Source organism: Pagrus major, chromosome 4, assembly GCF_040436345.1.
Source record: "Pagrus major chromosome 4, Pma_NU_1.0".
NCBI classification, from domain to species: domain Eukaryota; kingdom Metazoa; phylum Chordata; class Actinopteri; order Spariformes; family Sparidae; genus Pagrus; species Pagrus major.
This window is the reverse complement of record NC_133218.1, coordinates 20527603-20671781: the sequence shown is the minus strand read 5'-3', so window position 1 is coordinate 20671781 and position 144179 is coordinate 20527603. Positions and strand designations below refer to the sequence as shown.

General features: G+C 41.6%; 7 protein-coding genes across 7 annotated transcripts; 5 read left to right on the top strand and 2 right to left on the bottom strand.

The window, feature by feature from the left end:
• The first annotated feature begins 33215 nt into the window (after positions 1-33215).
• On the top strand, positions 33216-77430 carry cbfa2t3 (CBFA2/RUNX1 partner transcriptional co-repressor 3). Its single transcript, XM_073465193.1, has 12 exons — positions 33216-34021; positions 58346-58501; positions 61022-61263; positions 61614-61703; positions 62395-62576; positions 65231-65514; positions 66176-66261; positions 67344-67629; positions 68064-68132; positions 68796-68849; positions 70519-70709; positions 71204-77430. Exons 1-12 carry the CDS (start codon positions 33814-33816, stop codon positions 71582-71584), a joined length of 2229 nt encoding a protein of 742 aa, XP_073321294.1. The 5' UTR covers positions 33216-33813; the 3' UTR covers positions 71585-77430.
• Positions 77431-81172: 3742 nt separating this feature from the next.
• pabpn1l (PABPN1 like, cytoplasmic) lies at positions 81173-86145 on the top strand. Its single transcript, XM_073465203.1, has 6 exons — positions 81173-81422; positions 82961-83087; positions 83608-83675; positions 83763-83869; positions 83974-84061; positions 85453-86145. Exons 1-6 carry the CDS (start codon positions 81351-81353, stop codon positions 85780-85782), a joined length of 792 nt encoding a protein of 263 aa, XP_073321304.1. The 5' UTR covers positions 81173-81350; the 3' UTR covers positions 85783-86145.
• Positions 86146-86172: 27 nt separating this feature from the next.
• On the bottom strand, positions 86173-88149 carry trappc2l (trafficking protein particle complex subunit 2L). The gene is made up of 5 exons (XM_073465209.1): positions 88090-88149; positions 87644-87816; positions 86962-87049; positions 86423-86502; positions 86173-86327 (listed from the first exon to the last, which is right to left on the bottom strand). Exons 1-5 carry the CDS (start codon positions 88120-88122, stop codon positions 86282-86284), a joined length of 420 nt encoding a protein of 139 aa, XP_073321310.1. The 5' UTR covers positions 88123-88149; the 3' UTR covers positions 86173-86281.
• Positions 88150-88524: 375 nt separating this feature from the next.
• Positions 88525-110602, top strand: galns (galactosamine (N-acetyl)-6-sulfatase). Its single transcript, XM_073465200.1, has 14 exons — positions 88525-88783; positions 89059-89182; positions 90637-90711; positions 90850-90952; positions 91464-91607; positions 92403-92469; positions 94233-94360; positions 94464-94603; positions 94694-94797; positions 97884-98029; positions 99013-99115; positions 103488-103609; positions 109025-109142; positions 110134-110602. The coding sequence occupies exons 1-14, from the start codon at positions 88664-88666 to the stop codon at positions 110218-110220; spliced, it is 1581 nt and encodes a 526-aa protein (XP_073321301.1). The 5' UTR covers positions 88525-88663; the 3' UTR covers positions 110221-110602.
• Positions 110603-111110: 508 nt separating this feature from the next.
• On the top strand, positions 111111-113520 carry LOC140995240 (proteolipid protein 2). The gene is made up of 4 exons (XM_073465208.1): positions 111111-111207; positions 111630-111785; positions 111881-111976; positions 113140-113520. The coding sequence occupies exons 1-4, from the start codon at positions 111118-111120 to the stop codon at positions 113248-113250; spliced, it is 453 nt and encodes a 150-aa protein (XP_073321309.1). The 5' UTR covers positions 111111-111117; the 3' UTR covers positions 113251-113520.
• A 218-nt stretch (positions 113521-113738) lies between these two features.
• cmtm3 (CKLF-like MARVEL transmembrane domain containing 3) lies at positions 113739-122987 on the top strand. The gene is made up of 5 exons (XM_073465207.1): positions 113739-113929; positions 119215-119370; positions 119476-119571; positions 119683-119800; positions 120614-122987. The coding sequence occupies exons 1-5, from the start codon at positions 113813-113815 to the stop codon at positions 120640-120642; spliced, it is 516 nt and encodes a 171-aa protein (XP_073321308.1). The 5' UTR covers positions 113739-113812; the 3' UTR covers positions 120643-122987.
• On the bottom strand, positions 122985-142358 carry cmtm4 (CKLF-like MARVEL transmembrane domain containing 4). The gene is made up of 4 exons (XM_073465206.1): positions 141715-142358; positions 133341-133517; positions 126633-126731; positions 122985-126172 (listed from the first exon to the last, which is right to left on the bottom strand). The coding sequence occupies exons 1-4, from the start codon at positions 141898-141900 to the stop codon at positions 126011-126013; spliced, it is 624 nt and encodes a 207-aa protein (XP_073321307.1). The 5' UTR covers positions 141901-142358; the 3' UTR covers positions 122985-126010.
• Positions 142359-144179: the final 1821 nt, after the last annotated feature.

The following is a 144179-nucleotide window of genomic DNA, read 5'->3' as shown; positions in this document are numbered from 1 at the left end:
AAGGAGGCGGGGTACGGACATCTGTTCACACAAAACACCAAACTCATTTGAATCACAAGATGAAATGACTCACATCTGCTGAATTGGAAAATATCTTTTTGCCCTCCTTGTTTTAATTTGGGTGGAGGTGGGTATACTCCAGATGCCAAGGTGACGTTCTGAGTGACAGGCCTCAAGGATGGTATGGGAGTATATTTGTGTGTATTTGTCTGAGTAAAATGATAATTTTTTTATCAACATACTTATTGTATGTACTCTCTAAATTCATAAATGGGTTTTTAGCAGGATGAACATGTCTCCATGTTGAGGAGTCTTTTGTAAATGTGGAGGCCACTTGTGTGTGTGTTTATGTCACTCATGAACGTGACCTGAGTCATTGAAACCACAGCGTTTCAACATTTGTAATTGGTTTTTTTTTCAGGACCCCTCGGGACAATTTCTAGCTGTGTTTGCAGTGACAAAAAAGTTATATTTTTTGTAAGAAATTGGGACAAATCTGCAGTCGTGTTAGTAGTGATCAAAACAGGTATTTTATGCTAAATATGATCTTTTCCTAAACCTAACCAGATCATGAGCACAGTGTTGTCACAAAATAAAATTGAAAATGTAACTAAAAGAAATATAAAGTTGCAACATTAAGAAATGTAAAGTTTTGGGTGACTGCACACTTACTGTATATACTCTCGAAACTGATAAATGCAAGAATGGGTTTTAGCAGAATGAATGTCTCCATGTTGAGGAGTGTTTTGTAGATATGCTGTTATGTGGAGCCCACGTGTTTGTGTGTGTTTATGTCACTGCTGAACATGACCTGAGTCATAAATCAGACTGAAGCAGGACTAAAACCAACGATAACGTTCACTCATGGTTCACTCATAATGTAAAAATATCAAAATTGTTGCATCAGGACCACAAATTGTGTCCATTTTTCCTGTGGCATTTCTCTTTTTTATCAAAACCAGATGCCTACACTACCCACAATGCACCTCAACTGCTAGACGCTGCTGAGCTTGAGTCACTAGCCTCAAGCACAGATAAGAATCGGGTTACAAAGCCCACATCACCAGATTTTTGTCATTGCCAGTCTTGTAGACTTCAGACCCAACTAATGCAGACTCAAGTGACATCAAGTTAAAATTCACAACATTGACTGCTCTGTTCTCCACAACGTTTATGCAAGCACATTTAAATATTGCATGCATTTGTCTGTCATTTACATATACCATATAAACAATCACAACTCAGACAGAACCTCACTTTCTCTCCCCTTCCTTCTCTTTCTGAGAAAAAAAACACACACACACCTGCACACTCTGTCTCTGGCCACTTACCCTCTGACCTGATCCCCACTTGCAGGCACTAAACACTCACCGCAAGTGTTTATGGGCCAAACACTGAGGGAAAGGAGGAGAGGCTGTTAACAATTCTGGATGTGGCTGAAGGGCAGGGTACTTGCTGACTGGAGGGGTGAAATAAGGCCGCTGCTGTCAGGCTGTGACAAAACATAAGTGTCTGATTACATTTTGACTCACACATATCTTAGAAAACTCAGTTTTGTGTTCATTCAATAAGCACAGTATGTCATTCTTAAGTCTGATTTTAAGATTTTCAGAGATTATGCATTGATAGCCCAGTTGCCAAGATAAAAGTTGGTTACAGGAGTGAAGGCTGCCAAGCCGGTGTCTGCAGTAAGAGACTGCTTTTCAAATATTAATAAGTGTGAAACCACTGGATGTATTTGACAAAGGACCACAGCATTTCAACATTTATAATTCTAACACCACTGGATATTTCTTCAGGAGACATCGGGACAATTTCTAGTGGTGAAAAAAGAATAATATTTTTGAAAGAAATTGGGACAAATCTCCAGTCGTGTTAGTGGCGATCAAAACAGGTATTTTATGCTAAACATGGTCTTTTCCTCAACCTAACCAAGTGATTTTTAGCCCAAACCTAACCAGATCATGAGCACAGTGTTGTCACAATAATTTAAAATGTAACCTAAAGAAACGTTGAGTTGTAACATAATGAAATGTAAAGTTCTGCATGACTGGGTTGGCATCGAGGCACTGTGTGGCAACATTATTCACAGGGACCTACATATTGACCTTATTTTCAAACGGTGTTGTGTACCACATACGTACATGTTGGTCTTATCATTATGTCAAACATATTCATCCATATTTAAAAAAATAATAGTTTTACATCAATAATATATTGGAATATGAATTGTCACCTCAGGTTTTTTTATATTTTGGCGATGTGCAAGGACCTGCAGGATGAGATTAAATCAGAGTGATTTGACATGTGTTTAGGCACAAGAGTAAAGTAAATCAGAAGAGCATAAAACATAATCGTAACAAAACTAATGATGCCCCTTTGAATTTGATCCATAGACTGATGTTTTCTTCTCCTTTAATGAATCTGACTGCAGCAAATCTACAACAGTTTGTCAGTTTCAGTGGTATTTCCACAGTTTCTTGTGAATATCCTCCCAACAGAAAATGATCAACAGTTGCCACAACAGTTGTGAGAAAAGCTTTCTAATACTATCATCCAAACAGCATGATTTTGTTTGATGTGTGCAATGAGTCGGACCTACTCAAGAAGGCAGAATCTGTGGGTTGGTGGGAGTTTCGCTGCAGTTGTAGCAGATGTTGGCATAAAATGTGTCTGCAGATGTTTTGAAAATCTTTCAAAGACATTTGTTCATTAGACGTTTTTATTGACACTGAATAAAACTGAATGTGCCTTTGATGTTGTGTCGTCAATTAAATCAAACACACACAAAGACACACACACAGGCAGGCTGAAACAAGAAGTCACTAACTCACAGCTCCTGAAATTAAACTTGTAGCCTTCAGTAATTCGCTGCTGTGTCATTATTACTCTGAAACAAGTAACTCCATGGTTCCCTTTGTTGAATGAATAAAACAATTAGTCAGGACAAACAACAAACAAACTCTGTTGTGTTGCAAAAAGAAGTTGATGTGCAGCCCCTAATAACCAAGGTAATTAGATTAGCAAACAAAATAAATCTGTAGTGACAATCACAAATAACTGTAAGAGAGTGAAAACAAAACATCAGTGGAATAAAACAATTCAGAGGATCACTTTAAATCCTCCTATTTAGCATTTAGATAAGATATAAAGGTCTTTTACGTCTTTATTAATATACTCACATTGTCACATTTGAAGCAACTGAACAATGCTAAATAAAAACATACTGAACAGATATAATACATAGAGTATTACAAAGTTGTAATAATATAAAATATGTATTCATTGAAGAAGTTGTAACTGTAGAAAATGCTGTACATTATTAAACATTTGAAATTTCCCTTTCTGCTCATACTCAATGCTCAAGGTGCACTATGCAACTTTCTAACAGGCCTCTAAGCAAACAAAGATGGTGCTCTTGAAACCTTTTAGATGCACTTTAAAGCCAAATGTTTACATTCTGTGTTTTTAAATATTAAAGCAAAACATTTAGATTTTTTCAGACTCAAACAGTAGATTGCCTATGTAGAATTCCCACAGTTCAAGAATAGAGGACTATATAACCAAAACTGTTACTAAAAAAAGTAACATAGTGCTCCTTTAATTTAGACAATAAATAGTTAATGATATGTTTATTGACTCCTTATAGATGATGAATAGAGGAGCAGTTAGGAGTGTTACACAATTAAAGGCGATATCATTTATATTTTTCTGATGTAAATTACATGAGAGTATGCAGTATGTAATATATTTTTGGGATGGAACCAAGACTTGTAAATCTTTACTTTGTCAGAGGATAGAAACATTTTGCTATTGCAACGAGGACCAGGCCCTTAAATAATGAAAATAAATGACAAAGATGAAAATGTTTGCCAAAGTTAAGGCAACATGAAAGGCCAAAATAATTCTGTTAATTCAAAATAACAAGAAATTGTTGTAATGAATTTAATGTTAATTGTTATTGTAAGAATTATCAGTGTTATGACTTTCTACAGCTTCACTCTTTTCTATTGCTCAAGGACTTGTGTGTTTGTTCATGCGTTTTACATTCATCTTTGTGCGCGTCTGTATCTGTCCGTTTTCTGATGGTCTGTTTATCTGAGCTGCTCCCTGTGCACTTGCACAAGCTCGAGGCATGCATATTTTCTTTGTACATGAATGGCGATTAGCGCAGCTCTGCCAATCACTATAATTTACATTAAATTTGAAATTAATTTCACACTTTTTTCCCTCTCTGTAATTATGTCAACAGCTGCTGTGAAACCAAGCTGCACACATGAATTTTAATGGCTGTTTCTTTTAAATCCCTCTGAACTTTGGAGAGAAAAACACAACATTATGGCAATATTTCTGTTTTGAGCTCACAAGGATTTACTGTTGGGGAGGGGAGAAGAAATTGATCATTAAGTATCCCCTGCTTCAGTCGCACAGAACCACAGAACTGTCCCTCGATCCATCTGCTCATCCATCTGTCTGTCAACCACTGAAACTTAGGACTGTGTTGGTCTTTTTTAAAACCATATTTTAAAATGACAACAAGGACTTAGAATTCAATTAAAGCCAGACTATAATGTCAAAGTGTTGACTAAGAGTGTTGTTTTCCTTGGTTTTTAATTTATAAAATCGAAATTTATATTTATAATAAGGCTTAAAAATGACATCGACCTTTATCAAAGAACAAATGTTTAAATAAAGATGATGTCTTCATCATTTAAAAACCACGCCTTGTTGTTTTGTGATCTCTACAGTGAGGACTATTGAAGCATTCACAATACCAATACATGGTGCCCTGTACTCGATGCTGGAGGAGCCCCATGCAGCGACAATGGATCCAGCCTGCTTCTCTCTTTATCTCCATGTCACTGTTAAGGCTTTAAAGATCGCACCTGCTAGTCCCCCACACTCCTGTGCATTAACAAACCTGGCCCAGCCCTGTGTGTGTCCACCTCCCTGCTGGGCCGGTTATTAGACTATTTACCACAGATAGAAATGTATCTGTGCGGTCAGTTTGTATGTTTGTGTGTCTGAGAGAGAAAGAGAGAGACAAGGAGAATGGGAGAGGATAGAAATTGAGAAAAAGAAGGAGAGAGAGTGAAAAAGACAGAATGTGAGGTGCGATCAAGGGGTCAGGATTGAGGCAGTCAAGCTCCCATCTCCACACAGCGGGGGCCCACAACCAGAAGCCCTGCAATTACACAGCCATTTAGGGCAGGCACAGAGGGAGGGAGGCCCCAACCCCTTACAGCTCTCAAACAAGATGTTTATGGAGCCGAACGGGGGCCAAATCTTTTGTCAGTTTGAAAGACAAAATTGTAATGAATAGCTAAAATTTGAAAGTGAAAGCTGACATACCGAAGACAACAGCAAAACCAAACTTTGTGTATGACTGTATGAAAAGTTTCTCCCTTCAAAAGTAATTTGGAGTCATATCTAGAATCTCTTTGAACCAGGAAAAAGACTCTCGCACACTGTCCACTTCACTTGCAATTAAGTTTAACGACAACATTAAATTTAATTGCAAGTAAAGTGGATAGTGAGTCTTTTTCCAGATTTTGTCGGACTTCGGTCTTCTCCTACGCACCTGTCGATCTTTAGGTGTGCAAAAGCTGCACTCTGTAGAATCTCTTTGAATAAATTACTTTTTAGTTTTTTCTTTCATAAACATGTTGATGAAGGTTCTCAGTCATCCAGGTCATGGTAATTCAAGTTTCAAGTCCAGTTGCCTACGATATAGCACTTAGAATTCTTTCATAAACGTTTTCATATTTCAGCAGTATAGGTGAAATGGCTACCAAACGGGTGACCGCGGTTTGAGTCTGTGTTTTACATTTGCAAGTGTGAAAGCACTGGATAGTTTTGATGAGGGACCATGGCACTAAGTATGACAACAGTGGATGTTTTTAAGGGCGACGCGAGACAATTTCCAGCTGTGTTTGTGGTCACCAAAACAGGTATTTCAAGCATAAACCATTATGGTGTCCTATGTACAAAGTGTTTTTGTACCTAAACCCAACAGGGGCATAAGCACAGAGAAACATAATGAAACAGAAAATGTAAACTTATCTGTTGTGTTGTAGAAATGTACCTAGCTAAGATTTGGTTCTTTTGTTATTAACAGCATAATATCGACACATTATTGATGTCGATAAAGGCTATAAAACGAATTATCTGCACTGGCCAAAAATGAACATTTCTGTCTTTATGACAGGCTGATAAGATGAGCGCTTATTGTGCACACATGCTGGGAACTGTAGAGTGAGCAGTTTTCGTTGCCCAGTATGTCTGCATCTGCCAGGGGCCATCATGATGTGAGAGGGCATCATTTTGTTTTAATTTCACTACAGGAGAACATTTATGTTCTCTGCAATTGGTGGAAAAATGTCAGCAACTGGCCAACATGAGTTGGAAAATATCTGCTAAAATCCAATCACTAGCATTCCTGATAAACCTTAGAGTTTTCTCTGACTTATTTGCTTAAATATATCTGATTATAGGCTACAGTTTCCATTTTTGTTGTCAGATAACTACACAAGTATAAATGATTCACTCGATCAGAGGTATTCACTCAGCATGCCAGGAATTACTGTTAGCTTTGGTTGACTGACATTATTTATGACCCTCAGTCATAGTTATGACATATATTGTGAAGAGGAGGTGATAAGGGATCTGTAGCTACTGAGAAAAACATGTTATCATTGTTGACTACATAATCAAAAGAGCATTAAAGAGAAAAGATTAACATATCAAGCCTGGCATCTCAAACTATCGAAATCATGTTTCTCCGTCTCACAAATAATCACTCAACCCCTTTGTGCTCTGTGTGTGAGTGCCAAGGCGGAGGCGGAGGGATGTCGATGTTAAGTCAGTTGATGAAACGAGCAGGTCATCAACTTCTCTACAGACGCCTGCTCCTCTTGAGGACTCAATAGTAACCAATCAGACCAAGGATCTATTGATTAGCCGGGTAAGAAAATGAGGTGCTGGTTGCTGGTCGTGTGCAGGGGGGCATGCCTCGCAGGAGCAAAGCCCAGGTGATAATGACTGTGGCCTCCTCTGCCCTCCCTCCTTGTCTGGCTTCATCACGATCACACTGGCCTTAAACATCTTCTCCAGGCCTCCTGCTGCTCTCTCACTCTATTGCTCCCCTCCGTCTCAGATGAACACATACACACACATACACACACATACACACACACTGGACACCCTCTTCATGTCTCTCAAAATTAGTCACACTTATTTTCACAGAAATAAAGCACTGAGAACAATGGCCATTCTCCCCGTCGTTATTCAGATTGCTTTGTTTTCAGATCGCATCATGAGCTCCACCAGAAAGTCAATGATTAAAATGCAGATATAAATTAAAAACCACAACACCGGCTTCATGTCTCTCAAATTTTACACAAGGAATTGACCTACAAACTCTGATAATAGTGTTATGTTTTATATGTAACACAAGTACTGTATTAAACATTAACAGCACATCCTGAGATCCTTTTAATATTAACTGACACTTTGGATATTACTTATTACTTTAGACAGTGTCTTTTGACGGTAAAAAGCCTTTGCTTGTATCTGTCACTAGATGCCACAAGAGACGAGTTGAACCAATGTGTTCATTGTGTTCTCTCTCCGGACCCCACCTTATAAAAATATTATGAAAAATAAGTAAAAGTTTGATGCAAGCAAGCATGGCCTCATCCTGGTGATGACATAAAAACAACCGAGGTATAAGGTTTTATGAAAGAAAAGGGAAATAAGAACTAATTAACTAATACATTTTCTTATCAATTAATCTCTTGATTATTTTGTCCCGATAATTGTTTTTGTTGATTGTTTGGTCTATAAAATGTCAGAGAAAACACAGCTATTACAGTTTCTTGAAACCCAGCGTGTCATCCTCAAATTGCTTGTTTTCTCTGACCAGCAGTGCAAAACAGAAATATATTGCTTTTTTAATGAATTCAGTGATCCATTTCAATCTATATTTAGATAAAAGCAATACAAAGACAAGATATTTAATGTTCAAACTAAGGAACTTCATTGTCTTATGTAATATATACAGTTATAATTAAAGAGAGAGACAAACCCCAATGTCTTAACATTTTTGAAATCAGTGTTGCACATAAGATCAAAAAAGCCTCCACAGTTGAGTTTGATATTTTTGATTTAAACAATTAATCAATTATTATTATTAGTTGCAGATTAATTTTTTGTTGTCATAGTTGATGAAATGTTTCAAATTATTTTAAATTAGAGCTGACATGATTTATCGATAAAAAATGCCAAAAGTTCCCTTGTACATAAATTCATCTTGGCCTTTATGGGCGTTTTATTACAAGTTTATGACCTTTTATAGACAAAACAAATAATCATTAGACTAATGGATAATAAAACAATCCTTCGTTGCAGACTTGGTTTAATCACAGGGTTTCTGTGCTCAGTTTATAACTTTGGTCCCTTCATCAATCAAGTAGAGCCAGCTGAGTTTGTTCTGGCCTCTGATCAGGATGCATCATAGAAGTCTCAATGAGGAGGTATTTTGGGCACGTCCAACTTGGAGGACACCCAGAGTCAGACTCAGAGCACACTGGAGGGATTCCACATTATTCCTGGCCTGGAAACAAGCATCCTGCAGCAGAAGCTGGAGGATGTGGCTGGGAAACAGACACATAGGATATTCAGAGTCTGGAAATTTGTAGGAAAATAGACAGACAAGAGGTTCTTTTTCACACCTACATGAACCCACATGCCCCTTGTCTTTTTGTCTTTAACTGTATCCGTGTGTGTGTGTCTGACTGTGTAAATGCAAACGTTTCTCGTATACTCACTGAAGCTATACCTCACTAAGAGTTAATGATGAGCACACAGTCACAGAAACAAGCCCTTTGTGCTGTACCGTGTGTGCGTGTGTTCTATTGTGGTCTCCCAAATGATGCTCAGCACAGCTATAGATCCTAAAGGAGTCAGCTCTTTGTTACAGACAATTAAACTCAGCTCTGGTCTGTGCCCCCCCACCAGACCATCACACACACTCGCGCAGATGTGCACGATCCACCTACACACATGAGCACACAAATACACAGTGAAAAGACGGCGAGGAGACATTGTAACCCACAAAAGTGAGGTTCAAATACCACTCAACCTCACAGGGGAGGCTGCTGACCTTTACCACAGCAGCACAGCCTGTCCCTCTCCTCCCGTCACTCTATAGCTCTTTCCTTCTCTAACCTCATCCCTTTATACTTTCTCCTCCATCACTCCTTGCATCCACGTGCACCTTATCACACCTCCTCATCCGTCTTTCTCCCCAGAGAGGTCTGCTCCTCCCTCTGCTCCACCGAACCCGCCCCTTCCCCTTCACAGCTCCCTTTTATACCTTGAACCTCCCTGACAGCAAGGGCAAGTTTTCCTCTATCCATCCGTCATATCTGTCACAGTTACACCCACTACCCCCCATGTTGAGAAAAGGAGAAGCCAAACAAAAAATAATCATCTTAATGTATTCCAAACAATAACTGCAGCAATACAGCAAAAAAGAAAACATGGCAGAAGACTTTAGTTTTGGAATTGAGCATGTAAAAGATCCTTTACCTCCTTCCTAACACCTCCATCATCAAAATTAGTGTGAGTGTAATTGAAATCTGGGAGTGCAGGTGCAAAAGAAAGCAGCACATGTCACTGGTAGACAGGCGAGTCTGCGATTTTAACGTAATATAACTTAGAAAAGATATCAAGCAAGATATATTAAAGCTGCAGGCTTACCTGGTTCAAGGGGATTCAAGTCTGCAAGATGATTTCCATTTTGAACTGAAAGGAAATCAGTATATAAGGTGGGAAAAATATTCAGCAGGGTGCAATACAACACTACAGCGCTTTGGAAAATGTTAAGTGCATGAAGAATACTGAACAGGTAAAACAGTTCTTTAAAAAATCAAGGACACCTCAGCAGAGGATACATCACCTTTTTTCCCCCTAATATGCTTCAGAATAATACTTAACAACTGAAGGAACACATTTTTCTTTATAGGACATTACACTCTCAGAAATAAAAGTACCAAATAGAGCCAAGAGCCCTTTTTGGTCCCTGGTAGAACCTTTTACAAAAATTAGGCCTGGGACCCTTTCAGAGGGCTACCAAGAACCCAACATACAGGGTTATACCGAGAACCATCTGTGAAGGTTCCGCCCAGAAACCCCCTGCAGAGGTTCTACAAAGAACCTTTCTATGGTGTAATGGTTCCCCCAGTACTCTCTCTGGGGGTTCTATCCAGAACCTTTTCACTTTCTAAGGCTGCTAATAAGAATTCACCAGGGTGGTTCCATTGAGAACCCTGTTATATTCCAAGGGTTTCAGCTTGAACCCATCCAAAAAACACTTTCATCAGGGGTTTCATGTAGAATCCTATATTTAATTGATAAAACATTCAGACACCTTTTAATAAGTCAACATTTATTCAGAAATTTGAACGTCATTCATAATTTTTTATATCTATACAAATGATAATCAGTGCAAGTTGATTTTCATACGGGGATCTGAGTAAATCTAATTTAGTCTAAATAAATTTGCACATAACAATGTAGAAAAGTGATTTTCAGTTTTGCTTTTTTGCATTTTCTGCAAAAGAACCAAGCATTGAGTTATCAGGCATGTACTGTAGTAGTAATGTTACAACGTCTGTAAAGACATCGTCAGTTCGAATCTGTTGCATTGAGTACATGTATCTGCTGTATATATCTGTGTGTCAGACATGGAGAAAACCTTGCATGTATGACTACATCGAATACACTTCTTAATCTTCTACCTTGATTTTGTTTCAATTATTTACACAGTAAGTTGACTGAGGCCGTTGGGACAACACACACCTCTAGTGTGCTCAATCCTTGCAGGCATTTCCCCATGTGAACCCTCCTCAGACCTCTTGGAAAAACCACCCTCTGAGCTTCCTCTCTCTGGTTTGCTTCCCTCCTCTCGCCTTCTCTGTACAGACTTGCATTGCACCCTCCTCATGATGAGCTGAAAAGAGGGGAAGCCAGTTCAGGAGAGAGGGGAGAGGCAATGAGAGAGTAAAAAAAACAAAAACAGGCTGAGAGAGGATGACAAGGACTCAGACGAAGAGGGAGAGCGAGGGACAGGGCACACGGAGGAGGAAACGGGAGGGAGGAAGGAGGAGGAGTTGATAGTTTGAGGGGTCGAGCACCACCTGGTATTCCTTTACAACCAAGGAAAATGCCTAGAGAAATGATAATAAAATAGAGAGAAGTCGCAGAGCCTTCTGTTGCTGACAGGAGCTGTGTATGTGCCCTGCGAGAGGCTTGTGTGTGTGTGTGTGTGTGTGTGTGTGTGAGTGTGTGTGTGTGTGTGTGTATGTGTGTGCAAGTGTGTGTGATGAATAATTCATGGCTGTTCATTAAGGAGAGAAAGTGTGAGTGAGTGATTGAGTATGGGTGTGTGTGTGTGTGTGTGTGTGTGTGTGTGTGTGTGTGTGCGCGCGCACCCTTCGTTGCTCTGCGCCACGTCGCCTGCCTTGTGGCTGCCATCTGGCTTCACGCCATCAGAGTGCCACCCTCCAAAGCTCTCGCTCTTGCAAACATGGCAGGAGAGGAGAGGAGGAGGAGGGGGTTGGTAGGTGCTGTGTAGGGTGGTGGTGGTTGGAGGGGCAGCATACATGGAGGGGAGGGACAGGGGAAGAGCCTCAAGTTAACTTCTCCATTGCAATGATATCCTGTGACGTCCACAGTCTGGTAAAGAGAGATGTGCAGTTGGATGTGAAGTGTAATGACAGTCCATCACATGTGATGCAAACTGATGCACTGTCATGTTGGTTAACAGAGAGCTCTTCCTCTGTTTCTCTCCTCTTCTGCCTCTATTCATTTCAAACATTGGCTTTGATCCTTTTGATATGAATCTGCTGCTGGTTTGTGCCTGTAGACTCTCGTACCACGGGCACAAACAAGCAGCGATGAGAGCAAAGTCGGTTGAAACACATGAGATAGTAGTATCTCATTATAAGTATCTAAACGCCTCCAAATAGACAATAACTGACTATTTTGATAGTATTTTTTGGAACTGTGCGTTAATTTACATCTCTTGAAAATTAAGCTGAATGGAAGTAATGACATGAGGTAAGAAAAACTTTTTCAGCAATGTGCATTACAGCACTTTGCTTTAGAAAATGTTAATTGCATATGCAAAAAAATACTGTACAGGTAAAACAGTTTTTAAAATGTCAAGGATATCTCAGTGGAGGATATATACAAATCATCTTAATGATACAAAATATCTGGAGGAACAAATATTTCTTTAAAGCACATCATGAATATCATTAACAGAATTTTTAATATTTATACTTGGATAAAAATTCAACAAGATATATTCGGGCTCATGGATTACCTGTTGGTTGATGGAAACATCCATAAATCTTTTTGTTGTGAATGCAGCTACAGTTTAATGAAGATATTAACATTATATATTCATAATATGCAGTATATTCATTTATTCATAATATATTTGTAGTATTTATGTAGCATTTATTTATACCGTTAACTTCTGTCAACTATTACATATTGTAATATTAGTCAGTATCATCTATTGTAGTTATAGTCTAGTAATAGGCACATAAAATATCTTACATCTCTATTTCTAGTAGTAATTCTATTTCTAAATGTAAATACATACATATATATATTTTTTTACAGTTAATATTATATGTACGTATATATTTACAGAGTTATTACTTGTAAATTCTTTTTAACTTACCCTTATTTCTTGTTGTCTTCTCTATTTGAATTTTATTAAAGTCTCCCTATAGTGTAATATTTCTATTCTGGAAAGAGCAACTGGAATGTACCAATTTCGCCTCTGAGACCAATAAAGTATTTCTGACTCTGATTCTGAATATCAATGAGACTTTTTTTGATAAAAAATTATAGTGGTGTAACAGTATTCTTGAGAGGAACTGAGTGTTGATTTACATGTTTTGAAATTTGTACTTTGACATATATAAGAATATAGAACGTGTTTCCATGGATCAGTTGTTTTGTTGTTGTCAAGCTGATGAGAGCACCTGTGTGCACTGTGTCACCTGTGTTTACTTCCATCAGGAGAGACAGTGAATGAGAAAGGAAAATATTTATTATGACAGATAATGATAATATGTGATAATGAAGTCTTGACAGAAAGTCTTTGGGACTTAGACTCTTGGGAGACTCTGGGAGATTTTTGTAATTGAGGTCCATCCGTACTCGAGCAGCTAGAAGAAGCTGATTTTTTGACACCTAAAATGCAGGTGTAAGTAACTTGTGTAAGTAGCTGCTTAGGTTTGATGATTAACGATTAATGTTATTACTGTAGTAACACCTGTGATTTTCCTTTATGACAAGTCAAAATGTCTGCTGTGAAAACATCTATGCAGCGTTACGAGGAGAAGAAGTTGTGACTAGGAAGGCCATTGATCAGACAGGGAAAAGACAAGGTCATCCCAGGTCAGTGAAACTTGTTTGGAAGAGAAAGAGAATGTGAATGGTATGATTCTGAACTAAATTTACCATCGTAAACATCCTGCACATTATAGCCTGATGGCCTTGGCTTATCTTATACCTGCTCTTCTTTTTGTTATTGTATGCACAGTTTCCCTGAGCAATTTCTAACTGATAGAAATGATTACTATTATTATAACCTCTATTTAAACTCAAAGATCATTGAGTGCATATAAGACATGGCTAGGCAAGGCAAATTTATTTATAATGCACCAGACAAAGGAAATATAAAATGCTTTACGGGGGCCAAGGGCATCAGCTTACGTTGATATGTGGTGGGGGCATAAAAGCTCAGATAAAGAAAAATATTTTTCAAACAGTCTCCAATATATGAAATGTAAGGCCATGTAATGGGGAGATGGTATGTGGTCAGAGTAGATGATTCTGGTATGGATATGTGATGTTAAATATGCGGTTATTACAGTATACAGTATGCTGATAAAGCCTATTATCCAATTAACAATAGCTGTATTATGCACACGTTGTAGGCTGTTGTGTAGCCTTTGCATAGGCTACTGTTCATATCAGGTCCTGGGTTAAAATTGTGTCTGATTTTGCACCAGAAGCAGCAACAGAAAGTTTAGGGAGAAAAGCATTTGTTCTCATTTGCTAGGTAAAATTTCTTGTTGCACACTTTTTAACAAATTATGCTTTTTAAAAGTGATTGGGACAAAACTGACCATTTCAGAAAGCGGTGCAGACATTCCCAGCGTCCCCAGTGTACATGCGTTTAAGAAACAATAAAAACAAAAGTGAGCAAATAATACAGATTAAAAAGAAGTTATCTATTTCTCGGCTCATGTTTACAACGAGTAGCAGTTGAAATGTCATAAAAAATACAAATATTAAAAGATACAAAAATAAAATAATTAATAAAGACAAGTATGTAAATACAGTTCATAAAAGATACAGGATGCAAAAACAATCCAGTTAAAACAGCGACAAACAGAAGCTGAAAGGTTTATGATAATGGGTTTAAATTCACCAAGTGGTATCAAAATGCTATTTTTTTAGGGCACCTCAGGTGGTACAGGTAGAAACTATTAAGGCAGATCTTGCAAGTTCAGCACAAACTCAAGGGACATGCAGTGAAAGCCAGTCACTAGAACAAGTCTGATGAACTGGAATCATCTTTTGAGGATGTAGTTAAGTTTTTATACGGACATACACACTGTCACAGACACACACACCTCTCCTCCATCCCTCCTTTTACCTTTTACCATTAGTTCCTGTACTGCCACTTCCTCCTGCCCTCTGCTCATGCACATGGCCAGTAGCCATGACAGATGATTGAGTATTTGTAAGTGTGTACTGTATGCAATGTGTGTGTAATCAACACAAGCAGCTATGGTTGGAAGATAGTGTCCTAAAATGAGATGCCAGGTGTTTGTGTGTGTCGTGTAAGAGTGTGTATGTGTGCGTGTGCGTGTGTGTGTGTATGTGTCCATCTGGACGGGTCCTTGGGGTCACAGTAATCTGGCACAGCAATCTCGCACTGTAATCATCTCAGTGCTCAGCAGGTGGTCCGGCAGAAGGCTGGGGAGAAAAGTTTCTGCACATTCTCTCTCAGCTGGCAAGGGCCATTCTGCTGTATAGATCTATGGGTATGTACTGTACACTGAACATGCAATTATGCATTATATGGCTCCTTGTGAAACTAGACTGAAGTTACTCTGTGTGTTTGTATGAAGTATATCAAAAGTTTAACCAGGTTAATCAGGAGAGAATCGCACATATCTAAAGATAGATGAGCAATTTTAATATCACGTTACTATCTGCAGCAGTGAGGTGGCCGTGTTGACAGTGCTGTCCCCAGCTTCAGTGCACCTGACACATTCCCCATGGCTGGTCTACAAGTGGAAAGCGCCAACGGTGGCAAAAGGACTGCTCAGCCTGCTCGGGAAATACAGCAGGAGGTGCATGTAAGCAGGGACAACAGCATCATTATGGCGCGAGGTACAGCAGTGTGTCCTCACCACATCAGAAAACATATTTACAGATAGCTGTTTACCTCTGGGATGAAAGCGCCTTATTCTCCTGTAATGGAAGGTGACAGATAACAGAGCAGAGAGGATAATGATATATATTCTACCCCGGGATCTCTTTTTTTCTGTTTAGCAGTGGAAGGTCTTAGCTCAATAGCATAGCTATTTCAGGAGATCTGGGCCTTATCATGCCACCACACACAGGGATAATGAACTCGTCCTATCCTGGTACATTATATACATGTCAGTGTGTGCGTGTGCATGTGTGGGTGTACGTGTGTGTTCTGTTTTAACTCGAGAGGACAGCCCCTGTGTTGTTACATAGTGATGAAGGGCGCTTGGTTATCTCTACCTGGCACCCTTATCACATCTGCACATGTGACACCTTTCAATAACCCTCAGTCCCCCACCTTTCTCTCCACTAAAAGTGGGGGCCAGGGAGATAAAGAATGTGTGTGTGTGTGTGTGCGCGTGTGCATGCATGTATGTGTGTGTGTGTGTGTGTGTGTGTGGCAGTTAGTGGAGTTCTGTACTTGAAAGAGAGAGGAGGGCGGAGAGAATGATTGGAAGAATGAGGAAAGTCTTCAAGGATTCAAGATTATGTGCATGAAAGAGATACGAGAGTAGCGGTGGAAAGTAAATATATTTGCCATGGTACTGTGTATGAGTAGAGTTTTGAGGTTCTTACTGTACTTAAAGGGTAAATACACCAATTTTACACATTAAAGTGTGTTTACAGGTCTTGGGGAGTACTACTGCATATGTGAAAAAGTAGTATAAAGCCTTTTGTGGCCTTTTATTCATTTACTCTGGGGACGCCCGGGACATGTCCCCAATGCTGTCAATTCTAGTGTGAAATTGTCACAAAGTTTGAACCCAGGACCTGATATGTACAGTAAACACTATAAATTAAGGCTAAGAAACAGCCGACAATATGTGCAGGAAAACTGTTACAGCCTATTAGATAATAGATGTTGTCAGTAGTCTATATAATGTAAAATCAGAATGCAATACATTAGATAGACCGATTATCTGTCAAGCTAGAATAGCAAAAGGTTTGCAAACATGTCAAGCTCATTCTGTCTTATTTGCTAGGTTTCACAGTGATGCATATCAGTGTTGCTGTCTACATTGTTCTACTTTGTGATATGAATGTATTATTATTGTCGACTCTATAGTGGACTACTATGCGTTGTCATGCAGTTTTTCCTGCTGCAATTATGTGCTCTGACCTTACACGATCCCACCATTACATTGCCTAAAATCACATATGTTGCGACTTTTCACATCTGAGCCCTTATGTCCACACCACTTTTCAACACAAAAGTGACGCCCTTGCCCACAACTTAGCCACTGAGTGACATCACTGGAGGCAATTTACTGGATTACATGCAGCTTCCTTCAGAGACACAAAAGGCTTTCGCAAGTGCAGTAGTACTCCCCAAGACCTGTAAACACACTTTAATGTGTATAATTTGTATACACGTGCACACAAGTACACCGTCTATCCATTTTATGGTCATATATCCGTCAACAGACAGAATGCTGAAACAGTATCTGTAGGGAAGATGTTTGGAGGAGGTTTCCAGGTTTGCAAAATGTATGTGGAAGAGAATATAAAGGCGCATGGTAACATTACATGGCGACTGTCCATTATGATCAACTTCTTGGTTCCCTTTTGAACTTATTGTACTTACAATATTTTATGGTATTGTAGATGTGCACACACAATGTTCCTGTATAATGAGAATCATTCCTAAAATCTCAGGTGAACTCACTTTTAGTTTAACCTCCAAATGATGTGATTTTAATGATCTGACTTATCTGTTTACCACCTGTCTGATCATCCTACTGTAACTTCCTTGTAGCGATGCAGTGTTTCCAAATCAAAGCAAAGACTTTGATGAGCATTGTTTTATCTAATCAACTACAAAGACTCAAGTTATAATAATCACAAAGTGTCCTTAAAATACAATCTAAATGCAGGAAGTTTGCTCCTTTATTTTTACTAGTCCGAGTTTACAAGGTGCTATTGCCGCCTGTACTTACAGTTAGAAAACAATCTGAATACCGCCTCCATTATTGTAGTAGCAGTAAAGTAAGAGATGGGGCGGGAAGAGAGAGAGAGATAGACAGACAGACAGAGAAATGTAAGAGCAGGAAGTCGGAGGACTATAAGGAGTGTGAATGGGCAGAGTGTAGAGCAGTGAGCCAGGTCTGTTGGCCAGTCTCCAGTGAGGATAGTGGGTGTCCCTGTGCCAGCTGGCAGCCTGTCTCTCCCATCTGTGGAGCCTAGGAGAGTGTGCAGTAATCTCCTGGAGACAGTGGCTCAGCCCAGGCCAGATTTAAAGGGATATGGCCAGCTGGCCAGGCATGGACAGGTCTGTACCAGGGAGAGAAAGGAAGGGCAGGAGAAGGCCACAAAGACAGGAGGGGATGAGTGAGTGAGCTGTGATGAAGCAGGTCAGGTGTAATGGCGAGGATGATGGGGGAGCTGAGGATTGGTGGTCAGGGAGCAATAAAGAGCACTGATAAGAATGATTATAGTCCAGCTGCCAGCAAATAATGGGACAGGTTGAATGTGATGTCCCTGCCTTTAACTGCGAAAACTATGGGTCTCTGCCAGCTGCCGTAATGTGACTAACATGTACCTGTGTCAGTCTCCGCTTATGTAAGGTGATATCTTACCGCTCTGTTGCCTTTTCTCACCGCTCTGTGTCACCAAACTAATGAAGCTAATTGAAGAGAGTGCTCTCTGCTTACTCCAGCAAAAGAAATAACACAAGCTGTAGGCCAAGAAGCGCTGCTCAGCTCTTAGTTTACTCCTCTCTGTGATTGTTGCAGATGGTAATCAGAGCCCAGCTGGCCTGTCGGCTGCAGCTTAAGGCCTGCATTTCAAAATTATAGCAAGATATTTAATCCAGTATTAAACTTTATTTTTAGTGGGAAATATTCCAAAAAAATGGACAATTTCTCCAACTCAATTCAACTGGTTTCAAGATTTTCTTAAAAACATGTTTTTAAGCCTTTTTTCTTACTGTTGTTTGCATCCTTGGTGAAATGTTCTTAGTGAAACTATGTTGAAAAACTATTTTACTTTTATTTTGCTGCAGATCTGCCCACCCTTTTTAAGAGAAGAATGACTTTCTGACTGAATAGCAGCATCAGTGGCTTGGTGGAATTTCTTTCAGTGTGGGCGCCAGGTGAGAGAAGGAGGATGTTAAGAGCGAGACGGAGACGCACTCAAGTTTACAGCTGCGGCCTGACTCCATATGTTAACATGCACGTACAAAAACCCTGCTCACAAGGATGCTTGAAACACTCCTATAGCAACAATCAAAGAAAGTAGTCATACATGCACATCTCGGCACACTTGTGTATGAAAGATATCTGGGAACAATATCATGTGCACATGCAAACACAGGTGTGCTCAACTCACAGAGACACACATGCCTGCAGCGATTGCAGAAGAATAAGCGAAGCCATGCAAATCCCCAGATGTGCAGGAAGACGGGTAAGATGAGGAAGAGGGGATTGGGAGGAGGACTGGAGTGCCTGGAAGGAGGGGATGAGGGGGAGGTGTGATGGAGGGAGAGGAGGGGTGTGGTGGGGACGGCCGGGTGTTTACTACTGTTTAAAAGGCAGTGGGTGCTGTGTGCAGATTAATAAACAGGAGGTAATAGCAGAAGGACTCTATATTTATTTTTTATCTTAAATGTTGCTTGTTTGTCGGGCTGGATGAATATTGACTGTGAAATTGGGATCAGGGGCGACACATGCCAGTGCTCGGCCTTATCTCTGGGATGCAGGCAGGCCTGGGGCCGTTATCGCCACGCCACAGTGGCGTGCCGGCACTCCAGCGCTCTCAAAGCCGCCACATTCCCTTTGTATCTGCCTGGAGAAGCCTGTTTACCTTTCACTGGCTTGATATTCCTATTAGAGCCGCTGACTATTTACTCACTGCCTCCTCCTCCTCTCCCTCCACCGGGCAATGTGCTGTCTCTCATCTCTTCCTCTTTCTATTTCCCTTGCTCTGTTTGGCTATGCCTATCTAGCTCTTTTTTTTACTGTTTGTCTCCTTACTGTATATCTTTTTGTCCTGCTTCTGCCTCTGACCTTCACCATGACATAAACTTCTGGACATGGCTTTGCCTACCAAGAAGTATATAGCTGAGAACCAGGGGAGTACTTTCATACAGATATTACATCCATAATGAGGCGGATTGCTTGACACTCTGCACAGTGGGAGACACTCCAGATAAAGGCCAACATTGATCATGTTTCAAACATTTACTGAACTTTGAAAAGTGAGTTTGCACTTCACGTCCCATCCGGTACGGTTGCTAATGCACGAGCAGAAGCATGGATGCGCAACGTGGACATGAAGTATAATCATGCATATTACACCACCCTTGCATAATCAAGAAATCCAGGAATGTGAGAGGGCTGTCTATGACCAAATCGATACAAAAAGTCAGTAAAGTCATGTTCTCTCTGTTGTTCTCCATTGTGCTGTGACCACGCTACTACGTGATGACATATGTACAAGAGGTAACTGTGCTCAGGCCTGGTTGCGGCCGGAGCAATGTGAGTGCAGGGCAGCGGGGGACTGGGAAGGAGGGACAATCGTGCTTCAGCACAGTACGGAGCAACCGGGCCATGTGTGAGTGCACCGTGAGACAATTTAAGAGAATGAACCTGCAAATGACAGATTTGGCTGGGTTCATTTTCTGCTAGTTTGTCTTGATCAACAAGGCCTTGCTTGTAAAGGTACCCAAGAATATCAGTGTCAGTGGTATTTAATCTGGATCCAGTTCAAACAGAGGCACTTAAATCTAGCAAAATGGTTGAAGTGAGATTTGGCAACAAAAAGGCTCTGCTCCTTGAGATCCTGAGCAACAACAAGAATTCTGCTCTCCCATTTAACAAGCATCTTAGATCTTAGAGTTAAAAATGCCAACAGTTTAGCATGTGAGGAGGAGGTTGGGATTGCCACAAAGATATAAGCAGCGTGTTAAAGTCATAAACAGCAGTGTATAGCTGTGTGACTTTAATTGGATGTTACAGTTGATGAAGAATCCAGTGATAGTGAAGCATGAATCAAGGAGCTGATACCAATCAGCTAATGTGAACACAACCTCAGTGCTCTGCCAGAGATAGCGCCATCCTCCATAACTTCAACAGTGACAACTTGACTTCAATTTCAATAAATCTAAAATGAGGTCTTCAACAGTTCAGTGGATTAACTTGAGTCATAACTTTAGTTATTTATATATTTCTTATAACTTTCAGAAAAATGCTCCTTAATGCCTGCTTTTCACATTCTCTCTGAACTTATTTTTGACCTGGTAAATGTTACAGTCAGGCAAAATGGACCCAAACGCAACACACTAAGGCAGGCAGGAAGACGCAACAAGAAAACACAACAAGGATACAAGCAGGAATGCAAGAGCACAAAAAAACTAAACTACTAACCAGGATGACATGAGGACACAGGCAGCAAAGGCAGGAAAAACACGAGGAGGAACAGACTTAAAACGCGGCACTTACGTGAGGACAAAACCTGACGAAAAGAGAAAAACAGACTTACATACACAAGGAAGGGAAGACTTATAAGAGACAGGTGAAACTGTTAGGGCAATCAAAAAAGGCGCAAACACAGGAAGTGGAAACACATGGATATAATCTACAAAATATAACAGGAAATCATTAACCAAAAACCCGAACCATGACAGTTATAGGCTTCAAACTATAAGATTCTCATGTATGCAGAAATACTAATCCTTCTTGTATGTGAAGATAGAATAGAATAGAATAGAATAGAATAGAATAGAATAGAATAGAATAGATAGAATAAATAATTGATTTATTTAAACATTTTGGATAGTTTTGTTTAACTCTGCTTGGAGAATAATGTAACATGTTTAACAGTTTGAGAACACCTGTTTTAGAGCACTTAAGGATGTAAGTTTCTTGCAAAAGCGCTTCAACAATCAAGTGCAACATCAGGCAATGAAGAATTTAAGAGAAATCATTTTACCCAAATTTCACCAGCTAAAAGGCACCAGATGTGGTGCAAGCCCAAAAGGGATGATTCCCTTAAACAAGTTACTCTCTCTCTGACTACCGTTCCTTACTATCACCAGGCAGCTGTGTACACCAGCTTTCAACTGCATCGCAACCTGTAGGCAGATAGAACTAAAACAGAAGTGAACTGGGTTTGCCAGACAATCAATCAATTTAAAGCTTTCAGAAAATTAACTGGCACACCTGTGACAGGAATATCGGTGACATAGCTAAACACAACTTTCTGGTGTGACATTCAAGTGTCTGACAGTGTCCTCTCCTCAGGGAAGGGCACTCAGATTCCTCCAGTGATGACTGCCTCTTCTCTGACTGCAATCTCCATGGCAGTTTTTTTGTTTTATCTCTCCCCTCCATGCAGGGTACACTGAGGGGCTCGAGGCACACTGTGCCGCATGCCATGCCACGAGGTGGGATAAGGAGCAAACAAACATACGGGCAGCGCTTAGCAACCCTGATCAGAGTGTCTGCCAGGGTCCTGATAAGCTGACAGGCAGGAGAGGACAGCGAGAGGTGGAAGGAGTGGGTTGTGGGGATGTAAGGCTGTTGACATTGGAGGGTGTTTTCTGTCTCTGAGTACTAATGGCCGTGAATATCACAACAGACGCTGAAAATATTTTTTTTAATTATCAGTTGCAAAGGAACACAAATGCAAAGTCAAATGTCTCAGGCACTCAATCACAGAGGAAAATGCATTTTAAAGTTGTGACAGATTGAACGAAAAAGGAAAATGCCGCCTAATTTTATCTGCACCATGTTTTTTGCTGTAGCTAGCAATATGCACCTGCGTGTACTGCATGTTTTACCTGTGTGTGTGAGATGGCTCATATATATCCTGATCTCAAAACATAGGAGGGATTCTAGTTCTCCCTGTTATTATTTGAGGTTAAATGACCCTTTTATTTTCATAAAGTAGAAGTAGAAAGGACATACTGTATGTGTGAGTTTTCACGATAGTTCCAGAGGCATCTTCGCCTCAGTTTGCCCCATCTGGACTAAATCCCCATCAACTCAAATATTTTGTCACAGCACAGGAAAAGGTCAAGGAAATATTTTTTTGTTTAGTGTAGGGAAATTGATTTGCACTAAACCCCAGATCCCACCGTGCACGTCTGCATCATGTTCCAGCCACGACACAAACGCTGATTGCAACCGTTATAGACATCCATGCTTTTGGTTCCACCAGCTGTTCCCGGAGCATCTCAGCAGCGTCCCAGAAGCGGCTCCAATCTTCTCAGAGGAGAATACGTGCGAGAATAAGTCTATTTTTGATGGAAGTGGCGGAAGCAACATGTCAAGCTGCACAGAGCAGATCGAGCCAGGTGGGAAGTCAGACGCCAGAATGTCATAAAGTATCCAGGCTATTTTTCAAAATAAAACATTCTTTGGAGACCTAGGATTTACTGCACAACAGAGTTGGAAATATTAACAATAAACACACACACATTCACACAAAGAAACCATTCAACTACGTAGCTTACTCATTCATGGTGGAAGCACAAAATAAACACAAACTGTGGGGTGAGATAAATCAATGCACTATATACACCTTATAGCCCTAGAGTGATAAACGCCATGTACTTACCTCTACCCTCTGGCATACTACAGGATATGTTTATAGTTTATGTTTTGGGTCCTCATCGACCTAAAAGTGCATTTTCATTTCACCGTCTAACTATCTGAACATCTGTCTTTTGATGGTTGGTCAATCCATCTGTCTGCTGATTAGTACACATCTGTCTGTCTATCCATCTGCCAACTTGTGGATCTAACGTGTGGGGGACATGAGCAGCATTACTGTTGTATTGTGGAGAGAGACGACTGAAAAGGATGAGGACTCTGAGATGGAAAGTAAATACAAAGCATTAGGTGTTCGATGACCGAATTTTCAACCCACCGTCGCGTCATGGCCTATGATGCTTGCCCATGACTCATAGGCTAGCAACAGCCTTGACAACAACACATTGATTGTGAATGACACACATATAGACAAATCACTGTTGAATTCAGATGCATGGCATTATTTATGTTTTTATATTGGGTAATACGTGGGACAGAACATGATAGACGTCTTTATAAGCACTAAAAACAAGTGACATATTAAAATCTGGTAGTGAATGTTAAAAAGTTGGTACATTTTAGTGTTTTATTTGTGTTGGGACCCTCAGCTTGAAACTGGGATAGTCCCATACAAACAGGGATGTCTGGTCGCATTAATTAGATGACACATGGACAGTTTGTTTTAGACTTAATCAAAGAGGACAGACTACTAACCTGCCAGTGTGCATGCACACACACATTACACACAATCATGTGGCCTGACATTATATCTTGCTGTTACTTGAAAAAAATATGGATTCTGACAGACATTGATTAAATGTTATTAGCAAATAATTACCATTTTTCCCTGATCAAATCTAATCTAGATGCTTTAAGCATTTCTGATGTTTTTGTGAGGTAACTGTCAGTCACAGATGAGTGGCACAGTAATGCATTACTAACATCTAACAATAATGTGATTAGTTTTCTGTAACAAAAAGTGGAGGGAATTACTCTTTGAAATTCAGCAGTAACTCTGTGAGGTTTTTTGTAGTTTTTAAAAAAGCAACATGTGACCTGTGAGTGGTTTGACTCTGGATTGGGATGCACCTTTGCTGGAGGTGAGTTGAGAAGCAAACAAGGCTAAAAGTCTGCAGCCATTTCAGTGACTCTGTGAGGCTGTTCTTAAAGCTGATTTATAGTTGCACATAGGCTCTACGCACATCCCATGCCATAACCTACACAAGTGGTCTGTCTGCGTTGTTGCCAGTCTGAGCGGCTGTACTTTCCCTGGTAAACACACTGACCCATTCGGCTCACAGCTGTGTTTCTGGGCTGGTCAGAGTGAAAAAGGCAGAGTGTCCACTGGGAAGGCTGCCCCTCAATACACACCGAGCTTGAACATTGCTTGGTTTTGGCAAGGCTGCGTTTGCAACCAGACTGCTTGTTGAGGCGCAGCCCGCCCTTCAGATATCTGGCCCATCCGCACTTTCTTGCCCAGAGACACAGTGAAGACTGGCTCTGGTAGAGGAGTATAACCCAAGAGGAGCAGCAGCCGGCCGGTCAGGAGGGAGTGCAACAGTCAAAGAAGTTGGTGTGTTTACTGGGGAAACTACATGTCACAATCCCCTGTACTAGCACTGCTAATAAGCATTGAAGGAGAAGCTACAACAGAGCTTTAAGCTAAATTCTAACATCAGCATGCTAACATGTTCACAATGACAATGCCAACATGCTTATGCATGCTAACATGTGTTCACAGTCATAATTTAGCACAATGTTTTTCAATCCTGGTCCTGGTTGGCTCTTTGCTCTGCATGTTTTACACCTGATTCAAATGTCCAGCTCATTATCAAGCTCTGCTGAAGCCTGATAATGACCAATTCATTTGAATCAGGTCTGTTGGAGCAGAGTAGAGCTTAGTTTTGCAGACATTTGGTCATAGAGCAAAGTATTGGACAAATTAAAAGTGTTATCTCATGCAATAGATTCAAATTTCAGTGAATGTTATCATTCGTTCAAGTGTCATTCTGGAGGGGACATGAATGTCTGAACCAAATTTCATGCCAATCCATGTTTCACTTAAAAAAGTTTCACTTAAAACCCTGAATGTGAGCGTTGTGGTGGCACTAGGACCATGAATATCTGTACAAAATTTGAGATATTTCAGTCTGAATGGTGGACCAACCAACAGACTGCCATTACTGAATAATAACAAGTAACATCCAATTAAACCTGCCGCTGGGTAATTAGCAAAGTAATATAATGACTTCTTCAATGAGTGTTTAATTATAAGTAATTGATGACATTTTTTATGTCACCTGCAGATGAGTTTCCCCAAAGTGAATACGGCAATTTTATTTGAGTGAACATGTATCGGTCTCTGTATTTTGTCCTGCTACCCCGACCATCTGGTTCTCAAGAGGAATAAACAAAGCACAGAAAGTATTTTCAAATAGTATTTGACCCAGGTCTGTTTACAGATCAGTGAACCTTAATTGGCACTGTCAGCCCGCGCTCACTTCCAGCCTATCCATTTCAATACTGAGACAATAACAACATTATGGAGCTCAATAGCTCATATTCCTATGTGGCAATAATATCTAGATCCCTCCTCCTCTCAGTGCAAATCAATGGAGTGAGATGGCCTTTGGCTTCATTTTTCATCTTTAATATTGATTGCTGTTCTACTTTGGAGTGCGCTGTCAGTCCAATTACGGAGAATTTAATTGATTTTTCCTCACAAGCTGGGTTAGATTGGATTGGTTTATGCAAAGCAGATCAAACAGAAGTACTCCCTGGACTCCCTTCTATGTGTAAAATACAGCTCTAATGAGCAGGAGCACCCTGACACTTTCTACGTCTCACCCCCTTCTCCCCTCGTTTCTCTCTCTCAGCACAAAAGTGACACACGTGAACACTCACACACTCACAAAAAATAATTCAATGTATCAGCAGCAGCAGTTATTATTATAAGACACCATTCTGGTGATTCCAACAATGTTACACAAATAACCATCTTCAGTACACTAGTAATTGTCAAGAATTATTGTGTTCAATAGAGTGGATGGCTCCACTGATGTACCTTTCCTCTAGAGAGACTTGAAACTTCAACAAAGAGTTGATAATTATATGTAATGAATAAAGCAGGTGTCTCTTCATTTGAAAATTCTACAATGACCTTTACAGGAAGCCTCCTCTCATGAAATATACATGACCCTGAACACAATATGTCAGACAGCTAGACAAGACTAATTAGCTGCAGGTAAATTCTGAAAGCCTTGCTCTCTCCTCTGCTCTCTCTCTCTCAAACACACACACACACGCACACACACACACACACACACGCACACACACACACACACACACACACACACACACACACACACCTTGGTCAAAGCCCTTCTTCTGCATGAAGTGACACTAGCTGTGTTTCCCTCACTGTATTTTTTCATGCACATTTTAAAGTATCACATTAGAAAAGGTTGATGAAGTAACTTCCTCAATTTTGCAAAAATGTTTTACGCTCATTTGACATGAGTGTGAAGAAACAGCAGTGTTAATCTAATGTCAAAGAGATATATGCACTGTGTTGCAGAGATGTCTACTGAAGTTAGCATGCTAACCAGCTAGCTTCATCCTGTTGTGTCACCTCATCACTTTGAACTGCATGAGTTGATAGTCTGATAGCCCGCGTGGTTTCAGCTGGGAGATGTAAAAACAGTGACTTCTCTACTACAAAGTAAACAAAATAAACTTACAAAATGTCAAAAAGGAGATATGTTTAACACCCATTTTCCTTACTAAACAGAAAAAATAACCACACACTGGCTGAATTCAAGTTTCTCTCTTTCACTGAACTAAGATGAGTTCAGTGGACTCAGCATTAAACACATATCATTCAAACTCAAAATAAACTAAATAAAACCCACCAACAAGGTCTTGGTTTGTCTTTCCAAAATCACCTCTGGTCTGGTTCAAAATAATCCTTAATTGACCAAGTAACACACGCCGTTTTTGTCTGCTGCTGTTATCCGAGGCTGCGGTGCCGGCAGACTCCACTCATTTAATAGGGCCACTTAGGCTACCTGAGATATTTGCTAAAAGCAGCTAGTCCATACAGCCAATACAGTACAGCCAAAGATAGCTAAAGCAAAGAGTAAACTGAGCAGCAGTAAGCTTTTCCCCTGGCCCCTATAGTTGTGGAGCTACCTTCAAGGTCTGGCCATTTCATGGTTAATAAGAGAACAAACACGATGTACAATTAATTATTTAACTTTAAAGTTGCTGATAGACATATTTTGTTACCTTCTGACGGACCCAGACTAGCCTCAGACTTTACCCCTGTTTCTAGTCTTTATGCTAAGCTAAGCTAACTGTCCTCCAGCTGTAGCTTCACATTGAGCAGACAGATAGACAGAGGTATCAATTGTCTCATCTAACATGAAAGCCTAGTAATAAGAGTAAGTATATTTCATTCTGGGTGAGATGGAGAGATTTATCATCCCCGTAACCATGATAATAATTGTTGGAAACCATTACGCGTATTACTAATACTAATATTAGCGCTTTATGGCCACAATGAGATGCTCCTACAGTGGCCATGACTGTACACTTCACTTCATTTCGCATTTAATTATTATCTGCTGGAGGGCCGTGGGCTAATGTTTAATGCATGAGTCTTTAGGCACGTGTTAGTGTGTCTGTTTGTTTGGTTGCTATAGAGCAGTGGAAATGTGTTGTCTTATAGCAGTCTATCGCTTGTCTCCTCACTTAAATCTCTACTTTCACATTCCTGGAGGCTGCTATTGGAGCTAACACCCCTCCTCTTTGCACCTTTGCACAGCCTCCGAGTGCGTTTGTGTGTATATGTGTATATGTGTATGTGCGTGTGTATGAGTGAGACAGAGATGGTGCTGTCTTCTATGTCTCTGGGTGCCCCCTTGCTGAGCTGTCATCACTCCCTGGCACCGGGTACACAGCACAGCTGCAGGGGAACCGCTCTGCGGGGAACCTTCGTTTCCATCTGTCTCCAATTCACAGTGGCACCTATTTAGGGCAGCTCAGCGGCTGTGCATGCCATGAGCCACAAGAGAGGGGAGAGGCTGGTTTTAGGGGGGTCAAGAGAGGTGGGTATCAACAGATCACATGCTTGAGTTTAAGGCCTTAAGGTTATGGGGGCATGAATGAAACAGACATTCATTGAGCTGATAAAGTAAAGTCAAGCAGCCATAAAACACCTACAAACACATAAAGAGTAATAGCTTTAAACATGACTTTTGATGCCATTGTAACACCAATCTTATTTTTAACAAATCTACTTTTCTACTATAAATTGCAAATTTCAATATTCTTTTCACCCATATGACATAAAAAAGAACAAAGTGTTAAGGATTTGTTTGGCTTTAAACACGCACACACACACACACACACACACACACACACACACACACACACACACAATAAATTGCAAACTATATCCTTAAACTATACCACCAGTAACCCTATCAGTTTATATCAGTTTTAATATCACCGTTAGCTTGTATCAGCATCTGCGTGCATCACAGCTATGTGTGTCCATTTGTGCATGTGTGAGTACAGTGTGTATTCTCGAGCTTGTGTCTGCGTCTGTGCGAGTATGAGAACGGGCTTAATTTAGCAGGTGTGCTTTGACAGTTCTTGAATGAGCGCCAAGTCTGCTGTACGAGGGATAAGAGAGAGGAGGCGCTCAATGTGCATCTGTGTGGAGCTCGACTGTGACAGATGGGGACGGTTTAACTTATAGAGTTCTGTTAAGATCTGGAGGTTTTTCTGACGCTGTCTGTGCCAAACAGGTGTGTATTTTAAAAACACCACAGAGAGAGGGGGTGAACAAGCCTCGACTGACTTATTTGTCTAGTAGTCGTGTTTCTACTGATAGAAGGAGCTTGCCACCGTGTTTTTTTCTTCTTCCTGTGGGTCCAAATTCATTGCAGTTGCTCCCTTTGGAAGAGACACTACCCTGGAGTGTTTTCATTCATCCTGTCTCACTGTGTGCAAATTGAAACAAATACAAACTCCAGTTACATCCATACTTATGTTGAAGTCTGGTGAACAGCGGACTGTTGTTGAAGCTTACAAAGCAACTAGTAAGTGAGGATTCAACTAAAACCTAAAAATGAAAAAAAATGAATGGAAAGTCAGGTGAAGTTTCGTAGTCCACAAAACATTTCTGGAGCTTCACGGAAGATGATGCACACATTCATGACCTAATCTTGTCTAGTGGATTTGGTTTGTTTAGGAAATAGTAGGCAATCATTTGTGAGGTTTTGACTGCTTTAAAAAGTAAATACAGGCGCTGTTAGCTTCATGCCATTCCCTAGTTCTGATTCCTACGACCTGTAAATGCGCACAGTACCACCACTTCAGCCCAATCTTTTCAGAACCCTTAAATGTGGAACTACAACTGGTGTATGTGCTGGCTCACAGCGCTCCAACCACGGCTGCAGGGTTGAAAAGTTCAGCCGGTTAGTGGTGGCCAGGTGTCTCACAGGCAGGCAAGACAGTTCACCATATGGCTGCTTCTCGCCACCAGACGCCAGCCGTCCCAGCCGCTGACTTTCACATGCTTTACTTTTGCTGCACAAGGTGAAAAGTTGCATCTTGTCTAAGCCCTGACCAACATGCTGAAAGAGCTCTGTATGTGTTTATATTCATGAAGCGGGGAAACTAGTTCTATCAGTGTGAGGAAACTGTGCTGGTATGACAACGAGACAATTAATAACCTGGCTAGAAAACAAGAAAGACAGATTTGATGAATTTCCTCTGGATTTCTGCTACACCAACAAAGTTGCAGATTATTTTGCTTCCCTTCTGCATGCTGATTGGAGTTTTAAAGAGGTAATGAAGTCCTGGTGTGTCCTCCTGCTGGGTTTGTATTTGGCGAGGGGTGCCTGTGTGTCGCTGATAGAGGGATCTCTCTGACACGGCTGCTCTGGCCCGCCGCATCTGGGAGCCAGTAGCGGCAGCCGCTGGGGGGAGATAAGACGAGGCTAGCCGCTCGCCTGTAACACACGTTTTTGCCCCCCTCTGCCCCGTTCTCCTCTCCTCTCCTCTCCTCCCCTGCTCCTCTCTCCACCCATCCTCCCTCCCGTCATCCCCCTGACCTTATCTCAGGGGAGAAGGCACCACTGGGTCGCTGCTGTGATAGCACCTGCCAGAACCAGAGCTGGCCTCTGGTGATTATGGGGAATCATTATCTCTCTCTCCCCAAAAACTCATTTTATACCTGCCAACATCTGAGGGGAGGGGGGCAAAGGAGCAAAGGTTTCTATAACAGGTAACACACAAATGTGTGTGTGTGTATCAGGAGAGGAGGTTGGGGTATATAGGCAAAAATACATGCAGGAAAACATTTTGCCTTTTGTCATGTGGCATTTGAATCTGATATAAAGATTATGTGATGATGGCTGCTGATCTGTTTCCAGACCTAAATAGTCATGGTTTATGGAGGGGCACAAACTGGACTCCCAAGTAAAGTTAAGTGATGGTTCTCTAACTCTAATAAGATTGGATGTTGCTGGAGAAAAAAAAAAGTTCTTATTTTTTACTTTATTTAGGGATTTGCATGCGTTTTAAATCACTTCATTCCCAAATCAGTTGCTTTTACTCTGCCATTCTCTGCTCCCTATAATTAGTTTTGCGTACTCTTTGTTCTTTTCATTCATGTTTTTTCCTCTTCCCACAATTATCTAATCAGTTTATAACTGCAGAGACAGATCCATCTTGGTTCACATCATCCAATCAAGTGAGGTTAAAACCCTCCGGCCTTTATGCAAGTGCGTCCTTAATTTCTTTTTTCCAGCTTTCTGACTCCTTTATCTTGTTGTGTTTCCAAACCTGTGATGAACCTCCACTCTCCACCTGCCCTACCATCTGCTTTGTTCTGATGCCAGTTCATAGCCTGCAATAAATTTTCATACTCACTTTGGTCACCACCTTAGTTACAGGACTCTTTCACTTAACCCAAAAAGATGCCAAAATGAAATGGGTTGCTCCGGGAATTCAAATATTAAAGGTGCACCATGTAGTTTGGGGGAATGTTCTTTTATGCCTAAACAAACTAAACAAACAAACTCTCTTCGTTTTCATTTCTAATAAACTGAATAAACAAACTGACCTAAGAGGACAACACAATTTCATACTGTTTTACTTTGTTTATATTTGGCGGACCCTGCCACTTTTCTAGCTTAAAACAAGTGTTCATTTGAGAAACGCTTGTTTATTCAGTTATGGAAAAAAAATAAAAATTCTTAGTTTGAATTTCTTCTCCAAAACTACATAGTTCCCCTTTAAATAAAATGTACATTTTGATTTCACTGTTAATGAGGTTTATATTGACTTTAATATCAAATTTGAATACCTTCCTACCTACTTACGTTTGTAAATTTGGGGAATAGCTAAGTTATGCTGCTGAATTTTTTTAAAAAAGTACCTAAATTTCATGTGCTGTGTAAACTCTGAACTTATAAAGAAATCGGTTCTCTCTCTCTCTCTCTCTCTCTCTCTCTCTCTCTCTCTCTCTGCCCCCCACACCCAGAAGACAGAAAGCAACACAAGTTTCTCTCAGTTCCTCTCTGCCAATGACCATATGTGCGTTGGTTTCGGCCAGGCGCTTGGCACATCTGTGTGCTCACATCCCCTCTCACTTCTCTCATCAGCGCACTTCTTGATCCAACAAAAATATGCGTTGATGTGTGTGTCTGTATGTGTGTGTGAGCACAGGCCACTCCATTGGGGTTAGGGGGTTAATGAGTCCTGGGGGGGTCAGAGGTCAAGGAGGTGATGGCTGCAATGTTGCTAGAGTTTCACATGAGAGCCTCTCTCAGCTGTCCGAGCTTTGTGAAGTTTACTTTGGCATCTCTGTAGATGTGAGACAGCAGTGTTTCAGCATATGTCTTTTCCCACAGCAGGCTGTGTCCTTTTTCTCTATTTAGAGGTGACTGCTTAGTGTCGCCCACATGGTATAGTGTGGTGGAGGGAGGAAGAAAAGTGCCAAAAAGGCTGAAATGGCGTGATCTTTATTTAAATTGACTACACAAATTCCCCAAAGGTTGCCACCTATGAAGCATTTGTCACATCTTTATACAGTTTCAAATTGTAAAGAGATTTTATTATTATATTAAACTGACTGATGTATGTGTCTACATGTCAAATAGATTGGCCCATAAGTCTTCTCTGTTTCCTCAGAATGACTTTCAGAGGGGAGATCTTTGTTTATCTGGAATTCATGAATAAGAAGTGAACATGGAGTTTGTGAGAAGAGCTGTCCACCACAGATTCTGGTGTGACCTTCTGGTGAAATAGTCAGTGGGAGTCATGTTTGAATGTGAAGTTATTTTTTCTATGTGGAAATTGCAGAACCATAATGTGACCATGATTTTACAGTGTTTGGCTGAATTGTTTTGAATTTCTTTCATATTCAATATGGAGCCTGACAGGCGGTTTGAGCTGTGCTCACCACTGGATTCGAGCACCAGGCTTCGAGGCTGACTTTCGTAGTGGCCAAGCGGTGTATTTACAACCAAAGATCAATTCATTTCCACAGGATTGAACCCTTAAGTTGCGCAGAAGGATGCTCAAGAAGGATTAGTTTTTGGTTATGGGACAACAGAAAGTGTCATTATGGCCACTAAGCAAGGTGCACAGAAGCAAAGGGTTCTGGGAAGGAGGGAATGGGGGTAACTTACGGATGATGCAAGGAGGGAAGGAGTGACTGCTGACCGCAGACACAGCTGGTTCCTGACAGAGGAAGCCCAGACGGAGGCCCAGGTCCTGCTGCCTGCTGCTGTCTGCTGCTATCACCGCAGCCAGCACTGCTGCTTGGTCTCCCCAGGGGCTGCAGCCCTGCAACGAGCACACATACGCACACACCGTAACATACTAACATACACTTCTCTTTTGAGCAGCAGTGGCAGGCAGGGCAGGAGGAGGGTTTAGATGAGAGCACAGCCCATAAGCCAGAGCCACGAGACAAGCTGACCTGCCGCTGACATACACACACACTCTGCTGGAAGGGAACGAAGAGAGATCAAGAGACCAAGATGAATGGAAAAGAAGGCAGAAAGGAAGATGTACACACAATATGCGCCAAGTAAAGGAGACAGCAAAAGAAACTTCTACCTGAAGACTTTTAGTCTGGAGTATTAACATAAGTACAGCTATCAGGTATCTTTCTAATGCAAGTTTTATGCGGATATGAAGCAAAGAAAAAGTACCAGAGGAATCCAGGAATAATACAACAAGGATCAAAGTCTTGGATGAAGAGGTGAATGGAAGAAGAAGAAGCAACTTGCGGCTGTTTCTTGTTTTTCTCTTTTTGGAGCTTTTGCTACAGCTGAGTCCTTGTCCTCGCACAGCAGTTCAGTGGGTCATACAATTATCTGCTGCAGCCTCAAAGGCAAACTGGCTGAATATCATGAAGAAAAATATGCAAAATCCCAAGGACATACAGAGGAGAGAGTTTAGCAGGAGTGCCTTCTAGCATCTTGGAGCTCAAAGAGATTTTATACATTAATTGCCTTGTATTTGTCTTGCTACACTGCTTGGCGTCACTTAACCTCGAAGCCCCTCACCTCACAAAGAAACTGGAAAGTTGAGATCTCCGCAGTGGGGATTCAAAGGTCCGGACATGTCTGCTGAGGTCCACTTGGAGCGCCAAAAGAAGGCCAACCTGAGAGCCGGGACTTCCTCTGCTACAATGTTCGCTCCACGTGTGCCCACGGTCACACTGATCAGCCACAGAGAGCTGAGGGATAAACACTCTACTACCCACAGGCTCCAGCATGGAAGCCTTGATCCAAACCTGGCGATCAGCAGCCACTACAGATGTAGTGAAGGTAGGAGCTTGTCATCCTAAAGGACCTTTTTTATGAATTCTTTTGGCAGTGTGTTACAGTGATGAGTGATGGAGGGTCCCGCAGCTGTCAGGTTTGCTCATTAAGTTGGAGTGATTGACGGATAATCAGTTTGTGTTGACTTAGCGCTGCATGCTATAAGGGCAATGTGAGGTTTCGTCATCTCGCTAGAAGACCTGTTATTTGATGATTGAAGCAGGGGTTTCAAGGTTAGAACATCAAACATTACCGTCTAAATGACTTTTTGTGGGTTTGTTCCCCAATGCAGTGAGCCATGTTTGTTCTTTTATATAAAACAAACTCACTTTAAAGGTCCAATTGAATCATGAATCAGGAATAAATTGGCCTCAAAGTGCAATTTAACTTAACATCATCCTTATTGTAGTGTATTATGGTCTTCATATAAGCTGTCAAGCACAAATCATTCGTGTTAACAAGCCCAGTAGAGCACATTCGTCCTCTGGCCCTGGAAAGGAAAGGGAAAGAGGTTTTTTAGAGCACTGGGTGGGTGGGGGGAGTCTTCCTCTGGGCTTCCCCATACAGCTGCAGGGAACAGAATGATTCTGGAGTTTCACTGCTCGGCTTCAATGGCTTCTTAATACACATGCAGGTCGTGAGGGTGCAGCACAGTGAAAACTTGCAGACAGATGAGGGATACTTGAAAGACATCCAGGAAAAAATAGGGGAAGAGAAGAAAAAAAAAATGTAATTGATTCTTAAAGGCGCTGAAAACACTGAAGTAGTGCCTTTAGGTAAAAATGAAAACCTTCACTTAAATCAGCAAAGGGTTGAGGAGAGAGAGATGCATTAAGAATCAGACATTAAAGGCCCAATTTTATAGACTCTAAATATGTAGAAACTGTAAGCCAGAGCTGGGACTAATACCCAACGGAGTGAATTACCTGCAGCGCTTGCCGTCTCTTGGCAGTAATGAGCTTTGTGAACGTCGCAGCGATAAGGCCTCTATAATTAGGCTTAGTCATAAGCATCCCCCTGTAATTCTGTGATAAAAACCCAGTAGAACTCTGGTGTCGGTGCTCCAACCTATTCGTCACACACATGCACACACACACACACACACACACACAGTGAGGAAATCAAAATGTGTCAGTGTGAACTGTAAACACAGCTCTTTGTCTCAAGTAGTTGACCTGATGTAACTGTATATGTGTGTGTGCGAGTGTGTGTGTGTGTGTGTGTGTGTGTGTGTGTGGCGGTATAGTCCAGCAATATGTTCACACTTTATGAAGAAGCAGTGTGTGTGTTCGTGCGTGTGCATGTGCATGTGTGTGCGAGGTGTTGTGAGCTGCAGCATAGGCTTCCTGTGAGGGAGCAGATGTCGCAGAGCTCAGGCACAGCTGCGACGGGCGATAACCGCGGTGGCAAGAATATGTCGGCACGCTGGCTCTTCTCCCTGGGTCTTATCAGCCGCACACAGCATACAGACAGACACACACACGCGCGCGCACACACACACACATGCACACACTCATATAGACACTCTACAATAAGGAACTGCCACCCAGCACTAGCACACCCTCACAGCAGGCCCAGATAGAGGGAGGAAGGCAATGAGAGAGATGGAGAGAGGAAGAAAAGGAGCAAGGACTAAATCAAGGGACTTTGAGGGAGAAGGTGCAGTGAATCCCTAACAAAGCCTTGGCTCACGTCTGCTGTATCATAGACTTCATAATTTTGTGCCAATCCTAATCCTCTACAGCTATGAATAGGCTATTCTTTACAGTTTCCTCGTATATAAAGAGTTTTATATAAGTACATAAGTACATAACTGTCGCTTTTGCTATCATGATGTCAATTTGTGATAACGGACTCAGTTTCTCAATTTCTTTTCACAGTCATTACAACCTCTCAAAATTGTAAAATCATGTGCATCTGCGGTCGGTATATCAACCATACATAATATTTTGTGATTCAGACGTTTTTTTCGCTTCTGTTTTACAGAAGTGCTTTGTCTTGCAGTTTTGCCACATCACCATAACTCAGCAGTTAATCTGATGAACAGTGTTATCACATTCATAGCGACTGGTCAGAAACTAGACACATTTTGCAACTTTAAATGTAGATATGAAAATTTGCCTACTTTTTCTTGGATCCATTGCTCAATGATTCAGCCCAGTCGCCTGGAGAAAATGTCAGCAGTCAATGTTTCTGCAAACCACTGATTCCTTCCCACTTGTACACGTCATAGGCTACGTACCATATTGACATTTCGACAATTTGTGTAATATCACGTTCACATCTCATCTTTATGACCTGACTGTCATAATGGGATGTGGAGGGGAAGGTGGCAGTTAAAGGCTACCAAGCCAACTGCGTTTCAACATTTGTGTGGGAATGTGAAATCTCTGGACACCCTGGGACAATATCCAACTGTGTTTGTGGCGACCAAAGCAGGTATTTTAAGAAGCCCTGTCACCAGGATATAATATTAGCAGCAAACCACAGATATGTGGTTAACACAAGGTTAACAATTCTGCCAAACGTGGCATATCACGTTCACCTTATATGCTTATTAGGCACCTTTCACATTGGGAGGTGGAGGGGTCGGTTGTGCACTATTTATTACAAGCCAACAAGGCTACCCAAACACCAGAGGACATTTCCAGCCGTTGTGGCTATTTTTCACGAGAAATCGAACCATCTCCATCCGTGATCATGGTGACCAAAACTGTTTCTTCAAGCAAACCCATGATCTTTTTCTAACCCTATCCATGTAGTTTTTGTGCCTAAACCTAACCAGTGCATAAGCACAGCGTTATGACAAGGGAAAAATTATCAAATTCAACCTAAAGAAACATAGATTGTGTAGTTGCAACATAATGTTCAGTTTTACCTTATCTGTGGTTTTGTACAAACGCATTAAGCTAACATTTGTACTGGGGATTGGATTGATTTTAAGCCAAAACGTGATCTTTTCCTAACCCTAACCAAGTGGTTTCTGTGCCAAATGTAACCACAGCATATTAAGCAAAGCATTTTATCACAAGATTAAATTGAAAATTTAACCAAAAGGAAGAAATCTGCAACATAAAGGAGTGTAGTTTCAACATATCTGTGGTTTCCAGAAACGTACTGCCAACATTTATTCTGGCGACTGGGTGGAATGATTACATCACTGTATCTCTGGCAGACATACAATAAATGTGGCAGAGATTAAAGCAAGTTGGAAAGGATAAATGTTGATGTTGATGCACCAAGAGGAAGAAAAACTGAGTAAACTAAGCAAGGAAAATAAGGTGCAGGGGCATGTGTGGGAGGAGGCGAGGTTGTGATGAGAGGTGTGTGTGTGTGTGTGAGGGAGGGAGAGGGAGAAAGAGAAGTTACCCTCTCTATTTCCTCAGCACCAGCTTTGTGGTTTCTATGAGGAACAGATGTTCACAACTTGATACAGTGCCTCATCCCCCTCTACTCACTATCTCCAGTGCCAGCACCACCAACTGTCTGCACACAACCAAACACGCTCTCACACACACAGGCACACACACACACACATATTGTCTCTTGGGAAAGACAGTCATATATAGCAGTGACTTTCTCATGAGTGCACGGGGGCGTATTCACCTGCATGCTGAGGGCATTTTACTGTCTGTTTCCCCCTGTGCTCAGGCTGCGTATCCTGTTCTTGAGTCAACACTTGATATAATCAGGTGTCACTTCCTCCTTTGTCAGTTTGCACTTCTGTTGGTCAGCTGTGACCCTGAGCTCAGCGCTCTTACTCAGCCTGGCAGTCTGGCCAAAGAAAACAGATGCATGCACTTACGGTACCTGTATGCAAGCAGAAGTTAATGTCCAGAAATGAGTCATTCTAAAATCATCCGGCAGTCTTGTTAAAGTGTCCCATACTCTTTGCTTCCTGTTTATTTCCAGATTCATTTTGGTATGTATAACAAAGGAATTTAGGTACAATTTCACTGCGATTTAACCACATTGTTTATGTTCTTCTTCCTCTCTTAGGATATGTGCCTGCGCTTGAAGCAATATTTTGCTTGGCTCAGAAAATAAAGCCTGTAAGCATATGAAATATTTAAGAAAGGTACTTTGTTATTTTCAAAAGAACAAAAGCAAATTGAGTGAAAAAATCTGAAAAGTACATGGAACAGACAAATAGTCTGACATACTGGAATAGCTTCAGTAATGCATCGTGTAGTGCTCTTATTCGCTCTTGTTCTGTTGCAGAAACAACCCTGGAAGTCAAGTGCTTCAGAGGACATAATTTTTTTCCAGAGCATGGATTGAATTTTGAATTCCCATCATGTCTGGATGATTCAAACAGCCGACACTTTGCTGCTCGATTGCAAACAAAATGTCAGGGGGTCTATGGGTGCAATTTGTAAAAGCAGCATTCCGGCGTACGTGCTTGAGTGGGTGGGTCAATGATCCGTTACACCACGGCGTATTACAGAAAGACTGTCTCATCCTCTTTCATAACATTATGGAGCGGCTTGAGGACACATTAAAGATGTTAGCACACAAATTGAGAGAACAACATCCTCTTCTGCACGCTATCAGCAACGTAGTGTTTAAATTACAAAACCCATATTCGGGAAAGGGAAATTTCTCAACACAAACTTGATAATTTCTATCAGTGTTTCAATCAGCATAACACAACTCAGTTACGTTTTTTTTTTTCTTCTTCCTTGATTGAGTAGGATGTACTCTCTCTTCTGTCATGATTGCCAGGAACCTTGTGACTTTACTGGCACTAACATAAGAGTGTGGTCGGTTGAAGGTGCATGAGAGAGGAGAGGATAGAAGAAGAGAGAGGAGCGCAGGAACACAATGGGTCTAGCGTTCCTTTCAGTCGGCTCAGGGCCTTATCTCATTTCAACACACTAGCCTGTGACTGCCATAAGGATTTACAATGTGTGAGTGGAGGGAATGCTGCAAACTTCTCTATTTCTTTCCTGCTTTTACTCTGACAGACACACACACAGAAATTGTCATTTCCATACCGGCACAATGATCTAACCTGGTTCTTATATCTCAGTGGGTGCTCAACCATCCAGGAGAGGCTGTCAAATCCAGAGAAGGGTGGTGGGTGTTTGTGAGGTGATGGAGAGATAGAGGAGTGAAAGAAAGAGGAGACAAAAGTGGTTTTAATGCTATCAAAGGGACTACCAGACACAGTGTTACGGTACAGAGAGTTCATCGAGGCGAGTTCCCACCGTATGTGTGTGTGTTTCATTGTGCAGTTTATCAGGGCGGCCACATGGAGCGTCAGCGCTAACCCAGTGACCGCTCAACAAAAGGCCAAATTAAGAGGAGTGAGAGGCTGTCGTACAGGGAGGCTGACAGGTTGAGTGACGCCGTTCGCGAGGAGAATAGCATCCTGTCAATCTTGGAGCTGTCACCTTGACAGGAATCCTTTCTTTAGATGCAACCCCCATCGCCAACCTTTCTGTCACTCAAGGCCACACACACACACACACACCTCTTCCCTTTTCAGTAGTCTGCACAGGACACAGTAACATATTAAGGAGACACACTCACACACAATGCTGCATGTGTAAAGAGCTACCTAGGGCCATAACTCTGAAGAGAAAAATACAGAGTGAGTTTCATAAACACTCCATCCATTTCACTGACAACTGTACTTCCACCATGCTGCGCTACACGAGCTGCCTCTGACAGACCCACCTTGTAATGGCCCGTGCATCTGTTTATGCGCGTAATGTTGTTGTTTTTCTGTGTGTGTGTGTGTGTGTGTGTGTGTGTTAGCATATTATGGCTCGAACAAAAACACAAGCTCTGGACCTTGGACTGAAGGTGAACTGAACTTATTCCCTCTCTGTGCAGGAAAACTGTTATGTTCCAAATAAAGCGGCTTCCCCCCCGCACGCTTGTTCATGTTATTTAATCAGTGCTGCACCGTTTTTCAGAAGTCCTCCTGGCTCGATGTGAAGGCAGCATTTGTGTTCAGTTGCTGGCGAGAATGGTGAGACTTGAGTTAGGGCAGAGCAGCTGTCTGTGTGTACTTTACAAGCTGGTTCTGTTTGTTCTATAGACACAGGAAGGGTCAGGAGGGTGTCAGCTTTGTCTTCTGTCCACCTCCATGGCTATGTGTGCGTAAGTGTGTGTGTGTGCTTGTTGGTGTGTGTGCGTGGGCGTGTGTGTGTCCACCAGAGGGAGAGAGAGGGCAGGTGGGTGCGGCGAGCAGATCAGTGTGGACAGGTGGATGATTCTCACTGTAGAGGTACCAGATGCACTTGCCTTTCTCTCTCTCTGTCTATCAAATGTTTATTTATTCAGTGGTAGTTCACATTAAGATTATTGTAAAGGCACCAAAGTCAGCCAAAAGTCTATTTATCTTCCGTAGTACAGCTTAAATGATTGGCCGATTACTAAATTAGTTGATTGACATAAAGATTCATCAGCAACAATTTTATTAACCAATTAATTGTTTAGGTCTAATAGAGAAAGAAGGTTCAAAAAAAGTTTGTCCTTTTATCTGTTCTGTAACAGGTTTTGGACTGGAAATTTGGAGTGGGCATTTTTCAGTATTATCTAACATTTTATAAACTATAAAGGTAATGCAAAACGTAATTGTCAGATTAAAGGGGCTCTGAGGAAATTCTGTGTTGTGCTGGAAGCCAGTCGTTAGTTTATGTTTGCAGACTTCTTTTCTAAACTAATGTTAGCTACTGTTGCTCTCAGTTAGCTACTGTTGCTCTCAGTTAGCGACGCAGACACAAGGCCCTCGAGAATGTGCATAAAGTCACATCGTCGCAGAAAACCCAACCCAAGTTCTTCATGAAGAAATCCACTGTCCAGCAGCATTACACAACTTTAACAAATCATCCACAGGCTTGTATAGGCAACCGAGAGAGACAGGGGTCTCATTTTTCACGTCACATTACACGGCCAATAAAAAAGTGATTAAAGGAGACCTATTATCCTTTTTTGTTTTTTTCCACTCCTCCAGTGTGTTTTATAGGTGTTTGTGCATGTTAAAGATCTTAAAAGTTAAAATGGTCAAAGTCCGCTCCAACAGAAGTTCCTCTCTCCCACAGAAAACACTGCTCCTGAAACGCCTCGTCGGTAGTCGCGCCTTTAATTCTGTGACCTTGTGACATCACACTACGTCACAGAGTTGCACATTTGCATAATGTAATAACAACTACTAGTTAGGCTCATATGGATTGTTTTAGCACAGCTGCTCCGTTGTTGTTAGCGGTGCTGGCTCAGGCGTGTGTGAGCTGACCAATCAGAGGAGACTCGGGAGGGGGGACCTTAAAGAGACAGGAGAATGGCGATACAGTGTTGCAACACTGGACAGTATAAGAAAATTGATGTGTTTTATTTAACACTAAAGCATGTAAACCTATTCTACTAGTAATATAAAATAAAATTAATAATAAAATTATGAACCTATAAAATGAGCAATATATCTCTTCTAATACCTGTAAATTGCTACAAACTGTTAGTAAATAAATAAATATTAATTAATTAAAAACAGACAAATAGATATGATATACGGGTGCAGCAAAAATAAAATGTGAATATTAAGTCGGATAACACCACGGTACATTGACAGAAGACAAGGATGCACATGTAGAGCAATAGAAAAATGGAACCTTATTGATAGATCATTCATTCATATTTGGTTTATCAGCGTTTAATTTCCAGAAACAATTGTACAAGAAAAATTATACACTTTTACCCACCATAGTTCACATTCCACGAACAAAACTTATGTTAGCTGCCCCTTTCTAAATAATAACATTACATTCTGTTTAGATGGCCATCTTCACACAAATGTTACTTTTGATAAGTTCATAATGTCTTTTTAATTCCTCTTAAATTGAACAGTATTTGAGCAACATTTTAAGTCTGATGTCGATCAATGTGTGTTTCCCCTGAAGGTGAACACATATATCAGTCTACCCAGCTGGCAACAACACAAAAGAAAACTTTACAACATTATTTAACAGGCAGCAGCCTATTTCAGCTCCCAGAGAGCTGTCCTTAAGTAAAGTAATTGAAGTGTGCAGTCTTGTGGACTCAGTTGTGCTCTCCTTGTGGTCCTCGTCGTCCTGATATGACGAAACAGCGGCCCCCACGGGCAGACAGCGGGACTGCAACACAGTTGGATTTCTCTCAGCTCTCTTTTGCTTTTTGATCCGACCGTTTTTGGTTTCGTGAAATAATTACACAGGATTAAATATGTTTGGAATTGCACTTTGCTGCACATAATTTGTGTCATCTTAGTATTTTATTGTGAAATAAGACATTTTTCATCCAGTGATCACTTATTAAGTGCAATATAGATCGTTGTATTCAGCCTCCACTGGCGTTGATCCTAATAATTTTGTAGCAATATATGAGAATCTGAAGGATTCAACTTGGATCTTCTTCAATTTAGGAGGAGGATTCCTGTACAATAGCTGCCAGCTCAAGAGGGGGGGGGGGCGTGGGGGGGTGGGGGGGGGAGAGAGAGAGAGAGGGAGGGAGGGAGGGAGAGAGAGGGAGGGAGGGAGGGAGAGAGAGAGAGAGAGAGAGAGAGAGAGAGAGAGAGAGGTTAGGAGCTCCAGATGGTGTTTAAACGCAGACAGAAGGCTACAGCGAGGACAGAGAGGAGGAGGAGGAGAGAGCCGCGGTTATTGCGCACAGTGTGGGCTCCACTCATCAGTGAAGACAAAACACCAAGTCTGAAAACCCGAAAAATTGCTCATTGACAGGAACAGAGAGGTTAAAATATGCTCAGCTGACTGTGATTCTCATCGGGAGAAAAGTGAAGGTTTCCTGACACCATCTGACGGCAGGTCGGCGGAGGATCGGCGCGTCGGAGGAGGAGGAGGAGGAGGAGAAGGACCACAGAGAGGAGCGTGGTAGGAGAGCAGCACACCGGCCACAGGCTGTGGAGAAACTGTGTTTTTATTTAAAGAAAAAGGGGGAAATTGATCTCACCGGATGCATACGGACTTGTTCCTGACACCGCGGACTGTGGCTCAACTGTGAACTGAAGGTTTTTAAAGTTGTCACAGGAGGAATAATAGACGCACCCTGCAGACAAGAGGATCCGCACCTTGATCGTTTCTACACGGGAGACGCGTGGATATGTGGTTAACATCAAAAACCGGTGAATAGTTTTGTCTGTTTCTGCGGTTAAGACTGTATTTTTGCTCCTTTATTTCTCTCTCTCTCTCTCTTTTAATTTTTTTAATTTTTGTCCGGGATGGTCAAAATGAGCAAGAGAGCGGATTTACACGACCGGGACAAGTTGTGATTGTTTTCACATCTACACAAAACACAACACAGACTGCCAAACCAAAGACATCAGTGTGCTTAAGGACCCAAGAGCCCTGGCTTTGATTTTATTTCCTCCTTTTCCTTCCGATATAAGCGAGAAGAGAAATACCTCATCATTTGTTGAACCTGGAAAGTCAAGACCCCTTTTTGAACTCCCAAAGGAAAGTTAAACATCTTCTTTTGTGTCAGACTGTGGCTCCTGCCTCTCTTTCCTCTCAAGATTTCAAGAACAAAAAACAAAAAAACAAAAAAAAAAAGGAGGGGATAACACCTGAGTGGTTCCCCGCACTATTAAGCAAAAGGCTTTACCCCTGTTTTATCCAAATAATGAGGATTGAGACGATATAAAAGCTGTTTCAGAAGCTACTCGGTGTGGATTATCACCGCTACAATTACCTCAGCCTGACCTCGACCTTCACAAAGTAAGTGCAACCTGCAAACTGGGCTGTTTTGAAGCAAATAATGGGAGAAATGTTTAATTTGTTATTGGAGTGAAGTGTTCTTGAAATGCATTTTTTTTTGTTCAGGGCTTAAGAGATCAAAAAGGATTTTTGTTTTTCATATTTAAAGACTTCAACTGCTGAATTTATTCAAGTTTAAACTCACATTCTGGTCAACATGCTGTTTGCAGCTGTTAGAGCGGCGTGTTAATGTGAAGGTGAAGACAAACCAGGCTTCTGTCTCTATATCAAAGCTTATTTCTTTCTTTCTTTTTATTTTTTGTTCTATTATGCCCACTTTAATTTAACATATTCATTTGTCTTCAGACGGTTTAGGATATTAAATAAAGGGAAAGAAAAAAAGGGTTCTCTGCAAGTGAAAAAGCACATTTCTTATTATTTAATTGTTGCTTATGCTAGATATAAAGATAGCAAACTCTGCCAAGGAACGTGCATTTATTATTATCTATTATAATTATTATTATTACCTCACATATCTCTTTTTATTCACCTGTTTGTTGTTACTTTAAAGTAGTAGGAAATGTGGTGAGAAAGACACTTGGAGGGTTTATGAGTTCGCCCCATCAGTCTGTGATGCACATCAAAGTGATGCTCAGACAAAGTGATGACACAAAATCTCTATGAACTTGGTGTCCATCTGGACTGCATGGAGGTGATGGGTGCGAAGGGATAAATGTAGACATTTACCCTGAAGTGAACTCCACGGTGCCTCCACCTTTTCGTTGATGATACTATAGTGCATCACCAGAAAAAAATGAGACTTGAAGACAGATCTGTCAGTGTAGGGATATCAACTTGTGGAGACATTGAAGAAGGAGGCAGGGGGAGTGTTTAACAGGAATACTATGGCAACCAAATTGAATAAACACAACAGAAAAGTGAGCACAAAAGCTGAAATCATGGTGTATAATTTACAGCAACCCTTGTGACTTTCATGGGGACACTCCCTGAGAAGAAACAAGTGCAGCCAAAGGTTTCTACCCCCACTTGAACAGCCTCAGCAGCGCACTCTCCTGCCTGTGAGTGCAACAGTAAAACACTCAGGCCATTTTCTCTGCAGGACGCGGCCCTGTATAATTGGCCCTGGTAAATATCATCTGAATAATTGAACAGCTGATAATAGTCTCCAACAATGGATGGGAGGTTGCAGAGGTGAAACCGCAGTGCAGACACCCTGCCTCACCGCACATTATACCTCCATCACCACCACCACCACCAGGCGAGCATCCCCGCCTCCCTCTCTCCAAACGCTGGCCGCCCCGTCTCTCAGCTGGGCCCGGCCAGCCGCCTGCTATGGCAGGTGTCCCCACTTCATCATTAAGTAGCTCTCTTAAAAAGGCAGGCCATTCATTATGACCCTCGGCCTGCCGAGTGTTTATTCAATTCCCATCCACCACAGGTGCATGGATGGGATGTCTCCTGTTTTATACACAGAGGCAAACATACCAAAGGACTTTAAAAGAAAGCCAGGCTACCTGTTTTCTTTTAAGGAAACCAGCAGAGAGTCAGCGCCAACACTCACACACTTTACTTCCCTTTGCTCCATGATGGGTTTTTGTCTTCTTGTTTTTTTCATTCTGTGATTCATTGCTGCTATTTCAGGCACATCATGACTAATGTTTTACCATTAAGGTATCAAAGACACAATATTTTCTGTACTCCTGCATGTGCCAATGTTAACTAGAGGCGTTAGACAGAAAAAAAATGCAGGCAGGAGTTGGTGAAAGTCATTAGTCTTCTGTGTCTGGTGCAGGTCTATGGATGCTGTGTTTATGTGTTTACTGTATGAGTGTGTGGGCTTGTTGAGTGTGCTCCGTCTGTGTGTGTGTGTGTGTGGTAATTATTGTAATCTAAATGCGGGCAGTGCAGGTGAAACTGGCTGTCTCCTAATTAATGAGCGGAGCAGATGGCCTTGGGTGGGCGGGAGCTGCGAGCGGCACAGCGAGGCCGGTCAGGTGGTCAGCACAACACAGACACCTGGGCCATCACAAACAAGACAAGGCAAAGCGGTCGACACAAGCCAAAGACATCAGGCTGTGTGTGTTTATATGGCTGCGTGTGTATGTGTGGGCTTCCTGGAAGTCGACAACAAACAGATGTATACAGTGTTATATCTGATATAATAAGAAAAGGAGCAGAAGCTACCTACAAACAGTCATAATATGTTAGTTGTGAGCAGCACAAACATTAATATTAAAGAAAAGGTAGTTTGACTTCTTCTTCTTCTTCTTCTACCTTTCATGACCCCTCAGACCACTTATGGGAACTTGACCCCAAAGTTGGAAGCCATTGCTGTAGAGCATATTCTTTTACATCACCACACAGTTCGTGTGTGGCCTATTTATTTTTAATGTTTGTGTGTGAGTCCTAAACAGAGCCTCTGTGTATATATATTAAGGAAATGAACCTAATACCCCTCCCCCCCAATAACACTCTATTCTTATACAAACAGTACAACAAATGACTCAAATCGAGGTGATTTGTGCACAGAGTTCACATTTGTCCCTTTTGACATCTGTAACTGTGCTTCAACGAGCAATCTTAACTGTTGTATATGTTTCTTTGTTCCAACTTGTTTATTTATTTGTGTCATTCAAGAGTTGGGGTCTGTTTTTTCTCTTGTAGGCAGTCGCACAGCTTTGCCTCCAGGGTGAGACCATTAGGCTCCAACTGATCAGACAGTTTCAAAATAAGAGAGAAAAGTAGAGCCTCTGTCTGAGAACAAATAGCTACAGAATGATGAAAACTGCAGTAACTGAGGAGCCATAATTGTTGGTAATATGAGTGGTTTTCGGTGCCCTGCATGTGTGTGAGTTCGTGATAGAAGTGATAAATGGCAGACCACTGAATTAGGATGGTTTTTAAAGAGGAGACAGTGAAGCGTCGAAGAGAGTTATGAAGGTTATTTGACGTTTGGTAGGACTTCTTTGGTGTTTTCTATGTTCAGGGCGACAAATTGCCATTAATGTTTTGCAGCACTGAGTACTTACTGTACAGTTAAAGTGAGTTTAAAGAGATCAGTGTGTAAATGTGTGTGTTTTTGTGAAATAATAGGGGAGCAAATGAGTGATGAAGTGACTTTCCCGGCGCTGCATCTCTATGGTTTCACTGCTGTTTATCCTAATACACAGTGGGAAAGACCAGTGTGGTTCTGGCCGCCTCCTGCCCCGTCCTCCGTCCTGTGTGTGTGTGTGTCTGCCCTGGTCTGTTCCACATGTGTTTGACATTACTGTGACAAGGCTGCCCAGCCTCTCAGGGGAGATGGAGAATGTCAGAGACTAGAGCGGAGAAGCGAACAGCTTCCCAACATCTGATGGAATGAGAAACACACTCGCTGGATGGCTGGCCCGCTGACGCCACAGCGTGGGAGCAGAGGCAGAGGGTGGAGGCCAAGTAAAACCCCAAATGTGTGTGTGAAATATCACTCTTTCTCTCTTTTTCTCCTTTGCTCCCCTACATGTGCACATGTCCGCTCAGATTCCCAAGAAAAACATATAGTTACACACACACACACACACACACACACCATTTATTCCCTGCTATACTGTTTTGCACTTGAATTATCAGATGTCTTCTTTACAGATTTCCATGCATGCAGAGCAGGTGAAATGCACCTTGTCTGTGACATTGATGGCGGAAATTATTTGTTGAATTGACTTCATCTTACTAAAATTACGTCAACGTATACAGCAGCACTGACAAATAGCGCCCTCAATTACACATTTCAAAAGAGAGGCACATTTCCAGTGCGCAGACAAGCTCAATCGTGAATGTAGTTGCAAACAAATGTCACAACACTGATGATTCACATGTACCGTACGTAGGGCTGAATCGTTGACAGCTACACCCGAGAAAACAACTCTTTCTCCTCCCTTCCTCGTCTTGTGCCTATTTCACCTCCTGCTCTACCTCCTCACCTTTTACTTCCTCGCTTACCCATGGACCTCTGACCTTCTGCTGACCCACTTCTCTTCCCCGTCCCACTCTGCCTGCAGCACCCTCTCACCTCCCACCCCCTCCACTCTGTGTTTAGGAAGTGTGTTCAGATCAGAGTCAGACACAGGAAACAGCTGGGCTAATCTACAGTAGCGCTGAGCTCTGTTTTAATCAAGCCAAACGGACAGGCCAACAGAGAAAATGGGAAGTTCATATCGCCGCCGCTACCTGATATAATGAACCCCTCCCTTTCCTTGTGCCCCCACGCCGAGGCCTTTATCACAGGCAGGGAGTAAACAAGCACAAAGGAACACAGACTGAACTTATTAAGGCCTCCACTCCAAAGCAGTCCTCTCTGGACGTCTGAGGAAGTGCTGCAGCGGAGGAGCATGCATGCAGAGATTTAGATTGGGAAGGAAGGCACGTCTCTCACGCTCGCTCTCTCTTTCTCTCTCTCTCTCCCTCTGTACAGTATTTGTGAAATTAAAAAAGCCGTTATCTCCTGGAAACAGATCCTGTGCCACACAGATGGTTCCGTCTCTCTTCAAATGGGAGGCTGAGCCATTGAGTGCCGTTGTGTTACCAGTTAGTTGTACAGACCTTAATCTCGGCTCCAGCCTTCCTTCCTCTCCCTCTCTGCCTCTCTCTCTCTCTCTCTCTCTCTCCACACACACATGCAAACAAACTCTACCAATTCAGATAAAAGCAGTGCTTGTGTTAAGCACTAATTTCACTAAGAAATGGACATATTAGCTTCTGAGGGGTATTTATTCAGAGTGCAGAGAGAGGGAGGTCAGAGATCTTACTGATGTGTCAAAGAGCAGTGGTCACTTTGAGGAGCGAGTTATCAGCTGGCATTTAAAGTCACCAGGAGCCTCAGCGGGGTGTGTTTGAAGGCTTCCACTCCATCTTTCAAGTGCTACCTCAGAGAAAGATCATCCTATTAGTGATGTGCTCTGACCTCTGGGAGTTATCATTTTTGAAGAGGTCTCTGCGCACATCTGTACGCTTGCATTATGCAGGATCAGCCACTGAAAACTTTAGTAGCAATATCAGGTTTAAAGGTGCAATATGTAAGAATAGGACATTTGTGGAATTTATACTTACAGTAACACATAGGGGGCAACACATCAGCAAAGTTACAGCTAACTGCTGCCAACTGTAGCTAGTTAGCTCAGTTAGCAGTACAGACCAAGCCCCAAGGAGGAGCACCAGGCTTTGAAGCCAACTTTCGTAGTGGCCAAACCATGTAATTACAACGTCTCATGATGCACTGGAGCCCAAAAAGACTTTTTCCAATAAGCTTACATTGTGAAAGAAGCGTCTGTAAAACGGTAGACAAATAATGTGTGTGTAAGAATTAAGGGGGCTTTGTGTCCAACGCTGTATCCAGGTTTTAATTAAAGATCCAACTAGATCCATGGTCCGGTTTATACTGCTAGCACAGGAGCTTTGGACTCGGACGGGATGGGGCTAGGTGTTTAGTATGCTACTCACACTTTGTTACAATACATAGACATCATAACGCCAAAACTGTTATTCTGTAAATTTTAGTAAAGTTTTAAATGTTTTCAACCAAAATTCTTACATTATCCCACCTTAAATCATGTAGCCCCTGACATTAGAAAATCTCATCCTACAACAAATATATTTCATGATATTACAAAATACAAAAACTAATAAGGATCAAACAAACTGCCATGCAACACACTATTAATCTGTCAAATGTCTCAGAAAAACAAAAAAATTTACTCAAAAAATGTAATCCTCGGAGTCTGAGTTCTGAGTTTCAACTTTGCTGTTTAAATGATCACTTATTTGCCACTTAATTACTAGCAATGTCAACGTAGTAAACTTTGGAATGAATAAAAATGCTCCTACACTGACGTATTCCAATCTTATGATTTTCCTCAGAAAAGTTCCTTTATAAAGAGCCACATTTTGCTGTCCACTAACTTTGACCATTAATTTGAACATTAATCAGCGGGTCATCTTGATTTGCCAATTAGCTCACTTAATCAGCATGTTACTGTCACTGCAGTCCCTCCCTTTCTTCGCCCGCTCGCTCTGTTTTTGTGATGGCGTCCCGTAGTCGGCTCGAGTCCCAGAGGAGTAGCTGGTATTTATTTCAGCGGCTTCCAGCATGAGCTGGCTTTAGGCTAAATGGAGAAACTGTCAAAGCTTCTCTCTAACCTGTCACATGAATGCCCCCCCCCCCCCTTCTCCGCCACATTCTGTTTCCCAGTGATTTGTGTGTGTCGATGTGTGTGCATGTGTGGCACCTATGGGGTCCAGGATAATACAAAACACCCTATCCATGCCTGGCTAATGTCAGGAGCTATTGTTACTGTGCCTGTGGGCCAAATGAAGAGGCATTAGAGTGCTGGCAGGCTGGGGAGCGGTTCAGACTACAGACAGTTTTGTCAGTGCTGACAGCTCCACAGTGACGGAGCAGACATTTAACACTGAATGAAATGAAATACATGACATCAAGCAGGAGAATGCCTAATCTCCTGTTTGTTTTTCTATCTTAGCTGTAAGTGACAGCTCAGTGTCAGTTTTTTAGCAGTGCACAAAGCATAAGAGCGAGAGACACCAGGAGGAAAATAGGCAGCCACAATTCACACACATGTAAAGACTCCGGGCTTATGAGGAGGAAGGACGGAGATGCTGCAGTTGCCGTGGTGTGTGCGTCTGTGTGTGCATGTGTGTGTGTTGCCAGGGTCAAATCTAAGTCTTTTGTGCTCCATAAATCAGCAGGCAGCAACGGTGACGTAAGAACAAACAGAGCTGCTCTCTGCTGCAGCTGGCTGGAAAGAGGGAGAAACAGGAGAGAGGAATACAGAGAGGGAAAGAGAGAGCAGGACAGCAGCTGTCAGGCCTCCATCGCACACCTGTCACACAGGAAGTGAGCGCCGGCCACTGTTTCCTGGATACACCTCCTCAAACACTGCTCCTGGAAGAAATGGAGGGAGGACATCTGCTGCGAGGGAGAGAGACACACAGGCGGCCAGACTGATACACTAAAAAAGATCAATAGATACAGACATTTGATAAGGATGAGGAATAAATGCCAAACAACACGAGGTGAAAACAAATACAGAAGTTCTCACGCCTGTGTTGCCTTTCTCATGTCAGCAGCCTCCCTCTTGAATGTGTGAGTGCGTGCAGTTAAGAGGATGTTTGTGTTATCGCAGAGCTCTACGACGGACAGGTCACTCTGTGGAGACTCCGGCCTAACTCTCCCACAAATACAGTAAGCCCACATGCCCTAAACTTAACAGTGGGACATTCCCACGCTTGCTCCTCTCACCCGCCCCTCCAACGCCAACCCACCCCCCGCTCCCCTCCTATGACCAATACGAGCTAATCCAGATGTAGTGTAGCCGCTCACACATGCACACACAACTCTCTTTACTCCTTTCTCCCCTCAACTGCTTCTCCTGCTTTCCCCAGCCTCCTCTCATCACCCCGCTCACAGTCTCCATGCCTAACTGATCAGAACAGGAAGTGATGTCACTCGGCGCTACAGTGCTGCTGATGAGGCACTTGGAGCTGTTGTCTCCTGTTTTTGCTTCTCCTCCCAACCTCCAGAGCCGCTCTGTTGTGGCTGCTGTTGGTAGAAAACCTCCTCTTTGTTTGTCAGGCTTGTCAGGCTGGGTCCTCAGGAGGCCCCCCTTGCCCTATTCCCAGGCTGCCCTTCATGCTGCCTGTATGCAATTAACAGAGTAATTAAAAGCCTGATGAGCTAATTGGTGCTGGGTGAGGCTGCAGGTGTTTGGTCGGGGAGCTTATTTATGTAAGTGCAGTCATTGTGAACATCCTCTGACAGTGGGACGGAGGCTTTTTTCTTCCTTCTATGCTATTTAAATGTGTTTATGACATATTGATGGTTATTGGTTACCATCACTGTAACAAATCAATTCCCTTAATGTGATTTTTTAATGAGATTTATATGTTTGATTTTTTGTTTTGATAGAGTGACCTTATACTCTGGTGGGACTTGGTGTGTTCAGGTCAGGTAGTAGAACTCTAAAACCAAACTAGGTTTTTATTATTTAAACATGTAATTCATTAAAGGTGCACTATGTAGTTTTTGGGAGGACATTTTGATCAGAAGAGAAGGATCTGCTTTGACTGATTTGTTATGCCTTAATAAACTAAATAATCAAACTATTGATATTGTTTTACTTTGTTTATATATGGCGGACCCTGCCAACTTTCTAGCTTCAGACAGTGTTCTGGGGATCCTTTTTTCCTCTGAGAACATCTGTTTATTCAGTAATGGAAAAAGAGTGAGTTTGTATTATTACCTCACTATTATTGTAAATATTAGAGTTTAAATTTCTTCTCCAAAACTACATAGTGCCTCTTTAAGAAATCCATCTTTTTATCTCTAACTGTGCCAAGTATCTGCATAAGATGTGTTGCAAGTAAATTGGCAGTGCTGAGCAGCAAGAAGGAAAGGGAGAAAGTACAGCTTCTGTGTCACATTACCTGACGAGCTAAAAGTCAGTATTAGATCAAATTAAAAAGTCTCAGGTTGTGCTCAGGTCTCATATTCCGGTTCAGTCAGGTCTGATCTTGAAAACACAGGAGAAGTTTTGGTCTCCTGCAGAACTCTATTTCGTGCCAGCATATCAACAGTGTACCTCATATTAAAATGAATGATATCATGTCTGACGGAGCCCGCTAACTGAGCTCATCTGAAAGAGGAATGACAAAAGAAAGTCTGATCTGATGTTGTAACGTTGCAGCCTGAGGCTGAGCTCTCAGCTGGCAAAATGAGGCGCACGGCTGGCAGGACGTAGAAAAGAAGACGTAGATGAGGGGGAACAAAGGAGAGTTATCACGCAGAGCAGAAGCTACATGTAAATCCTCATCTGTCTGCCTCTCCGTCTCTCTGACCCGTTCCCAGATGTATATGCACAGTCACCTCCTCATATAGCTGTGTGTGTGTGTGTGTGTGTGTGTGTGTGTCTTTCTTGTCTCCTACTTCCTCCCTCATACATCCCTCCCCCTCGTTTCTCTCTGTGGCAGCTGTGCTGGTGATGGCTCTGTGCCCATGGTGCAAGCTGGCTGTGGGGTCCCAGGTGGCCCACATGACAGTTATTGATGTTCAGGTGTTCAACTCCTCTCACACAGAGACCCTGGAGCCACACACACACAAACACACACATAGACACACGCAGAAGCACAACACACATATGGATACACAAAGAATACATGCAAGGAGTCATGTACTCGCACAATTATGCAAATAAACCCTGTTTTCCTCTATTGCTGCTGAGGAAGTGTATTCAACACAGAAACAGGGACAACAGAGAATTTGTGCATACAGCTGCCGGGCTGTCTGGCGAGCAACAAGAATAACAGTTTTCAATGTGAGAACGGCAAGCTAGTCATTGTGAAAAAGTATGCATATACGTGTATATGATTCCTATAGTCCAGTATTTGTAACCATTTTTTGTGTGTGTACATGTGGTGGGATAGCCAGTGTGGGTACCGGTGCCCAGTGCAGTCCTAACACACTCCAGATGTGTCTGGCTAGCCAGGGAGTTGTTCTTGGCACAGCCGCCTCGGCCAAATGTCGCAAATACTTTCCTTTATTTAGGAATTGCTCTGGGTTAGTGGCTGGAGAGAGGGAAGGAGGTGAGGATGGATGGATTGTGGGGGGAGGAGGGAGGGAATGAGAAGAGGAGAAGTAGATGAAAAGAGCACAATAAATGATTAGCAATGGAGAAAGACAGGGAAGGGAGGGAGGAGGGGGGTGACTAAGAGAAGAGATGTGGAAGGACAGAAGATGGAGAGGGAGGAGAGGAGGAGGAGGAGGGAGCGATGAGGGAGAGAGGCAGAAACAGCTCCAGTCTAGCATCTGGATTTTATTAGCAGCCGTTGGGAAAATCTGAAAAGGAAGTTTTTTCTCTGCGAGCACGTCGGCAGCAGTGATATGCTGCACATAACCACTTCACTGCCGACGAGAGGAGCCAGGCCCTCCCAAAGGAGAACAGATGGTCGCTAGAACTTCAATACAATTACATCAATAACAGCTTTCACAGATATAAGCACTGTATGACAGGATCCCTGCAGCTCAGAGAGAGAGAAGTACAACTCCTCTACCCTCAGCACCTCTGGCTCTGGATAAATTGCCTTCGGTCCATCTTCACTCCCTGCCTGTCCTCAAGTTATCCTTGTTTTTCTTGCCAGTTTCAGACATTTTTGAAGTGTATGACTTAGAAAAAGCTGGTGACTTGTCATTGATTTGCTCATGGTAAGCTGATCAAAGACAGAAGGGCTTTTGTCAGTGCTTATTAAGGAGAACCCCCCCGCTCCCCACATCCACCCCCACCTCCAGTTTGTTTTTTTGTTCGGCGTGTTTGCTCAGCCGGCGCTGCATGTGTACTATCACAGGGATTCTCAAGTAACATACGGGAAAATATGTGTTTGTGTCCGCAGCGTGAGCATATGCACCCAACATCCAACTTGCAAGCATGTGTGCATACATCTGTGTATCTATTTGTGTGTGTGTGTGTGTGTGTGTGTTTATGCACACACTGTACAGGCCTGTCTCCCACCCTGTCATTAGTGAGGGCTTTAAAGCCTCTGAACTCTAAATCAGCTCAAGATGAAGTGGAGTCTGGGATCTGTCTGCAGAAGCAGCCCGTGTGCTGCTGACACACAAATAGACACACACACACACTCCTATCTTACCTGTGACACAGTTCAGACTTTCACACTGATAACAAGTCGTACATGAAGGCACACAGAAAGGTATTTTTGTAAAATATGTCATATTGTTCTTGTGATGTCAGCAGTCGTTTTCCTCTTAAAGGCTGAGTTTTGGCTGGTTGTAAGAGAGAGGAGGGTGCTGTGGGTGCTGTACCCTGAAGTCTTAGGTCCAGGGCACAGGGCTACAATCCCCATGTTTTGATATGAAGGCCTGGTGGGAGGCTGGGGGCCAGGGGCTCAGGCTCTGTTTGTGTGGACTCCTCAGCGGCCTGATAGGGAACAGATGTGGGAAGGCAGGCGGCCGGGCAGCCAGCCAGAGCAGCTGGGAGAAATTAAAAACAACAGCATTCCTGGAGACTGGGGGAATTACAGTGGGAGGGAGGGAGGCAGGGAGGGAGGGAGGGATGTAAGGAGCGAGAGACAGAGGGAGAGTTTTAGGGCTATGTGGTCACTGACGAGAGTCTCTGTGGAGTACGAGAGATTGAATAGACAGGAGGGATTTAAGGGGACTGTTCTGCAGCGGTTAGCTAAAGCTAATAAGCTGCAGCTGTATTTCCAGTGGAAGCAGGATCAGACGCGCACACACATCACACATGTGCATACACACACACACACACAGTAATGCAAGCATTCAATGCACGGACCAAATGCATCTGAATGGCCTTCTAATGGCCTTTCATTACATGATAGTATTTATTTGAGTATGAGTATGTGTGTTTGTTTTTAAGGGCTTTAGTGAAGGCATATGTTCTTAAATCTATAATGAGACCCCAGAATGGCTCGTGCACTGTGTGTGTGCAGCTGTACAGTACATGATCTGTGGTTTTGTGTGCCTCGCACTGAATTGTTTTTCATCTTGTTTCATCATGGCACAAGGGGAGAGTCAAAGACAGAGAACATTTTTAGAACTCAGACTGCAGACTGTTTCTTTGGTGAGCAATCTTTTAGCCCCAGTTACGTCAAATGTGCAGACATACAGCTGTTCAGAGAGTCGGAGAAACAGAGGCAGACACAGACAGCAGCAGAGAGGTAGGTAATGACTGTATCTTATTGTTTTGTTTTCCACATGACGTTCAGTAGTTAGGGTTTGTGACAGACAGCAACGTATCTCCTGAGTGGATCTATTCTCAGCTGTATTGATCACAAAGTGGCTCCATATCAGAGAGCCACATAAAAACCTGTGCAGCAATGCAGACAGGAGCATAAGCATGGACCTTATAACCACAGGTCTGTTTAACCTGGTGCACCAGTCTCTCTCTCCTCCTTCTTCTCTCACTTTGAGTGTTTCGTCCTTCAGCACAAAGCACAATGGGAGCACAAATGGCAACAGATGGGGTGGCAGACCTAGCAGACTTCCTAATGTATTAAAAGTGAAATCCAGAGCGTGGCGCGTATGTGTGTGCCTTGTCCCTGTAGCTGGTCAGATTAAACAGCTGTCTATAATCCCACGGTGGGAGCAGACAAACAGACTGGACGGTCCCCTTATCCTCCTCTCCTCTCCTCTCCTCTCCTCTCCTCTCCTCTCCTCTCCTCTCCTCTCCTCTCCTCTCCTCTCCTCTCCTCTCCTCTCCTCTCCTCTCCTCTCCTCTCCTCTCCTCTCCACCTGTCCAGCTCTTGTTAATTAAAGCTTCAGACTATCAATTTATCAATATGGGGAACTAGCACTAGCAAGATTGTTGGATGTATACTATACTGTAAGCCCCACAGTACTCACTGCATACAGTGGCACACTAAATTTGATCAAAGACAAATTTACTGAAACAAAATCCTCCCCGCAGGAAGCAGCTCGCCAAATCAGCAGCACCGACTGAGAGCTTGTTTGTGTGTTTAGGATTCTTCAGAAGAGAATGGCCGCATCTATTTATACCAGCCGTCCCCCCCGTCTGCCTCGAGCTACAACCTTGTGTGTTTATGTTCAGAGCGTCTTGCGTTGGGGCAAACAGCGGAGTGCCCCTCGTGTTCTTGAGGATCACTGTGTCAATGGCCCTCGTTCAGCACACTCCAGAGTGGTGCTCTTTAAATACAGACACCAGCTGTTGAGCGCGTCTACATGAGCGCTCAGAAATAGGCTAACGCCGACTGAGGCAGGAGTTTTATGGAGGAAAACATTGGCTTCATAGTTGGTTCACAAGGAAAGCGCATTATTTGAAAACATTTACAGTAGGGCTGCAACTAACGTCTACTTTCGTTTATTAATCAATTACTGGGTTAGTCAATAAAATGTCAAAAAATTGTGAGAAAATGCTCCTCACAATTTCCCAGAGCCCAAAGCTATGTCTTAAAATTTCTTCTTGTGTCCAACCAACAGTATAAAGTCAAAAGACTCCTCATTTACTATCATATACGACAAAGAAGAGCAGCAAATCCTTATATGAAAGAAGCTGAAACCAGGAGGTGTTTGACATTTGCTTGAAAAATGAATGAAACAAATAATCAATAATAGAGTGGTGGCAGTGCTATTATTTTTTATTATTTTATCAACAGCTAATCACTGACCAATAATACTGTAACCCCTTTCCCTGTGCCAGTTGCAGGATGACAGGGTCACTGAGGGGGGCATATGAGGATGTAAAATAACACTTTTGATTGGTTGTTGTTCGGGTTCCATGGTTGAGAGTTAGACAGAGTTTATTTCTTTCTCCTATTCTCTTGTAATGCATCAAGAGTCAGCTAAAAGCGAGAAAAAGAAAAACAGAGAGAAGAGTTATTGAGAATCAATGAATGCCTACAAAGTCTGCAATGCTGTTGGTGTCTGATTTGAACACAGAAGAAGGCCCTCTCTCTCCACTCTTACATTATAAATGCATATGTTTACTCCACTTATAGTGGTGTGTAGAGCTAGTGTAGAACACATTTCTAATAATATATAAACCGTGCAGCATATTGATTTCATTGTTTTTCACTGCACATTTATCACGCTTTCTGCCAGTTACACACATGTACACATACTCGAAAGCTATCTGCTCACAGCCTGCAAAAGTCATCACACCTCTCAGCTCAGGTTTACATTACAGAAAGATCTTGTTCCAGCAGCTGCAGATGGACACAGACAGAAAGAACACTCTCAGCTCACTGATAAATAAAGTAAAAGACACATTGTGTGTATAAAAATACAGAATGTGAGGCAGCAGTGCTTCACACTTGCTTGTGCACCCAGTGTCATGTTTTCTTCTCGTGTCCCGTGCTGTACCGTCCATCCCCTTCACGCCACACAGCCTGGCCTTGCCTTGCCTTGTTTGGTCCTGGCAGGGTGTCTGGCAGAGGACAGTGAAGCTCCTGGTAGCAGGACGGAGCTCTGCTGAAAGCCAGTCCACAGTGATGGACAGCAGCAGATCCAGCTGCACTTGTCACTGGCTGTCAAGCCGGCTGTCTGAACTAGGGGGCGAGAGGCGAGAGGGGACAGGCGAGGAGGAGTGTGTGCATGCGAATACGAATGTGTGTATGTATGTGCGCCCAGCAGGTTGGAGGTTACAGTGGAGGGGCACTGATTGGGATGTCAGAGCTACATGGTGTGTGTGTGTGTGTGTGTGTGTGTGTGTGTGTGTGTGTGTGTGTGTGTGTGTGTGTGTGTGTGTGTGTGTGTGAGAAGGAGAGAGAGGGGAGGAGGGGGGCTCCAAGTCAGCAGCAGCTGAGCGAGTGAGCAGGTGTTACTGTATGTCTCCCAGGCCCACGAATCTCCAACAAGAGAGACACAATACAAGTTTGGATTCATTTCCACTCCCTGCATTGATTTGTTTTGGTTCTTTTTATGGGGCTTTTGGTTTCAGGAAACAATCGATGGTTCCCAGGTGAAAATGTCAGTGCTCTCCTCCTTAACCAGCTGCCTCCACTTTGAATTTTTTTTTTTTTCCATACTGGAGCCCTTCTTGATGACTGTTTTCTCTTTTTTTCCCCTCCTTTCATATCACAGGTAGCAGAGTGCAGAAGGTTGGAACAATGCCAGATTCACCTGCGGATGTGAAAACCCAGCCCAGGTCCACCCCACCCACAATGCCTCCTCCACCCCCGGCTGTCAGCCAAGCAACCAATCGCAACGCTTCATTCACACCTACTACCAGTAAAACAAGTAAGGACCCTTTCTAGTTTTGACCACTTTCTAAGATGAATGACACCTCAACTCTATACAGTGAACGTGTGTCGTACATGACGTTGTTTAGCTGCTGTGAGATGCATGTTTTCTTTGACTTGAAGATGATTGAAGAGACATTCCAGGCAGGTGTGAGACAAAAACATTGATCTGGTAAGTGTGGTGACCCAGCCACCCATCACTGGAACAGCTCTAACTCGTCACTCCACAGTAACCATTGGAGAAGATAGCCAAAGCACCCAAAATGCTTCTCTACATCAATGCCCCAAAAATTCTTAAAACTTTACCTTATTTGGCTGATAAGATAAGATAAAATAAGATTAGATTAGACAAGATAAGATGAGACTATTGATCCCTCACTGGGAAATTCCCTTGTTACAGCAGCTTACAGTAGTGATTGACTGATAGATGAAAAAATTGATGCAAGACAAAATATAAAAACAAAATAGAATAATAGAAAAAGAAATGCTAAAAATGCTTCTCATAATAAGTAAGACTATATACTCTCAATTCACCTCATACAAAATATGGCTAAGAAGGATAATTTTACACACATGGTGTGTAGTAATAATAAATCTAAATTTTAGGCCATTTTTTAGACATTGTAGAAAATAAAAGGATTCAACCTTCAATCCATAATAAATTTAACAAATGGATACAGCAGCACCTCAGAAGCGATCTACAACGCACTCCACCGTCATTTGTCCCTGTTTGACCAACTGTCACGAACACTTTATCTGCTTGTGTAAAGGCAGCGAAATTCCAAATATGTGGTTCTTCCCTGTCCTGGTGAACAAGTGTTGAAGTCACTTGTGTGTCAGGTGTGTGTGCCCCTGCAAGCATCTATGTATGTGTGTGTGTGTCTTTTGGTGTGTCCTTGCTAGTGGGACAAGTGTCTCTGAGCGCATGTGCAAGTGCGGCTGTGGCAATATGTGTGTCTGTGTTGTTTACCAGCTGGCTGGGCGGCGGCGGCAGCGGCAGTGGACAGGGTGGCGATGCAGTGTGTGTGTAGACTACTTTCTTCCCTATATAGCAATGACAGGCCATGTTGTTTCACCTGTTGTGGCAGACAGTCAGCAGTGTAGCTCTCCTTGCACCTCTCCCTCTCTCTCGCTCTCTAAAACCAGAAAACAAGTGCTGCCTGTTGGGATCACATGGGTCAGTCCATATGTGTTCAGGCCTGAGAAACTAGCATGCCTGAGAGGAACCGTTGAAATACACTAGTTTTGTTTTCAAGTACGAGTTGAAATTTCTTTTCATTTTATTTGTAAGGGACCATGTGCAATGTTACGCTTAAATGCTGTGATTTGATGTTTTGCGTGATGTAATGATAATAAGATAATACATTTTATTTATATGGCACTTTTCTTCACAATGTTACAAAGTGCTTTACAAAATAATTAAAACCATTTGACGCTAATAAAATGAGAATAAGGCAAGAGGACATAAATAAAATGAATAAAATCAAGTAAAAAGGAAATAAAATGGCCTAAATTAAACACAATACAATATATTGTAGAGTGTTACGGTCCACAATGGTTCACTGGAGAGTCCTGTTCATGTAACATTCACCTGTACCCATACAGATTAAGATCAAGTTGCTGCAGCTGTAATAAGATTAAATGAAATGCTCAGAGTTTGCATATGCTGTTATATAAAAACACAGGTACACACATTTCATACAAGACCACTATATGTTTAATCTGAGAGACAACGTTGTTACTTTTTGTCATCATTAGATATTCAAACAAAGGAAAAATGCACATAAATGAATATAATAATATGACAGGAGAGTCAGGAGATAGAAAAATAGTTGAGCTTTTCATAAAATAAGTAGATTTTTTTGGCACATAAATCTAGTCTCTGCATGCATTTTGTGTCAAATAGAAGTATGAAAACAGGGGAAAGGTCAAACGTGTGTGTGTGACTTTGTTTGCGCCTGCATTACAAAGAATATGCCAGTGATTATATATGTGTATGACTGCTGTGTCTATTCTGAACCTTAAAGCTGCAAATCTACTTTCAGCTGGTGGACATGTGTAGGGCCGGATTTAGCCGCACACCTGCTATTGGAATAAAAGTAACACAGGCCTGGGGACTATTTTTGGCACCTCTTTAACAAGTTCCTCTTATAGTTGTATCCTAGTGAGTGAGTGAGGGGGAAGAGGGTGAGGAGGAGCAGGGTGGGATAGACTGATACAGATGGAGATGGAGGGGGTCAGATGCTACCACTTGTGAGACAGCTGAAGTTACTGCAAACACACACACACACACACATGCGCCCAAACACACACACACAAGCAATCGCAGTCAACTGGCAGAAAATGAAGTCACTCCGTGCATCATATACTGTAGAAGTGGGTCTAATGTTTGCTGTACTCCTCTATCAGCTTCTGCCCTCTTTATGCCCCCCAGATCTCTCAGATGCCTTCAGGGCCCCTTCACTACTACTGACCCAATTATTCACGTTGTCTCTTCCTTCTGTCTGTGTATCTGCAGTGCTGAACGGGAGCAGCCACTCTCCTACGTCACTGAACGGTGCTCCATCCACTCCTAACGGCTTCAGTAATGGGCCAGCCATGTCCTCGACGGCCTCGCTTTCCAACCAGCAGCTCCCGCCAGCTTGCGGTGCCCGCCAACTCTGCAAACTGAAGCGCTTCCTGACCACGCTGCAGCAGTTTGGCAACGACATATCGCCTGAGATCGGAGAGAGAGTGCGCAGCCTTGTGCTGGGGCTGGTGGTAAGTTCTGATTATATTCATGTGGAAGTGTTTTTGATGAATCTTTCCAACAATGCTACTGTACAGCAGTTTCTCCTTCCTCTGAATTATTTGATAAAAGCATACAGTTACTTACAGTAATGTGTTGCAGAGCATTTTACATACAGTCTCGAAAGCTGATATTTTTTTATCTTGTGCACAAAAGATAACAACTTGTGGGCATAACACATTATCTTGCTCGCATAAGATATGGACCTTGAGCGAACAAGATAAAAAAATGTGATTTTTTTGGGACTTTTGCTGGTCTGTAAAAGAAAGTGTATCAAGAAAGTTTGTTTCTCAGCCACTCCTGTTTCCATTCTCTCTGGCAGAACTCCACTCTCACCATCGAAGAGTTTCACTCAAAGCTTCACGAGGCCACCAACTTCCCTCTGAGGCCGTTCGTCATTCCCTTCCTCAAGGTAAATACTCATGCATTGATTTATGTTGGTTATATCGAGTCTGATGTCTTCAGTTGACAAGCTCAAAGCTTTCTGCTGCTGTCCATATGGTCAGTTTTTCAGAGCTGTGTGTGAAGATATTTTATGCCTCCAAACAGAGGGCATTCACAGAGAGGCAGGGGGGGAAACCTATTCTTGAATAGAAACCTATAGGTGTATACTTTACTTCTATTACTACGGTGAAACAGTGGGAGGTGCTTGTGAATGTCTGTTGAAGGATGGGTGTGTGAGCGTGTCAGACCTCCTGGCGTGCGATGATCCTCCACATCTGGGACATTGCAGCAATAGCTGTGTTATATCAACCAGACAGGTCTGAGAGAGCTATTTGACAGCACTGACACACACACACACACTTACACATCAGCACACCCCGGAGAGAGAGAGACACATGGCAGAGTAAGGTGTCAAGGGACCTGTCTTATCTCATCCTGTCTCTTCATCTATCACTTCCTTTTTTTTCTCGCCCTAATCTGGCATTATTTCACTCTCACCCTATCTATTTGTTGTTCTACGCTGAGTTTCTAACTCTTGTCCCCTTAACACTCTTCCCTGCATTTACATCGTCTCAATAAATCTTTATCCATGCGTCCTGCAACAACTTATTTCCTTCCTAATCCAGACATGTCTGTCTTCCTTGTTTTTACCACTGAAGGCAAACCTGCCCCTGCTCCAGAGAGAGCTCCTCCACTGTGCCAGGTTGGCCAAGCAGACTCCAGCTCAGTATCTGGCCCAGCACGAGCAGCTTCTCCTGGACGCCAACGCCAGTTCGCCCCTCGACTCCTCCGAGATCATGCTGGAGATGAACGAGCACGGCAAGAGGAGGACCCCTGACAGGTAGCAGCTCTTCTTTAAACACAAAAAAAAAACACGCACAGACTTCAGAGGCTCGCGTACATTGGCAGACTCCCAGACAGCCAGTGTTATATATGAATTATTTCAGGGTATTTCAGAATGCCAAGTGACAGGGGGGGAGTCTATAAATCCTCTGTGCGGGAGGCGGAAGTCTGGACTGCCCCGATGCCAGGCCGGCTCTGCCAGCTGTCTGTGAGAGAGGGAGGGAGGGGTGAGATAAACGCAGAGTAGGAAAAGAAAGAGAGAAGGGAGTGAAGTACAGTAGATGTCCTCAGCACAACCCAAACACCAACAGTGAGCTGTGGAGTCCGATTGGCCCACATTTCTCCCCGGCGCTCTGCTTCATTCACTCGGCTAAGACGACGACACAAGAGAGAATTAACTGGCTTTTCCTTTTCTGCTTCCCCTCTTTTTGCCTTCTTTATTTACTTCCTGTCTGATCACTTCTTCACCTCTCACACACTCTCTCTCTCTGTCTCTCTCACTCTCTCCCCCTGCCTGACCCGCGGGCTCCCAGCAGCTGTCCATATGTCAGGGATGTGTCCAGATGGCGATATGCTGACCGTAACACTGAGCACATCCTGAGCGGGGTGTGGGGAGGTGGTGGGACTAGGGGTTGGAGGCGAACGTGCAATCCCACTGTAATCCGCACACCTCCGCCTCCCGACCTGTGGCTTATACACTGCAGTGGAGGAGGAGGAGGAGGGGGAGGTTCAGGCTGGGGCAGGGCCTACGTCGTGCCAGATGTTCCTATGATTTGTCCGATACTAGAGCGAGGGATGTGTACAAGTACACATGGATAAGTCCGAGCACACACATACATATACACACATCATCTTCGCGGGGCACGTGCATTTATTCGCCTTTGATCCCCAGGATGATAAAGAGTGATTTCCAACCGAATGGCTATTGCCATCCAGCTAAACAGATTAATATCAACACTCACATTTAAACTGTCCAGATGGCTTGAAAACACAACCTCTCACACACACATATACACACACACACACTCAGTGAAAGTACGCAGACACAAACGAGTGTCGGTAAACATCTGCCAAACACACAGCATCCAGCCCATATTGCCCCTTAAGCCCGAGAGCAGGGTGGGAGGGAGAGGGGAGAAATACTTGCAATCTAAGAGTGGGCTGAGGGATATTCAGATTAAGAGCTTGAGACGCAGGGTGTACAGTTGGACTTGGCTTTGTCTGATACATATGGCGTACAGCTGTGCAAAAGCTTTGGAGGGCCGCTGCCGTACTGTAACTGAACAACAAGCGGCTCTCAGCCATGTGTGTGTGAGTGTGTGTGTTTGCATACAGCATGTGGGAGTTGTTGAACTTGGAAAAAAACAAGCTTGTTTTTCTGTTTCTTCAAACAGGTATAGTCCAAAATGCTAGATGCTGTAAACTGCAAATAAATTGTTATGACATCTTATGGTAAACTGTGATTTCACAGGTTACACGGCTCCTTTTAGATCTTTTAGAGTCCTGGTAAAAGACAAATGTCTTCTCTTGATTATGTTTTCATTTGTTTGAAATAAGACCACACATGTTAAAGGAAAAGTTCACCCAAAAATGAAAATTCAATCATTTTCCACTCACCCCCATGCTGATGGAAAGCCAGGTGAAGTTTTGTAGTCCACAAAACATTTCTGGAGCGTCACAGAAAAACAGTGTTGCAGCATTCTCCTAAACAACTGAAGTAGCTGGGGACAGCTTGTGGGGTGTATTCCTAGTCCCTCGAAGCCATGAGATCCCAGCCACAGTAAAGACTTCAGCTTAAAGATGGTGTAAATAAATAAATTCTCGATCTCAGGGTTTAAGGAGACTTGGATTACGCTGAACAAGCTTTATGGAGCCATTTCATGTTTTCTGGGGGGTCTTTTTCAGTTGTTTTTTTATGTTTTAAAACAAATCCCCATCTACTTCAGCTGTTTAGGGGAGCGATGCAACACTGTTTAGCTGTGAAGCTCCCGAAATGTTTTGTGAACTGTAACATTTCACTCGGCTTTCCCTTTTTCTGCCTCTTGATCTGACTTTAAGGGCATTCTGATCCTTGCTAGCCAAATTATGAAGTAATACACTGGTACTGCATATTTAGCCTGGCGAAGCCATTCTATGGTTTTCACGTTACTCATTGTGGCCTGGCAAGGCAGTAGATGGAATAGCTAGAGGAAGACGAAGAAGGTCGTACAAAAGTTAATTCTCTTTCTTGAAGAGAAAATCAGTTTCTGAATAAAACTGAGGTGAGAAATGAGCCAGGAAGCTGCTGATTTGTTGGAAATAAGAATAGTCACATTAACATCAAAACCATTTCTGATTGGTCCAGAAGCAGAATGGATTCTTGGGTGAACATTTGTGGAATAATGATAAATGTGGTAGTGGAAACAGAGCTTAGGAGATGACGTCTGGCTGTAAAAGGCCATATTAGCAAATAAACACTGTTGTACAACAAATATCTGTTTTGTAGTCCATCGTAATATACCACACATCCCACACCTCCCACTGCTAGAAACTGCCAGTTTAAATTTAATCCTGTTATGTTCTGCTGACATTATCTACTGTGTGGTGGCTTTAATTTCGGTTCTGTTTAACATTCAGGCATCTTTTAACCCAATCTCCTGTCCTCCTCTACAGGACCAAAGACAGCTCAGAGAGAGATGGGTTGCATCCGGAGCACTTGGCTAAGCGGCCCTGCACCATCAGCCCCAGCCAACGTTTCAGCCCCAGCACAGGTCTCCCTGCTCACCCACCTCCAAATGGCATCCCCACACACCCTCCCAACGGACTACCCCACCCGCCCAACCCCCAAATGGGACCCCAGCACTATCGCTTAGAAGACATGGCACTGGCACACCAATACAGAGACGCTTACAGACATAATGAGCACCGCGACGCACGGGACAGGCACCGACCAACAGGTAGAACAGCTGCGTCAGATAAATCTATACAGTCCTCAGTAATGTGGTTAACACCGTGGGCTTGTGGGAACGAAAGTGGGATGCATGTAGAGAACAAAAGCCAGTTGTCAGTCCGGTGTGATAATCCTCGTGGCAGTGCGTCTATATAAAGACCACAACCATACATGCCCATGTGCTACAACTGTGGCAACCATATATGCCTTCCTTCTGCTTTCCCAAAAGGAAAGAGATGAATTCTTAGCCAATGTGTCTCACTGATAGGCACATGAGTGCCTGCCACCAGTTATTTTGTTTGAAATTAAACTTTGATAACTCTGAATTCAAAGTTGCTTTGTGGATTTGAGGCTGCATGGTGTAAAAAGCCAGAGCATTGAGAGGTTTTGGTCACACATCATTTGGTTTAAGGATATAGATGCCAATTATTAAATCAAAAAGACCAAAAACCGATATTTGGAACTGACTTACATTTGCAGTAAAAATCTAAATCATATAGATAGAAGAGCACAACCCATGCATTGTCAGGGCTGGATTAGCAATCCAGTGTTAGAAATTCAGCAAGTTTCCCTCCATTAAACACCCAATTTGTCCAAAAGACTGTTGAGTATCCATCCTGGAATTAGAAGCACAGAATTTGACAGAGACCCATGTGTTTGTCTTCTAGCAGTGCATGGAGCCCGCCAAGAGGAGGTGATTGACCACCGTCTTACAGATCGAGAGTGGGCAGAGGAATGGAAGCACCTTGATAATGTACGTATCAGCGTTGTAGCCATGTTTAAAGTCCACCACCGTTTTTGTTTCATGCGTAAACGTCCCAAAGCAGTAAAAAAGGAAAAGGGAGCAGAAGTTAGTTTTAGTGCTGAAGATGATGAGCAGATGACAGGCAGAACAGCCTCCGTCCCATCTGAGTAAACAGCTGACGGACAGCTGACCTTAGGAGGTCTGTGTCAGTGTGGTGATTTAGCAACAGACAGACACCTATCTGCCTTCCTGGCACCCAACTCCATGAAGACAAAATCATGTACACTAGATGCACACACACACACACACACAAACATACAGACAGACGCACACACAGAAACTGGGGCCCAGATGGAGCTCAGGACCCAGCAGAGAGCAGCTCCAGCTGGGGAGAGCAGCTGAGACAAGAGCTGCAGTCATGGAGAGAACCGGCCAGGCCTGGACCCGTGCCAAATTAGAAACACTTCACTGAAATAAATATAGCTAACTCAGAGGGGGAGGGAGCGAGCACGGGGACAGAGGAAAGGAGGCAGAGAGGGAAAGATGAATGGGAATAACGATATGGATTGAATGTCAAACATGCTAAACTCATTTAACATGGAAACACGGGGCAGTGTGGAAAAAAAGTGACACTGTTTACAGCGGTGGGGGCGAGAGGAGAGAAACGAGAGGAAATCTGTTGAGTTGGCAGAGAACAGAGCAGAAGGGTGGAAGGAATTGGCTCAACTTTTTCATCAGCAGCCCAGCTGTTACATTATCGCTGTTGTAATGCTCTCAGACATTGAAATTCAGTGACGAGTACACAACCCATGAACAGATAGTCCGAGACTGAAACACACTGTCTCATGCAAACACACACATCTGCTAGGTTGTATGTGTTTTGGGAGAAATTTTAAATGGTGTGTAGATTTACAGCTTGGTTGCTCCAAGAGTAACTCGTTCTTTATGAATGGGTTTTGTTTCTATAACCTGTAGAGCTATTTTTTATGGATTTGCACTGAAAAAAAAACTTTTATCAGTAGGTAGGAGGGTTTACCTTTCCACTTAAATTGAGCGCTGTCAAATTTCTCCTCGATCCTGTCCCTTTGCAGCTCTTGAACTGCATCATGGACATGGTGGAGAAGACGCGTCGCTCTCTCACGGTGCTGCGCCGGTGCCAGGAGGCTGACCGGGAGGAGATGAATCACTGGATCCGGCGCTACAGCGACGTGGAGGAGATGAAAAAAGGTGGGAGCAACGGACAGCACTGCCTTCCTCCTCCTCTTCCTCCTCCTCCTACTCCTCACCACAACTCCTCCTCCAACACAGCTAGCAGCAGCGAGGCACTGCCCGTAGGAACTTCCTCGGCTGCTGAAAGGCAGACAGGCAGACAGACAGGTAGACGAACACACACAGGGCATGTTTGGCAAATCAAAACACTCACAGCAAGCCAGGTAGGGCTTATTTGAAATGCTGGAAATGCCGTAATATATCAATTTAGACACAAAAAGTCATATTTTTCGACAGATTTACACATATTTGCTCATACTGTGAGGCAATACAAATCCAGCTGCAACATCCTGCATCTTTAACCACCTGATTGCACCCTTATGCTCCCAGCATGCTCGTTCATAATTAAGATTTGTATTCACACCTATTCCTTTGCAGAAATTGTTGAAAGATTTAATGAAAGCTTATTTACTGATGCTGCCACACATAGTTTGCATTAGTACCAATGCATATAAAACTGGGAGACACATGGGTGTGTGTTTGAGCAGATCAAGACTCTATCCCTGTGTCTAATTGAGTGTGTGCCTGCTTGTGTTTTTCAGAGATCCACAGAGACTTCTTACACAGGCCTCCCTCAGGATACCTGCCTGAAGAAATCTGGAGGAAAGCTGGTAAGAGCCAAGCATCCCCTTTCTCACTATTGTCTCCATGGCTAGCCTCACACAGACTAACAACACACACACACATACACACACAATCACCATCATCAGTCTTCAGGGCCCTCACCCTACCAGATCAGAGGCCTTACAGCCGTAGGTCCATCAGGCCAGAGGATTGGAGACCTTCTGTGTCATTAGGGCTAAATTCCCTCCATCTGTCACCACTATGAAAGGCCACTGCAGTTAAAGCTGCAGTGAAAATGCAGTCACCTGGCCCAGGGCAGGCCGCAGCAGCACAGCACAGGTCGGAGATTAACTGATCTCCATTGTGCGAAGAAACACACCATTAAGCTTTTATGCCCCTTATTTCATAGTGATTGTATAGACATTCAGAAATAAAGACAAAAAAGGGTGGTTTTTGGTTCATTTTGTAGCCAATCAGGTGAGAGCGTTGCATTTGCATGGGCCTTCTCGTACACTGCATGTTAGATAGAGCCCATCCCAGGAGTCGTCTGGCTCGGCTCTTGTTCCACCCCAGTCCCAGCACTATTATGTTGCCGTCATACTCCAATACCCTGCGGAGGAAAGATGCTGCTGCTGTTGGCAAAATACTGCGCTGCATTTTCACCAGCAGAGAAAAAAAAGCTCTTTTAATTGCAGTTGTTTTTCATACAGGTACTACAAGCATCCCGCTCTCCCCAGCACTAAAGCACCTCCAAAACAGGCAGGGTGAGTAACATATCTCACTCACATCTCACCTCTACTGTGTATGTGTGTACATGTGTCACCTCTATCTCAGCAGCCAGCCAGGTACAGTCCGCCTGATGTAGCTGCAGCCCCTCTTGCTTTTAATTAAAAACAGACACGTACTCTTTGGTCTGGTTCAGGTTGAGAGACTGCAGTGCTTTTGAAAAATAAGATCTGAAGTGTGAAAAAAGCAGACAGAAATAACACGTCTCAGGGACTTGCCAAATCCCTGCGGAATTAAAACGTTAATATTGCTGCCCCCGTGTTTTCCATTAAGTGCTAATTGCCCCAGCATCTGCTATGCAGTCTCCTTGATAAGAATTAATTAAATTTGCAAACTAATCTTAGTGGTGCATGCATTAGGCCAGATAATTGAGAAGCTCGGGATAATGCAGATAGTGTTTGCAAGGGAGAGAAGAAAGAAGAGAAAGAGGGGTGTAAGGGAAAGTTAAAAGGAGTAGAAATGAAATGAAGGGTAAAGGTAGAGACGGGATGAGGGGAAGCACTGAGGCGTGTGTCTGAGTGTGAATGTATGTTGACAGGACTGACAGAATTTTTTAGCATATGAGCATTGGAATCAAGCTCACACAAACATTAATGCACACACAGCCATGCGCAGTGTGGGTACGGCTCCCCCCGCTGCCTATCTTTTTGCACAGTAGTTTGAAACAAGTGGAGTGGAGCGGCGAGGAAAAGTGACAGTTATTTATGAGTTCCCCCTCAAACAAACACAGACTGGAGGAAATAGGGAGCAGCGGAGAGAGCGGTATCACTCTCACCTCCCACTTGGTCGGCCTAACACACCTGGAGAGCCACTTGTGTGTGTGTTAATTGAGTCTTAGTGCGTGTATGTGTGTGTGTGTGTGTGTGTGTGTCAGGATGGACAACAATTATTTAATCTTTAAATATCTGATGGCAGGAGAAAATCTCACTTTCGAGGACCTCACATCTTGTGATCATGATATACTACATTTGCATTTGATTACTCAGTAGTGTATATTTATAAATAAAACCCTGCAAGAAATCACACACTGTACATTTGTTGTGCACCGCGAGGCCAATAATGAAAGATGGCAAAATGTAATCACTCCTGCCTCTTACTGAGAAGGGACTGCGGGAAGTTTCTATTTTCGACTGCCATCTGGAAAGGAGTCTACACACCTGCCTGTTGCAAAAACACAGCCTCCTCACTCATACAGTTTGTGCTTGTGCTGGAAGAACAAAAGGCCCCATGATAAAATCTACATCACAGGAAGCCCTGCAGTGGAGATATGCATGCCCACCGGTGGGGGAAATTCACTCCTCACTGTAAACTCGCATTTTTCTATTAAAATTATTCTTCTGACAAGATGACTATCATGCAAACAGGGAATCCCACGATGTTGGATGAACAAAACTTTGGAGACATCTGCTGTTGTCAGCACTGGAAATGATTGTGGCCAGACGTGTTTGAATTAATTATGGAAGTCTGGCTGTTTCCCTTTTCTGGCAGAAAGTTTTAAATCTTGGATGATGTACATCTGTTCGCTGAGATACAACAAGATGGCAACTTAAAGAGCCTCAATAAAGGATGACAGAGCAAGGCAGGGTGGGACGATGGTCACCAGCACCAACACCTCTCTCTCTCTCTCTCTCTCTCTCTCTCTCTCAGAGGAGGCCGTGAATGAGGTGAAGCGGCAGGCGATGTCAGAGCTGCAGAAGGCGGTGTCGGACGCTGAGAGGAAGGCCCATGAGATGATTTCAGCCGAGCGCTCTAAGATGGAGAGGGCGCTGGCTGAGGCCAAGAGGCAAGCCTCTGAGGATGCACTAACAGTCATCAACCAGCAGGAGGACTCCAGCGAAGTGAGTACCACAGACCCCTCACCTACATTTCACCGTACTCAGTCACTCACTCTTCGGGTTCCTTCTTTGCAATGCTCTTTTGCTCCATCCATCACTCTTCACTTCGTTTCCCTCAGCCGCTAATTCATCCTGTGTTGTGTAATCCACACAGCTGGCTGCTCTTGGTTTGGTGCTGCAGCATGTTGTCATCATTATTGCAGAAGCAGTCCAGTTGTCTGGGTACATAAAAGCAGACATACCCAGATGGTTTGAGCAAAGTGCCAGGCTGAGGCCATTACAGAGCAGTTGACCACCACCTGCTGGTAACACAAACCAGTGGTGCTGAACCAGGACTCAAAACCTTAAAATCAAATTCCTATGACAAGAGAAAAAAATTTAAGAATCAGATTAATAAATTAGATTGTAGAAATGACTTATTTTCATGTAAGAAAATGTACTGGAACAAGAAAGAAACTTATTTTTATCAACCCGCTCTCTCCCCACTGTCTCACCAGAGCTGCTGGAATTGCGGGAGGAAAGCCAGTGAGACGTGCAGCGGCTGCAACACGGCTCGCTACTGCGGCTCCTTCTGCCAACACAAAGACTGGGAGAAGCACCACCATGTCTGTGGTCAGGGCCTGCAGGGGCTGCCGGGGGGCAGCAGCGTCCCTCTAGGCACCCCCTCCTCCAACTCCGCGGCGTCGAGTGCGCCCCCCACTCACACAGAGAGCACTCCTCCAGGACCCCTGTCCCTGGTGGGCCAGAGCAGTATCGCGGGAGGGGCTGGCAGCGGCAGTGGAAGTGTGTCTGCCAGCCCCAAGGAGAGCAGTTCCAGCAGTGCCTCTCGCTCCACAACTCCAGCTACCCCCGCCCTACTCGACGCCACCTCTCGCTGACGTCCGACCCTAGTCCCCTCCCTGCATACTGATGCGATAGTGCCCACTCGCCACACAAAACCAAACTGAGGAATCTCCATTGCATACTGCTCCCTTTCTTCTTCCCCTACTTTAGTCCTTATTTCCCTCTTATCCTGAGCTCTTCTGAAAATCTTCTCACTACCTGATGACTTGTTTTATCATGTCACCATCTACGCCCCAACAAAAAAATATTTATTTCTGTCTTTGTCTCTATATCAACCACAAAAACAAAGATTCCAGCTTGGGGTTCAGCGTAGTGGAAAGCATGAAAAGTGTCTCCTTTCTCTGTGTTCAGTCACAGAAACATATCAGATGTGTTTGCTGAAAAACATGAGCTTTGACTTGAAGGTGTGACTAAGATGCGCCCTCAGTAATGTAAGCACGATAAATACTGTCCACATAAGGACGCAAGACAAGGGCTGTGGTAAGGCAACGTTGATGAGGGGATGACTGGGACGATTAGCACTTGGATTGGATTTCCCTTTAATTTAGCACCAATGAGAGAACAGCACCCAGCCCTGACATGTGCACTACCAGTCCAAACAGTTCACTGATGTGGCACTTACTCTACAGTGTCCTCACGGAGACAGGAAAGGAACATAATACCTTTTTTTCAAATGGATGAGGGAAGGGGATGCGATTAATTCTTCAGAAACACAGCTTAGTATTTATTAAATGTTTCTTTCTGGCTTTAAGGGAAAATAAAGAAGTCCAAATATTCTAAATAAAGAATAATAGTGATGATGCTGATGATGATGATGATGATAAGGATATGAAAATAAATTAATTTTAAACTGCTAACTACCTTGCTAGCGAGCCAAGAAAATCTACACCGGACTCACCTCTCTGCACCATTGTGAACCCAAATGAATTCAAAGATGAAAAATAACATGATCCAAACCTTTGTATTACACTGCCAAAGTGAGTAAATAAGCGATAAGGAGAAGCACTCATCTTATAACCAAACGCAAAGCAACATCACCTCCTCAGCAGATAAGCCAGCCCTGAGAGGACCAGGCTGCAGGGACGGCTGCAGAAAGGGACCCAGAGACAGTCGGACATTTAAAAAAGAAAACAAACTGTGACCTGCTTTGATCTGCAGCTGCCTCCTGCAGTCTGGACAAAACTACAGCGATTCCTCAGTGATGGCCCAGACTAGTGAATAATATGGACAATGCTGTGAACTTGAGAGAGACTTAAATGAAATGGATGGAAACCCTGCCACAGTGTGATTTTTTTGTGAGCGGACAGAGAGAAAAAACAGAGGAAAAAGGAAAAGCTACACAGCCTCAAAGGAGATGAAGATACATACATGGCGACGGAGCTGCCAAAAACCTCAAAACAAGCTTGAAAACATTGTCCGAGAAACATACTACGGAGACATATGGGAAGATTGTTCCCAAGTCCTTTTTTTTAAAAGCTCCACAACGAGGAGATATTTCAAGGAGTTGCTGTTACCTTTACATTCACTCCCTCCTTTTCCAAAGCATGATGAACAGATGAAGGAGCCTAGCGAAGGGTGGTGTAGACTTGGTTCTCCTCTCTCTTTCTACCTCCCCTCACCCCACACCTCCCTCCTACACTCTTCCCCCCCCCCCCACTACTTGACTCAAGTCTGCCCCCTTGAACCCCAGCCTGCTTTGGACAGAGCCTCAGAGCAGTCACGGGAAGACTTCAAACCTGCTTGTAGATATTGTTCCTCTTTTCAGATTTCAATAATGTCTCTTGTCGCTGATGTCCATATGTGCTGCCCTTGTGTATATCCAGAAAGACGGACTTTGTTTTGTTTTGTTTTTTGTTTCCTCCTTTAAGTTCGGGCTGAGCAGTGAAGTCAGAGCAAGGACACTCGAGAGGAAGCCCCTCATTTTACTTCTTGTTTGATTTGTTGTATCTATATTAATGAGATGAAACCCCTCTTGTAGAATATTTTGTATTGCTCGCATTGTAAGACAGTGAGAGGACAGAGGTGCAATATGAAGAGAATTCAGCTACTGAATGGAACCTCAGCAACTGCCCATAGGGTGTCATATAATATAGATACATATAAATATATTTAAAGTAACATCAGTAACTTAATGTGAATGTACATAGTATTTAAAGAGGTCCAAAAATGTGTTTGCCAAATAACAGAAACCTTTAAAGATTAATGTCCAGAATATGATTTTCTCACAGTTCATTTGTTTCTCAAATTTATCTTTTTTTTTTCTCTCATACAAGTTAAACAATTTTCACTCAAATCAAAGTGTCATGTGACCCTGAGTGGAGGAGACTGTTGGTAACAGAGGTAAAGTGGCTCCATACAGGCGCACGATGCATGTAGCTGAAAGTGGATGAAAACAGATTGAGGGTGGATGGACACCACAAGATTTCCAGAACATTTTTCTCAATTAATTTATTCCGTTTTGATCTTCTTAATTTGTACGAGGTGGCGTAATTGGGCCTCAGTGATGCCATTGCCGTGTGCTTTATTCACCCAAAGGGGAGTTTACATCCTGCAGGAGGGGACTCAACGATGTGTGATGACGAAAAATATTGTCCAAATATTGTCTGTAGTAAATCAGAGAGAAAAGTGGTGGTTTCAAATTCAGTTCCTTTACACCAAATTTAGTCCAACTTGATATGATCATGTCAACACTTAAATGCCACTTTAGTGACCCTCTCTCTTGGTCCTCATTGACCTGTGTGTGTGTGGTTAGGAGTGTTTGTTTGCCCCAAGGTGCAGGACTAGCCGTTACTGTAGGATTAAGTGATATACCAGTATTAAGCTACAGTAAACCTCAAAGCTAATTTTGATACCCAATAATCTCTGAAATGTTTCTCTCTCTCTCTCTCAAGCATCACATCTTTTGGGGTTTATTTTATTTTTTTCAGCCCTTACCACATGCTCCAGCAAAATGATTACCTCTGTTGAACACATGTTAAACAGCCTCAAGGCCTTTGCTTCAAGGATAAGTTCACGCATAGATAAAAACTCAAACATTATCTTGTCAGCCCATTGCCAGTGGGAAGTCGGGCGAGGTCTCTTATTGTACAAAACATTACTGGAACTTTGCAACAAAACAGCGCTGAAGTAGAGGGGGACTTGTTTTAAATCATAAAAAGCTACTAAAAGAAAACATATACTGGCTCCAAACGGGTTGTCCTGCATAATTCAAGTCTCTGGAAGACACAAAATCCCAAATTGATTTATTTACACCCTTTTCAAGTTGAAATCTTGCTAAAGTGAAAAAAACACACAATGTCTGAAGTGGGTGCACAAGCTCGACCACGCATCAAGGGTGTAAATAAAGTCTTCTCAAGGACATTTTTTTTATCGGGGCTTCTTGAGACTAGGATTATGTCGGAAAGCTCTATGGTGCCATTTGATATTTTTAAACAAGTTCCCATCTACCTCAGTTGTTTAGGAGAATGCTGCAACACTGACTTGCTGTGAAGCTCCAGAAATGTTTTGTAGACTGCAAAACTTCACCTGACTTTCCATCAGCATGGGGGTGAGTAGATAATGACTGAATTTTCATTTTTTGGTGAACTTATCCTTTAAAGCAACAGAGGGCTTGTAGCAGCCACATTCACATAAATGTTATATTGATCATTGTAAACTCTCCATGGTTGGCCTCATACACACTTGGACCAAACTTTGAAAAACTAGGCAACTGCTTTTCATTCATCGCCAGATGGATAAAGTGAATCTTTTCTTTTTGGACTGTAATTCAAATGGGATAAGCTACAAGGTACCCCTGCATCTGTGTGTAGCATCTATGTATGTGTGTCATAATGACCGTGATTTGGTGTTGACCTCAGCCTTTTTGTGTCCTTTCCACTCTGATGTCTAGTTCCTCCACTACTACTACCACAGACCACTCTTCATAACAACCCACCCCCCCAACCCCCTTCACACTAGCTACCTCCTGTGACCATACAGCTAACCACCAGGAGAGGTTGACCTGGACTTTGAAAAGCTGGGCTGACAGCAGACATGGAAGCGTGCATTCAAAAGCAAAGGCGTATGACTGATAAAAAAAAAAAAACTAAAGCGTTGAAAGGAATTGTCATTACTCATGATGTAGAAGATTTATTCTTGCCAGACCTCAACTTTTTGATCACATCTAACCAAACTGATACTGCTGCGATTAAGTAACAGGCACACACACAGAACTGAACACAGAATCAACCATGACATGCCATTTATTGTCCAAAACCAATAAAAGCACAGACCAAAGTACTCCTGCATTGCCATAGTAGGCTTTGACACAGTGTGTTTTTACAGACCAGAAATAATAAGGTTAGAGCTCCACTACACCGGTTAACCAAAGTGTCTGAAATACACACAATCAGGGCACAAGAGTGAAGAGCACGCTCAATGAAACTTTTCAAATGTGTAGATCTCGTATTCAAGCAATCAAAGCGCTTGTTGTCTACATATTGAATAGTGCTTCTGTAAAAAATAATGGAAGCGTCTCCTTTGGAAAAATCTACTGATTGCGTGTTCTTACAGTTACAAAGCCTTGCAGAGATAAAATGAATACATGGTGGGTGTGTGTTTGCGTGTGAATGCTGATATGTGTGTGTGTTTTTGTAAGAAAAGTCTTTTTCTTTTTTCGTGTCTCTGTACAAACTACTTGAAACCTTCAGAGCTTTAATGAAACATCCCAGACAGACTATAGTGGCAGATCGATTCACAATATGTAGCAACAGTTTTGTGCAGTAAAACACAGTGTTTGCGTACAATATTTGCATCCATACAACATTGTAATGACAGTTCCATTCAACTCTTAAGTGCTTTGCGTGTACCTCCTTGTCTGCAAGTAAGCCCTCATAAACTAAACAAAGCCAAACCCAATAGACCTGTTATAAATGACCAAAATGCAACCAAAAGCTACAACTTTCTTCTTCAGATTTCTTTTTGGATTTTGTGTTACGTCCCAGCGTTAGAGAACTTCACATAAGGCTGCTGTCCTGCAAAGATTGGAGCTTTGGAGGAAAGAGCAAACTGTCCACTCTCCTCCTGATGTGACAGGATACAAAAGATCAGATAGATGTTCTGTTCACCTGGGTGTAAGCTTCATTAAGTCATGGAACAAATGAGATCCGTGCCGAGGTGTCATATATTTTTCTCTGATGGCAAACGCATAAGGGCTCTGCTGTTGTGAATACCATCCGAGGGTCTCTGAACATTTTACATCAGCCACTTTTCTATTTGTTTAACTATGTACATGATATGGGCAAAACGCATGTTTAGAAAAGACAAATATTAGCAGGTTGGCATTTGTCTCCCCCTACCCCAACCAATAACTCTACCAATGAAGTTTCAAGGCTCATCTGATGTGATAGTGACATGTCCTTCCTGTGAAACAGGCACTGATGAATAGCTACAGAAGAAAGCTAAAGAGGCAAACAGTGGATACAGCACTTGTTTTCCCAAAAGCCATGGCTCAGGATGGTCCTGTTTTTACCTTTACATGAATTGAAAAAAAAGGTTTATGGTTTTATATGTGTAGGGAAGCATTCTATACTGTATTGTGCAATACATTATTACAGAAAAAACATGTTTCTGTAGGAAAGGTTGGCGCTTTGAAGATCTTTCTCCTCTTGTTTTGTTTCCCTCCTCAAAAGGTCCTGTTGCCGTTTTTAGATGAAGTTAACTGTGCCAGAAGAATTAAATTCTGATTTGTATTTATTTCTTGCATGCTTTCCTCCCTGTTGCTAATACCGCTCTTTAACTGTTCGCTCTGTTGGATGTGTGAAGCTGTAAAACATTCTAATTCAGGTTATTGTCTGTGTTGAACAATGTAACTGTGTAATTAAAACATGAAATGAAATATTCATCACTCTCGAAGCTTTTCTTCCTTACATGCTGAGACAACATTATCAGAAGAGGGAAATTATACATTGTTATAGAATCAGTTATTATGTAAACTTCAAAAGTCATATGGTTGCATTCCCTCATGTCTACAGAAATATGATAGTAGTAGATAAAGAAAAAAAAAAGTGTAAAAAGAAAAATATATGCCAATTGTCCCATACACTTTTAACAAACCATTATTAAATGTATATTCCACAGAAAACAATTCATTAACAAGCTCACATTATATATTTGACCTCATATTACTGTCTCACAGTAAGTATTCGTAATTTGAAAAAAAAACAACAAAAAAAAACAAGTACACATGTTTACACAAATTGTGTCTTGAAAAAGTTTACATATTCTTCAAGTCACCAAGGCCAATTAAAAACTGCATTTTATCTAATTATATCCACTGAACTCTCACACCAGGTTCATTATCCTCTTAAATATGAGCTGCTGATGAGCCGGTCATTACCTATGGAAGCCCTAAAGGGCCATGCATTCATACATTTTATTTCCTCCGTTTTCCCGTGATAACGAGTTAATTTCATTTGTTTTCTCGTTCTCTTTCTTATTATCTGGAAATAACAACTGCCGTTTTCCCGAGATAATGAGATAATTTTCTCGCGATAACGAGATAATTTTCTCGAGATCTCGAGATAACGAGATGATTTTCTCGAGATCTCGAGATAACGAGATGATTTTCTCGAGATCTCGAGATAACGAGATAATTTTCTCGAGATCTCGATATAATTTTCTCAAGATCTCGAGATAACGAAACTTTGTTTTCCCGAGATAACGATATAATTAATTTGAGATCTCCTCATTAACTACATAGCTGGTCAGCTATGTAGTTAATGACGACATCAGGCTCACTTAGATTGCGCCGATATAGCTGAAGCCTTGCTAACCGTCTTTTTAGATTATGCACACTAATGTGTATATTATCTGTAATAGCAAGGCATCATGCTATTTCAGCCTGTGTCAGGCCTTGATTGAAAAGATATGTGACGTGGTGATCGATACGCTCCTGCTCCTCTGACATAAAACTGAATGATGTTTCCCGCAATGATTTAATATACTACACTATCGTTTCGTTATCTCGGGAAAACAAAGTTTCATTATCTCGAGATCTTGAGAAAATTATCCTGTTATCTCGGGAAAACGGCAGTTGTTATTTTGAGATAATAACTCGAGATCTCGAGAAAACAATTGAAATTAACTCGTTATCACGGGAAAACAGAGGAAATAAAATGTATGAATGCATGGCCCTTTAGGGCTTCCGTAATTACCAGCTTGTGGTGTGCAGCAAAACTTTGTTTATACCCAAAGACTGTTAAATTATAGAGGAGATCTCAAAGTTACCGCTGATAAAATATGTACATCCAGAATTTGCACAAAACTTCTAGGATGTTTCAATTCGATGCAACAGTGCAGCCATGAACAAACCTACAATAACTGTACTTCTCCCTACATGTGTGATTTGTGCTTTTTTTTGTTTTTGTTGTTGTTCATTGTGTACACAGACGTCACTGACTATTTTAACACATAAAACCAGAACTAACTGCTGTCTTTTTCATATTCAGAATAAATGTAGGCAAATTGTTCCAGTGGTGTACAAGTAGTTTGCTGCCTTTTTCACTGAAGACATTTTGATTAGTTGCAGTAGGAAAACATAGTTGTAAATAACTAGATATATCATTAAATGAATGACGGCTGAATTCCATTTAGCTGTTTCACTTTCAAGATCCTGTCATTGCTCATGTTGGCTCACTGTCATGTTTTACTGAGACACCTGTGCTTTTCCTGCTATAACAAGTCAAAATGTCTGTTATGAAAAAAGTCTATCCACCCACCCAGGTGCCATATATATACTGTACATATAAAGATAAGCGACCCAAAAATTAAAAGTCATCTCACCCTCATGCTGAAAGTTAGGTGAGGTTTCGTAACCTACAAAACATTTCAGGAGCTTCACAGCAAAACAGTGATGCAGCGTTTTCTCTTCAACAACTTCATTATGGGATCTGAGGGCTTCAAAAGACTATGAGTACACTGGACGAGCTGTAAAGAGCCATTTTATGTTATTTTCAGTGTTTTTTTATGTTTTAAAACATGTACCCATCTACTTCAGTTGTTTAGGAAAACACTGTTTTGCTGTGAAGCTCCAGAAATGTTTTGACGACTACAAAACATCACCTTCACCACTTTCCTTGAGCATAGCTTAGCGTAGCCTTGACAATGACTGAATTTGTTTTAACCCTATTTTTGGGTGAAGTTGTCCATTAAAGGCGCACTATGTAGTGAAACCTTAGAAAGTTACAAATATTTACAATAGTAAAAAGGTAATAATACAAACTCAGATGTAGTTATTTGATATATTTTCATATAAACAAGCCGTCCTTGAGGGAAAAAGGGTCGCCTGAACATTGTTTGATGTGAGCAAGCTAATATAAACAAACAGTATGAAATTGTATTGTCCCTTTGAGGACAGTTTGTTTATTCAGTTTATTTGGTCTTGAAAATCTATAAGTTCCTCATCTCTTAAAATGTCTTCCTCAAAACTACATAGTGCAGTCTTACTGCTACATTATGCGCCTTACTGCTACTATCACGTGAAGTCTCTAAGCATAAGAATTTCACAAGTGTACTTGTGCTAAAACCAGAGTGACAATAAACGTCTTGAATCTTAAATCACCTTTAAGGAGAAGAGAAGAAGTGAGTATAAATGATCTGAGGATTACTGCAAAATGTCCTGTGATTTTTCATAAATACTACCAAATTTAAAGGGGCACTATGTAGCTTTGGTGAAGAAATTTGAATCAGAAGAGAAAGATCTTCACTGACTGATTTTGTTTTTATGTCTAAACAAACTAAATAAACAAACTCTCTTTGTCTCATGACAGGATAAACCAGTAAACAAACTGATCTTAAAGGAAAACACAATTTCATACTGTTTTACTTTGTTTATATTTGGTGGACCCTGCCACCTTTCTTCTCCACTTTCTTCCTTTTGTTTGCATGTGGTAAAGACCAGCAGAAAAAGTAAGACTGAACTTTTAAAGGGGCACTGTATAGTTTTGTAGAAGAAATTCAAACTCAGAATTTTTCATATTTACAATATTAATGAGGTAATAATAACTAGAAAGGTGGCGGGGTCCGCCAAAGATAAACTAAGTAAAACAGTATGAAATTGTGTTGTCCTTTAAGATCAGCTTGTTTATTGGTTTATCCAGTCATGAGACAAAGAGAGTTTGTTTATTAAGTTTGTTTAGGCATAAAAAAAATCAGTCAATAAAGATCTTTCCCTTCTGATTAAAATTAATTTTATATTTGGCGGACCCTGCCACCTTTCTAGCTTCAAACAGTGTTCTTGGGACCTTGTTTTCCTCTGAGAACAGCTAATATTTCTGAGTTTGTATTATTACCTCATTAATATTGTGAATATTAAAATTCTGAGTTTGAATTTCTTCCACAAAACTACAAAGTGCCCCTTTAAAGAAAGTCTGTTTTATTTTGAAGAATGAGGCCGTTTACTATTAAGGTATACAGTATTACTGTAGTTATATTTAAGAGGTGTAAATCATGTGCAGTGATAATGGGGGGCAGGGGCAGGGGCAGGGGCAGGGGATGGGCCCCTCTCTGATGCGCCACTGGGACGTAGACACCCTCCTCCAGCGTCTCTCTCACGTGCGCGCTTCTGTCAATCAATCCAGCGCGTGATGAGTCTCATTCACAGGTGATATCTATTAGCCTCACATGCTGTCAGGTGTCGCGTCTGTGGACCATCAACCCGTTCCCCCGCTGCAAGAGAGATTTTTGTAGCGTTTTGTGTGTGTGTATGTGTGTTTGTGTGCAAGCTGCAGTCGGCTTTGCAGATGCCATGTTCGAGCAGTGAGAATGGCGGAAAATCATCTGGAGTACGGCTACCTGGAGGGCGAGTCCATCGGGGAGCATTTCGCCGAGGACCCGGTGGGTATTCATGTTCGTGGTGAATCAAAAACGGTGCCGTCGCGTTTGTTCGTTTAGCACGCACGTCAGTAGGGCGAGCTAATGACGACTATTACGTTGGACAAACAAGCGCAAAACACAAAGCTATGCTATGTAGTATCGCTGTATCGCTGATGCACGTTTTGTGCATAGGACGACATCAGTGAGCCACATCCCGAACGGCATGCTGCATCTCCCGGTGTGACAACACACAGCTAGCTCACACAGAGGGGCTTTGCATTGTGCACCAGGCGCTGGAGTGATGCTTTCAGGTGATGATGTTGTGCTCAAACCTCAGGCCAGCTGCATGTGAAACTATGACGTCTATCTGAGCAAAATGAAGTGTGACTGACTCAAATTTCACTCATTGAGATTTGAATAAGTGGGCCACGTCTTCTGAAACATGTGGTGCTTTTGTAAAATATTTACATTAATAACTTTGTTCAGAAAATAACCTTCTGGTCATTTGATTTTTCAGATGTCAAAGTCTTTCATAATGGCTTCTTACACTGAAAGTCCAGGCCATCACTCTGTATCCGTCACAATTAGACAGATGTACGCTATCAAAATTAGTGAGGGATATGGGTGCATATGTGCATGTGCATGGATATGCAATAAAAGTCAATGAAAATGTGTTGCATTATTTTTGGGGACCAAAAATATTCACAAAGCGCAAAATAAAAAGTCAGATATGTTACAGAATAAACAAGTGAAACACTAAAACATCCCAGTATCCCTAACTAATTTTGAGCTGTGTATGTCAAATAAAAGGTAAAAGCCTTAAGTACAATAAGGCCACTGTCACGGCTTTAAAGGATAAGTTCATTAACTACTTATTTTCATGCTGATGGAAAGTTGAGTGAATTTTTGAAGTTCACAGAACATTTCTGGAGCTTCAGGGCTAAACAGCGTTGCAGCGTTCTCCTAATTAACAACTGAAGTAGATGGGGACTTGTTTTAAAATGTAAATAAGCAATCGACAAAAATGTGAAATGGCTCCATAAATCTTGTCTAGCGTATTCCAAGTCTCAGGAAGCCCTGAGATCCCAAATTGGTTTGAAAAGGCATGATTTATTTATTTGGCTGAAACCTTCACTGTAGCTGCTAAGCTAAAAGTAGCGGTGCACGGGCTTGATTGTGTGCCGAGGGTGCAAATAACGTTTTATCAACTCAGTCTGGGACCTCAGGGCTTCCAGAGACCTGGATTACGAAGGTCAAGCAGTATGGAGAAATTTTTAGTTTTCTTCTTTTTACATTTTCAGTCTAGTCCCCATCTACTTCAGTTGTTTAGGAGAATGCTGCAACACTGTTTTGCTGTGAAGCTCCAGAAATGTTTTGTGGACTAAGAAACTTGACCTGACTTTCCATCAGCATGACTGTGAGGAGATAATGACAGAATTTTTGTTTATAGGTCAACTTATTCTTATGTAAGGCATATGTTAACAACTTTTTCACTCTTAAACCAATCAATGACGCTGTGTGCCTTTTTGTGCTTATTATGTCCATGCTTGTTTTCTCAGGAGCTGGCAGCCATCAAGGCCAGGGTTCAGGAGCTGGAGATGGAAGAAGAGACAGAGAGACTGAAGGAGGAGGAGGAGAGGTGTGATGCAGGAGATATGCAGCTCCTGACCAGCAGCCCTCGACCTGGTGAGACGGCCCACGGGGGCTGATCTGCCTCGTGGTTTGTTATTGTGTCACATTGTTGTACAGCCAAATGCTGATCAGGCATTTGGGAAGCCTCGACAGTGTATTCTTAACCGGGTGTGTAGCATCGCAGCCTCCAGGCAGGTGAGCTAGCCGCCTCCTCCGCCATCTGGCTAACACCTGGGACACTTCACATGTGCCTCATCACTGCCCAATGAGACGAAGCAGTGAGCCCCAGAGAACCCAGAAGGGTCCTCCTTGCTGCCCGTGGCGATTTTCTGCCTCTGTGCATCTCTTCATCCCTTTCACCCTCCCCTTCCTCCTTTTTTGGTTCCCCCTCAGAACAGAGATGCAATCAGAGGGGAGCCAGATTCAGAGATATGTATTGTCCAAGATGATACAAGAAATGGATGTGGTGGTGAAAAATCTTTTTCTTTGACCTGTGGTGACCCCATGTGTGGACGTGCACTTTATATCGCATGCACAAAAGCAGCATATACGATTGTTTTTGTTTCCTCCACAGGACCTTTCTACAACATGACTCCTGAGGAGAGAATAGATGCAGACAACAGATCAGTCTATGTAGGAAATGTAAGACTTGTGTACCTGTCTTTTCTTCATATTGAGCACGTTTATTTTTCACACCTCTGATCTGACAAACTGTTAAACAAATTCCAGGTAGACTATGGAGCTACCGCAGACGAGTTGGAGATTCACTTCAATGGCTGTGGTCCCGTCAACCGCGTTACCATCCTGTGTGACAGGTTCTCTGGCCATCCAAAAGGGTGGGTTTATACTTTTGACACGGTTTGACTATAGATTTGTTACTATAGACATTTTGGCATCCAAGTTTACTTGTTCTTGTTCTTGTTCTCTTTTCTTTTCCCAGCTTTGCCTACATTGAGTTCTCTGATCGAGACTCTGTTCATAGTGCTATTGGTTTGCACGAGACCATGTTCAGAGGAAGAGTCCTTAAGGTAAGGAGCATTACACTACATGTTAGACTCGGGGGGGAACCTTCAAACTTGGAAGCTACCCACAACTATCTGTCTACAGCACCATGGGCTCTACTAACACTGGATTTAAGTCGTAACTTCACCAATTTACACATTAAAGTGTAAAGTGTGTGTACAGGTCTTGGAGAGTACTACTGCACATGTGAATAAAGTAGTATAAAGCCTTCTGTGACTCCAGAGGAAACTGCCTGTAATCTGATAAGAGTCACTCAGTGGTTACGTTGCATTGTGGGTAATGTAGGCGCCAGGTTTTGAAAAGCATTCCACTTACTTAGCCACTGAGTGGCATCACTAGAGCTTCCTCTGGAGCCACAGAAGGCTTTATACTACTTTCTTCACATATGCGGTAGTACTCCTCAAGACCTGTTAACACATTCAATGTGGATAATAGGTTAGTTACCCTTTAAGGATAGACAGATAGTCAAGTATAGGTATGAATGTTTTGATCGGGGGACAAACTCTCAAAGGATACAGAGCTCAAGTGATGCCCATATATAGCCTAAATTTAACTTCCTCTTACCACAATTTATCATAATCGCTCTTGTGAAATACCTTTTGTTACGTGCAAAAACTTAGTCACTGTTTGGTGGAAGTAAAAACAAATAGTCATTGTACAGTACTTTGGAATCTACTTAATGTTCCTCTTTAAAGCAAACCAGTCACAGCACCCATTTAATTGTAATTTTCCTTCATTTGAGCTGGTCTCTTGGATATGAATAAATTGCACTTGTCTGTCTTTGCATCAATACATAAGTTTTTTTGTTCCATTACTGTTGAATACCAATCATGGCTCGGCTTTAAACACTAATAAATTATCCTAAACAGTGAAGTAAAAACCAGCAGAACTGCAACAAACAATTATTTTTATTATCAAGTTAAGGGACTCTGTGGAACTTCTTCTGGTTTGTGCTGGAAGCAAATCGTTTGTTTGTTAGCGGACTGTTAGCTATCGTTGCTTTCTCTAAGCGAGCCGAGAGACGCGCTGAGACGAGGCACTCGAGAACCTTCATAAAGTCACATCCTAAGGACTGTTGCAGAAAACCTCACAAAGAAGTCCACATGAACAACTTAATCTTCCACAGGCTTGTATAGGCAGTGAGAAAGACCGGGAAGGTTAAATTTTTCATGTGACAATCTATTCATATATGGCCAATAAAAATGAGTAATACATATAAATTGTTACATAGAGCCCCTTTTAATCTGTTATTTTAATAATCATTGTGTATAAATGCATTTAAAATTTGTAATTTCCTTGACATCTTCATCAAAATCCCCAAGACGTTTCATTTACAATCATAAATGTCACAAAGTGATTGTTGCAGCTCTATAAAAGTATGTTCTTTGGTTTGCAGGTAATGCCCAAGAGGACCAACATGCCAGGCATCAGCACCACAGACAGGGGAGGACACCGAGGCGGCCAGCCCAGAGGCAGAGGACGTGGTTACCGTCCACCCCGATACCAGAGCAGCTCTCGAGGCAGGTTCCGCTACCAGTCAACCAGGCCACAGCATCAAACGCCCCACCCTTATTACGGAGGCCCCTCAGTGGGAAAGAGACAGTGGGGACACATGGACTACCACGAACAGATGCCTAAACGTTACCCATGTCTCCTTCTCATCACCCCGCCGTCAGAGGAGTTAGGGGCAGGTTCGAGCGGACAGCACTACCCTCAACAGCGCTAGCAGCATCCACAGCATACATACTAACGTGGGTGAACAGAACTGATCATTTTAAAGAAGTGTTTCCAGGCAATACTGAGTTGAGCATCATGTGAGAGGCAGCGGGGACGACTTTGCATCCCTTCATCAGTCCTTCAAGTAGGTGCGATGTGAAAACTGGGGTCAGGTGTTTTCATTATAAGCTTATGTTGCCGTGAATGCATGGGACAATCCTCAAATTGTTATGCAGTTTGCGTCTCATTTTTATAACTTGATGCGAATGTATTGTGTTGCTGCCTGCAATGTTATGTGTAAATTCTCCCTACGTATAACTTATAAGTTCTTTGCTATGTAAGTGAATGAATAAATAAATCAATGATCCGGTGATTCATTGTAGTAAAATGACACACGCAGTGATGTGCAACAACGACATTTTATTACTTATGCACTTCAATAATCAAGGCAATATGTAAACAAAAAAGGGGGGTTCTGTACAGTGGAGGTTCAGAAGAGAGAAGTGACGTCAGCCAGTTTGCACCATCATTCCAGATACGATGCCATCAAAGGCCCTGGAGAATAATTGGTTGACGATGAAATACTGCTGGATCTGGAAAATACTGATGTAAATCTTTTTGAATATCAAGTTTCAAAAGAATAAACTCACTTGGACTGAATTTGGTCCCCTGGATTGTGGAAGGGGTTGCACATTACATCTGTAAAGGAGTTGTGCAATTTTCGGAACATCTGGAATAGAACAAGACATTACAACAGGACATTAAGCCATTTCAAAAGTTTTAAAAAATTAACAAGCACATCACAAATTGTATTGTGGGGTATGTGCACATACTTTCTAAATTGAGGTTTCCTTCTTTTGTATAAACCTGGATGTGTGCAGTATGTCTACATTTCTAGACTAGAGGCAGGATTTGTAAGGTGCTCAGAAAGCTGCATTGAGAAAATGTAGAAAAACATTAATATTGTAGCAACTTTTCTAAAATTATCTTCAATTTACCCATTTAATAATAGTGAAACACATTGTGGAAGACTGAGGTGTCACTTTTCTATTGGATCATAATATCTAAACTGAGATTAATGGAAACATTTCAGCAATCTCACACATACTGTACAGCTAGATCAACATCCTGACACAGGCAACAAAGGTTGGAGATGTTGATTAAACATTAAACTTAAATATCAACTTACACTTCTAATTTCGTTGTCCCGCAATGATGTATTCGATGAGTCCACAACAATGACAAATTTAACCTTGGAGTTGGTTACATACCCATATCTAGAATACCAGTTAAGGATATTTGGTTTCACTCATAAATAGGACGGTGTATTGAACTTAGATACTTGTATGGTACCGGCCGAATTGCACAAACAAAACATTATGAGGTAAAAAGTGATTGTTCACTATGTGTCAGAAGCATGCAGCATGTTTGTTGTGCCAAGATCTAATAGTGCTGGTGATTTGCTAGAGAAGGGGCTCACCACGTGAATGTGTAATCTTTTGTTAAACCGGTTTCATGAAATTGGTATCGGATTGTTCAGGAACCGGTATCGAAGTCAAGGTATCAGTGCCAGTCTCAATTTTTTTTTTTACATTAACAATAGTACAAGAAATGCAGTAGTCTACAGATCTGGGAGTATGGGCATTAGGATTTCAGCACCTTTCTTCATTAACAGAGGTGTGTACAGTTGTTATGATCTTCAGATGTCATAAGATGTGTTAAAACTCTTGTTAAAAAGACAATTAACCTTAGATCACAATCCAAACCCTGTAAACAAAAAGATGATCTAATTAAAAGATAAGTCAGTTTGGAGCACTCGTCTTGTGGGTTTTCCTGACCCCCAACCTTTAAAAAAAAAAACACAAGGATACACTTTGTAGTCTTCAGTGGGATAAAGCAGACCCAAGTACAGCTCTCTCTGGTCTCCCAAAGATTTGCCCACAGCTGAGATCTTCTCCTCCACCACATCCAGAGAGGTGTGCACTGTGTAGTGAAACTTCAGCTCATTTTGAGTGGGCACACTGCGGATATACAGCGGGTAGTTCTGGGTGGGGAAAACACACAACACATAAACCAGTTAATGCACAAAAATCTCATTAACGATGTTGGGAACTATAACAGCAGCTAGCCAAAAGGAATGCTAATGTTGTTAGCTTTTAACGTTAGCTCTGTTCGTATAATTCATCCTGCTGGACCTTCTGGAGTACAGTCAAAGCTGACACTTGTTTAGAGACGATTATAAGAAGAAGGAAAATATTTTAATACAAAACAATGGCTATGGATAGAACCTGGGACATTTAAAAACAGGAATCATTACCTCTTTAGCGATCACTGCTATGCACACCGCCATGTTACTGTTCCTCCTCCGAGCTGTCAGATGCTGTCACGTGATATGCTGCATTCAGACGCTCCCGGAACTGTGGGAAATTCATAGGAGTACGTGACTTTTAAAAAATATGTTATATAAATGTACAGTATAAATACGCACTTTTAGAGTGTTTTAGCCGTATTATTTATGTAACTTGTTAACAAGGTACTTGCATGATTTATTACCTCTCATGTCATTGTATTTCTATTTAATTCTTTCTGACCGATATGGAATTTAATATCGCACGTCCAACATTTATCAGCAGTCCTTGAATGCACCAAAAATCAAGGAACAGTTTAACGTATGTTTACGGTTCAACGAGTTAATCCTGATGAACAGCACCAGCACATTGATTAGTCGATGAAATAAATATCGATTAAGCTAAAATGAATTCAAAATCTTAAAGCTTAACGAGTCGAACAAGTGCGCTATTGTGTATGCGCAAACATTGCGCTGAAGATCCGCATGAAGGCAAAACAAACCACTTCCTTGAAGTTGATGCTCATATGACTGCAGCACAGCAATGCGAGTGGTACTGTGTTCTCAAACTCTCATTCTGTTTTGGGCAACAATATGTTGTTCCTTGGCAGTAAAGTCAGGAAATGTTTCATCTCCAAACATCATCATCATGCTCATGGATGACGTGAGTTAATTTCTGTTTTGATTTTTTTTCCTGTCTGAATTGACTTCAGTTCATCACATCAGCAGCACAAGTTATGTTTGAGCAGTGAATGACTTTGAGAGCCCAAAATATGTTTCTCTGTTCCTTTCCTTCTCTGTGTGTTTGTTTTCTGTCATACATGAGTATTGTAGCCTGTATAAAGTGTCTATAAATGTGTTGACATGTATGTTTTACTTTTCTGGATGTGAATCTATAAGCAGAAGCTGTTAATAACCTTTTTCCCCTCTGCTCTTCAGATGGGTTGGGGGGACTTGGGGGTGTTTGGCCAGCCATCCAAAGAGACTCCCAACCTGGATGCCATGGCTGCTCAGGGCATGCTGTTTCCAAATTTCTACACTGCCAACCCACTCTGTTCCCCATGTGAGTCAGCAGACAGTGTTGTGAGACCGAACCTGAACCAGATGTTTCACAATATGTTAATTTTGTTCCCTCATCACAGTTGCAGCCTCCTATCTCTACTTTTTATTGTCACGTCGTTAAGATGTTGCAAGAAAGTATAGCCGACCTACCACAGAGCAACACTTGTTATGTGCTAAAAATAAGCCTGCGCATCGTCTCATTCAAATACAACATGGAAAACAAAGATGCAGAATTGAGTTTGTGTGCATTTTGTTCATGAAAACTTACAAAAACCCTGCAAAACAATTAAGAAATGTTAGATAGTAAAGCTGAAAAGTTGCTTTTCTTCTTTTTTAGTTAAAGCATGGAAGTACTGTATAGGTTTTAATCTGCCTGCAGAGATAAGATTAGATAAAGGTAGATTCAGGGCTCCAGACTAACCTTTTACACTTTATCTTTTCGGTGCACCAGTTCGTAATCGAAGTGCACCAAATAACACATTTTAATGTAATTTCTTAACAAATTATGTAAATGATTGTTAACAGGAATAAAGGTGCAGAAAAATGTTTTTCTTCATTTAAATCTAGTCATGGAATGTAACTAAGTAAATTTACTCAAGTGCTGTATTTAAGGACAAATTTGAGGTATTTGTAATTTACTTGAGTATTTCCTTTTTCTGGGACTTTTTACTTTTAGTTTATTTGATAACTTTAGTCACTAGTTACAGTACAGATTACATACTGCATTTAAATTAACTTATTTTATTGGCAATCAGATTCAAAGACACACTCAAAACACACTCTGATAATCGGAAGATCTAATAATTGTCGAGGCAGTTCGGCCTATAGTATACAGTATCTACATGCATGTAAATATATATAATACTTCAGTTTGATACTTAAGTACATCTACCATCAAATACTTTAGCAAATACCTTTTACACGACTGTTTAAATCACAGCACATGCAACAAGAAATTTCAGTCACAGAAATATTTTTATACTTTTTTTTTTTTTTATCTGACCTGCTGAATATCAGGTGCACCGGCGTGACCAATGCAAATCTTAAGTCGCACTTGACAGATTTTTGGGTGCATGTGCGACCAAAATAGTTGCACTCTGGAGGCCTGTAGATTAGATACATAATTGAGCTGAATCTCAGCCATGAATAGCAGTTGCTTGGTAAAGAGTATTGGTCATGGTAGTTACACTAAAATATATTCTGAAAGATTATGATGAACACATCAAAACTGAGCTGCCAGAGCAATCCATGTTTTACTACGACAGTGAAGTATAATGTTGAATTTTCTTATTTAATTTAAGAATTTAACCAAAATACTTCACAAGTTGGAGAAATCTTCAGTGTATGTGACATTGGTGCATACTTCACTCTTTTAGCTTGAAAGTAAAAAAGCATTTGTAAGATCAACATGCATACAGAAATCCTAATAACGTTTTTCTATCATATTAATGACAGCCAGAGCTGCACTTCTCACCGGGAGGCTGCCAGTCAGAAACGGTTTCTACACCACAAATGCTCACGCCAGAAACGGTACAGTCTCAATATATACTTACTGTGCAAATTATCCAGCTGCGAATAATTTTTTGCAGGTTTTCTCATTACTTAGTCTATAATGTGCAATAAAGTCATGGAAAGTTTTTGCACACTAAATTTTGACCTTTTTTATAGCATACACACCACAGGAGATAGTGGGAGGAATCTCTAAGGATGAGATTTTGTTACCCCAGATGCTGAAGAAAAAGGGCTATGTCAGCAAGATCGTTGGCAAGTGGTGAGCTCTTTATCCTCCTTTAATCCAGGAGTTTTAGAGGTTTCTGAAGTTTTAGAGGTTTCTGAAGTTTTAGAGGTTATGCTGATGATTGCCGGTGATGATGGCTGTGGCTTCAAGGAGGCATAATAAACTTTTCAAAACAAAGTTATAAAGTGCTTTTACATGGTTGGCCAGGATTAAAACAATTCAGCACAGCAATGAGGCAAAAAAATAAAAATACAGAGAGGGGTATCCATTAATCATGTTTGGCTGTGATCCCCTGTCTCTTCCGGTCCACATGCTGAATTGTCCTTGAGCAAGATACCAAACTCTAGATAGCTCCTTATGGTCAGTGCCTAGCATATGTTTGTGTGTGTGAGTATATTATGCTGAAAATGATGTGTAGTAGCACAAGAATGCATGATTTGTAGTTATTTGTAATTATCTAAATTCAAATATGCAAAACATGTTAAATGCTCTGTCAGTCACTTTGCTCTTACAGTGTGTGAGTGCACTTTGTTTGTCACTACAGGCATCTGGGCCACAGACCACAGTATCTGCCTCTGGAGAAGGGCTTTGATGAGTGGTTTGGTGCACCAAACTGCCACTTTGGCCCCTACAACAACAGTTTTAGACCCAATATCCCCGTCTACAAAAATTTGGAGATGGTGGGCAGGTATTATCACACTCTGCACTCAGATATACATAACAGCAGACAAAGCATGAGGCTGAGAATCTATAAAAATCTTCTCTCTCCATGACTCAGAGGAATAGTTTGGCTGGCTGCTCCTCTGGATGAGTGTAGTCTCTCCCCTCCTCTTCCTTCTCTGTACCAGCTGTGCTTGTGTATTCCATTTTCCGCCCATTTGTTTTCCCCAAAACAGCCATATGTGTATTCAGGGTCATTGGAACTGGCAGCCGGGCGTGTTTTTCGCTTAGCCGTGGGTTTAATCAGCGCTGCATACCTGGGCCCTGGACAGATATGCACACACACATAGACACATGTACACACAGACACACACACACGCACGCCCTCAAGAGACGGCAGGTTGCGTTGGCTGTATGCGGAGACACCTGGAGGAAGTGAAGCGTAAGGCAGAGAGATGCCTGTCACTGCTTCTCTGCTCGCCGCGCCACGCTTCAGCAACACCTCATAACAGTTCCCTCTGCTCAGCTCTGCTGAGACTTCCCAAATATGTCTTTCACTGAAATCTCCTGCAAACACAGTCCGCAAGAGGGAGATTTGCTTCCAGCGTCTTGATGATATTGTCTGTGGTAGTTTCGGTCAATTTGGGGGCAGATTGAAAGCCCTGACAATACAATCAGGTTATCGTAAGAAAATCATTTCACGCGGTCGAATAAGCAGAGCAGAGATGGTTTGGTGTTGCCTCAGCAGGCATTCAGATGGGATGATGGCTAACTAACAATGAGGGTTTATTTAATGAGTCATGTGAACCCACTTGTTTTCCAGATTCTATGAGGAGTTTAAGATTGACAGGAAGACTGGAGAGTCCAACCTCACACAGATCTACCTGCAGGTAAGCTGAGGCTCACCAGTCCTTTCTCAGATGATACATCCCTGTCAGCAGAGCGAAGAATGTCAGGTACCCAATTTCGTTTCACAGTTTCTTTAGCAAAGCAATTAATAGAATACAATAGAATTAAATATAATAGATTACAACTTCATTGTCCACCAGAGTGGGAAATTGTCTTTGCCTCACCAAAACAAAAGCCCAAGAACATAAATCATCTATTTAACAAATGTAAAAGTGCAATCAAAGCCTGATTTTGGCCTTTGATCATTACCACGCTTTTCACCAGCAGAAGTGGATTGTTGACTTTTGCGCACGCCCGTCTTGATTATCTCCGCTGCCTACGTCAGTCCCTCCCATTCTGTTCCTGAAGGGATCAAAAGCAGCCCGCAGAGACACACTGCATGCTTGAGAGGTGTAATATGCCATCACAAGAAGAGGATGGATCTGTCAAGTAGAGCCTCGTAAATCTCATATTAGTATTTCTGGTGGGACTCGACTGCTTTCGGGAGCGCAGTTATTAGTGTGGCTGATTGTTTAATGAAATTGAGACAAAACTTTGAAATACCAGCTTACATCTCTGGTTGTAAAATTGGTTTTGCCAGCAGCAGAAATACAGAAGTCATCATATGACATGTATGTGTTAGCAATGGAAATAGCAATGTACTATATCCAATGCTAAAAAGTATACACAATGGAGGAATTATTACTTAGTTTTGTTTTGACTGTCACTTTGCAGAAGTTAATATAATGTCATTGTGTGTGTGTCAAAAGATGTCAAGAGTCCAAGTTGCCCTAAAACAGTTTTGGGAGGTGTGGAAAAGTAAAGTAAAAGTGGAAATATACGACATCATTACCACTAGATCTCGAACTAGAGCATCTCAGACCATAACAATTGTGTGTGTCATTCACTAAATAAAATTGAAAAGAGAAAAAACTATCTCAGATTAGGCTGTAGAATTAGGCAGCGCTGATCAAATATGAATCAGCTCTGTATTCCCCCTCTAGCTCCTGTCTCTTTAAGGCCCCTCCCAAATACTCTCCTGTGATTGGTCAGCTCACAGACGGCTGAGCCAGCACCGCTAACAACAACAGAGCAGCTGTGCTAAATCAATTCTTATGTTCCAAACTAGCAACTAGGTGGAAATTATGCTAAATGTGTGACATGGTGATGTAGTGTGATGTGAAGAAGCCACAGATTAAAGGCGAGACCACTGACGAGGCTTTTCAGGAGAGATGAGCTCCCGTTTGACCTTTGTAATTTTCAAGATCTTTTACATTCACAAGAATCTGTATCAGAAACGTATTTAGGTGAAATGTTTAGCTATATTATGAGAAAGTCCGCAGGTTGCCATGTTGAAAACATGTACACTTACATGTAATAACATGCTTGCATGTCCGGCCCGGCTACCAAAACAAAGAACAGAGACGGCGAGATAACGACACACACAGATGAAGTGTTACGTCATTTTCTGTTCAGGACACCTTTTCACCACTATATGTTTATATAGCAAATAGTTGTTTGCTTCTATATGTGCCGCAATGTTCAAAATCTCACAACAATTAAACAAAGACTGAGAATAACACCTTCTATCAAGGGTGTGGTTATTGCAAGACAGTTGTATGAGACTACATTACTTTTAGCCAGGTGTTCCAAAGAGAGTGTGCTACATACTGAATACATAAATTAGTGAAAAAGAGGTTAACAGTATTAATGTGAATGATGCAACAGTGAGTTGCTTGGTATCTGTGTTGTAACACCTCTACAGGAAGCCCTTGGCTTCATATTCGATCAGACTTTGGACGAGCAGCCCTTCTTCCTCTACTGGGCAGCGGACGCCACTCACGCCCCTGTCTACGCCTCCAAACCATTCCTCGGGAAGAGTCAGCGAGGCCGGTACATGAAATTCGACCATACTTACTCTTTTGTCACAGAAGGCTATGAATGAATGTGTCTCTCATGAGGAATGATATAAGCTGTGACTGTCTCTGTTCTGTAGTTACGGTGATGCAGTGATGGAGCTAGACTACAGCATTGGTCGGATCTTGGAGTTTCTGCGGGCTCTTCGCATAGAAAACAACACTTTTGTCTTCTTTACCTCTGATAACGGCGCTGCTCTAACGTCAGGCCCACATGAAAGTAGGCACTCAATCGAAATGTATTCTCTGTGCTCCATGTGTGTGATTTAATACACAAATACATTTGTTTTTGTGCCTTATGATCCCTCAGGTGGTAGTAATGGGCCGTTCCTCTGTGGGAAGGAGACCACTTTTGAAGGGGGCATGAGGGAGCCTGCCATTGCCTGGTGGCCTGGACACATCAAAGAGGGCACGGTGAGAACACCCCTGTGATTCAGAGAGAACAGAAATCAAGAATAAAATCCAAGACGATCATTCACTTAATCCTCGCCATCTACTCTGAAGACTGGACTGTAGTTAGACTCAGGATCCAGAGCCAGTTTTCTTTTCTTCCAAGTTGCTCCCTAATGTTCTGCCTATCAACAGGTACCAGGAGCTGAAATGCTCTCTTTAAAACTGCAGGCGATGTATAGGACTGTAAAGCAGGTTGAGAGTAAATTAATAATTATTCCACTAATCCTCTCTTTTGAATGATTGTTGCTTTTTGTTTCATTTGTGTATCATTTACCACTTTACTTGTGCGTGCTCGATTGGAGCCATAACAACTTAATCTTGACTATGTTCAACTTCTGTCGAGAAACGGTAAAGATGAACCATGCGATTGCGGCTGCGAAGCGTGTGGGCGCTTTCACCACTGTTCCCTCAAAAATGTTTGGCTGGAATTAATGCCCCAAACTCTCTCTCTTTCTCTCTTTCTCTCTTCCTTTCCCCCCCTCCCCAATTTAACCCCCCCACCCACACCGTGATCCTCTAAGCCTGTGCGTTCTGCAAATGACTTTTAATTGTATTAGGGGCAGCTGTGACACGGGGCTGTGACGCAGAGGGATTTGGTGGAGGAGCGAGCGGAGGCTGCAGTCTGCAGTAAGCCTTGCCCCTGGCTCATCTCACAGGGGTGTGCTGGGGCCTGATAGCACAGCAGAGTAGCGAGGGACAGGGGGATTGGGAGCGTCTTAAGCGGCTAATCTGTTTGTGTGTTTGCTGAGGTTGGATTGAGCTGTAATGAGGACTTCAGTATCTGAATATGCCAGGCGCTCAGGATAAAGGAACGGAGGGGTGGCGGGAGGGTGTTGGTGGTGGGGGGGTACAGGGAAGGAGGCAAGGAAGAAGTAAAAGAGGTGGCTGGTGTAAGAAAAGAGAAAAGGAGGCTGGCAGTCCCACACTGCCAGGAACGTTGTCGTGTTCGCGGGGCTTTGCTGCACCTGTGCCACATTATAATTGACCAATGTGTCCGCGTTTACATGTCTGAGTATTTTCTGTACGATTCTACATGCCTACATATATATACATGCTTTCACATAGATGTTGGCTTAGTTGTAAGTGTGCCTGATAACTTTCTGAGAGGCACAGAACATCACAAAACACCTACGTGTGTGTGTTTGTATCTTCATTTGCTTGGCTGTGAGAAAGAGGGTCAATAGATCCTCCCTGAGGCTCTCTGGGGTTGTGATGACAAAGCTGCTTTGTTGGAGAAACTATACTAACTCTACAGCTCTGGATTTATCAGTGTGCTGCTTGGGAGGGAGGACAGACCATGCACAGGGTTGCCCCCCTCTCTTATTTGTAGTCTTCTGAAATCTCTGTTGATCTGTGCATTGAAAAGTCCATAAGCTCTCGGAGCAAAATTCTGGAGACAACAAAACAGCCACGCAGGCCTTTGTTAAAGATGATTTCAGCAGGTTTATTGCACAAACTGAGCACAGATGCATCTTGGAGACAAGTTTTTTTGTGTAGATGACGGGATAAAAAACTCACTTCAGTTGTTTTCAGAGACAAAAAGTATTTTATCAGTGGATGAATCTGATTGATGGAACTTCCTCTCATATTTTCGGATGGAAGGTGGTGTACTGGAATGAAGGAGCATGCTTGGTCTGAAGCAGGTGCGGATTCAGCATTCTCCCAGTGCCCTGGGGGGTGATGATGAGGGGTGGTGGCTGCAGGAACAAAGATGGGGAAAGCGGGTGGGTGGGGGTCTCTGCCCCACACTGTTGTCGAGCGTCACAATCCCTTTTGTTGCGTTTTTATCAGGCGGCAGACACACAGGCAGAGTGGCAGCGACAGGGATAGAAGCACTGCCTCCCCAGATAACCAACATCACCACTCACGGCGCAGAAAGAAATTAGAGAAAGAGAGGGAAGGAGAATGTGACATTAATAGAGAGTGATGAGTCAGTCAAAAAAAGGGAAGGAACAAAGGGTGAAGAAAGAATGAAGTTCAGCGTGGACTGCAAAGAGGGCAGAGCTAATAAAGGCTGAAAATAAAAGATGGAAACTCATGAGATAAATTTGTCTGAAAGTTTGGAGTTTTTGGTCATGCAAGTTATTACCAACTAAATGTCAGTTTTGCTTCTTCTTGTGCCCTTTTGTCCTGTCTTCTTTAATGGTTTGTGTGCATCTGTGTGAGGGGGACTTTAAAAAAAAAAAGAAAAATGAAGTGAAGGACTAAATCTGTGAGTGTTTGTGTGTGTGTGTGTGTGTGTGTGTGTGTGTGTGTGTGTGTGTGTGTGTGTGTGTGTGTGTGTGCGAGAAAGAGTGTCTGGATGTGCAGATAGATCATGGAATGCATTGCAAAGCCTTTTCTGTGGCTAGTTCTGTGGATACAGAAGAAAAGGGAATTCATTTCAGTGCTTAGGAGCTTGTGTGTGTGTGTGTGTGTGTGTGCGTCTGTATGTGTGCTGGCTGCCGATAGGAGCACAGCGGCACATGGCGGTGCAGCTGCAGAGGCCTGATAGCGCTATCTGATTGTGAGCGTGCCGTCTCCCTCTAAGGCTCGCTCAGGAGAGAATGGAACGGAAGATCAAGGATGACAGCGAAAAAATGGCATTTTATCTGAAAATAGTTCAAAGTTTATAAATAAAATAAAGCTTTTCACTGGGACTGGGAGAAGGAGATAAAACACCAGCTCGCTCCAGCTCCAGCCGCCTGCTTGCCCGGGCCTTGTCCTCACCCTACTTCCTCTCCTCTTTTACTTCGCTCCTCCTTCTTCCTTTTCCCCTTCCAAAAAAACTCATGTAGAAAAAGATGCATTTTGGAGGTTCTTATAATAAACCTGCAAGCAAAGATTAGAGAGCAGACTGAAGAAATGCACCTCTCTCCGACATGTGTACACACAGCTGCACATACAAGCATCCTATCATGACTGTGCATTGTCACCTTGACTGCGTTCATGAAGTAAATCCAGCATACATTTTTCTGAATCCTGAATTCTGACTCATAGGTTGGGTAGCTTCTCATACAGCAGATAGTGATTGTGTTGTGTTTTAAGTGTCTTTGTTCTTTTTACAGGTAAATTTCCAGTTGGGCAATGTGATGGACCTGTTCACCACCAGTCTCGCTCTGGCCGGCATCAGCCCTCCTAATGACCTAACCCTTGATGGGCTGGACCTGACACCAGTCCTGCTAAATCAGGACCCAGGAGCACTCCAAAACAGGTGAGTACTGTACACACACCAGCTGCTAGTTGGCAAGAGATATGTGGTGGCTGTTACCTTGGAACCAAACTGCTTACCGTGGTAATGATCACATCCCTCATAGGGATGAGAGCAGTTTTAGTTTAGAGTAAAAAGGGCAGTGTTTTCTGTCATGCCAGCTGCAGTTCTAAGTCGGTCAGTTCAACTCTTCTCCACAAATATTAGAAGGATATTCATGGTTCCCAGACGATGAACCATTAATGACTTAAGTGATAATCTGACTCATTCTCTAGCACCATGATGAGGTTGACATTTGTGGTTTTGAGTCAAACATTGTGCACAATGCCAAAAGTTACAACACTTATCACAATCATCCGAACCAGTGTCCCTCTGATTGCTGGACAACCGGCTCTACCTCCTGAGCTACAGCTGCGTATGTAAATGAAATAGAGGAAGGAAGAACGACACGTTAGGTAACATATGCCATTATTCGTTTTATTTTACAGCTTTTTTTATGCTTGGAAACGTGTCTAAATATTCCATCCACTAGCCTGATACAAATGTATGATGTATGTACCCAGAGTTTACAAGCAGGAATTCTGGCTTTGAGTGGCCTCCCATCGTGCTTTTTGCAGTAGGAGGTCATTCATTTACAAGTTCTAAGTTGTGTGGAACGCAGTACAGTCCCACAGGGCTTTAGGTATGGCTCTTGACTTCGGTGTTTGGTTTGTCAATCTGGGCTACTATAGAAACATGAGGATCTGCCCCCTCTGTAAATATAAAAGGCTCATTCAAAGGTAACAAGAACACAAAAATTCTTAGTTTCAGATTATAGTAATTATACACTATTATTATACAATATGAATATTATAGATCCTCTTACATCCCCCTAAATGTCACACACTGAACCTTTTAAGTGTTAGCAATCCAGAAAAAAAGAGTGTTCAATTCACCTGGAGAGGAACAAACCTTAGCATTATTCTCCCTTTTCTCACTCTCAACAGGCCAATCTTCTATTACCGCGGGAATGAGCTGATGGCTGTGAGGCTCGGACAATACAAAGCACACTACTGGACCTGGAGCAACTCATGGAAGCAGTTCAAGACCGTAAGACTTCCTTTTAACACAGCAACTCTGTGCCATCTCTGTTTCCTCAGTTCCTGATTTGCACTGCCACATCCTCCCTCTTTGTCTCTCCTAATCTTTCTCGAACACACAAACACTTTCGCTGTTGGTGTTATCTTGAAAATGGCTCATCAGTTGACTGCTGTGTACATCAGAGCGTAATGAATATTAATGAAGAGCCCCCACATCAACGAACTTACATCATTCATCAACCAGTTGACTTGTTTGTTCAAACTCCAGTGGAGATTTTCTTCCTCTCCATTTACATACCGACATTTCCTGCTGTAGACTTTTGGCATCACGTAGCTCAAAAGTAAAGAAAGAATTGCTTCAACTCTGTGTTGATTAAATGTTATTTGAAAAAAGGTGAAACCTGACAGAGAGGCAGAGATAGTGTGGCCCTTCTTTCTCCTCTCCGTCCATAAAAACATGTCCTCCTGTCCTCCCTCCACGGCTCTGTTTTTCCTGTGATCCAGTTTGTTTTATGCCCCATCGGTCGCTTAAATTGCTCTCTCCTTCAGGGCCGCTGAATCAATAGCAGCCTCCTTTATCAACTCATGTGAACTGAAGTGGAACTTCACAAATAATGGCGTCTGATTGCCTGTGAGTTGCCTATCGATTGAGTGTGTGTGCGTGTGTGTACATGAGAGAGAGAGAAGGTGGACGAGAGAAAACATGTATGTTCGGTTCTCTATATAGATGTGAACGTCTCTGTGTGTGTGTGTGCATGTGTGTTTTTATGGAGCAATTGTGTAGCTCCTACAAGGGAACGTTCAATTCTCCAATATGCTTCATGTCATTATGGCTGACTCCTTAAACTGTCCATCTCCTGTAACCCATAGTATATTTTATAAACATGAAAAATGTAAACAAACTGACTCTTGTCAGTCAACATGTTGTGAGCTGTTGTGAGATTGAGAAATGGTTTAAAATGTATCTTTAGAAGGAAAATGTGTTTGAGAGTCCCTCTATGGGAGGAATAACCTGGATTAATGATCATAAAGGCTTCAGTTTAATGTCTCTTGTAACAGAAATCCACAAAATAAAAACCTCGGCTGCGGTTATACCTGAGAATATAATTTGGTTTTCGTGGCCCATGGTGAGAAATAAACAAGGGAAGATGTGTGTCTGTGAAGAGGAGCGAAATTACAGGTTAATAGCTGGGAGACGTATTGCTCTGTCCTGGCTGCGTTCATGCGGCTCAGCCATGAGGAAAATGAGAAATTTCACAGGCATAAATAGCTCTCATCAGACTCTCTCGAGGCAGTGCAGTGATGTTAATATTGCGAAATATAGTTTGTCGTGACTGTGGCTGCTTTGTATCTGGATTGCTGAGTAACCTATGCTACATCAGGAGCTTTTCAGCAGCTGTGATGGCTTTTTTTCCAACCATGTTGAATATTTCACAAGGTGATAAATGAAAACTGAAATATGACTTATTACCCAGACACCTGTTAACACCAGTTAATGAACTCCTAGTTACTTTATGATGAGCTGCAGCTCAAAAAGAGTTCTTTGAAGAGATCAAAATAGTTTTTTCATGTTTGTATTTCACCTGTATTTTGTGGAGTTTCCCTCTGAATTGGAGCCGTGATTTGGAGGGATGGCTGGGGCCACAGGAGGTGAAATTCTTGGACTGGCGCAAGAAGGTGAAAAGCAAAAACATTTGCCAAGCAGATTTTCTTTAATCAAGATCAAAACCCAAAGGTTCGAAGACAATCAGATACAGTTGCAGTTCAAACCATAAAAGATGCCAACGAGCGCTCTGGTGATGTTATTCCCATGATCTGCCAGGCAGTGTCCGGGAAAGTCTTTGGGTTCCAGGGAGAGTGTGGTAGCAAAGCTGAAACTTAAAGGAACTGACAGAAGGGCATCTCCAGGAGTAGTGCTGCAGCGATAAACCATTTACAAGGTATACCATGTTGTGAAATTGATGAAAAAATTAAAAAACACAAAGTTGTATGTCTGTCAGGACATAATATTTTGTGGAATTATAATAAAGCCCTTGTTTACCCAAATAAACCCTTCTGTTTTCATCCTATTAAAGTTAATTGAAGCTTGTAATAATAATAATAATTATGTAATACCATATAGCCCTCTGAAACCTTGATCATCTTTTAGATGGTTATTGCACCATGGAGTGGAGCCTGTAGCGTAATTTGACTCAACATTGGAAACGTTAACCAGCTTGAACAGGAAACGATTGATGGATTGATAGCCCTTGTTGGTGGCGTAATTTATCTGCGGTTGCTGGGTTTAACCCACTATGTGGTGGATTACATACGACACCCGCAGTGATAGAATGTGTCAAATACACCAGTCAAAGTAAGGTGATTTTAAATACTCAGCCATAATCTATCAAATATGATTGTTCTCTTTCCATTTTGGCTTAAAATAGCGATCAAATATTTCCTTTTCCAAAATCCATCCCGCCACCACTGGATGCTCCTGCACCTTATCTTGTAATAGCGACTGCGCTGCTCCCGTCTGAAAGCAGCAGCCTAGTTGTATCCATAGCATTAATGTCAGAGGAGATATGGAGTTCTTGCTGTTCTGTCTTGGGCGCAAGAGACAGAGTCAGAGAGATACACACAGCAGGCCTTTCTCGCTGCTCCTCTGGGATGAGTTTTTTTTTTTCTTTCTTTCATTCTTTTCTGCATTTCTAAGCTGTTGGCTTCAAAAGGCAGGACAAGTCTGGATGAGAGGAGGCTCTGCGGGGCGGAGGGGGGGAGATCTATCCTTCTTACTCTCTCTCTTTCTCTCTCTTCTATATGTATTTCGAGGTGCTCTGCTGAGTGATCTCAGAGGGGGGCAGCAGCAGTGCCTTACAGATGAATGCTTTCTCAATATTAGTTGTGCTCATCAAAACGTGTGTGTTTGTGTGTGTGTGTGTGTGTTGAAGAAGGAGGCATATCTCCAGGGGGTTCTGGAGGAGTGAGTGTGACTCAATCAGGCTGCGATCGCTGCCAGGCTCATGAGAATGGAGTCAGGGAGCAGGAGCGAAGGCGTGGAGAGATGAAAGGGAGGCAGCACAAGGAAGAAAAGTCCTCTATTTTGTCAGTGACTTGAACCCCTGTATGATGTACCAACAGTGGCTGCATAAAAAACTCGAAGGATTGGAGGACAATATACATATAGGCTATACTACAACTAGATTAAGTGCTGAAGGTGCTTTAGAGTTTTTCTTTTATTGTTAGTGATAAAACATACAGAGAATAGTGTGTGTGTGCATGTGTTTCAACTAAAACATCCAAAAGAATCAAATATACACCATCGGAAATAAACTAATTGGACATGCACCATTATGACAAACAGGAAGTAGAAGACAAGTTATTACAGTAAGCAAAAAATGATCACAAATTATTGAGAAAAAGGGATGTAAGGATCTAATTCTGTCATTTGTATTGCTTTAATTTCAATTATGTGATGACTAAAGTGTAAAAGCAAATATCTTTTTTATGACCTATACAACTGACCACAAATTGTGTGTCTGAAAGGCTGATCTTCAAATTGAATTTAGCAGAACTTGGTGGCCAATTTGGGGCTGTTCTGAGTGGGGAAATGATCTCAGTGGTTAAAAAAACAAATTAGTAAGAGTAAAAATAACATCAGATACTTGAGAAGTACTTATAGAGAAGGAAGTCAGTTTGTTACTGATAATATCTGCGTTTGAAGGCAACAGTCACTAATCTAACCTACACTCTGCTCAGTAACAGTATTAGACAGACGCAAAGATCATACAGGACATATCTGTGTTATACAACTGAGGCAAAGTCATTAACTTGATAACAGAGCCTGGCCAATACTTGATTTTTGGGGATGATACCAATAATAGAAAGTAAAAAATTCCAATATCATATCAGCAAGTAAACACACATTTTTTGCAGTGTTCCCTCAAATGTGGTTATCAGACACTAGGGACAAAGATATGTAATGGAGGCAGGATATTTTACAGTTTCAGAATACATTTTATTATTTCATAAGACTTCAGTACACTAAAAACAATAAACTTACTGGGAATGTAATTATTATGAATTATCCCAAGCATCTTTTTCTGCATTATAATTTCTAAAAGTTTTCATATCAGTGCACACTTGGGGAATATATACACAGATACCAATATATCTGTGAGCAGACAATATCGACCAATAATATCTGTTTGGCTCTACTGGCGGTGTGCTTAAATAAAATTCAGCTGGTAGCCCTCAACATTTCTGTCTTGTGTTTATGACAACTATTCTCCAATCTTGAGATTAGCTTCAAATTAAGGAAATTTATTGACAATTTATGTATCAGTGTGTCTTTCTAGAAAAACCATAAAAGGTTTGTGTCTTTTTTGTTTTTTCTCCTCCAGGGCATCAACTTCTGTCCTGGTCAAGAGGTCCCGGGAGTGACTACTCACGAACAGATGGAGCACACAATGCAGCCAATCATTTTCCACCTGGGACGGGATCCTGGGGAAAAGTTTCCTATCAGGTTAGTTCCCTGAAAACTTCAACTCTGCTCAAAGCTGATTTCCTTTAGGGGGGTTAAGAGGAGGAGAAGGGGAAAATGAGAGAGGCAGGAGAGGGGAACAAGTGAAGAGATGTTGAAAATCAACAGTGGAGGGCTGAGCATAGGGAGGCAGTTTGCCTGTTGGTTGCACAGAACGATGTGTATGTATGTATGTATGAGATCAATGCTGATTCAGTGGCATGAAAAGAAGGCGGTGGATTGATCCGCTCAGCCAGAGCGCGCCTGATTACACCCTTCTCTTTGTGATTGCAAACAACTCCTTAAAGATCACTATCTGGCCCTCAACCCTCTGGTGCACCGCTGCAGGTTAAAATTGCAAGATAAATTGTTCAGGTCTAAATTGAGAGCGAGTGCTGTTTAATGGAGTTTTGTGTGTCTCTGCCTCAGCTCAGAGGAGAGTTAAGAATCGCTGAGAGGATAGAGCGACGCCAGAGGACACAGACAGCCGAGGCTGAACTAAGAGTATTACTAAATAAGGATGCAAAGATAGATGAGCATCGTCTTCTGCTGCGTTCTGTTGATGTTGAATATTTATGTGATCTTTTAGAGAAAAAATGGCACAAGCTGACACCATGACTAATACATTAAGATAATCTCAAAATCGCTTTGATGAGAGAATATTCCTTTTGTGCACAGTGTTCGCTCTGGCTCCCTCCTGCCATAAAACCTCCCAGATTGACCTTTTCTTCTCTGCCTTCTGCAGCTCTGCCTCTCATATTTTGCTCTGGCCTCATCTCCTCTTTGCCTCCTGCTCAGTTCTGAAGTGAGATTGGATGATAAAACATTAATGTTGTTTTTCAATTGCCCACCTTTAGGACGTGCTATTCACTTGGAAGAATAAAAAAAATAAATAAAAACAAAAACCAATCAATATGCAGCCATGTGTTGTGCTGAGTGCTGGATGTGCAAACGGACCAAAAATGCACACTCATTTTTCAGTGAGGTCATCAAGTTCGTCTACAAGGTCAACAGGACACCCATCTGCCTGACCTCTTCACTTTGCATGCGCTGTTCTTCTTCTATTCACTCTAATTATGCATCTCACGATTTGAGTCTGATACAAAGGGTTATCACGCGATTATAAAACAGGATTTCATTTTTCTCTCGCTGTGTGACCACTAGCTACTTTTAAGATATCGTGATCTATAGTTAGAATAAACAGGTGAATTTACTTCCATTGTCTTTGCTCAACCTCAGCCTTTCTTAGCAAATATCAGAAGTAGCCTAGCTTGTATCATTTACGGATCAGTTCATACCAACTCACCTCGGGCCTCCCAGATCATGTCATGGATTGTCTTGAAAAAAATCATTTTGAAACATTCATTAAATTCATAGCCCCTTGCAAAATCCCATAGCTTTTTCTCCAAATACTTTTTAAGTATTGCATTTTTTAAGTTTGGCCCTCTGAGCTAAATGTCATCATTTTTGTGATTCTTTGTATGTGTATTGTAAACCTCAGCAATCGCACATTTTTCAGTGAATTGGCTTGAAATTTGTCTTGAACATCCAAGAGACCTTAAGGAAACTTGGCAACATGTATTCATTTAAATAGTTGTAGCTGATTAGTGACAGTAATCAAATTAATAACAGAAGGTCTTTTTTTTTTTTTTTTTTTTTTTAATCAAAAAAATTCAAAAAAATTGATATCTCTGCTTGTTTTTCCTTCCTTGCAACCAGACGTTGGTTCTGTGTAGTATTAATGTAGTTCTGTCAGATTGAGAACTTATTCGTTCCTACATACAACATTGAGTGCCACAGATCTTGTTAAATATAGCCTTGAAGCTGAAAACACATTTCGGGTTACTTTGAATGGAAATGTAGATTTTCCCAAGAAGGATTACTTTAATTTCCTTGAAACTTTTGTATGTGAAAGTTTTAAAATTCATTGCATATATATTTCAACAAATCAAAGATGTTATATTACTCCATCATTTATAATTTTTTTAAATGAGCAAATTATTTATAATGTAATATCACATTCAGTGGTTTTATTTCATCTGTAGATATTTGTACTCTGTGGACTGTAAGGTTTTCTATCTGTGTGATACCCATTGAGATCATAATGTCGGGAATTGGGTTTAAATTTCAGTTTATTGACTTTTCTGCATCGAGACATCATCTCTCACAATCTATTTATTCCCCTTCAGTCCCCTTCCTCTCCAAACTTTTGTCTTTCCTTTTCCCTCGTCACTTTGCTCGCTCCACCCTCCGCTCACTTCTCAACACTCAGCTCCTGTCCCTCTGCATCCTCTGGGACTGTTCTCTTCCATCCTAGTTAAGTGTGTGTGTGTGTGTGTGTGTGTGTGTGTGTGTGTACACATGTGTATGTGTGCGTTTTGTCCGTGTGCTCCTCGGTCCCCCAGCTGGACTGGCTGCCTGGCCATCATTAATCTCTGTCTGCACCTAAAGAGCCACTTAAGATGATGTAGGGCCTGTCTGCACACATACCTTCACTACTGTCGCAGCCTGTGATACAGCAAAGAGCACACACACACACACACACAATCCCCAGTCCAGAACATTCAGCCTGGAAAACAGCATAGATTATGATTATGCAGTTTAGGAGAGAATTTGGGAGCAAAAATACAGAAGTCTTTTGCTTGTAGATGTGTTTCTTTTTGCCTAGCTGTCATCGTTTCAGAAAGATTTGATTGGAGTTTTAGGGTGTCAAAGCCTGTGTTGGTGGTCCATCTGTCCAGGACCCAACCAGGTGTGCATCCACCGAACTCGGTGAGTTTGGATCCCCGCTGGATTTTGCCGTCTTCCGCTTCGCCCTCCATCTCTGTGACCCGAGGGCCTGAGGTTAACACATCCTGCTTTCTCACCACTCACCTCAGCTCACATCCCCAGAGTCCCCCGGTCATCCAGAGCGTCGTCCCCAGCCCTAACACTGCAGGCAGCCCTGCACGTTCTGGCCTCATCTGCTGCCTGCCACCGAGCTCTTGTGTTCCCAATCAATAGTCCTTACTGAAGTGCTCAATTTCCACGGGGGTGGAGAAGATGGTAGAGGGGAGGGGAAGGCAGGACAGATGTATTTGATTGTCTCCTCAATTCCCCCACCTTCTGCCACTGTGTGGTTGTTTGTGTGTGTGTCGGGTGTGTGTGTGTTCCGGCAATAGTGTTATGAATCAGTAATCAGAGTGGTGACACACCTGAGCAATGCCCCCATCCCCCTTGGGTGCCATACATTATAAATCAAAAGACTCCATTTGCATACAGCCTGCTTATTATTCCAGAATTTGCCTCTCCACCAGTGGGCTAAGGGTTATAATCATGATAATGAGCTGTGCTGACTGTGGGCTTTTTATTATTTGTTTGCAGAGGGGGCATAAACAAATGATATTATTAGTTTTTGATTTAGAGGTCTGCACTGTGAGATTTTCAGTGCATAGACAAAACAATGGAAAACTTAGTGTCTTCGGCAAGTTTCTCACCACGTGGCGTGCTTTGCTTGCAGACTCGTGTGGAGAAACTAGTCTGATAAATCCCCCTTACATTTACTTCTATTAAGTTGCTTCATCACCTATCACAAAACGAATCGCAACAATGAGCAGCGGGCACTGATAGGAGGGGAGTGAAACGTCTCTCGCACTGATCGAGATCAGGGCGAAAGCAGAATTTGCGATTTCAGATAGCTGAAGCAATTTAATCTGAATGTCTGATTTGTAACTGAGGGGAGTAATCCGGTTTTCCCTATCAGCTGGGGTCACAATGCGTGTATAGATGGTTAGCTTATGACGAATGTGGCACACCAGGAGAGAGACTAATTGCAGCCGGTGCACTACCAGTCGAGTAATTGTAGGGGAAAGTAAAGACTGAGAGTATCAAGGAAAGGAGCAGGTGCTGGCTGATGGAGGAAGCCTTGCTGCCCTGTGGGAGATCTAGGAGGGGAGGGGGTGGGGGGGTAGGTGTGAGCTGGACAGGGCCCGGGGTTATTACTCTAATTGACACTTCACCTCACACACATGCACATGTTCCCCAGGGGCCAATCAGAGGGTTGGGTTTGCAGTGGAGGGAGGATGGAAGGCTGGCACAGGTGCTGCCGGCGAGTGTATCAGGGGTGTAATTGCACTGCTGATATTTGTCTGTCCGTGTGTCACGCCACCAGACACCCACACCCCCCAACACACACACAGACACACGCGTGCACACACAGCCCATTAACCCTACAGGTCCTATTGAGAGCAGCGTTCCTTTGAAAGCCTTCAGGGCCCTTGCGTTTTACACACTGAATATAATAATGCACAGAGGTGCTTGGGCTCACTGGTGTCCAACAGCAGTAATTGAGAGACAGGGGATGGGAGAGGGGTTACATAGTTCACCCTGTGTGCTGTCCCAGAGGGTGACCAAGTGGACAGCCTGTGTGTGTGCATTGTGTGTTCCTGTTTTTGTTGATTAAAGCTACAGCATGTCCCCACTCTGATATAATGAGTAAAGCTTGGACTGGATACATGTAAGCAAATTCATTCACTTAACACTCCCTTGCAAATTCTGGGGTTTAGTGTATGAATGAATTTAAGAATACTATTTACACCTGGTAATAAAATGCAACCTGTATGCGGACACGTCATCCATATAAGTAAAAATGCTTTTATAATGCAAGGTGTAAATGCGTGGTGATTCGTACAAGGTGCTGGCATCTGTGCACAACACAACATTGATATAGATGTTTGTTTTTAGCCAAGATAAAATATAGGTTTGTTCAAATTTAGAGAATGAGCAAGGCAGAAGGCTGAAAGAGACACGCCTCTGATTATTGATTTTACATATATTCTGAGCCATGAAAGCACCTGAAGATGTCTTATTCAACAGAAATGCATGATAAATGAAAGCAATATAGGTGGGAAATGAATGTCCAGTAAGACATACCTTATCTGCTGATCCGGTCTCAATGGTGATAATGAGAACAAGTAAAAATACCAGATTTACACACACAAAATCACATCATTTATGGTCCGGATAAAGAATCTGGTTGCAAATCCCATTTTAATACCAGGTGGAAATTTAGTGTGGTGTGGTGTAGTTGTGTGTTGGGTTTTTTGATTCATAGTCAAACAACTCAAAATGGACAAAACAGATTCAGAGTAAAAACAGATGCTGTGGGGTATCTGGAAATATATGGAAACTGTATACATTATGTGGTGTATGTGTAGATAGACAGCATATTTACATGTATGTGACCAATAGATTATTTCAAACTCATACAGTCTCATGATCTTTGTTGATGTTTAAGACGTTGTTTATTTTACTTTTTTTGACAGGTCATTTAGTCCAAAAAAAACAAAAAAAAAACAGAAAGATTAAAGATAATGAAACTAATTGTTAGTTGCAGCTTCAATTACTTTTCCTGTGTTTTTGTTTATTGTGTGTTTGCAGTGTTTTGTCAGAGGAGTACCAGGATGTTCTGAGCAGGATCTCTCCAGTTGTGGAGCAGCATAAGAAGACTCTGATGCCCGGTGTTCCCCAGCTCAACATGTGTGACGTGGCCGTGATGGTGAGATTTTCTCTACATCAATACGTATATTCATTTCTTTCAGCATGAACTTTGCGGTGAAAGTGTGAAAAAGGAATCACTGTGTTATGAAAACGAAAACTGTTTTCCTACTATATCCAGAGGTAGTGGACCAGAGGCAATTCAGCTTTCACAGCAGATAATGTATGTTCTCCTGAAAGTCAGCACGGATCAGATAAATAAATACATAAGAGAAATGTATTAACTGTTTATGAAAAAACTGAGTAGCCAAAAAAATCTCTGAATAGAGATTCTTCTCAGTTGTGTCTGTTTTCAGTCTGCAATGAGCCAGCATACTTTTAATGTTCCACTTCTGCAGATTTAATCTTTATTTTTATATTTATCACCTTTACTAACTCACTTCAGAATGTGTATCATGTTTTCACCTTAATGTGGACATTTCCTCCTTGGTTGTGTGTCTGCGTTTTGCTTTTGTGAGGAAAAAATAATGTCAAAGCAGCTACATCGAGCAGCAGCTTTGTCACCTCCAGTACCAGAGACTGTGAACGGCACTGCTGTGGATTTATTTGTGGCATGGCACTGCCCCCTTCTGGTGAAGGAATAAAACACAACTTTAAGTAGAGCAGTTTGTGTGATTACCTTTAATATCATTATCCTGTGTCATGCTAATATGGATCTATGAACATTTTATATTTTGTATCTCAAGCAAGCCATTATCTGTTGGAGCCATTACTCACATATTTCCATTGTCGCCTTGTTGAGTTCCAGTGCCTTTTCATTGCTGTTTTTCATTCAGAAGAAACTGAATTATGTTTATACAGTCTAAAGTTTTCTATAATAACTTTAATATCGGCTGTTTTAAGATGTTACTGATTAGATGATTACTCTGTCCTAATAGCCAAGGACCCTCTTTTCACAAAACAGGACACAAAGATGACCCAGTGCTCAATGAATAATGTCTTTGATAACTTCATATCCTTGTTCTTACTGTGGTGTCCGCTCTGTATTACAGAACTGGGCCCCCGCAGGCTGTGAGAAGTTGGGAAAGTGTCTCAAAGTGCCCAAGTCTGCACCCTGGAAGTGTGACTGGCCACACTGAGAGCGAAAATATGAGGAGGCAGGACCTGAAGATGTGCCTTTCTACAGAACAACAACCAATCATGTCGTCTTTGTAAAATGCTTTATGTTCACTGTTAAAGAAAAGGGCATTATGTTGGTAAACCAACATTTCATTGATTATGAAAATTGCTTTTGCAGCTGTGATTTTAATGAGTCAATACAACTTTCTACCTGTTCTGGAAAATTACTTCATCAACAGTCACGAGTCATTTGAGTGATGTAGGTCAGATAGAGAAATGTATTTATTGTGTTCATGCTTAGAGTAATAAAATATACCATGTTGGATTATGGGATTAATTCTGTATCTTTTCTACATGCTTACTGCAGTCATTTTTAATAAAAAGTTATTTTTATGACATGCATCATGACTGTTTTTATGTCGTAGATCCGCTACATTCAAAATGCACACATTATGTGCACATACACACATCCACATTTACTGTAGTTCTGCTCATGGGTCTTAAAATACCTGACAGTCAACACATGATTTCACAATAAAACTTCTACTGCCCAGCCGACATTTCAGCATCAGCTTTATTCATCATGATGTAACAGAGAGGCTAACACTTTCTCAAATGTGTTAACCCAGGCCTCAGCTTTAAATAAAATCATCCAAACTTTCTCTTTTAAGTTTAAATAAATCACTGTCAGGCCCTGATGAAGATTCTTCTATGACTCTGTATCTTTTCCTGTACAAGTCAGAGCACATACTGAATATGTTGATCTTCTGAAGCCTTTTCAGTTGAAGTGCCAAGTAGCTGCTGCACTGAACATATTGCGCATATTCTTACTAACAGTCATTTCCTATGCAGTTAAAAGGAAACTGCTCATTTCAGGAAACAGTTAGTGAGCTGTCTCTTGTAAATTAAATCGCATCATGTCAGAGGTTCAAAATGAAAATCCATTCGTGGACGTGGACACTGCTTTTCTCAAATCCAAGAGGGGAATCCTGAAAGTAGCAGAGATGGTGAGAAAATCTGCACATTGCCTAAAGTTTGAGCGCTTTTCGGTTTGAAGCAGAAGTTCTGTGACAGTTGAGGAATGAGTTGCAGATACATGAAGCAATAACAAAGTGGCGTCTCAAGTTTTTGCTGTATACTTTAGCAAAGTTAGAACTAGTTTGTTGGCAGCAGCGAACAACAGAGTTTTAAAGGCGAAACCAGCAAGTGATCTGAGAAAAATGTGATGTGGAAACATTGTTGGTGACTTAGTTCCTCTTTCGATACAAAAACTGGAATGTGGAACATGTAAAAAGGAAGAGAATGAGTGAATCAGACCGTCATCGTTGTACAAATCAATCATTTTTCAAATGTATGATGTTTGAAAATATGTATTTTCTGTTATTTCAGTAACAATTTCTTTGTTTGCTTTCTTTTTTTTCTGCTACAGGTGACCCTGCTTGTGGCTTTTGTGTGTTTCGCTGTTGCCTCCCCGCCAAAGTACAGTGCAGCCACAGGGTTGGAGTTCCTGATCACTTTACTTCTGCTGATGCTGTATGTGCTCAAACTCAACAAGAGGCTGACTTTCTTCTTTTGGCCTCTCGTTGTGGGTGAAGTTTGACAACATTACATTATAATATCCTACACGTGCAAAAGAGAATAGCTGTGCATATTGTTCTTCTTCTCTTTTCTCGTCTTCAGGATGTTTTCAACTCAGTGTTTGCAGCAGTCTACTTTACTGTCTTGAGCCTGATGGCTGTGACTTCATACACTGTCACAGGCAGTCTGGTTGGAGGGGTGAGAGATATTTCTTTAATCTGTAATTGCAATCTGAGTTGTGTGGCCCAGTTTTTATATGAGGATTATAGTTTCCTCCATACTCTGCCAATAAAATTCAATATCCATACAATGATTTTTCGTGAAGCATGCTCTTGAAGACAGTGATGGAATGTAACCATTTACATTTACTCAAGTGTAGTACTTAAGTACAATTTTAGGTACTTGTATTTAGACTGGTACTTTATACTTCCACTCATCTACATTTTGCAGGGAAATATTGGCGTTTTACTCCACTACATTTATTTAATAACTTTAGTTACTAGTTATTACAGATTACATGCTGCATCAGAGTCAAAGCAGTGCATTTTTAAATGTATTTATTTTGTCAGCATAAAAAATTCACTGATTTTGATAATCAAAAAGAAAGATGAACATCGGATCCAATGACCAGCCTGGCCGATAATCGATCGTACAGTATATATACACAGTGTTGTAAAAGTAAAAGTAAAGATATCGTTTTAAAATAGTACTTTGGTCAAAGTAAAAGTAACCCATGTGTATAGTACTTGAGTAAAAGACTTAAAGTATCTAATATCAAACATACTTAAGTATCAAAAGTACACGTAAAAGTAAATTATACATTTATTTACATGTATGTAGATATTGTATACTATAGAGTTGACCGATTATCAGAATGATTGTTTCTTTTATCTGATTGCTTATAAAATAGATTGATTTTAAAATGTGCTGCTTTGGCTCTGGTGCAGCATGTAATCTACAAAGTAACTAGTAACTAAAGTTAGCAAATAAATATAGGGGATTAAAAAGTATACAATTTGCCTCCAACGTGTAGTGGAGTGGAAGTATAAAGTAGCAGAAAATGGTAATACTCAAGTGAAGTACAAGTACCCTAAAAGTACAGTACTTGAGTAAATGTACTTAGTTACATTCCGTCACTGTAAAACATAAATGTAAATAATGTTTAGTTAGCTTTGACTTTTGATACATCAGATACTTTTAGACTTTTACTCAAATACTATTTGTACTGGAGTGACTTTAACTTTTACTAAAGTGACATTTTAGCCTGATATCTTTACTTTTTATTCAAGTATGACTATGACACCGGATGTGTTGACGTGCAGTGTGATGCATTTATTTTGAGATCTGCTCTCTATTTGCAGATAGTTGGCCTGTTGTCAGCCGGGCTGCTGTGTGTGGACAGTTACACACTTTTCAAGAACATCACATTCAACAAGCCGAGGAGTGAAACCCAGAATCAAGACAACAAATGACCACTTCAGCGACAGTAAATGAACAGCCTGCAGTCTACTGTTGTGTGTGCATTCATAAGTTCAAAGTGATGACTTTCCCATGAGCTCTGAAACATGAATAATAGAGCTGATTGCCAGGCTCCATCACAACTCTTCTACCAAACTGTGTGCAAATGTTCATCATATTTAAGATTCCAGCTGTTACTCAAATTGTAAAGATGTTTTATTTTGTGAATTTATTTTCTGACCTAAATCTCACTGGAACAACAAATGTTAATAAAGATTGTGCTTCGCCCTGTGACATCATGAGTTTGATATTTCCACTGAGCGGCTCAGGATTGTGTAGTATGCAGCTTGGGGAGGGGGGGCATCGCATTTCACATCTGGAGAAAGCAGATGTGCGCTTTTTTGGAGCTCGCGCTGCGTTTCCGCGCTGTCATTGTTTCCGTTTCCACCTCCGAGAAGCCTCACGCCTCCACACATCTCTTTTTCTTTTTTTTTTTGTTTTGCTCTGAATCCGTTACGTTGAGTTTGGGACTTGTCTGAAGTTTTGAGGAGAGTTCAAATCTTTTTTTCTCCAACCATGGGGGACATCGAGGCTCCCGACTCGAGTCGGCCGCGCCAGACGGTCCTGCTCTCTATTCTTCCGACCAAAGAGTTCGCCACCTCAAGGAAAGGCTCGCTGCTTATTGCTGAAGTGGTAAGAAATGAGCAGAGGAGTCACCGCTGAGACAAATGAAACTGGTTCTGTGCTGTTGTTTCCGCCTGATGCGCACTGAAGTCAGAGCGCGCTGCGTTCTGGAGGCTTTTATTTGACTTAATATGGCAGCGATAGCTTTGTGCAGCTTTTAAGCAACTTCAGCAGACTGTTTAACTGTCATTTTGATTGTAGGTCAAGTCAGTTCCCGTCACAAGGTTTCCATTAGTAAAGGGAGGAGCAGTGAGAGTTTATAGCAACTATGAAGTAAACTCATAAAACTTGGGATATTAATTCCAACATTTTTACTGGATCATGGACACACCGCCCAGCGCCATTCATTGTTAACAGTCCTCCACCATGAGTGATCAAACTACACAACTGTCTTCTATCAGTCTCTCTGTGTTGTGTTAATGTGTGCATCATCAACTTAAAGTCCATAGAGTTACCTTTTTATTCACTTTTCAAGTAATTATATTATATCATCATATTATATATGAAATAAAAAAAAAGGTAAAAAAGGAACTGACGGACGGTCCTTGTATGTCTGTGTGGTGGTGGCGGTGAGGGTGGTGGTGAGGGTGGTGAGTCTAACTGCAGTAACTGAGTTACTGTATGAACCCTCACATTTGTGTCATGTGGCATTCAGCTCATGTGGGGCTCTGAGAGAGCAGTCATCCTCCCACAGTCACATCATTCACTCTGCTGCCACAACTTGTAGCCTGCAGCTCAGTCCTCACTGTGTGTGAATGCAGAGCTCAACAGCCCCCTGCACACACACACACACACACACACACACACACACACACACACACACACACACACGCACACACATGCACACTACAGCCTCTTTACTGCTATTCAACAATGTGACTGTGCTCATCAGCCCGAGGCTAAAATGCTTCCATAGAAGTAAACTGAAAACCCACTGGCCTCTGCTGACATAGGCAGCAGAAGTGCATGGAGGTGAGGGTGCACGCCTGGTTTGAACATGCACAGAGTGATATACTGTGCAAGGTTTCTGTCGAGATGAAGTTGAAGACCACATTATGCTAAAACCAGAGAAAATAAATAAACTTTTAGGAGACATAACCTTAAGCTTGAAGAAAAAGAATAAAGATGATGTTTCACACAGCTAATGATAGTATTTGAATTGAATGTGGCTGTTATTTAAGTCATTATCTACCATCATAACTGATCCTGAGACAAACTGTGTCAGTATGCGTGTGTCTTACCACCTCTGCTCATGTAATTTCTGGGGGAAACCCAGCTGTGTGTGTGGTAAGAGTGTGTGGTGGTAGCACAGGATTTACTGTACCATCGTTTATGGTCTGTGTGGTTGAACGCCTTCTGTTAGCTTTAACCTTTAAAGTGGGGCTGCACAAAGTGAGCGGATTAGGCCAATCAAATGTTTCAAGCAAAAAACAATTCAAATGTATTTTAAACATTGTAAATCGCTGTTATATTTTGTGAGATAAAAGTGCTCTATAATGATGAAGGATTATTGTTTTGGCAGACTGACACTACAACTGACACTACTCTTTGCCCTCGGCGCACCATTAAGTTTTAGTTTTGGCCCTCCAAAATAAAAAGTTTAGGCACCCTTTTAAAGGGTCAGTTCAAATGCTAAATTATGATTTAGCTGTTGTAGTATCTAGCTATGCACATTTTGGTTTTATTTATCCATTTATTGAGATATCCACAGCTGAGATTTCTGCTTCCACTTTGACATAAAGAGGACCAATCATTGTTGACAAATTTCATTTAAAAAACTCAAAAGTAGTGACTGTTAGCCCTGATGAAGGCCTAATGGTTGAAACGTGTGGGCTTTTTTAATGATTGCTCTTTAAATGATTTAACCACCATAATTGAGGCTTTTAAATATTTCCTTCCTCTGTTTATTTGTGTTCTTTTTTTTTTTTTTGCAGTGACTACCTAAAAATATGTCTGGGGAATCCACAGAATGGATGAACTTCTCTATGTATGACTATAAATAGCTGACAAGTAAAAGTATTTCATCACATCGGTACCAAAATAAAATAAAATAATCCAGTGGTGCTGCAAAACAATTTTGGTCATAGATTTGCAACATTAGCCATAATGATGTTATAATACAACCACAGATGTTAAGAAGATAGTTACCACTGTATAACAGTAGGGCTATGGTAACATTTCTGACAGTATACAAATCTTTATGGTGTCATACTTTATTGTTATCGCCCAACCCTAACTGAAACTAGAGTTTTTTTTTTTATCCCTGCCAAGAAGGTTCTGTTTCACCCTTGTCCAAATTGTTTGTTGGTTGGTCTGGCAGCAGGATTACCCAAAATCTACAGAATGAATTTTCATAATACTTAGATGGAGGATGGATCTTGATGAAAAAAAATCAGGCATATTTATAGTAGTTCGCTGATATCTATGAGTGAGTACAAAAGGGGACTGTTGACTCAACTAATGGCCACTCTAGTTACTGAAGACCCTGTTACCCTTGACGACAGCTGACAATGAGCTCTGTATGTTATCCAGACTGCATGAAATGCGATGTCATTTCTCGCTGCTATGACTACGACAAAAAGAGCATCTCCATTGTATTCGAGTTAGAGACAAATATTTAAAACCCTGGGCAAATTGAAGTTAAACTTCCTGTTTAGATATCACTAGATGTAAGTGGGAGAATGTGTTTTTCTTTGAGTGAATTGTCCCTTTAAAATGCTAACTGTTGTACTCAGAAACTAATGTTCAAGTTGTAATGGTGGTTCAAGGGCGTGGCACAGTTGCAAATTGTTTTAAGCTACTATTCATATTCCTGGTATCTACTGTATGTCTGCTATGTGAGTGTGCAGCCTCCCTGCTGTAGATGTGAAGCTATTCTTCTTGGAGTAATCACTGGCATCCACTGTTTTCTTGTCTTGATATAATTTAAAGCTTACAGGCAGTGTTATATCAGCCCACGGTCCCTGAACTCAACTTCCACAGAAAGCACAGTCTGTAGCTTTACCATTCTTGGGCGCATTAGTCAGACACACATCCTGCTGAGCATGCATTATTATACACAGTGTGTCAGACCACCATGTACTTCTCATTAGGATTCTCAGTCTCAGCCAGCAACAGGCCCGATAAGGAATGTGAAATCACAGCACACTAAACGTGCTGCAAAAAGCAGGCGTTTTTGTAGCGTTTGAAATATTTTCAAAATGCAAACAAGCTGTTAACGAATGAGACATGTTGAGGTGAATGTGTGCAAAGTGTGCCTCCTCCCTATAAAGTGAAACTTTGTCAGAATTCTTAGCTTAGTATGTAATGTGTTTCTGTGGGGTTTGTGTGAGTTTGAAAGCCTCTGTATCAACTCTGGGCAAGCTTCACTACCTTAGATACCTGCTCATTCGACCAAGAGAAAACTTTCAACACATCCTCGTACCTGAACAACTGAATAGGCCACCGTCCCCAAAACAACATGACCGTTGCAGCGCAGCAGCGACAGTTTGGCTCGGTTTAAAACCACTTGGACTTTGTGTTTTGGGTTAAAATAACTACGACGGTTATGTAACGTCAGTTTTAAACATGCCAATGTTATGTCCTTAACTTCAGCTTGGTTATGCACATGACGTCTCTTTACGGCGATAGTAAGTTCAAATTACTCACCGTCGACTTTTGATTATACTTTGGACACTAATTGTGGTCTCCTGGGTGAAAGTCCTGTGCTTGTTTGACTTCGGGTCTTATGGTGCGTTCCATTTACCTCAGAGATGGCAATAATGTCACACCCAAGTTGACTGTGTTCCAGTTCAAATTGTAATACCAGCTCTTGCCAGGTTAGGGATTGTTAGCTATTGTTTACAATACCAGTTGATTAACAACATGTTACACTGTATTTTGCACATACAAACACCGAAGGGTTGGACAGAACTGTTTGTAAAACTGATTTAATGGGACACTAATAAGGCATAAGTGGTGATAAACAGTATATCCAACAGCTTTCACAGCTGCTGGTTCGTGAAGCATCCATCTTGGATTTTGAGTTCGGGGTTGGTAAGGTGCGTCCGACTTTCCGAGTCTGAAATCTGACTTCAGGGGCGTTCCAGTTGAAAGTTGACTGGAAACTCGGAAATTCCATCTTCCGCCTTCAAAAGGAACGCACCATTAATACTACTTTGCCGACTTCCTTCTTTGCTAACATAGTAATTATTACAGCCACTAGAGGATGCTATCTAACAAGAAGCATAAATATACCCTAAAAAGCAGCTTTCACAATTGACCTGTGTGGTTGTTTTTTTCTAATGAGGATGGGCTGCAAACTTTTTAAGGAATATTTGAAGACATGCGCTCTCCAATCAGATCTCACTTTATTATTTACTCCACAGGAAAATGTAGAGACTATGCTAGCTCATCTATAAGCTATAAGCTCATCCTGTGCTGTTTGATTTAATCAGTGCAACATAGTCTACTTAACATCCCAGACTTTATTCTTCATAAGCAAACATGCCCGAGGATCTACTGAGAAACTCAGAGAAAAGCCTCTCCAGCAGTTTACCTGTAGGTGTTATCTTATTACAGGGAAATCTCATGGATCTCTGACAGGATGCTGCTCGTCTGTTAGGCAGAAGAGCAGCTGCAGCAGTTTGGGTTCAGTCAGGGGGAGTTCCTAACCTCAGGGCAGTGTAGGATGACTGACTGAGACAAAGACAAGATGGCCGGCCCTGCCTGAGATTACACTGTCTGGACTTGCTTTCATTCGCACTGATATGGTGCGTCCAGCCCTTCTAATGGAGAGCCTCAAACACAGGGCAGGCTCATTTACTCGCGCTGTAACTACTTCTGACTTTGATGCAGCAGTTTAACGTCTTCTTTCATTATTGCAGCTTTGTGTTTGTGGGTGTTTGCACAAGTGTGTTTGTGTGTGAGAGAGGACGAGAGGGATTCGGTGTCACAGTGTACAAGCCTGTGAGAATAAACATTGTCTTTTAACAGCTGTATCTCCTTACAGGAAGTGGAGCCGTAATGCACACAGACTTGCAGCTTCAGGGCAGTGTAACTTTATCTCAAAATGAGACGATCAAAGACGATTTGACTTTATTTTGTTTCTCAGTGGGATTAAAAATGTGAATTCGCCTTTGGCTTTTAATAGCTCACTTTCAAATAGATAAATAAATAAAGTGCCTCTTTCAATATCTTGTTTGTCTTAAATCACGAAAGGAAATGCTGATTTTTGTTTACTCTTCACTGGAGGCTTCTTATCTTAAGCTTTCTATTGTTTTAATTCCTCTCTCTGTTTTTTTTTGTCTCTTTAGGTTCTGACCTTTGTGTCATTTGTGTGTTTCGCGGCATCCACAGCAGCAGCCTTTGTGACAGTTCCCCTGCTGGAGTTTCTGGCCGCTCTCTTTTTGTTGTTCGCTTACGCCAACAAATTCAACGAGAGGTTTAAAGGCTTCGTCTGGCCTCTTACGGTGAGAGAGTTTTTCAAATAAGAAATTTAAAACGTGCTGGTAAAGCTCTTCCAGTGCTACAAGAAGCAAATACCAGGTTTTGATGTTTCTTTCTTTTCTCTCAAGGATTTCATGAGATGTGTGACTGCCTCCATTATCTTTTTCATCATCTCCATAATTGCAGTGTCCAAATATTCGGCCGGTTCCTCCAAAGCTGCCGGGGTAAAACTGATGTTTTATTCTTCATCATAGTCTACATCAACATTATTTATTGTCCGGTTACCTCAGTTCTTATTCCTCTCTGATAGTTTTTCACTGTCCTTCTTTTCACAGATATTTGGGTTCATTGCCACCATCGTTTTCGCTTTAGATTTTTACCTCATTTTTAATGAGCTGGCCAGTTTCCTAAAGCAAGGAGGGGAGTCCAATGAGGAGCCATCAAGACAGCAAGGTAATACCCCACATGAATATCTGATACATGTCTACGTGGGAACATATTAAATAAAAGACTGGATATGTTTTATTTATGGACAGATAGTTTGATCCAATGTCTGTTTTTCACATGTTGAAGTGTATGTTGTGATATGTAGCAAAAAAGTATGACTTTTTGTTGATTGAAACTATGAAGGATAAAAATGACTTAAATGTGAGTTAAAGTAATAAGGATTTTCGTCTAAAGACTAAGACTAAATCTAAAATAGTTGCCCAAACTAACACTGGCATATATGTATTGCTAATATGATGTTTGAATATCCTCGGCTTTAAACTACACACAAAATATAAAAGTATGAATGATTGACATGATTTTAATATGTTGCTGCTGGTCAGACATTTATCTTGTATATCTGTAAAACTCTGTTGGAGATATATGAAACTGTCTTTTTCTGTAACAATTTGAGATATACATAATATATTTATGTCATTTATGTCACATTATTACATGCCCATACAGTGAGAATGCTCTGCCCTCTGCTGGGGTTAAAGGGTAAATTTGTCCAAATGACAACAAACATAGTTTCTCACTTAGTAGCCATGCAGATCTGTGGTTCTGGACAGAGATATTTTAAGACATTACTTAATAAAATCGAAACTATCTCCACTGTTTGATACCGCCAGACGTAAATGAGTATGCTTTTGACAGCAAGTGTTATGTGTCAAAGTTTGCAGCAATAGAACCCAGACATGGTTTACTTATCTGACTGGTCTACATGCGGAACTAACACTCATTCTGATACTGACGCTTTTCTTCACTTTTGTTTTCTAGATGAGTTTTCAGACTCTGATTCAGACTGAGACCGCGGGGATCTTCATCAGCAGATATGTTTGATCCAACAAAATAAACCTTTTTTAGGAGGAACTGCCACTGCTGAGATGCCACCTGCAAAGATCCTTAAGCGTTTCAATATGCTGAAAGGTTACATTTATACTGAGTATAGTAGAAATCACATCAAGGTAACACTGATTGTTGGTTTATTATGTGCATTTATTTGTAGTTGAGAGGCACTTCATACAGTCTTCTAGATATATAAAGAGGGGGAACCAGATCCTCTTTATCCTATTTTTTTCTGCTGAGTATTGAAGGGCTGGAATGTAGTTCACACATTGATCATGTCAAGACATTTAGGAAACAAGTCTAAACTGATGTTTCAAGTATGTTGGTCTTTTTAGATGAGTTATTTACAGACCATTGCAAGTAGTTTATAAAAACTCTGTTCTTTGTCATGCCCAAACCTATATCCAGTGTGTTAGATATAAAAATAATAAGATATAAATATATAAATGCCATAATAAACCTGCTACTTAGATGACCATGAAGCTGTGAAATGATTTGGTCTCATCATACATAGAAGAATTCTTAGAAGTTGTTCGATGATCTGAGCAAATGTCTAAAACTGAAATAATGGCTAATTTTGACTGGGCAGTTACTGTGACCCTATTTACAGACATATTACACACTAAATTAATGTCGTTAGTGAATAAATGATTCAGAGTACTAATAATGAAGTAGTATTGTAACAAAGATGTTTTAAACGGAAGTGCTACATAAGAGAAATCGGAAGAAAGAAGTTCCTATGTACGTGTGGCATCGCCGTCAGATATAAATTTACAGTATTACCATTTGTACAGTATGCAGAAGAACAGATTGGTTGCAGGTTGGCTGGTTACAACCTCTGTCCAATTGTTTTAACTCTACAGTGTATTTTTATAATGTGAGGATAATGTTTGCTTATCTTCCTTTAAATTCAACTTTTGGGTCAACAGAGTTCCTGTGGCGTGCTGTACAGCATGACAACCTTTTCTGGGGTTGTTTACATGTTTTATGATTGAGAGTTGTTGTGAATGAACAGAAATGATATATATTTTCAAACCTATTCAACTAACCCCAAAGTTTGAGAGACTGTTATGTTCCAGTTTGCCTGCTGTATGTGCTTCTTACAACCTGTGTGTGTCTGAATAACTAATAGTAATGCATTATTGTTTTGTTAGATGCTAAATATCCTATATGTGAATCTTTATTGAAAAACGTGTTTGCTTATTTTGATTGTCTATTCATTTTTTTCACTTCTGCAAGTAAGTTTGAGTTTTCAGTTCTACTGAAAGGTTAGACGCACTTGAACGCCACAGTGACTGTAATATACATGAGCACTTCATGAGTGTATCAACAGCACCGTGAATTGAAAACGTACACATTTGGCATCAGTGGCCTCTGATTTCTTTGAGGAATTTCAACTGGCATACTAATAGTTAACAAAACACTTCCAAAGTTGCAATTACATCCAATAATTAATCACCGGATTGTTTTTTTATGGGAGAGTTTTGATAGTTTGTTACTTTTGTGGCTTCATTTATATTAAGATTTTTTTGAATGATGCCATGAAAAAGCTCCCGCCTTGACTCATCCTGATCAGAGTGATATGTCTTTGCTTTCCTGTGAAAACCATGTGTCTTTCCACAAACTGAGAAAAACAGGCCTGTTTACATGGTGTTTGTCAAAGACGTTTATCATCATCATTAGTCATTATCTACTCTACGATGCCGATGGAAAGTCAGGTGAGGTTTTGTGCTCCAGAAAACATTTCTGGAGCTTCACAGCAAAACAGAGTTGCAGCATTCTCCTAAACAACTGAAGTAGATGGGGACTTGTTCCTCCATACGGCTCATCCGGCGTAATCAAAGTCTCCAGAAGCCCTGAGATTTAAAAAGGTGGTATTTACACCCTGTGCGGTCACGCTTGTGCACCTACTAGGGAGCACACTAACGCTTTTAGCTTGGCAGCTTAAGTGAAGATTTCAGCTTTAAAAACATCTTTTCAAATCATTTTTTGATCCCTGGGCTTCCGGTGACTTGGAAAACACCTGATGAGCTGTATGGAGCCATTTTATGTTTACTTTCAGTTGTTTTTTATACTAAAACAAGTCTCCATCTACTGCAGTTGTTTAAGAGAATGCTGCGATGCTGTGAACCTCATTTTTGGGTGAAATTATTTTAATTAATAATTCAGGTTATCTGAAAAATTCCACATTACCAAATCTTTAATGGATGTTGTTTTTTTGTTTTGTTTTTTGTTGTTTTTTTTAACTGCTTTTTCCCCCTTTGTACAAAAGATGTTTGAATAAAAACAAACCGTTTCACAATAATGTCCAAATCACTTTATTGAAATCGTCACTATAAACTGATGTGAAGCCTTTTGTCAATGTTTTAAATACAAAAATACAGCTAAGTACGGCTCCATGCTGTACAAGACAGACCTCGTTGTCATCATTAACAAAGCACACTGAATTCAAAGGAAACAGAAGAGCACGTCACCTCTAACTTCATCCACACAGTCAGACTGATCACGTCTGCTTTTTATAGCACAATCCGGAAACCAGTGGAAAGATTTCCTCTCCTCCCCCATAAATACAAATACTTCATAACATATTGTAGCATAAGGTTGTATAGAGAGCTGCAAATAAGATGGTCTGTTTATATCATCAAATAGCATAATGCACTTGCATGATTGTGCTGCAAAGTTTGCTGTACAAACGTTTATGTGAACATTTTTACATCACTCAGAAACAAATCCATTAATGTAAGTGACAGACAGTATAACACATATGATTGTCTATTCATAAAACTACTTCAAAATTAGCAGTTGTACATGATATAAGTTACTAAGAACATGAGAAAAGCCTGACTCATCAAGCATACTGTATAGTGTGGAAACTCTTCAGGCTGTTTAAGAAGCCATACAGTTTTTATTTTTCATTTTAAGCCACAGTCAGATACATTTCTGGTCTTACCCTTACTGTACACACACACACACACACACACACACACACACACACTAATCTGACTGTACAGTCAGTCCATTGCAGTCATGACCAGGAGATGGAGCCATATAGTAGATTTAAACCCCGCACAAACTCACACAAGCCTAATATACACAAAAAGGTCTCAAACAACAACAAAAATACACACACGTGTAAATGCAGTGAGGATTCATTACATGAGAACGATGTAAAAAATTAAGTCGACATTTCATCCTTAAAATGCAAGAATTACGTGATTTTTTTAAGATTAAGCCTCATGTTTGTGTGTCAAGAACACTGGCCAAACAGAAAAACAGTAAAGGAATGATTTTGCACAGCTGTGGTGTGGAATGAATGACATTTCATAATACATGAAGTGTGTCATATTATACTGTAGATACATATACAGACCTTGATCGGAAATCAACTGAAGGCTGTGACAATGATGCTAAATGTGCCGTATTCCCATCCAACCTGTTGCACGCTTCATGTGACTCTTCATTTTTTAATTGATTAAAGTATCAACTCCTCTCTACGATAGTCGTTACATGCCTAATAATTAGGAATGCGTTAAGAAATACAGCGCTCAGGTCGAGGCACCCTGTGATTTCACTTCAAATTTTTTTTTTTTTTTTACAGAATCAGAGATTGAATGGAGTGTGTCAGTACCTGAGATACAGTGTATAGGCTAAGGGCGTTGGTCACCTACTGATGTTTGTTTCAAAATGAATCTCAAGGATGTATCATCAAACATTTGTGTCACCTGAAGCCTTTGATATGTGCAAAAGTAAATAGAAACCAATTACCTTATAAATGGCTGATACTACGGAAGCCCTAAACAGTCATGAGTCAGACATGTTATTTTGTCTGCTTTCCTGTGATGAAGAGTTACATTTTATGTTTTCTTGAGATCATGAAATAACAACTGTTGTTTCCCCAAGATAACGAGATAATTTTGTTGAGCTCTCCGTGTAACAAACTTATAATAACAACACTAATTGGAGATCACAAGAAAGCAATGACTACTGATGGATGACTTGAACACTTATGTAGGCAGATAAGCCTTTTTTGCCTTGTTCTAAATTAGTTTTTGAGTGAATAAAAAAACGACTGAATGTAATGTCAACACATCTTGTCAACACTGTCATTTATTCAGCTCCACCATAATAGGCAATTCTTTCCTCGCTGCCTTGAAGGAAAGAGGGGTTCCAGATTGTGATTTCGGGAAAACACAGTATGTTATTTGGAGATCTCGACAAAATAATCTCATTATCTCAAGAAAACAACAGTTATTATCTCGTGATAATGACATGAATAGCTCATGATACAAGAAAACAAATAAAATGTTACTTGTTATGAGAGGAAAACGGAGAAAATAATATACTTGATGGCTGTTTAGGGCTTCCATATGACACTCTTTACCTAGCACACTAATTTTTAAATTTAGGAATGCTAGTTTTTGGATAAAACAGATGGAATGAAGTTTTATTTTGGTCTCACAATTGTGTCAAACTCAGCGGATGCATTGGTGATGCATAGGAGTAAATCTTTTCTGCTCATTTTAAATATTTTTCTTGTACTTTCCATCTTAATTGCAGTTAGGAATGACCCTGTTCCGTTACTGTATAATTGCTGCTGTGAAAGATCTTAATAGCGGCTAACAATCACAAAGGCTTTTGTAAAGTTGTAAAGGAGAAACAAACTCTAAATTAGCACGTGCAATCTTTAGATTCAATACTAATGTCAGCCTTGCTCACAGGTAGAAGCTAAAGGCTGCTGTCAGTATCTAAGACAGAGCAGGAAAGTCATGATGCTTCTGTTGGACTGCAGGTTACTGTATGTTGCTGGTCCAGTTTCTTCCTGGATCCATGATCACATTTATCACCACAGGCATCACAGAAAGCAGCGTGAAATAAGCAAACTGTACAAAAAGCTGACCTTCTTTTACTCTACTTCATTCACAGTGAAAAACAAACCTTTCTAGAAAAAGTCAATGGAACAGGAGCTGGTGCACAGCTGGGGTGAGGTCAGCCTTCTCTTTTTGGCTTTTCTTGGAAGTCATCCTCCACGCTGATTGAAAGATATGTGTGAAAAGTTTTACAGAGAATACCTTCAATTCTGACTCCAGCTCTTCACTTTAGAGTCTTTATGTGTCACTGAAGCCTGGATGAAGATTTATTCAGTGGCTGGGCAGGCAGAAAGCACAGCTGAGGTGTCATGATGAGCAGTCAAAAACATGTGGCGACCTTGAGATGGCCCCTCCATGCATGACTCGAATGAAATACCGTTCTGAAGGCGGAGAAGCGTCCGTCTCGGTCAGCTGCCGGTAGTGTGGCTTTCACTTAGTCTGTCTGATTGTCTGCCAGCGCTCATGCTAGCTCAGGTCTCGCCTCCATTTCTCCACGAGATGCCGTGCGCGCTCGCATGTACTCGCTGGTCTGAGCCGCCTGACAGCCATTACCCATGCGCCACCTCCGTACCGCCAGGAAGGTGTTAACTCCGTACACACCTGTCACCAGGAAGCCAAAGATCTGCAAAAGGAAGTAGAATGAATTTGAGTAGGAACCACAGGACACACTGTTCCTGAAATGTGATCTTGCAAATTAGTCAACGCAAACTTGATTAAGGCTGGTGTTGTTACATTAGATCACATGAAACCTGTACAGACTAGTAATATTAAGTTTAAAGGCTTACATGCTTTAAAGTGCAGGAGTGGACACATACAGATGAATGAATTTAGCTAGACTTGCTAAAAATACACACACACAAACACAAAAGGTCCAGTGTTAAGAAAACAATACAAGTCAGCTTTCCCAATGAGACCTTTGCTGAGGTCTTATCTGATCCTCTTCTATTGCGTCAGTATATTTATACACATGTATAAATCCTTTGTGATGTGCCTTGGTAGGAAACTTGACTGATAAGAGGAGGTTTATAATATGTCTTCTGTTTTGTATATCTTGGCAAAAGCGAATGGTTGGGACAACTCACCACGGCTGCTATTTCAGCTCCAGTGTTGTGGTTGATGCAGGCCAGCACAAAAGACGACAAGAAGAAGAAGAAGGTGCTGGCAGCCGTGTTAACCAGGTCCTGCAGGAGGAGACAAAAACAGAAAAGATAATATTAGACTCCAGATGTGCATCAGTGCTATTTTTATTTCATGAAGGGAGCAGCTGAAGCAGAGTTTTGTCATTCGTCACGTTGTCAGCGGTAAAGCCAGAAATTAAATTAAATAAATACCATTCATGGAGGAGTAATTCAATCTTACTTACACATAATCACATACAACTAAGGCACCATTTGAAATTTCTCAATAATACAGCCACAATACTTTACTTCATAGTTTAAGTACCAATAAAATATTTGTTTAGATATCTCACTTTAAGAATACAAACATGTTTTTTCAACAAAAATCATCTTTAATTTAACAAAAAAAAAATCCTGAAAACAACTAATCGCACTTCAAAAGAAAACCTACTCACACTTTGCCTTAAATATAACAAAATACAGTCTGCTGTAAGTAATTCCAACAGTAATCACTGAGTGTTTGGTCAGTAAACCTCCTCCTGCTAATGTAAAAAAAAAAAACCACATGAGCAGACAAAAACATTTTTGATTTAAATCAGGAATTATCTAAAGTTTCCAACACCACATGAAGTATATATCATATATAAACTCGAATAGTGCGCTTAGTAGATTGCAGACTCCACCTGGAGTGTCTGGGGCCACCTGCGGTTGCTCCCTGTTGTTTAGTCGGAGTAAGGAATCAACAATCAGTGTTGGTTAAAAACAGTCTGTGACTGAAGCTGTGCCATGCAGGGCCTTGAGCATAAAGTCGTAAATGTCCACAAAACACATTAGGCTGACAGGGCCTCTCCAGACTTAGGCCTGGTAGAGATAATGAATACATTTAATTACGATATAATCAAACTATCATCAAACTGCATATAGTTGGCTTAACACTTTAATTGAATCTACCTAAAGCACTTGAAGGAAACGTTGACCCAAAAATGAAAATTCAGTCATTATCTGTTCACAGTAAAACAGTGTTGCAGCATTCTCCTGATCTACCAGAAGTAGATGGGACTTTAAAAAGAACATAAATGTCTCCATACAGCATTCATTTTTTTCGGTGAACTTGTCCTTTAAAGCTACAATAATACAACAGTTCGCTCCTGCATTTTGCATTTTCAACACACCAAAGAAATGTTTCCTTACTGCAGGAGGTGTTTGTTACACCACACCCACAGTGTACCCCAGCACATTATTCAAAACATTAATGTAATCATGAAATTTGAAATCTATTACAAAATGAATGCTGTGTACGAGTACAGTGGAGCTGTATCAATGATAATAATGCTACTGATGAGTTAATCTCTTTTACAGTCCAAAAACATTCGACACCTTCTTGACACGTTTAGCCTTTGCAACAAAGCTGATGCAACATCCAGGTAGGACATCCGGGATGCTGTTATACCATGTTGAACAAACAAACAGTGCTCACACTCATCTAACACGCTAGACTGAATCCTGGTGCTTAAAACAGCAGGAGAGCAAAAGAAGCAAACAGCACATACTTAAAAGCTACCTAGCACCTCATATTACACACAAACACGCACATAACTCCCTCCACCCCGCTCCTTTTTACACGTGAGAAGGAGAATGAAAGAGATACTTCCCTTTGATGTTTTACTGACTGTTTTCAGCAGCACAGACAGCGAGGGAAGGGTTAATTATAAAGTGCTCAGCGTGACTGGGGCACGGCCCTCGTGATCAGATGCGTGATTGTGATCATGGCAAACATGGTCTCTCATATGACACACAATGCTCAGCACACACACACACACACACAAAAGGCTGCAGTTTAATTGGTAATGCATTAATATGGAACCATAACACGTCAGGCTAACTGGCACCAGTGTTATTATGCTAACCTTCAGAAGAACACGCACACTATCAACCTACATCTCAACAGACATTCAGGCGCACACACTACAAACACTGTTCACATTTACACACACACACACACTCACACATTTATCTCGCCCAACTGGTTAAACAGGAAATACGGCGTATTCACGTCCCAGTGTCCTGTTCTCATGTGCAGAGGAGCTTTTTCAGATCCCATATTCTCTCCAGATCCAGTCTGTTCAGTCCCTGTGCCTTACTCTTTTCCACATTCCACGTTTTCACCAGGCCAGCACTCTGTAAAACCTTAAATAACACATGCACAGACTGGACCAAACCACTGGCTCTCCGGCTTATTATTGGCTCGTATTGTAGTTTTACAAACCTCTCTCTATCTGCTGAGATTCAGAGTACTGAACAAAGCTAGTATGCTTTCAAAATATATGAATGACGTTATTAATCTTGGAAATTAAGTTTGATATGAATCCATTGTATTCAACCCCTGGATAAGAAGTTACACATTTTGGGAAATTCTTGGTCAAACTAGACCAACTACGTATACATGTTTAAAAGCACAAAGCCCCATGTTTTATCTATGTGAAATTTTAAAGGAGACATCTTATGCTCATTTTCAGGTTCATAAGTTATTTTGGGTTACTACTGGAATAGGTTTACATACTTTAATGTAGAAAAAAACATCAGTTTTCTCATACTGCCCAGCACCAGCAATGTGCTCTCTAGGCAGCAGCTAGAAATACTCACTGGACTGCAACTATGGAAACCTTAAAGGATGCAGCAGAACGCTAATTATAAAAATCTATTCTCTTGACAGCTGCAGCGAGTCACACAGGGCCAGAAAGCTTTATGCAGGGATGAAACATCTCTCCGGCTTTCACATCTATGCCCTGATTCTTTCTGAAACAAAAATAAAGATAGGAAACAAGTATTTCCATGTCTTTTGTCTGCCTGTGTGGCAGACTTCAGCTGTCAAAACCAAGAGAGCTTTTATTGGATTCCACTTGCAAGTTAAGTAAACACAACATGAGTAAAGTGGTCTCTGGTCTGAACTGATGATAGATTAATGACCATAGCTAATAATAACCACAAACCTCAGCTGTGTGTGTGCAGATTCAGCAGAGATGTAGATCATTAACGGCAGAATAACATGGACTCAAACAGAGAAACAAGGATGGATTAACATATAGACAACATACTTAAACTATGTTGAAACCTGTCGGTTTTATCAATTAAGTTTATTCATAGTTACACTAGAGTATACAGTGATCCTCAGCGAATGCTTTGAAGCTGGTATGTGTGAGTAGAAGGGATGTAATGACAAAGAATACGACATTACTTTACGTTTTATTTGCAGTAATCTTTGTTGCCCCACTGTCTTCCTGTCCTAACTCACTCAGATCATTCAGACATCACACAACGCTACAAACATCCATAAATCTGAGAAATCAAAGAGAAAATAAGGCACTCCAATATAATTTTCTGATCTTGGCTCATACCTTTAAAAAAAACTAATCCATCCATCCAGGTTATTATTGTCCGTAAAAGGATCCAAAGGATCATGACTTTCTAAAGCCACATTGCCACAGCAGGAACTTTCCCCAGGGACGAGGAACATTTGGAGGAACTAAGTGCCCTTCCACTGCAGGGACCAGGGTCTAAATTAAGTTCCAGGGACATTATTTTACCCCCAAAAGGTCTCTGCTCGAGAGGAAGTACTTTCCAAGAGTACCGGAAGATTGGGGGTGGGGCTTGCAGTGCATTATTCAGTTTGTTTTTGTTCATTGTGCTTCAACAACTCAACATCAGAACTAAGCATGCAGCAGATCTTTGTTGTGCACAAAAATGATGTGTAACTACAATTACCGCCTCACACTCCAGTCAAGTTGCTGTTCCTGAGCTATGGCGTTGAATAATGGGAGGAACATTTTCAGCAGAATATTATGATGTCACAGTGCATTGAACCTCTGACCATTTGGATATCAAATGTCATAACTACATCATTTTATCCTTTTAGACATTTGTGTAAATTTGTTGTCAATATGACCTTGACCTTTGAACTTTGGCCACCAAAATCTAATCAGTTCGTGCTGGGATCAAGTGGACATTTGAACCAAATTTGAAGAAATGACCTCGATGTGTTTCTGAGATATCGCGTTCACAGGAATAGGATGGACGGACATTCTGAAAAGCGCTTTTTCATACGTCAGTTGACCAATTTCCCTTATCTATGGGGTCATTAGACCACGGTGGAAATGCAGACAACAATGGGCGGAAGGATCCTTTTAGTTCCTTAAAAAGTAGTTCCTGGGTTCATGCAGATTTGCCAAAATGTAAACAAATAGGCCAGAAATACAAGGTGTAGCTAAAATATCATGTTGTTTGTATAGATTGTTGGCAGCTAAACTTTTACAAATATGTTTGGCAATTATGGCAAACTGTAACAACAAACTGCAGAGATATTTTTGTGACATAATAGATACAGATAGTAGCTTTGTGTTACACCCAATGTGTGTAAGGCTGTGAGTGGTCCAGCTAGCACCGACCAACAGCCTAGTTCCCTCTGAAGTAAGTTAATTCATGCATTAACTGTAATGAGATACTGTCTGCTCCTAGAACAAAACAACCTGAATGTATTGGGCACACAAACCGTTGCTTTCCTTTTAAAAGGAGAATAGCAGCCCTAAAATCCCTCTACCTCCCCTTTGGGCTGTGAATGTTCTTCCCTGTGTGTCCTCATGGTTGCCCCCTTTTCTGTCTCACAACCCCTCAGCACTGGCGACAGTTATTTGGCCGTGGGAATTAGGAAAACAATGCACTGAGTGGCCCGCTTTTATCTGTAGCCGGTTGCGCAAAGCTCATTCATGCAAACTAAACCCTGCAGTTCAACCTAACAACTAAAAGTCACCAAGTGGCTTTACAACAAGGTCCCAGGACTGCATTCATTTTAGTGTTGAAGGGGAGGAAGAGGAGGTTAGGGCCTGTGTTTCCCCCTCTGCACTGCCAAAGTCATCATAGAGGGTGAACTGGAGGAGATGGGATCACGTAGCACATAATTGTACGATCAAAACTCTCCTTCTGAGACCCTCAACCGCATCATGAAACAGCTCACTCCACAGAGAGGGAAACATCAGCTTCAGTCCAGTTTGGAAACTGAGGAAGGCAGCAGAAGGGTTAACAGTTGGTTAACAACACTCTGAAATGATTACTCATGGTGAAATCCCCAGGGGCTTAATGTGACTGGAGCAGCTTTGAACTTGATAGACATAAACAGTGTGGGGTGCAGTCTACAAGTGTCGAGTGGAAGTGAGTATCAGAGGCTTGTTAGCTACCATAGTTTGGAGTCTGGACAGAGAGCAACACCTAATTTGAATCTTTCTTCAGCTTACCAACCGACAGTGAACAGCAGAAGGTCGTTGCAGACACAAAATTTGTTGTCCTGGAAATTTTCTTTCTTCTTTTTCACAAGATATGAAAGATATTTTCATGCTTAGCAGCATGTTTCCAGCAATACCAATGAGTCAAACCGCAGCCCACCACAGTGCAACTTCTTTGAAGAACAACCTCTTCTGTGGGTCTTATGGCAACCCACAACCAAACTTGCTTCGACACACGTCTGTGTGCACGAACACACACAAATACAATGCATGTTTTTCTAGACTATTTATCGCCTGAGTGGAAAAATAATTATCTAGTCAGAGCCGACATGAGAAAGACCAGTGAGCCTCAGGAGAGAAGGAACAGAACATCTCAGAAAAAGATCGAACAGGAGGATTTTAGATCATATGAGCTGCCTCTCGGAGACTGTAAAAAGCTTTCATTTGGTGTCGCTCTGCCAAAAGTAGAAGCCAGAGGCACACCCTCTCTTCATGTTTGAGGTGGAATATTGTAGCAGGGATACCATAAAGCAATCTGATAGCTATGGTTGGATTTGGACATCTGGTTTAACATCCACTGCTTTACTAGAATATGTACGCTGTGTGGCCTCTGGAAATACTGCTTTTTTCCACTCTCCTCTGTAAAGGATACTTGGCTGCAGCTCAGAACACACCAACGTGTATATGTAGGCAAATTCAGAAAGACAACCAGTATCTGATGGAGAACACCCACCAGCTCGTTTGCTTACAGCTGACGATGCAGATCCTGGTGGTAACACTGAAACTGTATGCCCTCCCAACCAGTTCCAAGCATAAACGGAGTGACAACACATTTCTGTCTGTTAAACCATAAACCTTCACAGTTTCAATTAAAAACATAACATTAGTTTAAGCCTTGAATACAGAGTAACAAGACTAAAAGTCAACAATCAGGCTCGTGGCTGTACTCATATGTTCAGTGTTGCTTTGAGCAAAATGGTGACGTCAGCATTTTAACATGCTCACAATGCCAATGCTAAAATGCAGATGTTAAGCAGGAATGTTTATCATGTTCATCATTGTATGTTTACCATGTTAGCATGCTACCATCTGCTTAAAGCTGCTGTGAGCTATATTTTCTTATTAAAACAATTGCTAAATAGCTCTATATCCCACCAGTAATCAGTGTTATAGAGTCTTTGGTCAGTAACCCATGTCTCCTCCTCCTGCTCATGCAGTAAAAGAGAAAAAAAATATTCTGGTATCCCTGCCCAGTTTATCCAATCAGGACAGAGAACTCCAGAAAGAGGCGGTCCTAAGAGCACGCAGAGAGCAGGATCCCAGCGGCCATTTTGTCTCAAACTTTTGTAAAACCGCTTGTCAAGAAACGGTGCGGTGACAGATTTCATTGTGTGCTTACCGTGAGGCTCCAGTTGACATGGGGCACCTTGGTGTGCAGGTTGAGGCTGAAGATCAGGAGGAGGACTCCTGTCACCACGAAGGCACTGCAGCTGACAAACTCGAAGAAGTAGACCCCTCCACAGGGAGAACACATCATGATTGTCTCTATGCAGATGAATCCAATAAGTGATAGAACCTGAATAGAGAGAGACAGGAGAAGGACAACATAAGGAGATGTTGAGTAAACTCTATACGGTTTATTTTTACACAGTTACACCATGTCTTTGATTTGTATGGCTGGAATCTGGGTCTCCTATAGTTTGAGGTAAATATGTAATAATACATATAAAGTCATATCAAAATGCTTACTAGTTATACTTAAGCATAAAGGGTACTGTAGGTCAACCTTTTTCTGTAACTTTTGTTTGTTAGTGCAGAAATTCCAGGCTTTCCAGATGATGAAGTGATCGTCCTATGAATAGACCGGAGGCCATGAGGAGATCTCATGAGTCCCGCTCCTGGCAGCCTCTGAAGATGCCTCCATCCAGCCAAGTTCCATCAACAAACCACAGTATGGGAAGAATTCTGCTATTTAGGTGTTCTCCTGCCATCTAGACCCTGATGAAACCACACACAGATTACCGATTGGCTCAGACCGGTCCAAGTCCCAGAGACATAACAGACCTAAAGAAAATGCCACTGCGACACATTAAAACCTGGAGCAGCCAAAGTCAAACCAGTTTAGACCAGATCTGCTTGGTCGGGACAGTTTTGATGTTTTGTTATTTTATGTTGATATAATAAATTGTATAATGATGGGTTCTGAGTTGAGGGATGATTGTAGGTTAAACTGTAAGAAAAAGTCCATGGCAAGCTTTTGAGCACAACCACTGAAATATTTTTTACTCTCTGCCTCAGAATCATTATTTGTGCCTGAAAGATCAATTTCATTGTCAACAAGGCATGTCCTGTGTCTTCTCTACGCTTCTCTCTTGTCTATACACTAGAGGTACACAGTGTTGTAGTCGAGGCCCCCAAAAACAAGAACAAGTCATAACCAAGACCAGCATGTATCAAGACCGAGTCAATACAAAAAGCACTACTAAAATTGATCTGATCCACATTTGCAGAAAAACTCTCACAGAATTCTTGAGAAACCTTTTGATAAAATAATCAAAAAGGCAGCAAGCGTCAAGGTTTTCTGGGTGACTCGATCTTGAGTACTACAACACTAGCACAAAGTGTAAACCCACCAGGAAATTACTCTTTGGTTTGAGGTAAAGGACTTAAATATGAAATGAGATTCGTCATCACAGTGTTTGGTTACATTGGATCTACAAATGTTTATGGAAAGCAGATACAATTTTACATGGGTGTAAAGAATGTATTTATTTTCCAATTCATTCTTTTGCAAAAGGTACTTAGGAGTTGCATGAAATTCCTGTTTGTGTAATTTCATACCGAGTTAAATTTTAAGTTTTATGGCTGATTTAGAAACTTCCAAAACAGACATCAAACAACAACAACAAATGATATGTGACAGCCAGAGTGGGTAAAATTGGTTTCCATGAAGACATGGGCAATGTCTGTAAGAACAAACTCAGTTACAACACTACGAGAGCAGAAAACACTTTGAAGACAGTCAAAGGCAGAGTCAAGTTTCTAAGAAGCTGCAAGAGTCAGTCATTTCCTCCATAAACAGATGACTGAAGTGCTGCCTCATTAGCAGTGCCTTCCCCATCAGCAAGACACTGACTGTCTCACTGCTCATGGTTGCTTTGATGACTAGATAAAAGGTTGCGAGGTAATGATCTGGTCCACGACTATACTGAGTTTTTTTTAATAAAGTTCGTACATTCATGAGTAGGGAAGCACGTGGATTGCACTGTGGTAGTTTTGCTATAGTCTTGTTGTTTTTATTCTTGCATATTAGTTTGGATAAACATGATACCCTGGCAGTTATTATTGCAGGCAATGTGGACAACCTCAAGCTTGGATGAGCACTATTCACACTCAAGCTCAGGGCAAGTGGGCCTTAAGACTCACAAATCATCCTTAAACCAGGGTACTGACCTCTTTTAAATCCACCTCCTTTGTTTCATTGGGGCAACAAAGTCAAGGGGATTGTGCAGGCATGAGTCTCGGGATGTGGTCAGTGAGGGAAGGAAGTACATTGGAGAGATGATCACATGTCAGTTAGTGTAGGGCTAACCGTCGTGACAACATGGAAGAGTGAAGTGAAATGATGAAGCAGATTAAGTGGATGACACGGAGGGGGAGCGGAAAACTGGCATCTGAGAAGCTTCTAGGCCAGGCACTATAAATATACTATGAACAATGTGTTTAAAGGTGTAATTTATAAAATATGATCATAATTAAAAAGTTCCTCCAACGTGAACAAGACGTGAACACAGCTGGACAACAAAGTAGGACTGAAGACAGCCTCCAACACCGGCTGAAACAGGGCATACAATACAGAGATGATATACAGTGGCTCTGACCAAGACTATGACTTCGGAACGACAAGACATGTCAAGCGGGGATGAGAGAGGTGTGCAGTGGGAGAGAAGCGTCAGAAAGTGAAAATGGCCTGCAGAGCTTAAATATTTTCACATCTTATTTGGAGGACTTCGACCAAACCGGAGGCGACTGCGGAAAAACAAACCGAGACTTTGTTGGTGAGTTTTATTTTGTTTATGTTGAGTGTGAATGAAGTGTGTTTTAAGATGAGTTAACAAGGCAATTAAACTCGTCTTAGTCTGGTAAAAGAGAGAAACTTGAATTCAGTATGTATATATATTCAGTTGTATTTTTCTGTTTAGCAAGGAACAAAGAAGAGTATGTAACTTCTTGACATGTTATGTTTGTTTTGTTCTTTTATTACAGCTGGTATATGGAAACAATGGGGGCTATCAGACAATTGCCTCTTGCTGCTGCAAAGTACTATTTCGAGACAGGACAGGCCGGGGCTAGCTGGTTAGCATGCTAACTTCAATTGACATCTCAACTAAAATTCTGGCCATATCATACAAATTGCTCTTTTAAAACCAAAGTTATCAATAGAAGACATTAAACAACACAATATTCCATACATCCATTAACTTGCCCTATAAATACATGATGTAACACAGTGTGTTGTAACGCATACCCACATGGGGCTCCTGATGGCTCCAACATAAGTGCAATATCAAAAGAATCTTAACATCCTCACAAATGTTTTGCCTCCATAACAAATGACGTGACCAGAATAGATGAATACAGTCAGTATCAAGCATAAATACACACATATCACTGGCCGAGACTGTATGCAAAGCTATGTTCAGACTGATGGAGTAAGAGCTGTCACCTACTGATTGTATGTGTGTACGTGTCTCGGTGTGTGCATAATAGACCTTATTTATAAAGGCCTAAGAGGGACAATGATTTTGCAAAATCTCTGCCGAAAATAGACTTACAGTGAATGGGTATATTTGCTCAATTTTGGTATGCCTATTTTTGGGATTTTTTGTAAGTAGTTGAACTTAAACAATCGCACAGCTAAGCTTTATCTGGAGATAAGACATCTGTCTCCTTTCTTTCTTTTGCAGAAAAGTCTCTTAGACTCTTGAAGCTGTTGTTTCTAAAACTTTGATCCTTGTGTATTAAGGAGCTGACTTCTCAAAAGCAATCATGTAAAAAAAGCTTTAAAGTTTAACACTTTTTAAAGTATTGAAACCCAATGAAGATTTGCATCCAATCTGAATCCAACATGAAACCACCACAGCTAGTTGCATCTCATTGGATGACACTGCTGCACAAAAGTATTTGCGAACAAAACAGTCTCATTAGCAGAAGAACCCTCCTCCTCTCCCCTGGCTCTCAGCAGCTCGATAGCCTTCCAACCAGTTTGGCTGAGATGTCACCGCACAGGAAACACTTAAATGCCACAGATAGTAACGCACGTCCAGGAGGCACATTACCAGTGATGCTAAAGAAAAGACATAAGAATGCAAACCCACAAGGCCTGCCATTATTAATGCTGCTGTCGAAGCCTCATTAGAGCATGTAGTTGGATAGCAGTGTGTCTGTAACTGTAACACAACCAAAAAGGTTACACCCAAACAGGAGTGGAGGGCTGCTTGGGCTGAGGGATGATGTCATGTCTCTCATAGAAAACATATTGCTTTCCCCAAGACCCTGTGTAGCAGGTGTCACGCAGCCACAGGGGAGGAGCGGGGGATCACAAGACACCATACTGGCTAATCTTGTAAGTAATGATTTTATGTCAACCTTCACCCCAATGCAACCTGTTCACCGTGCATGATCATGCACGCACATCCTTATCTTTGGGATTATGCACATTATTAGTTGCCTTTAGAGGCCTCTTAGACCCAGATCACCTTCTTATACACCATCTGTTGAGGACAGAAAATAAATGGAGGAGAAAAGAGGCCTCACAGCGGAGACTATGCAACACTAGATGCTGCAGTCAAAGTGCTCTGGGACCTTGTACGCGAAAAAAAAAAGCACCCAAAATGTTGAATATGCTTCAGCACGAGCCCACAGCTGTGTATGTGATGGAAAATGTAGCCTGAATGCGGGTTATATTTCAATCCAGAGGATAAGGTAAGTGTGTGTGGACACAGGTTCTTGTTGTCTTTAGGTCTCCCTTCAAGCTCCCAATAAGTAATGTTTCAACCAGAAGAGAATGTGGCATCTCTTTCAGAGCAGGAAGTGCTCGCTGACATTTAGAAGCATCTGGTAACTTCATTACACAACATCCACAGACTGAAAAAAGAAACCTTACTATAATATTTAATTACCACTTGCTACGATAGTTCTTTAAAAAGAGAGACCTGGGTTCATGAGTGAACTGATCATGAAACCATGAGGCTTGCTGGGAAACAAAGAGAGTTTGACTGGTGTTACTGTCAGGCCCTACAAGGTATCAAATTGCTGTCAGTGTAGAGGGACATGAGCTGAATATCAGTTGGACTTTGTTGACCCTATTTCAGTGAAGGGACAAAGACAAACCGGCTGTTAAGGTGGACACGCCTCGGTCAGGTTACATCCCACAGGGGGTTGTTTCTGATCAGTACAGGGTCAGCAGCAGAAGCCATCCATTCATCCAAGGAACGACATGTTGACTGTAGCTTTAGTGTGAAGCAACTACAAGCAACGACTTAGCACTTAGCAGAGGGAAATAGAGAATTTCTCAGTAAACGTAGGTCAGTGCAAAGGTCAGTGGTTTGTAACGACTGCCTTAGTGCAAACAAGGCCTGGGTGTGGAGGTAATATAATCAACATTTCCTCGACAAAGGCATAAGGAAGCATGGACATTGCCAGAAGGGTGGGTGAGGAATTTAGGCCCACTAACGCTTGAGCGATGATTGGCAAAACTGACATCATCACAAAAGCTTTATTCAATCAGTATTGAATACAGCAGAACCATTATTCCTCCATGTGCAAAAATGTACTGTACTGTGCCAGTCCATTTTGCATTGATGCTAATCATTACCTCATATGACAGAGTTCTGCAAAAAGATGATCTATTAACAACACACGACTACTGCCCTCTCAGCCACAGAACAACTTTCCGTTAACACAGTGATATATATAACAGGCACAACACCTCTTTGGCACAGCAGTGTTTACAGATTAAGCAGAAACTGTGCAACATTAGGTACAGTACATCACATGCAGTCAGCTCTGCATTGTCATCTATCGGTTTCTGAAAGATCCTCTCAAAGCCTGAGCTGGCACCAAGGTTGAACGATCAAAAGAATGAGCTGTAAAAAATGTGAGCCAGTGAAGCTATTAGCACCTGGCAGTGAGCCTTATAGGCCTCTTCTAAGATACTGAATGTAAACTTGGATGACTTTCAATGGTCTTGTCCTTGTCAGTGAAGGAGCTATGACAAGCTCAAACTGGAAAATCAGTATCAGCGCTCAACAAACCATTTCAGTAAATAAGAAGTGTAAACAGAAGATTAGTAATAGTAACTAAGATCGTGCTTATACACTTGTATTTACATTAGCTGCACCATAACTGTTTTTAGTGCATGTACCTAATAAAGGCTTAAGAAACTCACAGGCAAAGAGAAAAGTGTGCACTTGTTTTATTTCTGTGTTATAATGTGCTTTCTTGCGACATTTACATTCTGTTTGTATTAGTGTACCCTGTGCAATATTGTGTGCAGGCTTTATTTACATATTTTTGCACACGTGGGCGTTGGTGCGAAATGAGCTGAAACCAAGGCTCACTTGTCGGGTCATTTACTGAACTTGAATACTTTTTGGTGCAAACCGCCAAAAGCACCAAATGTCCCGTCAGACTGTGACCTTGTTAGTGCCTCAATTAAATCATATTTTTTTTTTAGGCAAAGTTTTTGTACAGCTGCTTGAGTTTAGTCAGCACTTAACATGTAAGAACTTTGGCTTATTATGTGACTGGTTACTCAGGAATGAGTTAGGAATTAATCAGGAACTACTCCATAATTGATCAATTGTGTGAATTGAGTAATTCCTGAATAACTGTGATTTTGAGTTACAAAAAGAGTAATGAATGATTAAGTAATTAGTAGTTAGTGAGTTTACTTGGTAATTACTCAGTATTATATTTCATTTCTTGAAGAAACACAAAAAGAGTAATAAATGATTAAGTAATTAGTAGTTAATGACTCTACTTGGTAAATACTCAATATTATGTTTCACTTTACTATGAATGAATGAATGAATCATTACTTGTTTGCGCCACTCGGTTGTGGGTTCATAGTTAATCAGGAACAACTCATAAAGAAAGTTAATTAATATGGTATTACCCAATTTGTTATCTAGAAACTCATCATCTACTTTATAGTCCCTGAATACCAGTTTTCAGGATTTACTCGTTAACGATTCATTGACTATCAAGTTGTTCCTGATTAATTCCTTACTCGTTCCTAATTAACTAACTATTCACATTTTTTTGTGCCTTATTGTAAAGTGTTACCAATTTGTTGAACAAAATGTTTGTTTTCTAATGCCAGAAATCAAAAGGACATATTGTATTAGTACAGAAATTCAGGGATTGTGTCGGCACAAGTATCAAGAATTTGAAATGATGCCCAGCCACTATGGTGTTACAGAGAGGAATCTCATCATGTATGGGCAATCATTTTAGAAGCATGGAGCCAGGCACAAGCATGACTGCCCACTCAGTCATATGGTTTTATTGTACTACATTTCTTTATCTGTGCTGCAGCTACAGGAATGTTAAAGAAATACAGAAATAAAACGTTGAGGAGTCAATATTCTATCATCTGCTGTGAAACAGATGAAGACTGTGAATATGAATCTTCTTCTGAGTTACTGCCTCCTCCAAACGTCTCCCACGCTGATGACAGATGGCGTCCTATCCTAACTTCCCACATACACAGAGGTAAACATCACAGGTGTGTGCAACAGCAAGGGCTGACTGTGCTCTTCTGTAAAACCAGTGGGACTCTCAGCCACCCACAGAAATATGCACATTTTCTTAAAGTGAAACTAAAGTTTTAAAAGTAAAGCAGCAGAGAAGCCAGGACAAATCTTCAACAGTTTGGACTTTTGGTTTGCTTGTGATATCCACAAACATTGTTAGAGGTAATTGCTAGATTCCTCAGTGCCATGGTTTCTCCTGCTGCGGACACACTGCTCCATGTGAGCGTGCAGGCCGAGCTGTGTCTGAGTTTTTTGGCACCAGAAGAAGAGAAATTGCTCTGGCTTGATAGATATTTCCTCCTCTGGTGAATTGTCAGAGCTTTGGGAGCCCTCATTCGGCTTTGTTGTTGCCTCTGTCTCAGCTCAGACATCTGGTTTAGGTGTACAGATGTGAGGGAAAATATGTTTGTCAAGGGACCACTATGTCCTGACAAAGAAATGGTGACAATCATTCAGCAACTCAGGAGCTGATCAACTTCACAGGTATCGTCAGGTTAGTTTTTGAATAGATCTACAGTCGCTAAACAAGAAATACTGGACTGCTGGATACTGTAGTACTGTGCCATTTTGTTGGAGCCAATGTGAATCCTTCAAAATAAGAGTCTACTGAAAAAATAAATACACATTCACATGTTTGGCAAGCTTTGTACAGCATGGCTGAATTGAGATCTTTAGCAACCCCACCCCTACACCTTCACATGTCACGGGCAGAGGTACATCTGTTAGAGATGTTGTGCATAGTAAACCAGGACGATTTGAATTACAGTGTTCATTTTCAGGGATGTAAGTAATAAGTAAGACATTAATGAACACAGTAAAGTAGTTTCAGCTTTATGGAGTTATTTTATCCATATGTTAGTGACTGCTTAGTAGAGTCATAGTTTGTTTTACTCACTTTTATGAGGCTGTACATCTCTAAACATGGCAGCAGTGTGCGCTGGTGCTCAAACTTACCACTTCAACCACCTTTAAAATCCCGAAGTATGACTTGAGGTACTCCACGTCGCACCTTATCCCTCCCAAAACGTTCCTGGCGTGGACGGGCTCGGTGGTGGGCTGGTAGGGACTGCTGGCCCCGGAGATCATGGAGGTGTTGGAGGCCTCTCCGTCAAAGCCCTCCGGCTCCTCGGTGGTCCTCATGATGATTTCGGGAATGACGCTGGACTCTCGGCTAGAAACGTTGCGACATATAAACCCCACGCTGACCGCCTGTATCCACCTCACGGCGCAGGTTATGTTTCATAAAGCACACTTTGTTCCATGCGGGGCTGGAAGTGGATGGAGAAAACAAAACCAGACTGGCCACTTTTCATAGCCACCCCGCGGGGAGACGGCCGCGGAGGGTGCGCTTTAACATTACGCGCAGGAAAATCCGGCTGCTAATGTAACCCTGCGGCGTTTCCTCCTGCGTACAATAGCCGCACTTCTAACTATGTTAGGCGGGTCACTTGTGTCACTTCACCATGGACGATTCTGGATAGTTCAGCAGCACAGAAGAAGAAAGCCTACCGGGCTGCGTGAGGCGTCCCTGCGACCGAAAAAACATCCACCCATCATAGCCCAGAAGAACCGAGAGAGAGCCGCGTTGTTTCCTATTGTAAACTTCAGCTATTCTCCACAGCAGCCACAGTGAGTAAGGCTGTCCATACGCCGCTCTGCTCGCTATGGATGCGAGGCAGGATTGTCTCCGCCCCTCTGAAAACTGCACATTCTTGTGCAGGCTCTGCGCCCGTTTTAAGTGTTCCCAAACAGCCTGCAAAACGAATCCAGCCGGAACCACGCCGACAGGACCGAGAGCTCTGCCGGAGCATTTTCTTTTTTTCTTTCTCTTCGACTGGTCCTTTCTCATCGTCCACACGCCTGCAAGTTACCTCCAACCAGGGCCTGATGAAAATATTTCTCTGTTCTCCAGAGGATTACAATGTGGCTGCAGCTCTTTTTAAGAGTTAATGCTGGGGTAGTCCACCACTATAATAATCCCTGGTTGTCTCTCTGCTGCAGGGCTATTTTGTGCAAAAGCCTTTTATCATTCACAAAACAAAACCTGAATATTTGAATAAAAGTGCTTTGCCGTGGCAGGATAGGGCAGGATGGTCCCACCAACTTATTTAAAAAAAAGAGTGCTGTGGATAGTCAATAACAGCCATTTTTCATCAACTTGATTGATGCAACAGTGACAATAAAACATCCAGATTTTTTCCCCCCAGATGTCAAGTCAGTCATGTTATGTAAACTTTCAGAATTCAGGGATAGGCCCAATTTTCTTTAAATGAAACAAACTGTGCTTCCCTGTAACTCACTGCCCCCCTCTGGTATTTAGTGGTATTACAAGGTTGCCTAGGTGATAGCAGATGGCTTCAGATGCTGACAGTCTGTCTGATGCCTAAATGTTGCAACCAAACAGCTGTTATTCTTTAATGTAGCTTTGCAGATCTCTGGTTGCGATGCCAGTGGATTTTCAGGATTTTTAAAGTACAGTTCTCTTTGGAGTTCATACAGTTCACCCAAAAGTTAGATTTCAGTCATCATCTTCTCAACCCTCAGCTTGTCTGAAGTAATCCAAGTCTCTGGAAGCCTCAAGATTCCAAACTGATTTGGATAAACTTTATTTACACCTTTTTTTGGTGCCGAAATCTTCACTAAGCGTTAGCAAGCACCTGTCTGAAATGGGTGTAAATAATGTCAACTCAGTTTGGGATCCTAACAGAGCAACAGCATTGAAGCGCTCTCCTGAACAACTGAAGTCATTTTAAATGTTTTAAAATGTAAAATAACCCCCCCAAAAAACTCCATACAGCTTGTCCAAGTCTGAGAAAGCCCCGAGATCCCAAACTGAGTTGACAAGACAGTATTTACATGCACTTGAGACAGGTGCTTGCTAACGCTTTAGCTAAGCAGCTACAATAAAGATTTCAGCTCTAAAAAAAGGTGTAAATAAAGTCTTTTCAAATCAATTTGGAATCTGGAGGCTTACAGATGTGGATTCTGCCGGAAAAAACAAGTCCTCATCGACTTCAGTTGTTTAGGTGAATGCTCCATTGCTGTTTCTCTGTGAAGCTCTAGAAATGATTTGTGGACTATGAAACTCAATCCGACTTTTCCATCAGCATGGGGGTGAGTCACTTTAGGGCGAACTTTTCTATTAAAGGCTCTTCTAAAATGTACAATGTGCAGATTTACCTTTACAAAACATTTCCTCAGCAATGCCTCAGCCAATAAAATGTCTAGTGTTGCAAACTTGCAGGGCTTTAACATGAGGAATTTTGCTATATATATTTTGTATATAAAAAGCAAAGGGGGTCTTCTTCTGGCTGTCAGCACATTTGTTACAAGTACAATATGAATATCTATTTAAAATCTTTTAATCTTTGCCAATGCTTGTGATCTTTCAGTGTTTTACTGACAGTGTCATTGGTTGC

Bases quoted from the DNA above. Each gene is read 5' to 3' on its own strand.
- cbfa2t3 (XM_073465193.1), top strand. From the start codon at position 33,814: ATGTCTGCTGAGGTCCACTTGGAGCGCCAAAAGAAGGCCAACCTGAGA. The intron at 65,515-66,175 runs GTAGAACAGCTG...TTTGTCTTCTAG, and splicing joins GGACAGGCACCGACCAACAG to CAGTGCATGGAGCCCGCCAA. The intron at 68,850-70,518 runs GTGAGTAACATA...TCTCTCTCTCAG, and splicing joins GCACCTCCAAAACAGGCAGG to AGGAGGCCGTGAATGAGGTG.
- pabpn1l (XM_073465203.1), top strand. From the start codon at position 81,351: ATGGCGGAAAATCATCTGGAGTACGGCTACCTGGAGGGCGAGTCCATC. The intron at 81,423-82,960 runs GTGGGTATTCAT...TTGTTTTCTCAG, and splicing joins AGCATTTCGCCGAGGACCCG to GAGCTGGCAGCCATCAAGGC. The intron at 83,870-83,973 runs GTGGGTTTATAC...TTCTTTTCCCAG, and splicing joins TTCTCTGGCCATCCAAAAGG to CTTTGCCTACATTGAGTTCT.
- trappc2l (XM_073465209.1), bottom strand. From the start codon at position 88,122: ATGGCGGTGTGCATAGCAGTGATCGCTAAAGAG. The intron at 87,817-88,089 runs GTAATGATTCCT...TTCCCCACCCAG, and splicing joins TAGCAGTGATCGCTAAAGAG to AACTACCCGCTGTATATCCG. The intron at 86,503-86,961 runs GTAAGTTGATAT...GTTCTATTCCAG, and splicing joins GGGACAACGAAATTAGAAGT to ATGTTCCGAAAATTGCACAA.
- galns (XM_073465200.1), top strand. From the start codon at position 88,664: ATGCGAGTGGTACTGTGTTCTCAAACTCTCATTCTGTTTTGGGCAACA. The intron at 90,953-91,463 runs GTGAGCTCTTTA...TTGTCACTACAG, and splicing joins AGCAAGATCGTTGGCAAGTG to GCATCTGGGCCACAGACCAC. The intron at 94,798-97,883 runs GTGAGAACACCC...TTCTTTTTACAG, and splicing joins GACACATCAAAGAGGGCACG to GTAAATTTCCAGTTGGGCAA.
- LOC140995240 (XM_073465208.1), top strand. From the start codon at position 111,118: ATGTCAGAGGTTCAAAATGAAAATCCATTCGTGGACGTGGACACTGCT. The intron at 111,208-111,629 runs GTGAGAAAATCT...TTTCTGCTACAG, and splicing joins TCCTGAAAGTAGCAGAGATG to GTGACCCTGCTTGTGGCTTT. The intron at 111,977-113,139 runs GTGAGAGATATT...CTCTATTTGCAG, and splicing joins CAGGCAGTCTGGTTGGAGGG to ATAGTTGGCCTGTTGTCAGC.
- cmtm3 (XM_073465207.1), top strand. From the start codon at position 113,813: ATGGGGGACATCGAGGCTCCCGACTCGAGTCGGCCGCGCCAGACGGTC. The intron at 119,371-119,475 runs GTGAGAGAGTTT...TTTTCTCTCAAG, and splicing joins GCTTCGTCTGGCCTCTTACG to GATTTCATGAGATGTGTGAC. The intron at 119,572-119,682 runs GTAAAACTGATG...TTCTTTTCACAG, and splicing joins GTTCCTCCAAAGCTGCCGGG to ATATTTGGGTTCATTGCCAC.
- cmtm4 (XM_073465206.1), bottom strand. From the start codon at position 141,900: ATGAGGACCACCGAGGAGCCGGAGGGCTTTGACGGAGAGGCCTCCAAC. The intron at 133,518-141,714 runs GTAAGTTTGAGC...CTCTCTATTCAG, and splicing joins TTTTAAAGGTGGTTGAAGTG to GTTCTATCACTTATTGGATT. The intron at 126,173-126,632 runs GTGAGTTGTCCC...TTCCTTTTGCAG, and splicing joins GAGCTGAAATAGCAGCCGTG to ATCTTTGGCTTCCTGGTGAC.